This window comes from Pseudophryne corroboree, chromosome 1 (genome assembly GCF_028390025.1).
Source record: "Pseudophryne corroboree isolate aPseCor3 chromosome 1, aPseCor3.hap2, whole genome shotgun sequence".
Lineage (NCBI taxonomy): Eukaryota > Metazoa > Chordata > Amphibia > Anura > Myobatrachidae > Pseudophryne > Pseudophryne corroboree.
The window spans coordinates 184,151,530-184,295,708 of record NC_086444.1 but is presented as its reverse complement, the minus strand read 5'-3'; positions in this window follow the sequence as shown (position 1 = coordinate 184,295,708).

Here is a 144,179-nt window from a genome sequence, read left to right as displayed (position 1 = left end):
TTGACACCTTGGCCAATGAAGACCTCAAGTTCGGTCAATCGGTGCTGCAGGGTCATCCGCACTCTCCTGCCCGTACTGGAGCTTTGGTATAGACCCCATGGTCTTGATGTTGTTCCCAGCATCCTCTAGGACTTATGAGAAAATAGGATTTTGATACCAATCGGTAAATCCTTTTCTCCTAGTCCGTAGAGGATGCTGGGCGTCCGTCCCAGTGCGTACTTTACCTGCAGTTTAGTTATTAGAATTACACAAGTTGTGTTATCTTAGTTTTCAGCATGTTGCTGCTATTGGTTCATGCCTGTTGGCGTGCGTTATGTTGAATGTCATGTGTGCGGCATGGTTGAGGGTGTGAGTTGGTAGATATCTCACCACTAGTTTAAGTAATTCTGTCCCTCAAAATGTCAGTCTCCCTGGGCACAGTTCCTACAACTGAGGTCTGGAGGAGGGGCATAGAGGGAGGAGCCAGTTCACACCCAATGAAAAGTCTTTAGAGTGCCCATGTCTCCTGCGGATCCCATCTATACCCCATGGTCTTGATGTCGTCCCCAGCATCCTCTACGGACTAGGAGAAAAGGATTTACCGGTAGGTATCAAAATCCTATTTTTACTCATCTACATTAAACATAAACTGAATATATGTATAACATTTTAATCCCAGGTATATCCAGTCAATTTTCTGGTTTCTAGCATTTGTGATGGCATTTATGAGGGATTTTGTTTCGCTGGCTATCAGGGACAATTGATTAACCCCCAGGGATCAATTAACCGTGGTAATTTACCGCAGCTAATTATATCCCCCCACCCCACTTCAGTAAGGATAGCAAATTCTGCTAATCAGCAGAATTTGCTATCCTTTTCGTAGCAAGCTGGGGGCCAGCCGTCGCTGGGCAAGGCCGCCCAGCATGCTGATCGGAGCCTCCCCCCCTTCAACAAGCAGAAATACTAGAAGCCTCCTGCCGGCGCAGCTTGGCTGCGCCCGCAGAAGACTTGCCTCCTTCTTCCTGATCACGGCGGCTGCATGTGATGTCATGCAGCTGCCGTGATCACACCCACAAGACGCCCCAGTTCGGCCAACTCCGCCCCCGTTCACACCGCCCCCGCAGCGCTACGTCTCCTCCCTGGAAACGGATCTTTGCCCCCCGCCATGCGACTGCCTCTGCCTGATTGACAGGCAGAGGTGATCGCATTTTCTATGGTCCCCACGCAGAAAGTGCGGGCACATGCGCCCGCGGGGCAATCGTAAAATTTTTGGTTGGACCGCAGTTTGCGATCCAACCTGAATTAGCCCCTTCATCCTATTAATTATTTGTCAATAGGCACACTTGTTAAAGTTTGAACACACTGGGGGTAAATTTACTAAGGTGGGAGTTTTCTAGAACTTGTGATGTTACCCATAGAAACCAATCAGATTCTATCTATTATCTACTAGAAGCAACTAGATAAATGTTAAGTAGAACCTGATTGGTTGCTACGAGCAACATCATAAGTTCTAAAACAAAACTCCCACATTAGTAAATTTACCCCACTGTTTCAATTATTTCACATACCGTATGTTAGCTCTTATAATATACCCCATTTGTATTTACACCATTTGTACATCATATCGCTTGTGTTCTGCCCTGGCACATTTGCTCACTTTCTATGATGTTTACATGATTGTCTGGTATCAGTAATAAAGGGGTCTATGTACTAATCCTAGGAGTGAGAAATAGTGGATGGAGCTAAAGTACCAGCCAACCAGCTCCTGTCATTTTTTTAAACCCAGCCAATAACATGGCAGTTATGAGCTGATTGGCTGGTACTTTATCTCCATTCACTTTATCTCTCGTCAAGGCTTAGTACTTAGAACCCAAAATGCTGAATTGAGCTGTTTTTTCAAAAATGTAATTACTTGGTGTGTAGTTTTGTTCTTTATTATACTGTACAATATGTGTGAGGAGACTTAGTGGCAGTACCAGGGTCGGTGACACCTGGTGTGGCCATAAGATCCCCTTTGTACGCTGCAGACGTGCATGCCCAGAAATGGGTTAACTACCCTGATATTCCCCTGACATCACTAAAGGGGCAAGCCTCGTGGGAACCCCTGATTACCAGAGATGCTGGGTAGCCCCTGAAGACTCTGGCTGCACTGCCGACTCCTTCTTAGTGACGGGAACCGAATGCTGCATAATAATGTCACACTGTGTGACTCACACTCAGCCACACGCTCCAGACTTCCTGAAGTACGGCACCTGTATAAAGCTGCGTCCAGCCAGAAGGTCTGCTACTCTCAGGGCTGTAGCTGGATGGCCCTTGACTACCGCTGCTGATGCTGCTCCTGGGTTTTGGTTTGCCGCTGGAGGGTACCCTGAGGGCAGGGGATTTTTCGTCGTACCTAGTGTCAATTTGGAAGGCTACGATCATTTCCCAGTGTCAGTGGAGAGTGTGGGGAAGATGGCAGCTTTGGTAATAACTTATGCAGGAGCAGCAGGGAAACACAAAAAGTGACAGCGGTGGACGGGAGGGGATCCGGTCTGAAGATCGACAGTGTCTAGGTTGACAATGTTTAGGTCGACCACTATAGGTCGACAGTCACTATGTCGACAGGGTCAGAAGGTCGACATGTTCTAGGTCGACAGGCCAAAAGGTCGACATGAGTTTAAAAAAAAAATGTTTTACTTTTTCATACTTATCAATCCACGTGGACTACGATCGGAACGGTAATCTTGCCCGAAGCAGGGCGAGTGAAGCGAGCCTTGCGAGGGGACACGGTGCACTAATTGGGGTACCCGGTCACTCTGCGAAAAAAACGACACCAAAAAAACATAAAAACTCATGTCGACCTTTTGACCTGTCGACCAAGAACATGTCGACCTTCTGACCATGTCGACCTTCTGACCCTGTCGACCTATAGTGGTCGACCTAAACACTGTCGACCTAGACACTGTCAATCTAATGATCCACACCCGGACGGGAGGCGGTAGCAGCGGAGCACACTGAGCAGTTACACAGGCAGCGGGTGGAGAGAGATGGAGGACCATCACAGAGCGGCAAGATTGGAGCCTGAACATTTGGACTCTGTGTGGTGTGAGGCGTGGAAAGAGGAGGAGAGGATGGGAGCACACCCTGGGGTACAGTGGAGCTGGGCAAAGAGGCACCACGTGATATGATGATGGCAGTGAGGACAGTACAATGGGCACAGGCTGGATGATGAGGGGCAGTATAAAAAGGGACACATAATGGGAGGAAGAGAAGAAAAAACAGTAATATGGTAGCATAAATGGCAGACTACAGTGCTGTAGGAGGTATAATAATAAGATGGGGGTAATATGCAGAGTCAGTCATAGCATGGAAGACAGTGGGGCACTAATAAATGGTGATAAGGTAATAAAATGGAAAGAGGCAACAAGTGAATAAGGTGTGAGATGATCAACCAGCATCTCCATGAGTGCTGGGCATGCCCCCTACTCCAATGAAAATGGGGCATGTCTTAAAGACACCCCCCTGTCCCTTTCCAATGGCCACAACCCTTTTACCGGTGCATGCCCACCTTCAGCATGTGCAAACGTACACCCTGGAGTACAAACTAAATTCCTTTACATTTTCTATACCCCTTCTTTAAAATTTCCACTTCTATCACTGCCTGGATGGGTGACATCTGGGTGCGGCTCGCACCCCCATTGTGACGCCTCTGAGAAGACATGACTGACAAGAGCACAGCCTCACCACAGAGGAGATTTCATAACTATTGGCAGATACCTGCACATCTTCTCATGAAGTCTGAAAAAGCTTTGTTTTGGCACTCTCCTCCATTGTTGGGTCTTTAGTTTGTAACCTGTTTGAGTTTCTACTAAATTCATGCAGAACGGAATTTTATGTATCACTTCACTTTTTGCTCTTAGGAATTACACATGAGTGTTTTTTTAAAATCCTCTATTAGTGTCATGAAATATTTGAATCCATGATTTCATGGCCCATAGGACCACATACATATGTGTGAACCAATGATAGTGGTGCCTCAGCTCTAGTTGCTGAATTTGGGAAGAGGCATCAGGTTTGTTTACCCTTGATGCAACAGTCACACACTGGACAATCAGGATTGCTTATAGTCATTCCTGTCACCATCTCTTCTTGAAGATTTGTATGTTCTCATAACCTAGATGTCTAGTCTGACTAGTCAGTAGCAGCAATCGCATGACATTGCTTAGTATCTACGACATAGAGTTGCTGGCGACATGTAGCAGTAGCTAATATTGTCCCGTGCTTATTGTGCACAGTACACTTGCCTTCCGCAAAGTTAATTTTGTAGTTTCTCTTCTCAAGGATACTGATGGCACTTAAAGTAGTTCCAAGGTTTGGAACAAATAAAACTTTTTCAATATCTGTGACTACAGTTTTGCCTTCTTTTTTAGGTTTACTGTAAATGTCCCGACTTTAGATGATGTGAGCACTTTGTCCCTGATTAATCTGACTCTGATGGGTTCACATTAACTTGTTGATTTGAACCATTTTTCATTGCAATTAAAATTTTTAGTGGCTCCTGAGTCCATATACCAACAGTCTCTCCTACAGTATGTCCATCTGCTGTGTTCAAATCTGACTCACTTTTGTTTTAATGGTTTTTTCTGTGTACCACTTTGGTCTTTTAGCCTGCAATCTCAAGCTGTGTGCCTACTTTGTGGCAAAAAAGCATTTATACTGTACTTTGGTCTCAATGTCCTTAGTATATAAGGCAGATTTTCCATCAATATAGTTAACAGGAATTGTCGCAGCTTTGCCCTTATGACAGTATTTAATGCAGTGGTATTTGATTTGAATGCCACTACCAGAAAATACAATTCTTGTTTAGGTTTTCTAACATAGCCATAGTGACCTCTTCACCATCTACCTTGACTCCAATGGTCGCTAATTGCTGGTATTCATTCATGTCTTTACATTCACTTAGTTTCGTCCCATACAAAGTGTGTCTGAAGTTTATTCTCCTCATAAAACCCTTATCTTCGTAGGCTGTTTGCTGGGCTACTCACATGTCTTTTGCTGACATCTTCCCATTGATGATGGAATATACTTGTGGTTCTACAGCTAAGCCAATGGTTCCAATAGCTCTATCCTTCTCTTTAGGATTTGGGTTGTCTCCTATATCAATCATGACTTTTCTTTTTTTTTTTTAATTCTTTATTTATACGTGGTCAGGTACATTGAGAAGGCATTCTAGAAACACATGGGACAGGCGGCCAACATAGCCAGCGTCCAAGATAGACCACAATTTTCAGATACATAACAGGGTTAATCGGTGTGGGAAAACAGTCGAATTCAAACATGGGGATCAGGGGGGGGGGGAGAGGAACAGGGGGGGAAGAACCACATTTATGTTAAAACATAATATATATCTCGAGAACAACGAGATCATAATAGAGGGGAGGAGGGGAGACAGGAAAGAGACGAAGAGAGAGAGGGTAATAGGAAGAAGAGGTAATTGAGAAAGATGGGAGTGGGATTAAAGAGGAATGTCGGAGAGAGAAGGTGGTGGGTGCCCATGGGTCTGCGGGAGGAACGGGGGCAGGTGGAGGGGAACGGCTAGCCACGTTCAGCGGCGAGCCAGGGGGCCCAGACTTGCTCGAAGATGTGGCCCCGGTCGTGGAGGTAATAGGTGATCTTTTCCATGGAGGCGATGTGCCAGATTTTAGCTTTAAGGGATAGTAGGGAAGGTGGTGAGGGGCTCTTCCAGTTGAGGGCGATCAGTGATTTCGCTGCCGCTAGAATGTGTGAGGTCAGCTTTTGGGAGAATGTATTGAGAAGTGGGGGGGATAACACAGTAAGGAGATCCAAGGATCTTTCGGCATAGGAGATTCTAGAAGTGAGTTGAGGAGGGAGTGGACCAAATCCCAGAAGGACATGATAACCGGGCAAGTCCACCATATGTGGAGCATAGTACCTCTAGCTCCACAGTTCCTCCAGCAGGCCGGAGAGGCGGACGGGAAAAATTTGTTAAGACGGTCGGGGTGTAGTACCAGCGGTAATAAACTTTGTAGGCCGTTTCCTTAAAGGTGGTGGCAATAGAGCATTTAGCAATCCCTAGTCTCATGTCCTCCCAGTCTTCAGTTTCGGGTGGAGGCCCGAGGTCCCGTTCCCATGCGAGTTCATGGGGCCGGGATAAAGGCAGGGAGGATTCCAGTAGGAGAGAGTAAAGTTGGGAGATTATGCCTTAGGAGGAGTGGGAGTTGACACATATGGATTCAAAGGGAGTAAGGGCACGAAGTAAGGCGGTGGGGGGAGGGAGGTTAGAAAGTGGCGTATTTGTAGGAATTGGAAGGGATTGAGTGGTTGTGAGGGGATTTTCTGCTGGAGGTCAGGCAGGGACAGCCATTGGCCCCGTTCGGCAAAGTCGATTGGGAATTTAAGGCCCAGTGTTATCCACGTCCGGGATCTCATAATTGAGAGTCCGGAGGGAAACATGGGATTCTGCGAGATGGGGGTCAAGGGTGAGGGTGTAGTAGTGAGACCCCACTTCAGAGAGAGGGTGTCCCAGGTTTTGAGGTTGAATTTGATGGTGGGAAGAAGTTTAGAGGTTGGGGGTCGAGAGGTGGAGGAGAGTCCCCATAAGGGGGTCAGGTCTGGGATGCCAATGAAGGCTGCCTCGATGTCCAACCAGGATATCGACCCTGGAGGAGCGTATGAAGTGACAATGTGGGATAAGTGGGAGGCGAGGTAGTATAATTTGACGTCGGGAAGGCCTCTGCCTCCCGTGGAGGTTGATCTTTTCAGAGTGTTGGCAGCAATGCGGGGAGGCCTGTGGTTCCAAATAAAGCGTATAAGGGCTCGTTGGATAGTGCGGAGTAAGGAGGCCGGGACCGCTACAGGAAGAGTCTGGAAAAGGTAGAGCCATTTGGGGATTATGGTCATTTTAACTGCTATGATCCTGCTCAGCCACGAGATGAAGAGACTGTTCCACGAGGTCAGGTCGGCTTTTCTGTGTTGGTGAGGAGGGGCGGGAAGTTTTCCCGGAACAGGGAGTCATAGCGCGGGGTTAGGTATATCCCTAAGTATTTAATCTTCTTGGGCTGCCATTTAAATTTAAAGTTGGCGCGAAGGGATTCAGCCTCATGTTGGGGGATATGTAGCATCATGGCCTCAGATTTGGAGTAGTTGATCTTATAGCCTGAAATAAGGCTATAGGCTTGTAGAACTGAGAATAAGTTTGGGAGTGAAATAAGGGGCTGGGTCAGGGAGAGTAGGATGTCATCTGCGAAGAGGGAAATTTTGGGATCTGTGGGGCCTACCTGTATTTCGTGTATATCCGGATGTGTTCTAATTTGAGAGGCAAGGGGTTCTATGATGAGGGCAAATATTAAGGGGGAGAGGGGGCAGCCCTGACGTGTGCCATTGGAAATACTAAGTGGGGCGGATGGGGTACCATTGATAAGGACGGTGGCAGAGGGGGTGGAGTATAATGCTAGGATGCTAGTGAGGAAGCCCCCGGACAGGCCATAAGCCTCCAAGGCGGGTTTCAGGAATTCCCAGGAGATCCGGTCAAATGCTTTTTCGGCATCTAAGGAGAGCATGATAGTAGGGGATCCCCTGGAATTCGAGATATGTATAAGGTCAATAGCTCGTCTGGTGTTGTCTCTTGCCTGGCGGCCCGGGATAAACCCTACTTGGTCGTAGTGAACAAGGGAAGGGAGGTATGGGTTAAGACGATTGGCCAGAATTTTAGCAAAGATTTTCAGGTCTAAGTTCAGGAGAGATATGGGGCGATAGCTAGCGCAGTTAAGGGGATCTTTGCCTTCTTTGGGGATCACCAAAATTCTAGCCTCTAGCATCTCAGGGGGAAAAGGGTCGCCTTGGACAATCCCATTGAACAGAGAGTGTAGGTGGGGGGAGAGAAGGGCAGAGAATTTTTTGTAATAGAGAGCCGTGAACCCGTCCGGACTCGGGGATTTGCCGATTTTTTGCATGAGTATAGTCTGGGTGATTTCATCCACCGTAATCTCTCCGTTAAGAAGGTCCAAGGCGTCCTGGGGTAGTCTGGGTAGATTAGAAGCAGAGAGAAAGAGGGAGATAAGATCGGATCGAGGTCGGGGGGAGGAGCCCGGTGGAGGGGGCAGGAGGTTGTATAGATCGGTGTAGTAAGATTGGAAAGCGGCTCTAATGGCGATGGGATCCTGAACAAGTTGATTGAGAGAGTTTCTGATAGTGACAATGTTGGTTTTGGCTCTCGTGGAGCGGAGTCGAGCCGCCAGGATCTTGTCCGCCTTGTCACCCTTCTCATAAAAGGACTGGCGAAGCCACTTAAGACGCTTGGCAACTCGTGTAGTAAGGAGGAGATCAAGTTCCGCCTTAATGGTGCGAAGTTCGGACAAGACCGTTGGGTCGGAGGACGCCTTGTGTTGGGTCTCAAGTGCGTGGAGTTTAATGGAGAGCCTGTTGTATTGGGAAAGGGATTGCTTTTTGGCTTTTGAGGCTAGGCTGATGAGGTGTCCACGAAGAACAGCCTTATGCGCCAGCCAGAGGGTGGATCTGGAGATATCGGGGGAGTCATTTAAGGTGAAATAATCAGAGATTTTGTCATGAAGATGGGACCTAATCTCAGGGTTGTGTAGGAGGGAGTCGTTGAGGCGCCATGTCATAGGGCGAGGACGGGAAACCAAACCTGCCAAGTCGCAGGAGATGGGAGCGTGGTCGGACCATATTAATGGGTGAATATGGGCATCGCGGAGATTCAAAGCAAGATCATGACTGAGCAGGACCATATCAATGCGGGAGTAGGAGTTATGAGGGGCAGAGTAGAAGGTATAATCGCGGGCAGAGGGATCTTTTATCCTCCATGAGTCGTAGAGGAGTTGAGAACGCATAAGTCGGAGGAGGGATCTAGAGCGGAGGGAGTCCGATGGGGAAGGAGTAAGGGAAGAGGAAGAGCGATCTAGCTGTGGGTTGAGGATGGAGTTGAAGTCCCCTGCAAGTATAAGGTCGCCCTGGCGGACTCGGGTGAGGAGATTATCTAGCCTTGTAAAGAACCGTTCCTGTCGCTGGTTAGGGGTGTAAACGTTAACCAGGGTGCATAGATTATTATTAAGTTTCCCCACCAGGACAAGGAACCGGCCGTCTTTGTCAGTATGAGAGTCTAGGAGTTCAAAAGAGAGGTGGCGGGCCATTAAAATCGCTACTCCACGTTTTTTGGCCAAGTGATCGCAGGCGTGAAAGGAGACAGGGAATGGTTTACATTGGAGGGTAGGGTGAGAGTCGTGTATGAAGTGAGTTTCCTGTAGGAAGATCAGATCGCCTCCATGGTGTTTAAGGGAAGCAAAGAGCTTACCTCTCTTTCGAGGGCTATTCAGGCCCTTCACGTTAGGAGAGAGTACCCGGAGACCCATGGGCAGGCAACAGCGAGGTCGGCGGATTTGAAAGGGCGGAGGTGGTTAAAGGTGGAGAGGGGGAAGGGGGAGACAGATCGGAGATATATGATGTGAGAGAGAGTGTGGTCAGAGGAGGGGGGGGGAAAGAAGACCGGAGGGGGTGGGAGGGTGGGTGGTCGTCTGGCGGAGGAGGCCAGGACCGGTAGAGCTGACAAGGGGAAGGAATACTAGGTGTCGGGGGAGCACCTAGGTCAGCAGTAGGGCCTGGGGCCTTGAGGGGGCGCGGCATGGGGTCCAGATCGCGGATCATGAGCTGCTCGGGAAAGGACAGGAGGCAAGCCTCCCCTGGGGGTACCTGAGGGAGAGAGCTGGAGAGAAGACAGGAGGAGAAGACAGCCGGAGCTCCAGCCCCAAAGGGCGAGGAATAGGAAGGGGGGGGGGATGGAAGAGAGTAAATCAAGTGTCAGCATGGAAACATAACAGAAGGGAGAGCTTCGAGTTTTTAGGCAGTTAGGCATTTAAGCTTTTAAACATTGTAACAATTCAACAAGGGATAACAACAAAACATTTGTGAGGCAACTAAGGGATCAAGAGGCAAGGTTACGGGGAACCTAAAGTAAAGTAGCGCCTCTGATGGGGGATACGACCAGGAGTGATCGCCCCAATTCAATGTGGGGAGCGGTAGCGCAGAGAGGTAAAAGTTCTCAGGGAACTGGAGGTGGAGCCTGGGAGGCCGCAGAGGATGGTACCGTGAACCACTCGGAGCGAGGAGATTGAAGTGAGACCCGCTGTGTACGTGGTGGGAGGCGTGGAGAATGGACATCTTGGTCAGGAGCGGAGATGCCCAGTCTGGAGAGGAGCGTTTGGGCCTCAGGTTGGTCTCTGCCTGTGAGGAGCTTCCCTTGGTGCCACACTAGGATCCGGAAAGGGAAACCCCAACGGTACTTCACGTTGTGACGGGAGAGCAGGGAGGTGATGGGTTTAAAGTCCCTGCGTTTAGCAAAGGTTAGGGGGGATAAATCCTGAAAAATTTGGAGCGGGGTATTTTGGAAAGTCGCAGAGCCCAGTCGTCGGGCCTCCCTCATGACGGCCTCCTTCGCTGTAAAGTAGTGCATTCGGAGGATGACATCTCTGGGCTGGGAGGAGTCCTGGGAGCGAGGCCGCAAGGCCCGATGGGCTCGGTCCAGTAGGAGATGCTCCTCAGGGGTGTCAGGCGACAGGTGTGCGAAGAGACATTTGAGGTAAAGCTCAAGATGGGTCGCCTCGACCTCCTCTGTGATACCCCGGATCCTCATATTATTTCTCCTTGCTCTATTGTCTTGGTCCTCATTCTCCTCCCGGAGGTGGGCAACATCCTGACGGAGTTGATGAAGATCGGTCTCTGCTGTTTGCTGGAATGTTACCACTTCTTCCACTCTCCTTTCAGGTTGGTCGGTTCTGGAGCCGATATCGGCTATATCGGATTTCAAGGAGTGTAGAGCCTGGACTGAGGACTTGATGTCCCGCATCTCCTTAAGGAGGGAGAGGAAGTCTTTGCGGGTGAGGGGGGTGATATCGTCATCTTCCGCCTCCGATTCGGAGGGACCTTGGGATGGGCCGGGATTGTCAGGCCTGTTCGTGGCTGGAGTGCTTTTTTTGGTTAGAAATGGTGTGAGGTCGGACCCCTGGGATTTTTTGTTACCCCTGGTCATCTTGGGAGCGCAGGGGGGTGGGTGGAGATCAGGGTGGGAAATGGAGGCGGCGCTCCTGCAGTGAGGCTCAGGGCCAGGGAAGGTGAATCGAGGGCTTTAGGGAGGCATCATGGTGTGGACATCAGCCGAGCCCGGCAGATGGAGCCTGCCCAGGGAGGCTCAAGAGAGCAGAGGGAGGGCACCCAGCCCTGGATTGGAGGCTGATAATCCGAAGCCTCAGGAGGGGGGGCCCCGGAGACGATCTCCACCGCTCGGGGACCACGGGGGCGGGTCCCGGGCACGGACCAGCCAGTGACCGGGGTAGCCCCGCGGCTGGGTCCCGGCGGGGGGAGAGGACCGTGGACCGGTATGGAAATGGCCCTTGGGTGAGCTCCAGTGTAGGCCCCAGCGGGATTTAGGTGGTTGGAGGCAGAGGGGAACTGCGGTCCCGGAGACCCACAAAATGGCCGCCGCTGGAGTAGGCTGCAGGGAGCCGGAGGCTGGGGGGATCCGAGCCGGCACTCCCCGAGAGGCAGTATAGGAAGGCCTCCAGGCAATGGAAGTGGAGCAGGTTCCCTCAGGCCCAGGAGGGGGACAGAGTCAGTCCCAGATTGAGGTCACAGGAGGGGGGGGTGGAGCTGCGTCCAGCCCCTCCAGCGTATCAGGGCCGCCGTCCGCAGGTGGTGTGCGCTGGGGCCCAGAAGGAGGGAGCACCGCAGGGAGGCAAGATCAGGGGAAGCGGCTCACCACTTCGCCGGGGGGATCCCCGGGCCGCATGTCCTCCGCCCTCCCGTCCGGGTCCCGAGATCCAAGATGGCCGCCGCCGCGGGGATTCCGGGCCTCTCGCAGCCGCGACCAGTCGGGTTCTACTCCCTCTTGCAGCACCGCCGACCCCAGGTTTCAGGTAAGGGGGTCCGGCTGCACAGATCCGAGCTGGGAGTCTTGAGCGGGCACTTCGGGGTCCCCAGAGGCGGACGGCCCCCGCGACGAGTGGCGCCGGACTGAACTCGAGGCCCCGGCTTCAGGTGGGTGGACAGGCCTCAGTCCGCAGAAGCCAGTATACCGGCTTCCCGACTACGCAGCACGGGTCCACCAATGTGAGGGGGTCTTGGTGGTGCAGTGGAAGGTATGGTGGTGCAATCAGGGGGTGAGGGGAGGAAAACAAGGGGATATTTTCCACAGGGGATAGAGAGCTCCCTGTATGTGCAGCCACCCTGGTCAGCCTCCAGGCCACGCCCCCCCAATCATGACTTTTCAAAGCTTCTCATGCTTTAACTGGATTCTATAGTGAATTTCCAAGTAGAGTAGTTCTCTGAGCCTTTCCATTTTATGAAGTTAACACTTGCCCTACATTTTTACTTTCAATAAGAAGTTGTAATCCTGTTGAACATGTTCAACCTATTGGGAGATACCTACACGTTGGTTGGTGCATATCGGATATGAGCAAGGAGGATAGTCCACATGTAGACATCAAACCTGAATAGTTTTTTTATTGAAGATAACAGGATACAGTTGATAAAGTTAAAAGCAGACAATATGATAAGGTATCAATGTCTCATGGGCTAAGCACTGTACAGCCATACAGCACTGTGATGTTCCAATAACACAGTGACAGACTTGCACATTTGCAAACCCTTTTTATAAAGTAAACAACATGAACCTGCAGTTGAATAGGCTTGACCTTTCAGTCTGGTGAATCAGACATGTAATGTTATTATTGTTGATGATTCATGTACAATAACACTCATATAACAGACAGCTTGTAGTGTTTATCCATTTAACAACATATAAACAATAAAAACACCCTTTTTGGATCATTGAGAGTTTGCTAATTCTTTGAAAAGACAGGGAACCATGTGCCAACCAAACTTATAAGACTGCAGTGTGGAGTAATTAATAGTATACATTGGGAACAAGCTGCTGAATTCAGTGCTTCCTTACATTTCCTGTGACTGCAGATTGCAGTAATAGAGAGTCTAGAATCTAGTGGGACACAGGGAAGGAGTCTGATCCCTAATTTGATACTTTGTGGTTAATTAGTGCATTGTTTGCAATTGTTTATTAATGCACTTTGCAGTTGTCCCCAACTCACTCCAATGTAAAAACACAGTATTCAGAAAACTGGGAAATAGGAGATAGTTATTCCAGCCTTTCCCTCATTACCATCTCAGGTAAAGGCTTTGATTAACACTTTTCTCAGTATGACATCCAACGTCAACTGTAACTCATGTCAGAAAAACTCACTTATTTAGAGAGAATCTCCACTTATGGAACATCACCCTGATGGGACAGACTGTAAGCTCTCACAAGCAGGGCCCTCTGTGCTCATGTGCTTTTCCTTCCTTCAATTATACCATCATTTCCTCCCCACTGCCTACAACAGCATCTAATCCTTGTGTCCTGCCGCCCAGCTACTTTTTTGAGTAACAGATTCATGACTACTGATGCAGCCATGTTTATAAATTATGTCCATGTCCTTTGTACTTTGTTAGGTGCTGCAGACTCCTTGTGTTGCTACATAAATAAAGTATAATAATACTACTAATAATAGCTTTACTGTATCTACTTCTAATATACAGTAGCATGATCTGCATATGAGACAGCAAGTTTGCAATAGTGTTGTAAGACCTCATAAATGTCATTTTTACTTTGGCTTTTTTTGCAGTTTTTGTAAAGTAATGATTTGGTTTTCAGCATGTGAGTGTCAACTGTTTTTACCTAGAACTTCCAGGAACATGATGTGTATTTATAAGGTCACACCAGGTAACACCAAAAGAATAAAGTACAGATGTACCGTACATTATTACTGATTCAGCCATCCTACATCTCACTTGTAAAGTCATGTTACATATGTATATCGCTTTGCAATGCGAATCACAGTAGCTTCTGCCTCTTTATAAAGCAGTACAGAATAATATCAAAAGTTGTTGATTGTCATTTCATCGGCACAAGCCTGTGCAATAAATCACATTTTCAACTTAAATATGCCGGTCTCCTGACTCCTCAGAAATAAAAATGTTTCAATCATTTTATTTAACATATCTTTAGATATTTTATTATTACAGTGAGGTAATTGTCAGTCTTTCCGCTTGGAACTGAATGTACAATCTGTGTCAATGAATGCACTCAGTGATAAGAGGGTTTGTGTCTAGACTCCCGGCTGTGCCTCACTTATCTCAGCTAGTCCTGTGTCCTTTATTGATTAGCAGGCATGAGGCTATTATATTAAACATACAGTATGTCCCTGCTTCACTGAACTTAGAACAAACTGATACTGGGGCCTGAACAAATTTCAATCACATCAAAGGAAGTTTAGTTGGAGCCAGCATGACTTCCCTAGCAGGAAATATTTAATTATTTTCGTTTTGTTAACACCTGTGGGTTAAACTTATCAGTCAAAGACATGTTTGAAGAGTGTCCTGTGAAGATCAGTTCTATATCCTTTTAGGCATGTTCTTTTTAGGCAGCTGGAATGGAAGAGTACAGAGTGTCACTGTTCAGTAGCTCTTCTAACTGGATCCCTCTTTATGGAAACTCATTTAAAATTAAAACCAGTTTATATTCAAATAAATCTACATATACAGTAAACTACAAATGTTGATGTACACTACAATCAGTTCTCAAAACTACAGCCATCCATGTGACCTAACTACATTTTAGCCATGGTAAATAAAAAGTTATCTCATGTACTCAGATATACAAGGCTACAACCCTACAGTATGTAGGACAGGCATTCCCAACCGCGGTCCTCAAGGCACACCAACAGTGCAGGTTTTAGTGATATCCAGGCTTCAGCACAGGTGGTTAAATCAAAATAACTGAGGTACTAATTAAGTCACCTGTGTTCAAGCCTGGATATCACTAAAACCAGGACTGTTAGTGTGCCTTGAGGACCGCGGTTGGGAAACACTGATGTAGGAGGATATGCAATATTCTGCTCCAGTCACGCTGCAATACATTTACCAAGAGATGAATTCAGGTATTTCATCTTCAATTCAAGATTTGTTTACTAATCATTTTATGTATTATTTTTATAACTTCCAAGTTCAGAAATTATTCACATGATCCAGTTTTCATTCTTTTCTTTCTAGCTTCACTAACATTGCATTATATAATTATTTCATTCTGGCCAGTTTACTGCAAATGGTTAAAGAGGTCAGGTTGGAGCAGACACATATTATGCACATGGTTCCTCAGATAATATTTAGCATCTATAGGGCTGAAACACACACGCCGGCTGTTGCCGGCTGGGAAAAAGCCGGATGGCTTTTTCCCGTGCCGGTATTGTAATTAACAGTGTGAAGGGTAAGGTCCTTTCACACTGCACGGCCCCGGTCTGGCTGCCAGGTTGCAGCCGGAAATAACCACTGGAAGGTCTGGCTGCCGTGCCGGCGCCGTGCCGTCTTTGTAGGCAGTGAACCGTGTGTGTGAAGGGGAGCTTTCACACACAACGTTTTTTTTTTTTCAAGCCGTGTCTAATGTTGCACATGCGCACAGCATTACACACAGCTCAAAGCCGTTGTGTGTGAAAGACTCTGCCGGATGGCAAAAAGCCGGACAAACTTTGTCCGGCTTTTTGGCATCCGGTGAAAACAAGCTAGTGTGTTACAGCCCTTATAGAGGAGGAGCATCAGGGAGTTCCTAGCTTAATGTAGACAGCAGACATGAATTAATCTAAATTGCGCCCAAATGCAATATATTTCATTTAGGATAATAGCGTATTATAATGTATATAAAGGTACATTTAGAGACATATTGCCCAGTTTGTGAATACTTGGTTACTGTGGCGGCTCCAGAGGTGGGGCTGCAGCGCAGTCCAAGGTTCAAATAGGGGAGCAATATTATGGTTCAAATAGTCACAGCCTGGCACGCCATGCAGCAAGCTGTGTTGTAGCAATCTGCATCGCTGCAAAGATGAGCATGACCAATTATAGTTTTTAGGGGTGTGTTCTGGGTGGGATTTCTCAGGCAGGGAATTACTTGGTGCATCAGGGACATTTCTAGAACTTTTATTTTAATTCAATTATTACTTAAAATGTTCGTACTATGTGCTTTGTTTTTGATTCCTTGAGTCCAGTTTGGAGAAAGAGCGCTGTATAAATAAAATTATTATCTATATACAGGTTGAGTATCCCATATCCAAATATTCCGAAATACGCAATATTCCGAAATATACAGAATTTTTTGAGTGAGAGTGAGATAGTGAAACCTTTGTTTTCTGATGGCTTAATGTACACACACTTTGTTTAATGCACAAAGTTATTAAAAATATTGGCTGAAATGACCTTCAGGCTGTGTGTATAAGGTGTATATGTAACATAAATGCATTCTGTGCTTAGATTTAGGTCCCATCACCATGATATCTCATTATGGTATGCAATTATTCCAAAATATGGGAAAATACGATATCCAAAATATTTATGGTCCCAAGCATTTTGGATAAGGGATACTCAACCTGTATTAGTAGCACAATGGGGGGTTTTATGAGTGACTTATTTCAATAATGCCGTTGTCTGAGCAGGGCACATCATATACCAAATTAATGCTCTTGGGGGGTTATTCAGATTGCATCACACTGCTTGTGGCCACCATATTTCTTGTGGACACTGCACAACTTTATTGTTCCACAAGCAATATGGTGGCTGTGAAAGCACATGGCTACTAAAGTGTGTATGACGTTACCCTCCTGTGCCTCTATTTAAATGACTGACGCTTGGACACTGGCAGACTGATTCTGGGGATACAAGCATTGGAGCCATAAGCAGGGTATTTTCCCGGGGATGCTCTGCTGTAAATACCTGTGACTCAACTTACCGGAATCAGTAGGAACATTTCCTCTTCTGGGCTATACAGCCTCATTTGTAATCTTTATAATACATTTTATGTTTTTTAGTGTATGTATTAAATTTTCTCCTATTTTATTTATTTCAAGTGTATTTTCTTATGTGCCCATCAAAGCACTACACCAAGCACTTAGGTGTTAGGGATTAGCACCAGCAGGGATACTACAGGGTGAAAAGGGGTAAAATGTGCCACCCAGCAAACTTTTGCCCGGTTCAAACTGGGCAAATCAGCTAGTTATTATTATTATTTGAATTTCTTTCCTTTTTGTAAGCTACTAGGGAGTTGACAATATCACATCTGTACCATTTGAATATTTTAAACATAACCACTAAACAATTACTAATATAATGCAAAATACAAAACAAAAGATGAATGCATATAACATCCAGCAGTAGAAATTATGCCATCTACATATTATAACACTTTATTTTTCAAGCGTATTATTCATTTTAAAAAGTTCATACAGTTTTGACTTCTCATCATTATTTTCATTTCTACTTTTTAGCCAATCAGCAAAATCTAAATGAGCCTCTAGCAACTCATTTTATATTTCAGATTTTCTTTCTTTGAGTGCATCATTTGTCCTCATGATACCCAAACTATGGAGTAGAGCAGAATGTTATTGTATAATGGTGACTATAATATTATCTGCCTTAAGCCCACTGAATGTTTCCAGTATGGCTACAAGTTAACATAACAGGACAAAGATGATGGTGATGATGATGATGATGATGATGATGATGATTTTTATCCTTTATTTACAGTATATGGCAACACAAGGGTTCCGCAGTGCCTAACAACGTACATAAACAAATGAGCATAACAAGAAAACAGCAACTTACAGTACAAGACAATGTACATGGTACATAAACATTCTTGCATCAGCTGACCTGACAATAAAATAAGCATCAGGGTATAATTAAGAGAAGCAAAAGCACATGAGTGGAGAGGGCCCTGCTCGTGAGAGCTCACATTCTAAAGTGGAGGGACAGACAGACAAGGGTGACACAGATAAGGTAAACAATGAGCATGGATGAGAGATAGCTGAATTTGATTAAGAAGTGGGTCTTGAGAGCCCATTTGAAGTTTTGTAGAGATATAGAGAGTCTGATAATATATATTATTAACAAAATGGCAGCAGAGCTTTTCTGGGATTGACTTTTCTGTTGGAATTTACTGACAGAGTGGTCAGGTAATACTCCTTACGTAGAAGAATCCTCATTGCTAAATTTCGATTTTAATAAAATAGATGTTGAAGCCCTCTGTCATTGTTGGTAAGAGCTACATTTCTTAAAAGTGTACTGTAGCTTTCTCAAACCTTTCCTATTTATTACAAATTCTTCTCAATAGTCTCTCCAAGAAGGATGTGGCCTACTGTATGTAGACAGAATTTTTTCTAGATTTTTATGGGCAAGCAAAAACCACGGATAGCATATTCCAAACTTCAACTAATAATAATAATAATAATTTTATTTATATAGCGCTCTTTCTCCAATAGGACACAAGGCGCTTAAAAGATATATAGCATAATATAGTACAGAAAATAATGAAGTATAGAACAGCTTTTCATAAAATACAGAAGCATGTAGATACTAAAGGGACAATTATGGGAATGCTTGAGTAAAAAGGAAAGTCTTGAGTCTACTTTTGAAGGATTCTATAGTTGCGGCCTCTCGCACTGTGCGGGGAAGTGAGTTCCATAGAGTCAGAGCCGCATGACTAAAAGCTTGACCCTCAGATGAATTACGGGAGATTCTAGGTACTGCTAAAAGTCCTTCATCTACAGATCACAGTAATTGAGTGGGGCAGTATGGGGTCAGAAGCTGCTCAGGTACCTTGGGCCCTGGTCATGTAGTGCTTTGAAACTCAGTAAGCCAATCTTGAAGATGATTTGTCATCTTACAGGCAGCCAGTGAAGGGAGTAGAGGATGGGTGTTATGTGGCTAGAACGGGGCTTGATTGGTTAACAGCCTGGCAGCTGTGTTTTGCACCAGCTGTCAGCGGTGCAATTATTTTGCTGGGAGACCAAGGTAAAGGGCTTTACAGTAGTCTAATCGAGATGATACAAATGCATGGATAACTTTTGGCAGATCATCTGAGGGAAGTAAGTGCTTGATTCTGGCTATGTTCCTCAGGTGAAAGAATGAGGATTTAATTGTGGCTGATATCTGATGTTTAAGTGTCAAGCCACCATCCAGGACAATGCCAAGATTCCGCACACGATCAGTGGTTTGTAATTCTGAATCCCTGAGTGTAAATCCAGTTGGTTGGCTATGCTGCAGTCTTGTCCTTTGATATTGCGGTCCTATCATAAGGACCTCTGTTTTATTCGGATTCAGTCACAGCCAACTGGCACTCATCCACTCCTGGAGTTCAGCTAGACAGCCATTTAGGGTTGCTATTGGTTTATCAGTGCCCGGAGCAAAGGACAAGTACAGTTGTGTATCATCTGCATAGCAGTGGTAGACTAGCCCATGGTGCCTGATTATTTCACCCAGCGGGAGCATGTATACTGCAAAAAGCATGGGGGATAGTATAGAACCTTGTGGTACACCACATGGCAATGGCACTGGTGGTGATGAGTATAATTCAGACGATACGCTCTGTGACCTGCCTGTGAGAAATTATTTGAAACAGCTTAGGACTGTGCCTTCCAGTCCACAAAAATGTATCAGTCGCTTAATCAGAAGCCCATGGTCCACGGTATCAAATGCTGCAGAGAGATCCAGAGGGATTAATATTGAACAGTCACCACTGTCTCTTGCCATCAGAAGATCATTTAACACACACACCAGGGCTGTTTCAGTGCTATGTCTTCTCCTGAATCCTGATTGGAATGGATCATAGATATCATGGGTTGTCAGGTGGGTTTCCAGTTGATTTGCAACCACTTTCTCAATAACCTTTCGTAGAAAAGGAAGGTTTGATACCGGTCTGTAGTTGGTCATGCAGTCGGGATCTAAATTAGGTTTTTATAAGAAGAGGTCTAACAATTGCCTCCTTTAGGGGTCCAGGAAATATGCGTGTCTGCAATGAGCATTGAACAATTTTAGCAAAGACAGGACCAATAATATCCATACAACCTATTAGAGTCTTGGTTGAGACAGGGTCCAGATCAAAGGTGGTGGGACGCAAAATCCGAGCAATTTCAGCAATGTACTTTACATCCACTGGGTTAAAGCTAGTCCATGAAGGCAGGTGGCTTATATTGGCAGGTTTTGTAGTTTGAAACTCCTTTGATGGCACTGTGGAGATTCCAGCCCAATTGGTGGATATTTTATCTGCAAAGAAGTTTGCAAACTCGTTGCATCTTGCCTGGGAGAGGGTTTAATCAGTCTGCAGGCATGCTGGCAAAGCATCTCCACTGTGCGGAAAAGTTGAGCTGGCCTATTGCTTGCTGCCGTGATCTCATTTGACATGAACTGTGATTTCTTACGGGTGATTGTCGATTGATATTCTTCGTTAAGCTTTATTAGTTTTATTTTGTCATCCACTAGGTTAGTCTTGCTCCATCGTCTTTCCAGTATACGCCCCCTTTTCTTGAGCTCACTAACACTGTTGTCGAACCAGGGAGCTCGACGTTGTGTTTTACAAGGTCTTATGTGCACTGGGGCGATAATATCAATTGCAGCCATAACATCCCTATTATAATAACGGACTAGGGAACAGGGATCTTCACAGGCACCCAGTATAGCAGAGAGATACAGATTTGCTGCAAGAGCCTGGGGAGTCATACCCCTCCTTGGATGATACCTGGTCAACTCCACGGGCAACTGAGGGGTTGCAACTGAGAACCAAAGGGAGTGGTGGTCTGACCAGATGACAGGGTTTATTTTTAGGTCAGTGACTTCTAATCCAATCTGAAAGACAATATCAAGAGTGTGACCAATTTTATGTGTGGCAGAAGGAATGACCTGTGTAAAGCCCAGACCATTTATTGTGCACAGGAGGTCTTGGCCAAGGCATGAGAGCTCATCATCTACCCATGCATTGAAATCCCAGAGGATGAGCCATCTTTGATGTTCCAGAACCTGGCCAGTGTCTGCAATTTCTTGTAGAAATATCTTTCCATCTCCAGGGGGCCGGTAAATGAGAAGTACTCTGAAACCCAATCCTGTCGAACTCCAGGCAGCAATGCACTCAAATGAGTGAGTAATTTCAATAGGGTGAACCCTAAGTTTAAGGTCTTTTTGAAGCAGATAGCCACCCCACCACCCCTGCGGTCCAGTCTTGGGTTGTGGATGACAGAGTAGTTTGTTGGGACTGCAGCGTCCAATATAGGTGCTGCATTTTCATCTAGCCAGGTCTCTGTAATACAGGCTAGATCTGCAGATTCAATAAGGTCAGCAATTGTTGCAGTCTTGTTTCTTATAGATCTGGCATTACAAAGGACTGACCTGATTGGGCATACCAGAGGGCCCTCAGTTTTCTTTATGTTAGGTGCAGGTACTCTGGGTATGGGGGTCACCAAGCGAGAATTGACAGTTCTGTTCTTCCAAGCACAGGGCCGTCTTTTGGGTATCACTTCTATTTGATTTGTAACTGGGGGTGAGCAGTAGTGCAACTACTGCATTCCGAAGACAGCCTGGGTATCTCTGATTTAGGTACCTTTAGTAGGGCGACCTTTTTCCAGATATATTACTGATTGGTTTTGGAGATTATCTACTTTTACAAATTATGCTCTTGAATAGGAATTATTTTTCCCTTTTGTCCCTGGTGCATTATTGCATACACCAAAGAATAAACTCGCTAGTCCAGCGCTTTTTAATATTTTATTTAAAGACATGTATATTGCTTGGCGTTATACTACTATTAACTTATTGAGAAAAACTGCATATTCCCAATTAACCACATTTTGGGGTAATCCCTATTTTTTACGCTGGGGCTAGATAATCCAATGTTTCGGCACTGGAGGGAAATTAGGATTTCCTCTATACAGGATGTTTTTATCCCTGGGGGGACTGCACTGTTCTCTTTCTCGGAGCTAAAAGACATGTGTTACCTGCCTAATATGAATTGTTTTATGTATCTACAGATACATCATTTTGTTCAAACCACCTACAAATCCGTTATTTTGTTCAAACCATGTCATGGCCGGGTATGGGACTCAGGATCAACAGTGTCTAGGTCGACACAAATTAGGACCACATCTATTGGTTGACAGTGACTAGGTCGACATAGGAAATAGGTTGACACGGCCATTAGGACGACATGAACAAGGTTGACATGGAAAAAGGTTGACATGAGTTTTTTATGTTTTTTTGTTGTCGATTTCATTGTAAAGTGACCGGGAATCCCAATTAGTGCACTGTGTCCCCTCGCTCCGCAGCCGCTGCGCTCGGCACAGGATACCATTCCCAATTGTAGTCCACGTGGATTGTAAAGTATGAAAAAGTTCAAAATTTTTTAAAAATTAGAAAAACTCATGTCGACCTTTTTCCATGTCCACCTTGTTCATGGCGACTTAGGGTCTGTGTCGACCTACCTCCTGTGTCGACCTACTCAATGTCGACCAACAGGTGTCGACCTAATATGTGTCGACCTAGAGTCCAGATACCGTCATGGCTTATGCCTTCTGCGGAAGACCCTGATCCTATATGGGATCTTCTATCCTTAACTCGTTCTATATTTATAGATTGCGTATTATTAATGTGACTCTTGGGGAGACCGGGAAGGATACGCTGTGGCAGCATTCATTTGTGAGATGGGCAGAGGATATCCCGGCACTTACTACTTCTGATACATTCTTAGAACATATCCAAAAAGCTTTCCAATATCTCAATTCTGCAGCTTTGCATGATGTCCACCTTAAGGTTCTGCATAGAAGATACATCTCTCCAGCTCAGAGAGCAATCACGATACCTGAGGAATAGGGTTGCTGCCCTAAGTGTATGGTGCAGTATATATGGTGGACTTGTGGCAAAATAGCTACATTTTGGAATAAAATTATTAATTTTATTAATCAAACATTTTCTTTACAAAACACCTTGTTGCTTGCATCTATTCCAGTTTCTCAGATTGGAACCTGGGCCCAAAAAAGAAGGAAATTATTCCAAACCTGAAGCTGATTATATACTGGAAATACTGGACCAACAAGTCTTCCCCCTCACTGGCTGGATTAAATATATGCTCCTACCAGTGGCGTGCGGTGGGGTGAGGAAGGTGTACTGTATTAACATTTGTGCCAAAGTTTTGACTGTGTAAAGTATATGAAAAATACAAAGAATATGTTAAAAATATCTTCTTTGTAATATTCTAATAATTTTTATAGTCAAATCTCTGGAGTAAAAAGTCTATGGCATGTGAGGCGCTTATCTTTTCTGCACTTTTCTGATCAAAACTCAACAAATTTCCAGAAGTTTATACTGCTGCACCTGTGTATAATGCCCACATGTATATACTGCTGCACCTGTGTACAATGCCCACATGTATATACTGCTGCACCTGTGTACAATGCCCACATGTATATACTGCTGCACCTGTGTACAATGCCAACATGTATATACTGCTGCACCTGTGTAGAATGCCCATGTGTATATACTGCTGCACCTGTTTATAATGTCAACATGTATATATTGCTGCACCTGTGTACAATGCCCACATGTACTGTATATACAGCTGCACCTGTGTACAATGCCCACATGTACCCTTTGTCTCATATATTGTGTGTAAATCTGGCTCTGGTACTTACCAGTGCCTCCTGAGCAATTCACCTCACCGCACGTCCCTGGCTCCTACGCACCCTGTACTTTAAGTGGCAAGTCACCCTACCTGACACTGAGAATTGTGTGAAGCGCTTCTATAAAAATGTGATATCTAGATTGATGGTCTGGGAGCCAGTACTCAGGCCCATATACAAAATATTTTGAAACTAGTTCTGGTTATTATAGCAATTTGATGCTTCTTGAACCTATGCCTGCTCTCCCACGTTACCTAAATGTACGTTTATTCTTATTTTGCAATTATTCTTTGTCCTACTCTGTAATTATTTTCCTGCAGATGACACATCTCGTCTTCCCCTGCCTATTGTCTTTACCCGTTCAGTTTGTTTTGTTATCTTGAGCTATTTCTGTAATCTGCCTTTTTTGTAAAAAGTTTATGATCCATGTTAACATTTGTACACATCTACCTTGTGTAATGTAGCCATGCAATGTTGTACTTGTACATTTTCTGTTCATTCATGGATGTGCCTTGTACGTTCTCTTTCTGTTGATATTATGCTAATAAAAAGTCTTTAAAAAAAATAGTTGTTCAATTTGGACCGCATTCAGATTTAGATACAATTGCATTTAAGCGCAAACATAAAATGTGACCAGGGAGAACAATTGAATTTTGCTAGCTACAGGATATAGGGTTGGTCACAAACATGTGACCATCTCTCCATAAGTACTGTGGTAAATTTGCCTCCCAGTCCAGTAACAGGAGCAGATACACCTGGAATATGACAGGAATTGTGGCTTCACTTGGAGAACAGAAGAAGCTCACAGCACAGTACACAATTCCTACACATAACAATACCCTCAAAACACTGTAAAAACATTTTCACCTTTTAGGTCAGAATATTGTGTGTATAATTTGGCAACACAACCTCACTGTACTTTGGCTGCATCTAGACGCCCCCTTTAACCTCATTGGCATAGTGAGTTGTAAGTTCAACTTGTGGGAGGGACACTGGAAAAAAGACAACTTTGTGAGAAAAGATGTGCATGCACACTCCAAAAATCCCCCACAAGATGCAGCAACTCGAATGAGGTAATTTGTGTGGAGAGCCAGGTTGGAGGGTCCCAGGGGCAACTGAGGGGGGATTTAGCAGACTAATGCAATAAATCATGCTTGCTCTGCCTCTGCAAACTGCCATGATTTGCAGCTTTCTGAAGTGTGTGTGTGTCTGGGGGGGGGGGGGGGGGGGGGGGGGGCAACACAGCCCTGTCCTCTTCACTGCAGTCATGGGCAGGTTTGAGAGGGCTGTCTACTCTCCCAAGATCATGGAAAAAGGTTTCATTGCAGAGATACAAAATGTATCACAGCTATTTACTGTGGAAATGCTACAGAGGTAGCTGAGTGATGCTTACCTCCCCGGTTATTTAAAAAATCAAAATAAATAAGAATGATGAATTGATTATTTTATTAACTAATTACACAGTTCTTAAACACTTTAATTAAATACAGTATTTTCTGCATTCCTTTTAAGCATTCTTCTTAAATTGACATATGTCTATTTAGGGATATCATAAATAGACTCCTTAATAAGTGAAATCAATACCCTAACCACTACTAATGAGTGGATTAAATGAATCTAAGTCAATCCACTTTTTATCATCTCACACAGAAAGACAACTTAAAACTCCTCTTGTTAAGTAAATAAAAAAAAACATTTTTATTTATTTAATCAAATTAATGGTGCATTTGGTACAAATTATAGTTCTTTCATCTCTATTAGGAATTCCAAACACATCAAGAACCTTGGAAATCTATTACAGTGTATATTAAAATAATGCCTATTTCTGATTTCTACTGTTTGTCTGAAACCTAACCCAACTAAAGCTATTAGGTAAGTGTAATTATCCTCATAGAAAAATAATTCCTTTGTACTTTGAGAACTATTTCCACGTCGGCAATATCTTGCATGTGCCAGCTAATGTTTTTGTATAGTCTGACTCATTACCACATCATTAATAGAACTCAGTGATCTGCCACACTCATGTGTTTATTCTAAGTAAAAGATACTAAAAAGACTCCTACAACAGTAATGCTATTTTGGAAAATTAATTAACCACAATATACTGGAGACAGAGAGGAAATAGGGTTTCTGTACGTGTGTGCATTCACTAGAGGTTATGAGCTATTTTTATATCTGAATGTAGAAAAATAATTCCGAAAGAACACATGATGATGTAGAAAATTTTTCCAATGGAAAACAGAAATTGTATTCAGCAAATACGGAATCCTCGGTAACCTCCTTGAGCAAACAGAAAACATCTAGATGAAGGCATTTTTAGGGAGAGGTCATGGAAAAATAACATGTAAACTATAAAGGCGACACAGCTTTGAGTAAATAGTCTACATGTTCATGTAATAAAAGATTAATTTTAGTTACAGCCGTATTTTAATAGAGTTTGTTTCCATGTAATGATCACAGACATAACACAGTCTCTGTAACTAATCTTCACAGGCTGTGTAGCGACATAAATTCTAAGAGACTGATTTCTACAGTAATGGTTCATGTGAGCTGTCAGATAGTGCACATTTACACCATTGGATCACAGTGTAAATAGCAAGTTCAATATTACGCAAAAATCCATTTACAACCATACCACTTGTAAACATTCTTGTCGCATTTTTTTTTTTATTCAGTGGTTTTTGTGTTATTTTATTTCAAATTAATGTAATTAATCAGAAGGGGCAAAGTAACGGTTTCAAGGGATTTTATTTGTCATTTATACTTACGTTGTTCTACACAGAACATATTATTTTCCTTCATATAAAATTAATGTATATGAGTTAAGCAGGCCATACATTATTATTATTATTATTATTATTATTATTTATTATTATTAGCATTTATTTATATGGCGCCACATGGGATCCGCAGCGCCCAATAGCAGAGTAAACAAATAAGCAAAACGTGAAGACAGTGACTTACAGTTCAATATTATTATTATTATTATTATTATCCTTTATTTATATGGCGCCACAAAGGTTCTGCAGCGCCCAATTACAGAGTACATAAACAAATAATCAAACAGGAAAACAGCAACTAACAGTTGATGACAGTATAGGACAAATACAGGGTAAATAAACATAGTTACATCAGCAGATGACACTGGAATAAGTATCAGGTGGCAGAAGACTGATGGATTTGGTGCAGTTGAAGATTATTAAAGTAAGAAAGGATAAGCACATGAGGGAAGAGGGCCCTGCTCGTGAGAGCTTACATTCTAAAGGGGAGGGGTAGACAGACAGGGGTGACACAGATGGAGTACATAGAGAGCGTAGAACAGAGGGTTAGGATGAGAGTAGGCTGGGTTTGGTGAAGAAGTGGGTCTTGAGAGCCCGTTTTAAGTTTTGTAGAGAGGTGGAGAGTCTGAGCGGGAGAGGTAGGGAATTCCAAAGAAGTGGTGCAGCACGTGAAAAATCTTGGAGGTAGGAGTGGGAGGAAGTAATCCGTAGGCAGGAGAGTCGGCGTGCATTAGCAGAGCGAAGAGGATGGGTGGGAGTGTAAAGGGAGATAAGGTCAGAGATGTAGATGGGAGAGGAGTGGGTGAGGGCTTTGTAAGCGAGTGTGAGAAGCTTGAAATGGATTCTGAAAGGGAAGGGGAGCCAGTGAAGGTCTAGTAAGAGAGAAGAGGTGGACGTAGTGCGGTTGGTGAGGAAGATGAGCCGGGCAGCAGCACTGAGGATAGATTGGAGTGGAGAGAGGTATTTGTCAGGAATGCCAGTCAGGAGCAGATTACAGTAGTCCAGTCTGGAGATGACCAGTGAGTGGATAAGAGTCTTAGTAGCATCCTGTGTCAGAAAGGGTCTGATCCTGGAAATATTTTTTAGATGAAAATGACAGGTTTGTGAGAGGTGCTGAATGTGTGGTTTGAAGGAGAGGGAGGAGTCAAGGATTACTCCAAGACAGCGCACTTGGGGGCTAGAGGAGATAGTAGTGCCATCAAGAGATAATGAGATTGTAGGAGGTGAGGTTATGCGGGAGGGAGGGAAGATGATCAGCTCGGTCTTAGACATGTTAAGTTTAAGAAAGCGCTGGGACATCCAGGAAGAGGTACCAGAGAGACATTTGGAGATACGAGTGAGGAGAGCAGGGGAGAGGTCTGGAGAGAAAAGATAGATTTGGGTGTCATCAGCATAGAGATGATATTGGAAACCAAAAGAACTAATGAGCTTACCTAGTGAGGAAGTATACAGAGAGAAGAGAAGAGGACCAAGGACAGAACCTTGGGGTACCCCTACAGTTAGTGGAAGTGAGGGGGAGGTGGAGTCATGAGAGGAGACAGAGAAAGAATGGTCAGAAAGGTAGGAGGACAGCCAAGAGAGGGCAGTGTCACGCAGACCAATGGAGTGAAGAATTTGCAGTAGGAGAGGATGGTCCACAGTGTCAAAAGCAGCAGAGACATCAAGTAGAATAAGTATAGAGTAGTGTCCCTTAGATTTAGCAGATGGAGGTCATTGCATACTTTTGTAAGGGCAGTTTCAGTGGAGTGGAGAGGACGGAAGCCAGACTGGAATGGGTCAAGCAGTGAGTGTGAGGAAAGAAAGAAAGTAAGGCGGTTGCAGACAATATGCTCAAGGAGTTTGGAGGCAAAAGGGAGGAGAGAGATAGGTCGGTAGTTGGAGAGAGTGTTTGGATCAAGTGTAGGTTTTTTAAGAATAGGAGAGATGAGTGCATGCTTGAAGGCAGAGGGGACAGTGCCTGATGAGAGGGATAGAGTGAGAAGGTGGGAAAGATGGGAACAAGCAGAAGGAGAGAGGTAGGGAAGGAGGCAGGAGGGGATAGGGTCAAGTGGGGAGGTGGTGAGGGGACAGGAACGAATGAGGGCCAGGACTTCCTCTCCAGATGCATGGGAGAAAGATGTCGGAGTAGGTGCGAGGGATGGGGAGGGTTGGTAAGGGATGGGAGAAAGATGGTTACTGATGGTCTGGTGTGGTGTGATGTCCAGACGTATGGAGTCAATTTTGGATGTGAAGTAAGTGGCAAAGTCAGGAGCAGAGAGTGAGGAAGGGAGACGAGGTGGAGGTGGGCAGAGGAGTGAGTTGAGAGTGGCAAAGAGGCGCTGGGGGTTGGAAGACTGGGAGGAGATGAGGTTCTTGAAGTATGACTGTTTAGCAAGAGAAAGGGCAGCACTGAAGGATGAGAGCATAAGTTTGAAATGGAGGAAGTCTGCCTTAGAGCGTGATTTCCTCCAGGTCGCTCAGCAGTACGTGAGCATTTTTGCAGATATCTGGTGCATTTGTTGTGCCAGGGTTGAGGTGTTAATTTGCGAGGGTGAATAGTGGTTGGTGGAGCAACAGAGTCAAGAACAGAAGTAAGGGATGCATTGTATGTGGAAGTGGCTTGTTCAGGGCATGAGAGAGAGAGAATAGGAGAGAGAGGTGAATCAAACAGGGAGGAAAGGAATGTGGTGTCAATAGCTTCAATGTTACGCTTAGTGATGGTAGCCTTAGGAGGTAGAGATGGGGAAGTTGAGAGAGATAGGTTAAAGGAGAGCAGGTGGTGGTCAGAGAGGGGAAATGGGGAGTTGGAAAAATCAGAAATATCACAGCGGTGAGTGAAGACCAGATCCAGTGAGCTCCCCGTTAACATGGGAGGGTGAGGAGGTCCACTGTGAGAGACCAAGTGAAGAGGTGAGGTTAAGGAGTTTAGAGGCAGGGGATTGTGTGGGGCTGTCAATAGGGATGTTGAAATTGCCTAGGATAATGGAGGGAATGTCAGAAGAGAGGAAGTGAGGAAGCCAGGAAGCAAAGTTGTCGATGAATTTGGAAGCAGTGCCAGGGGGGCGGTAAATGACAGCTACTCTAAGATGGACTGGTTGGAAGAGGCGTATGGCATGGACCTCAAATGTAGAGAATGTAAGGGATGGTTCTGGTGGTATGAGTTGGTAGGAGTAACTAGAAGGTAAAAGGACCCCAACACCACCCCCATGGCGACCCCCAGGTCGGGGTGTGTGTGTGAATGTGAGGCCCCCAGCAGAGAGTGCAGCAGGAGAAATAGTGTCAGAGGACATAATCCAAGTTTCAGTAGTGGCTAGTAGGTGTAGGGAGTTGGAAATGAAAAGGTCATGAGTGCGGACCAGTTTGTTACAAACAGATCTGGCATTCCAGAGGGCACAGGATAGGGGGTATGAGTTTGTGGGAGAGATGTGAATGAGATTATCAGGGTTGCTGTAGCGATGAGGTGAGATTAACTTTGAGGGCAGGGATGATGAGAGAGTAGTGATGGTACGGGTGCTTGAGCTAGGAGGGGAAACTGCAGGAGGTGGGCAGGGAGGGAGGTCAGTGTGATGTGGATGGGGGTATGGGGAGGTGACAGGGAAGGGAGAGAGGGAGCAGGGCTGAGTTGTGGGGTAGCAGGGCCATGGGGCAGAGGTAAATGAAGTGAGGTAACAGGATAGGAGGGGGAAGGAAACAGAACAGGGATGGAGGGGAGACAGAGGAGGAGGTGTTGGAGACTAGGGTGGAAGGATAAAGATACATAATTAGGTAGACACTGAGTGATGTGGGGAGTATAAGGAAGCCTTGACATAGTGTTAAGTAGGTTAATAGGTTGAGGGAAAGTGGAAGTAGGTGTGGAGACTGTAAGGGAATCAGAGCAGAAGAATTGCAGAAATGCAGGTGAGAAAAGCAGTGTAGGCTCAATGGGTGTAGATTTAGTATGAAATGAGTCAAAAGCGTAGATAAAGTGGGTGCAGAAATGTATTTGGGCTGTAAGAAATGAAAGGATTGTGAGAGGGTTAAGAAGCAATGGTAATTCTGTTAGATTTTTTAAGTGTTTGTAGATGAGAAGATGAACTCACAATTGTCCCAAAGAAGATCTTTGTGATCCTGATTTTGGATGGAAACCAGATCTTACATATGTTCTTTTCTGCAAATGGCTTGCATAATGTTCACAGAGTGAAAGTTGGAGGGTGATTAATTTGCATATGCAGTTGATATTGATAAGTAGTTCATCTGTTGTTATTTGAGGTTTTCTTTCAGTTTTTTGTCCAGGCTATGTCCAGGCTAAGTCCAGGCTTTGATTTTAAAATTATATATCTGCTCCCTTAGAGCCTCCTCCCTTAGAGTCCTACACCCTGGATCAATCAGCCAGGCTTAATCAGCCAAGTATACTCTAATATGAACTAACATTAACATGTGTAAGGTATAGGTTCACTGATTAAAACCCCACCCATTGCCCAACACCCACTGGTGGGCAATAAAGCTAAAACAAACAAATAATGATATGGGAGGAGGATATCCCAAATTCCCCAAATATCTAACAATAAAACAGGCTAAATTCTGCACAAAACAATAACTCCAGATTACCTAAACAAACAGACACTGCAAAGTATAGTATCCTAGATCACTGTGCAGCTGCTGAGAGTTGTAGTAATTGTTTTGATTACCTGTAGGTGAGAGAATAAGATGTTAGGAGGAGATCGCAGTCCTTTGCCTACTGTATTTCATCCAAGCTAAGTCCAGGCTTTGATTTTCAAATTATATATCTGCTCCCTTTGAGCCTCCTCCCTTAGAGTCCTACACCCTGGATCAATCAGCCAGGCTTAATCAGCCAAGTATACTCTAATATGAACTAGTGATGTGCACCAGAAATTTTTCGGGTTTTGTGTTTTGGTTTTGGGTTCGGTTCCACGGCCGTGTTTTGGGTTCGAACGCGTTTTGGCAAAACCTCACCGAATTTTTTTTGTCGGATTCGGGTGTGTTTTGGATTCGGGTGTTTTTTTAAAAAAAAACCTAAAAAACAGCTTAAATCATTGAATTTGGGAGTCATTTTGATCCCATAGTATTATTAACCTCAATAACCATAATTTACACTCATTTCCAGTCTATTCTGAACACCTCACACCTGACAATATTATTTTTAGTCCTAAAATTTGCACCGAGGTCGCTGGATGGCTAAGCTAAGCGACACAAGTGGCCGACACAAACACCTGGCCCATCTAGGAGTGGCACTGCAGTGTCAGGCAGGATGGCCCTTCCAAAAAATACTCCCAAAACAGCACATGACGCAAAGAAAAAAAGAGGCGCAATGAGGTAGCTGTGTGAGTAAGCTAAGCGACCCTAGTGGCCGACACAAACACCTGGCCCATCTAGGAGTGGCACTGCAGTGTCAGGTAGGATGGCCCTTCCAAAAAATACTCCCCAAACAGCACATGACGCAAAGAAAAATGAAAGAAAAAAGAGGTGCAAGATGGAATTGCCTTGGGCCCTCCCACCCACCCTTATGTTGTATAAACAGGACATGCACACTTTAACCAACCCATCATTTCAGCGACAGGGTCTGCCACACGACTGTGACTGAAATGACTGGTTGGTTTGGGCCCCCACCAAAAAAGAAGCAATCTCTCCTTGCAGAAACTGGCTCTACAGAGGCAAGATGTCCACCTCATCATCATCGTCCAATTCATCACCCCTTTCACTGTGTACATCCCCCTCCTCACAGATTATTAATTCGTCCCCACTGGAATCCACCATCTCAGATCCCCGTGTACTTTCTGGAGGCAATTGCTGCTGGTGAATGTCTCCATGGAGGAATTGATTATAATTCATTTTAATGAACATCATCTTCTCCACATTTTCTGGAAGTAACCTCGTACGCCGATTGCTGACAAGGTGAGCGGCGGCACTAAACACTCTTTCGGAGTACACACTGGAGGGAGGGCAACTTAGGTAGAATAAAGCCAGTTTCTGCAAGGGCCTCCAAATTGCCTCTTTTTCCTGCCAGTATACGTACGGACTGTCTGACGTGCCTACTTGGATGCGGTCACTCATATAATCCTCCACCATTCTTTCAATGGTGAGAGAATCATATGCAGTGACAGTAGATGACATGTCAGTAATCGTTGGCAGGTCCTTCAGTCCGGACCAGATGTCAGCATCAGCAGTCGCTCCAGACTGCCCTGCATCACCGCCAGCGGGTGGGCTCGGAATTCGTAGCCTTTTCCTCGCACCCCCAGTTGCGGGAGAATGTGAAGGAGGAGATGTTGACGGGTCGCGTTCCGCTTGACTTGACAATTTTCTCACCAGCAGGTCTTTGAACCTCTGCAGACTTGTGTCTGCCGGAAAGAGAGATCCAACGTAGGTTTTAAATCTAGGATCGAGCACGGTGGCCAAAATGTAGTGCTCTGATTTCAACATATTGACCACACGTGAATCCTGGTTAAGCGAATTAAGGGCTCCATCCACAAGTCCCACATGCCTAGTGGAATCGCTCTGTTTTAGCTCCTCCTTTAATGTCTCCAGCTTCTTCTGCAAAAGCCTGATGAGGGGAATGACCTGACTCAGGCTGGCAGTGTCTGAACTGACTTCACGTGTGGCAAGTTCAAAGGATTGCAGAACCTTGCACAACGTTGAAATCATTCTCCACTGCGCTTGAGACAGGTGCATTCCACCTCCTTTGCCTATATCGTGGCCAGATGTATAGGCTTGAATGGCCTTTTGCTGCTCCTCCTTCCTCTGAAGCATATAGAGGGTAGAATTCCACCTCGTTACCACCTCTTGCTTCAGATGATGGCAGGGCAGGTTCAGGTGTTTTTGGTGGTGCTCCAGTCTTCTGTACGCGGTGCCTGTACGCCGAAAGTGGCCCGCAATTCTTCTGGCCACCGACAGCATCTCTTGCACGCCCCTGTCGTTTTTTAAATAATTCTGCACCACCAAATTCAAGGTATGTGCAAAACATGGGACGTGCTGGAATTTGCCCAGATGTAATGCACTCACAATATTGCTGGCGTTGTCCGATGTCACAAATCCCCAGGAGAGTCCAATTGGGGTAAGCCATTCTGTGATGATCTTCCTCAGTTGCCGTAAGAGGTTTTCAGCTGTGTGCCTATTCTGGAAAGCGATGATACAAAGCGTAGCCTGCCTAGGAACGAGTTGGCGTTTGCGAGATGCTGCTACTGGTGCCGCCGCTGCTGTTCTTGCAGCGGGAGGCAATACATCTACCCAGTGGGCTGTCACAGTCATGTAGTCCTGAGTCTGCCCTGCTCCACTTGTCCACATGTCCGTGGTTAAGTGGACATTGGGTACAACTGCATTTTTTAGTACACTGGTGAGTCTTTTTCTGACGTCCGTGTACATTCTCGGTATCGCCTGCCTAGAGAAGTGGAACCTAGATGGTATTTGGTAACGGGGGCACACTACCTCAAGAAATTGTCTAGTTCCCTGTGAACTAACGGCGGATACCGGACGCACGTCTAACACCAACATAGTTGTCAAGGCCTCAGTTATCCGCTTTGCAACAGGATGACTGCTGTGATATTTCATCTTCCTCGCAAAGGACTGTTGGACAGTCAATTGCTTACTGGAAGTAGTACAAGTGGTCTTCCGACTTCCCCTCTGGGATGACGATCGAATCCCAGCAGCAACAACAGCAGCACCAGCAGCAGTAGGCATTACACTCAAGGATGCATCGGAGGAATCCCAGGCAGGAGAGGACTCGTCAGACTTGCCAGTGACATGGCCTGCAGGACTATTGGCTTTCCTGAGTAAGGAGGAAATTGACACTGAGGGAGTTGGTGGTGTGGTTTGCGCGAGCTTGGTTACAAGAGGAAGGGATTTACTGGTCAGTGGACTGCTTCCGCTGTCGCCCAAAGTTTTTGAACTTGTCACTGACTTATTATGAATGCGCTGCAGGTGACGTATAAGGGAGGCTGTTCCGAGGTGGTTAACGTCCTTACCCCTACTTATTACAGCTTGACAAAGGCAACACACGGCTTGACACCTGTTGTCCGCATATCTGTTAAAATACTTCCACACAGAAGAGCTGATTTTTTTGGTATTTTCACCAGGCATGTCAATGGCCATATTCCTCCCACGGACAACAGGTGTCTCCCCGGGTGCCTGACTTAAACAAACCACCTCACCATCAGAATCCTCCTTGTCAATTTCCTCCCCAGCGCCAGCAACACCTATATCCTCATCCTGGTGTACTTCAACAGTGACATCTTCAATTTCACTATCAGGAACTGGACTGCGGGTGCTCTTTTCAACACTTGCAGGGGGCGTGCAAATGGTGGAAGGCTCAAGCTCTTCCCGTCCAGTGTTGGGAAGGTCAGGCATCGCAACCGACACAATTGGTCTCTCCTTTGGGATTTGTGATTTCGAAGAACGCACAGTTCTTTGCTGTGCTTTTGCCGCAAGTCTTTTCTTTTTTCTAGCGAGAGGATGAGTGCTTCCATCCTCATGTGAAGCTAAACCAATAGCCATGAACATAGGCCAGGGCCTCCTTGCCACTCCGTGTCGTAAATGGTATATTGGCAAGTTTACGCTTCTCCTCAGACGCTTTTAATTTTGATTTTTGTGTCATTTTTTTACTGATCTTTTGTGCTTTGGATTTTACATGCTCTGTACTATGACATTGGGCATCAGCCTTGGCAGACGACGTTGATGGCATTTCATCGTCTCGGCCATGACTAGTGGCAGCAGCTTCAGCACGAGGTGGAAATGGATCTTGATCTTTCCCTATTTTTTTAACCTCCACATTTTTGTTCTCCATATTTTGCGCACAACTAAAAGCCACCACAGGTATACAATGTAGATGGGTGGATAGTATAGTATTATATTACTTATGGACGACGAGTGACGACACAGAGGTAGGTACAGCCGTGGCCTACCGTACTGCTGCTTATATATATAATATACTGTATAACGGACCTGGTGGACACTGTCAGCAGACCGCTAAACTAGTATGAAGAAAAAAAAAAACACCACAGGTATACAATGTAGATGGATGGATAGTATAGTATTATATTACTTATGGACGACGAGTGACGACACAGAGGTAGGTACAGCCGTGGCCTACCGTACTGCTGCTTATATATATAATATACTGTATAACGGACCTGGTGGACACTGTCAACAGACTGCTAAACTAGTATGAAGGAAAAAAAAACACCACAGGTATACAATGTAGATGGATGGATAGTATAGTATTATATTACTTATGGACGACGAGTGCACTGACGACACAGAGGTAGGTACAGCCGTGGCCTACCATACTGCTGCTTATATATATAATATACTGTATAACGGACCTGGTGGACACTGTCAGCAGACTGCTAAACTAGGATGAAGAAAAAAAAACACCACAGGTATACAATGTAGATGGATGGATAGTATAGTATTATATTACTTATGGACGACGAGTGACGACACAGAGGTAGGTACAGCCGTGGCCTACCGTACTGCTGCTTATATATATAATATACTGTATAACGGACCTGGTGGACACTGTCAGCAGACTGCTAAACTAGTATGAAGAAAAAAAAACAACAACACAGGTATACAATGTAGATGGATGGATAGTATAGTATTATATTACTTATGGACGACGAGTGCACTGACGACACAGAGGTAGGTACAGCCGTGGCCTACCGTACTGCTGCTTATATATATAATATACTGTATAACGGACCTGGTGGACCCTGTCATCAGACTGCTAAACTAGGATGAAGAAAAAAAACACACCACAGGTATACAATGTAGATGGATGGGTAGTATAGTATTATATTACTTATGGACGACGAGTGACGACAGAGGTAGGTACAGCCGTGGCCTACCGTACTGCTGCTTATATATATAATATACTGTATAACGGACCTGGTGGACACTGTCAGCAGACTGCTAAACTAGTATGAAGAAAAAAAAAACACCACAGGTATACAATGTAGATGGATGGATAGTATAGTATTATATTACTTATGGACGACGAGTGCACTGATGACACAGAGGTAGGTACAGCCGTGGCCTACCGTACTGCTGCTTATATATATAATATACTGTATAATGGACCTGGTGGACACTGTCAGCAGACTGCTAAACTAGGATGATGAAATAAACAACAACACAGGTATACAATGTAGATGGATGGATAGTATAGTATTATATTACTTATGGACGACCAGTGCACTGACGACACAGAGGTAGGTACAGCCGTGGCCTACCGTACTGCTGCTTATATATATAATATACTGTATAACGGACCTGGTGGACACTGTCAGCAGACTGCTAAACTAGTATGAAGAAGAAAAAAACACCACAGGTATACAATGTAGATGGATGGATAGTATAGTATTATATTACTTATGGACGACGAGTGATGACACAGAGGTAGGTACAGCCGCGGCCTACCGTACTGCTGCTTATATATATAATATACTGTATAACGGACCTGGTGGACACTGTCAGCAGACTGCTAAACTAGTATGAAGAAAAAAAAAACACCACAGGTATACAATGTAGATGGATGGATAGTATAGTATTATATTACTTATGGACGACGAGTACACTGACGACACAGAGGTAGGTACAGCCGTGGCCTACCGTACTGCTGCTTATATATATAATATACTGTATAACGGACCTGGTGGACACTGTCATCAGACTGCTAAACTAGTATGAAGAAGAAAAAAACACCACAGGTATACAATGTAGATGGATGGATAGTACAGTATTATATTACTTATGGACGACGAGTGATGACACAGAGGTAGGTACAGCCGCGGCCTACCGTACTGCTGCTTATATATATAATATACTGTATAACGGACATGGTGGACACTGTCAGCAGACTGCTAAACTAGTATGAAGAAAAAAAACAACAACACAGGTATACAATGTATATGGATGGATAGTATAGTATTATATTACTTATGGACGACGAGTGCACTGACGACACAGAGGTAGGTACAGCCGTGGCCTACCGTACTGCTGCTTATATATATAATATACTGTATAACGGACCTGGTGGACACTGTCAGCAGACTGCTAAACTAATATGAAGAAAAAAAAACACCACAGGTATACAATGTAGATGGATGGATAGTATAGTATTATATTACTTATGGACGACGAGTACACTGACGACACAGAGGTAGGTACAGCCGTGGCCTACCGTACTGCTGCTTATATATATAATATACTGTATAACGGACCTGGTGGACACTGTCATCAGACTGCTAAACTAGGATGAAGAAAAAAAAAACACCACAGGTATACAATGTAGATGGATGGATAGTACAGTATTATATTACTTATGGACGACGAGTGACGACACAGAGGTAGGTACAGCCGCGGCTTACCGTACTGCTGCTTATATATATAATATACTGTATAACGGACATGGTGGACACTGTCAGCAGACTGCTAAACTAGTATGAAGAAAAAAAAACACCACAGGTATACAATGTAGATGGATGGATAGTATAGTATTATATTACTTATGGACGACGAGTGCACTGACGACACAGAGGTAGGTACAGCCGTGGCCTACCGTACTGCTGCTTATATATATAATATACTGTATAACGGACCTGGTGGACACTGTCAGCAGACTGCTAAACTAGTATGAAGAAAAAAACAACAACACAGGTATACAATGTAGATGGATGGATAGTATAGTATTATATTACTTATGGACGACGAGTGCACTGACGACACAGAGGTAGGTACTGCCGTGGCCTACCGTACTGCTGCTTATATATATAATATACTGTATAACGGACCTGGTGGACACTGTCAGCAGACTGCTAAACTAGTATGAAGAAAAAAAAACACCACAGGTATACAATGTAGATGGATGGATAGTATAGTATTATATTACTTATGGACGACGAGTGCACTGATGACACAGAGGTAGGTACAGCCGTGGCCTACCGTACTGCTGCTTATATATATAATATACTGTATAATGGACCTGGTGGACACTGTCAGCAGACTGCTAAACTAGGATGAAGAAAAAAACAACAACACAGGTATACAATGTAGATGGATGGATAGTATAGTATTATATTACTTATGGACGACGAGTACACTGACGACACAGAGGTAGGTACAGCCGTGGCCTACCGTACTGCTGCTTATATATATAATATACTGTATAACGGACCTGGTGGACACTGTCAGCAGACTGCTAAACTAGTATGAAGAAAAAAAAAAACAGGAGTGTTTTTCAGGCAGACAAACGTATACTGGACTGGTGGTCACTGTCAGCAAAACTGCACTGTACTCCAGCTATAACTGCTCCCCAGTACCCACAATTAGGCAGTGTGAGCAGAGCAGTGCACTCAGCACAGATATATCATGCAGCAGTGCAGCACACTGAGTGAGCACAGATATGGTGGTTGGAGTGTTTTTTTTCAGGCAGAGAAACAAAGGATTAAACTCACTGGTGGTATAATCAAAACCCTGCACTGTACTCCCTAACAGCTGCTCCCCGTCCCCAATCCTCCCCACAATTATAACTAACCAGGGGCGGATCCAGGGGAAAATGACAGGGGGGGCACCATGGAAGGGGCAAGTACATTTGTGTGCACCTTCAGCGCATGCGCTTAAAGAAAAGGGGTGTGTTCCCACCAGGGCCAGATTAAGGTTTGTGGGGGACCTGGACAACAAACTTGCGGGATGCTGAGTATATATATTATTGTGTGATATAATAATTAGTATGTCCAGCCAGGTACCTCAACACATCGCCACCTGCAGCTGCTGGGGGCAGTAGCGATAGGAGCATCTGGGCGGCGCCACACAATGCAGAGCCGCCAGCTGCCAGCCAGAGCCTCACTCACTGTTACGGCACCACTGAGGAAGGATCTGAGCGTGAAAATGGCGACGCCTAAACTCTGGGCTCCTGCACGTCACAGAAATCCCAGCGGCCGCGGCGGTGAGAACAGTTGAAATCCAGCGAGAGCATTGCTTAAAGTGGTACAAGAGGGGTGGTGGAACTCACCCCCAGCCACGCCCTCATTGAAGCCACACCCTTGCCCCTCCCCTTCATGTCCACCTGGTGGGCATTCTTAATAAGAAAAGATGATTTGCTCAGTGTGTGAAACACATACTGGGTACCACACACTGGATGCCACATACACACACACACACACACACACACACACACACACACACTGGATGCCCCATCCCCCACACAGAGTGCGACACACACACACTGGATGCCACATACATAAAGGACACACACACTACAGACACTGGGTGCCACTGGGTGCCACACACACACACACACACACACACACACACACACACACACACACTTGATGCCTCCCCCACCCCACACACACACACACACACACACACACACACTGGATGTCACATACCTACAGACACACACACACTACACACACTGGGTGCCACACACACGCACTGGATGCCACATACATACAGACACACACACACTGGGTGCCACACACACACACACACACACACACACACACACACACTGGGTGCCACCACACACACACACACACTGGGTGACACACACACACACAGGGTGACACATACATACAGACACACACACACTGGGTGCCACACACACACACTGGGTGCCTCCCCCACCCCACACACACTGGGTGCCTCCCCCACCCCACACACACTGGGTGCCACACACACACTTGATGCCTCCCCCACCCCACACACACTGGGTGCCACACACACATACTGATTGCCGGCACAACCTTACTGAAGACCACCCGTGGCTAGTGAGTCCGCTGCACTGCAGTACAAAACTCATTCACAGGTAGAAGCTGTCCGCCTACCTCACTGATCTCGGGCTGCTCGGTGTTCTGCTTCATGTGGCCGGACTCAGTAGAGACAGACGCACTGCTGTCTCATGCCCGGCACCGCAGCTACTGGATGCAATGGAGGGGGACTGGAGGAGGCGGCCAGTAGCAGCGGTGGCGCACACAGAGTTATGAGAGAGACGCTGGCCTCCTCCTTCAGACGGCCGCAGCTTCCGCCTGCCTGCAGTGCCTGGACAAGGTGGGCCGGCGGAGGCGGAACGGAGGCAAGCGCTGGCTGGCCACGGATGTGTACTTGAGAAATCGGAGACACAGCGCTGCGGAATCATGCTGTACTCCGATTTCACTAGTCACAAATGACAGGGGGGGCACGGGCCCGAGTGCCCCCCCCTGGATCCGCCACTGTAACTAACTAAGTCACTCTGTGTTCTACTATAACGGAGAGGACGCCAGCCACGTCCTCTCCCTATCAATCTCAATGCACGTGTGAAAATGGCGGCGACGCGCGGCTCCTTATATAGAATCCGAGTCTCGCGAGAATCCGACAGCGGGATGATGACGTTCGGGCGCGCTCGGGTTAACCGAGCAAGGCGGGAGGATCCGGGTCGCTCGGACCCGTGTAAAAAAAAGGTGAAGTTCGGGCGGGTCGGATTCCGAGGATCCGAACCCGCTCATCACTAATATGAATTACATTAACATGTGTAAGGTATAGGTTCACTGATTAAAACCCCACCCATTGCCCAACACCCACTGGTGGGCAATAAAGCTAAAACAAACAAATAATGATATGGGAGGAGGACATCCCAAATTCCCCAAATATCTAACAATTAAACAGGCTAAATTCTGCACAAAACTATAACTCCAGATTACCTAAGCAAACAGACAGTGACACTGCAGAGTATAGTATCCTAGATCACTGTGCAGCTGCTGAGAGTTGTAGTAATTGTTTTGATTACCTGTAGGTGAGAGAATAAGATGTTAGGAGGAGATCGCAGTCCTTTGCCTACTGTATTTTATCCAAGCTAAGTCCAGGCTTTGATTTTCAAATTATATATCTGCTCCCTTTGAGCCTCCTCCCTTAGAGTCCTACACCCTGGATCAATCAGCCAGGCTTAATCAGCCAAGTATACTCTAATATGAACTAACATTAACATGTGTAAGGTATAGGTTCACTGATTAAAACCCCACCCATTGCCCAACACCCACTGGTGGGCAATAAAGCTAAAACAAACAAATAATGATATGGGAGGAGGACATCCCAAATTCCCCAAATATCTAACAATTAAACAGGCTAAATTCTGCACAAAACTATAACTCCAGATTACCTAAGCAAACAGACACTGCAGAGTATAGTATCCTAGATTAATCAGCCAAGTATACTCTAATAATACAATACAATATAGGACAAGTAAACTGTATATAAACAGCTGCGTCAGTAAGCAGCATTGAAATAAGGTTCAGGGTGGCAGAAAACCGAAGGATTTGGTGCCATCAAAGGAAGTATTGAAAAGAAGATAGGTTAAGTAAGAGACATAAAATCGCATGAGGGAAGAGTACCCTGCTCATGAGGGCTTACATTCTAAAGGGGAGGAGCACACAGGGTGACACAGATGGGGTAGAAAGTAAGTGTGAGCCACAGAAGGCTTAGGATGAGAGACGGCTGGGTTTTGTGAAGAAGTGTGTCCTGAGAGCCATTTGAAGTTTAATAGAGAGGTGGAAAGTCTGGGGGGGAGATGTAGAGAATTCCATAAAAAGGAAGTAACACGTGCAAAATCTTGGAGGTAGGAGTGGGAGGAGGAAATCAGAAGGCAGGAGAGGCAGAGCGAAGAGGATTGGCAGGAGTGTAAAGGGAGATAAGGTCAGAGATGTAACTGGGAGAGGAGTGGGTGAGGGCTTTGTAACTGAGTGTGAGAAGCTTGAATGCATTCTGAAAGGGAAGGGGAGCCAGTGAAGGGCTAGTAAGAGAGGGGAGGTGGATGTAGTGCGTTTGGTGAGGAAGATGATCTGGGCAGCAGCACTAAGGATAGACTGGAGTGGAGAGATGTATGTGTTAGGGATGCCAGTCAGGAGGAGATTACAGTAGTCCAGTCTGGAGATGACCAGTGAGTGGATTAGGGTCTTAGTGGCATCCTGGGTCAGAAAGGGTCTGATCCTGGAAATATTTTTGAGATGATAATGACAAGTGATAGGTGCTGAATGTGTGTTTTGAAGGAGAGGGAGGAGTCAAGGATTACTCCAAGACAGCACACTTCAGAGCTAGAGGAGATAGTAGTGCCATCTATAGATAATTGAATTTTGAGAGGTGAGGTTGTGCGGGAGGGTGGGAGGATGATCAGTTCAGTCTTCGACATGTTAAATTTAAGAAAGCGCTGGGACATCCAAGAAGAGATAGCAGAGGGACAGTTGGATACACGAGTGAGGAGAGCAGGAGAGAGGTCAGGGGAAGAAAGGTATGTTTGAGTATCATCAGCATAGAGATGATATTGTAAGTCAAAAGAGCTAATGAGTTCTTCTAAAGAGGATTTATAGAGAGAGAAAAGGAGAGGACCAAGAACAGAGCCCTGGGGGACACCTAGTTAGTGGAAGTGGGGAGGAGGTGGAGTCATGAGAGGAGACAGAGATGGAACGGTCAGAGAGGTAGGAGGACAGCCAGGAGAGTGCAGTACCATGCAGACCAAGGGAGTGAAGGATTTTCAGAAGGAGAGGGTGGTCCACTGTGTCAGGAGCAGCAGAGAGGTCAAGGAGAATAAGCAAAGAGTAGTGACCCTTGGATTTAGCAGATAGGAGGTCATTGCAGACTTTTGTGAGGGCAGTTTCAATGGAGTGGAGAGGATGGAAACCAGACTGGAATGGGTCAAGTAGTGAGTGGGGGGAAAGAAAGGCAGTCAGGCGGTTATAGACAATTACGCTCAAGGCGTTTGGAGGCAAAAGGAAGGAGAGAGATTGGTCGAGAGTTGGAGAGAGTGTGTGGATCAAGGGTAGATTTTTTAAGAATAGGGGAGATGAGTGCATGCTTGAAGGCAGAAGGGACAGACAGTGCCTGATGATAGGGAGAGATTGAGAAGGTGGGCAAGATGGGAGCAGGCAGAGAGAGAGGTAGGGGAGGAGGTGGGAGGGGATAGGGTCAAGTGGGGAGGTGGAGGGGGGTGAGGAATGGATGAGGGCCATGATTTCCTCACCAGATATATGATAGAAAGATGTCAGAGTTGGTAAGAGGGAAGGGAGGGGTGGTAAGGGATAGGAGGTGGCTGGTTGCTGATTTTTTGGTGGGATGTGATGTACTGACGTATGGAGTAAATTTTGGATGTGAAGTAAGTGTCAAAGTGAATAGCAGAGAGTTAGGGGGGAGATGAGGTGGGGTGGGCAGAGGAGGGAGTTGAGAGTGGCAAAGAGGTGACGGAGATGGAAGACTGGGAGGATATGAGGTTCTTAAAGTTTGACTGTTTACCGAGGGAAAGGGCATCACTGAATAAAGAGAGCATAAATTTGAAATGGAGGAAGTCTGCCTTAGAGCGTGATTTCCTCCACTGTTGCTCAGATGTACGTGAGCATTTTTGCAGATATCTGGTGCATTTGGTGTGCCAGGGTTGGGGTGTTGTTCTGCGAGGGTGAATAGTGGTTAATGGAGTGACAGAGTCAAGAGCAGAAGTAAGGGAAACATTGTATAGGGATGTAGCTTGTTTAGGGTATGAGAGAGACAGTATAGGAGAGAGAAGTGAGTTGAGTAGGGAGGATAGGGAAGTGGTGTCGATAGCCTCAATGTTGCGTTTAATGATGGTAGCCTTAGGAGGTAGAGATGGAGTAGCAGAGAGAGATAAGTTAAAGGAGATCAGGTGGTGGTCTGAGAGGGGAAATAGAGAGTTGGAGAAATCAGAAATATCACAGCGGTGAGTGAAGATCAGATCCAGTGAGCTCCCATTCACATGGGAGGGGGAGGAGGTCCACTGGGAGAGACCGTGTGAAGATGTAAGGTGAAGGAGTGTACAGGCATAGGATTTTGTGGGGAAATCAATTGGGATGTTAAAGTCGCCTAAGATAATGTAGGGAATGTCAGAAGAGAGGACTTGAGGAAGCCAGGAAGCAAAGTTGTCAAGGAATTTGGAAGGCATGCCAGGTGGGCGGTAAATGACAGCTACTCATAGATGGATAGGTTGGAAGAGACGTATAGCATAGACATACATTAACCCAGTGGGATCCAAACTGGGTACCGTGCCACACTGAGGTGCCTCGGGGCACTTGCAGGGGCGCCCTGGGTTGGTGGTCAGTACCAATTCAAATTATTCATGATCAATGTAATAGGCAAACCAGTGCAGGTAGCTGGCAATCATAAAAAAAGAAGTGAACCATGTCGTTCAACTTATAACTAAACCTATATAATCACAAATTGAATTAAATATTTTTTTCTGTAGTCCTCTGTGACAAATTGTTGGCCTAGGGGTGCTGTGAAAATAATTCTTATACTCTAGGGTGCCGTATTCAAAAAAGTTTATGAACAACTGCACTAAACAATTCTACCAACTAGCTGGCTGGTTGGAACGATAATCTGCTGTGTTGTCTGTATTGTCATATTTCTACCCAATGGAAAATGCCGGAAAAAGATTGTTCCAACTAGCAGGAGAAATCAGACATGTTTTATTCATCGATTTGTACACTTTGCCCCAGAGGTGGAACTACCAGCTAGGGAGGCCAATCCCGGGATCGGGATCGGCGGGATCCAGGGATTTGGGCCCAAAAATGCCGGGATTTGAATCCCGGGATTGGAGCTTCCAATCCCGGGATTCAAGGGATTACAGTGCGCATGTGCGGGAGGGTGGGTGTAAGTAATGACACTTACTATTAGGCGGGCGGCCGCGGCAGCCATGTTCAAGTTGAACGCGGCAGCACTTCAAATGTAGCGCCGGCTGCCAGCCAATCAGAGCTGGCGGTTTGGCAGCCAATCAGGGAAGCTGCCGCAGCAGCAGCAGCCAATCAGGAGCCACTGCTGCGACCGCTTCCCTGATTGGCTGCCGGTCCGCCAGCTCTGGTTGGCTGGCGTCCGGCGCTTCATTTGAAATTCTCCCGCGTTCAGTGAGTCCATGGCTGCCGTGGCCGGCCGCCTAATAGTAAGTGTCATTACTTACACCCACCCTCCCTCTCGTGCCGCTACCAACCCTTCCGCGCCGCTACCTACATCCTCCCTCCAGCACCACTACCTACACCCACCCTCCCGCACTGCTACCTACCCCCTCCCTACCTCCCGCACCGCTACCTACACCCTCCATACCTCCCGCACCACTACCTACACCCTCCCTACCTCCCGCACCACTGCCTACACCCTCCCTCCAGCGCTGCTCCCTACAACCTTCACTGGTCCCTACTGCAATCCCGGGATCCCGGGAATCCCGGGATTGACCGTTTTTCAATCCCGAATCCCGGGATTGAAAAAACGGCACGGGATTGGCCTCCCTACTACCAGCAGTGTAGTCAGTGCATTGCACCGGGGTCTGCCACAATTAAGTGCCCCTGCTGAGCCACAGGCTGCAATGTATAAGGATGCTGGAGGAGAGGAGCACGGGGACAACAGGAGTGGGATAATAGCGGGGGAGCCACTGTGGCAGGGCATTCACAACCTGCAACCACCAGCGGCATTGTTCTTATTATAGCCCTCCATGGATCACATGCATTAGGAGCTGCCAGATCAGCTCATGCACTAACTACAGTGTCATTTAGAAAGGGAGCGTGCTCCTCCCACTTCCTCCTCTATTCCTCTTCCCAGTGGCTTGCACGGTATACCTGTGTGGTACTACAGGTCTTCCCCCATGTAACAGACAGCTGCAGCAGAGAGTGAGGCTGCGGTATAATTCAGGCAGGTAATACTGACAACCCAGTCCAGGGTCCTCACCGTGTGGGTCCTATGCAATCTGGGAAATGGTGCTCTTTTCCTAGAGCTCTGCAAGAAGAGGTAAGCAATCTGTGAGTTCCAAGGGAAATGAAAATGCCAATTGTGCCTGTCCAGATGTGGTGGAACTTAAAGTTTCAGTACATTCTGCCAACTGGGTGCGCTTGGACTTGTAGTGCCATCAGAGCTGAAGAGTCCCCGACAAGCCATGTACACCAGCACACACACACACACACACACACACACACACACACACACACACACACACACACATTTATATAGGGAACTAATGGAGCAATTTTCCAATACACTACATCATTTTGTATAAATCACGTTTCGGGGGAAGTGCCCCTTCCTCAAGACATACAAACAATAAGTGGAACAATTTACACCACTAAAATATCCCCAAGCCAACACCGCAATCCTCCACGTCTCCCACCGTGTCTCCGGCATCCGGAAGCCGTCAGGGTCTGCACTTATGGGTCGCGGCTTGTCCTGGTTGCTGCAGCAACCCAGCAGCTTACGCTCCACAACGGGAGGCATATCATGCAGCCCCTGCACTGGTACACTACAGAAGAATAAAGATAAGATCAGTGTTAGGGCACAATATAAAACAGAAAACACATAAGGCATATACATACAACAATAAATAGCAGAAGATCTACATATATCTACAAAAAACACTGTATAAGTCCAGGGGTACTGCTGTATAAGTCCAGGGGTACTGCCGTATAAGTCCAGGGGTACTGCCGCATAAGTCCAGTGGTACTGCTGCATAAGTCCAGGGGTACTGCCGTGTAAGTCATGGGATACTGCTGTATATGTCCAGGGGTACTGCCGTATAAGTCATGGGGAATTGCCATATAAGTTCAGGGGTACTGCCGTGTAAGTCCAGTGGTACTGCCGTATAAGTCATAGGGTACTGCCGTATAAGTCCAGTGGTACTGCCGTATAAGTCCAATGGCAATTCCGTATAAGTCCAGTGGTACTGCCATATAAGTCAAGTGGTACTGCCGTATAAGTCCAGGGGTATTGCCATATAAGTACAGTGGTACTGCCGTATAAGTCCAGTCCAGTGGTGCAGCCGTATAAGTCGAGTAGTACTGCCATATAAGTCCAGGGGTACTGCCATATAAGTCCAGGGGTACTGCCGTATAAGTCCAGTGGTACTGCCGTATAAGTACAGGGGTGCTGCTGTGTAAGTCCAGTGGTTCTGTCGTATAAGTCCAGGGGTACTGACATATAAGTCCAGCCAAGTGGTGCAGCCATAGAAGTCCAATTTTACTGCCGTATAAGTCCAGTGGTACTGCCATGTAAGTCCAGTGGTATTGCCGTATAAGTCCAGGGGTACTGCCATATAAGTCCAGTGGTACTGCCGTATAAGTCCAGTGGCACTTCCGTATAAGTCCAGTGGTACTGCCATATAAGTCAAGTGGTTCTGCCGTATAAGTCCAGGGTTACTGACATATAAGTCCAGTCCAGTGGTGCAGCCATAGTAGTCCAATGGTACTGCGGTATAAGTCCAATGGTACTGCCGTATAAGTCCAGGGGTACTGCTGTATTAGTCCAGTGGTACTGCTGTATAAATCCAGTGGCACTTTCTTATAAGTCCAGTGGTACTGCCATATAAGTCAAGTGGTACTGCCGTATAAATCCAGGGGTATTGACGTATAAATCCAGTGGTACTTCCGTATAAGTCCAGTCCAGTGGTGCAGCCATATTAGTCCAGTGGTACTGCCATATAAGTGCAGGGGTACTGCCGTATAAGTCCAGGGGTACTGCAGCATAAGTCCAGTGGTAATGCCGTATAAGTTCAGTGGGACTGCTGCATAAGTCCAGTGGTACTGCCGTATAAGTCCAGGGGTACTGCCGTATAAGTCATGGGATACTGCTGTGTATGTCCAGGGGTACTGCCGTATAAGTCATGGGGAATTGCCATATAAGTTCAGGGGTACTGCTGTATAAATCCAGGAGTACTGCCGTATAAGTCCAGTGGTACTGCCATATAAGTCTAGTGGTACTGCTGTATAAGACCAGGGGTACTTCCGTATAAGTCCAGTGTAACTGCCTTATAAGTCATGGGGTACTGCCATATAAGTCATGGGGTACTGACGTATAAATCCAGTGGTACTTCCGTATAAGTCCAGTCCAGTGGTGCAGCCATATTAGTCCAGTGGTACTGCCATATAAGTGCAGGGGTACTGCCGTATAAGTCCAGGGGTACTGCAGCATAAGTCCAGTGGTAATGCCGTATAAGTTCAGTGGGACTGCTGCATAAGTCCAGTGGTACTGCCGTATAAGTCCAGGGGTACTGCCGTATAAGTCATGGGATACTGCTGTGTATGTCCAGGGGTACTGCCGTATAAGTCATGGGGAATTGCCATATAAGTTCAGGGGTACTGCTGTATAAATCCAGGGGTACTGCCGTATAAGTCCAGTGGTACTGCCATATAAGTCTAGTGGTACTGCTGTATAAGACCAGGGGTACTTCCGTATAAGTCCAGTGTAACTGCCTTATAAGTCATGGGGTACTGCCATATAAGTCATGGGGTACTGCTGTATAAGTCCAAGGGTACTGCTGTATATGTCCAGGGGTACTGCCAAATAAGCCCAAGGGTACTGCCATATAGGTTATGGGGTACTGCCGTATAAATCTAGGGGTACTGCTGTATAAATCCAGTGGTACTGCCATATAAGTCTAGTCCAGTGGTGCAGCCATATAAGTCCAGTGGTACTGCTGTATAAGTCCAGCGGTACTGCCATATAAGTCATGGGGTACTGCCGTATAAGTCCAGGGGAACAGCCGTATAAGTCCAGTCCAGTGGTGCAGCTGTAATAAGTCCAGTGGTACTGCCGTATAAGTTCAGTGGGACTGCTGCATAAGTCCAGTGGTACTGCCGTATAAGTCCAGGGGTACTGCCGTATAAGTCATGGGATTCTGCTGTGTATGTCCAGGGGTACTGCCGTATAAGTCATGGGGAATTGCCATATAAGTTCAGGGGTACTGCTGTATAAATCCAGGGGTACTGCCGTATAAGTCCAGTGGTACTGCCATATAAGTCTAGTGGTACTGCTGTATAAGACCAGGGGTACTTCCGTATAAGTCCAGTGTAACTGCCTTATAAGTCATGGGGTACTGCCATATAAGTCATGGGGTACTGCTGTATAAGTCCAAGGGTACTGCTGTATATGTCCAGGGGTACTGCCAAATAAGCCCAAGGGTACTGCCATATAGGTTATGGGGTACTGCCGTATAAATCTAGGGGTACTGCTGTATAAATCCAGTGGTACTGCCATATAAGTCTAGTCCAGTGGTGCAGCCATATAAGTCCAGTGGTACTGCTGTATAAGTCCAGCGGTACTGCCATATAAGTCATGGGGTACTGCCGTATAAGTCCAGGGGAACAGCCGTATAAGTCCAGTCCAGTGGTGCAGCTGTAATAAGTCCAGTGGTACTGCCGTATAAGTTCAGTGGGACTGCTGCATAAGTCCAGTGGTACTGCCGTATAAGTCCAGGGGTACTGCCGTATAAGTCATGGGATACTGCTGTGTATGTCCAGGGGTACTGCCGTATAAGTCATGGGGAATTGCCATATAAGTTCAGGGGTACTGCTGTATAAATCCAGGGGTACTGCCGTATAAGTCCAGTGGTACTGCCATATAAGTCTAGTGGTACTGCTGTATAAGACCAGGGGTACTTCCGTATAAGTCCAGTGTAACTGCCTTATAAGTCATGGGGTACTGCCATATAAGTCATGGGGTACTGCTGTATAAGTCCAAGGGTACTGCTGTATATGTCCAGGGGTACTGCCAAATAAGCCCAAGGGTACTGCCATATAGGTTATGGGGTACTGCCGTATAAATCTAGGGGTACTGCTGTATAAATCCAGTGGTACTGCCATATAAGTCTAGTCCAGTGGTGCAGCCATATAAGTCCAGTGGTACTGCTGTATAAGTCCAGCGGTACTGCCATATAAGTCATGGGGTACTGCCGTATAAGTCCAGGGGAACAGCCGTATAAGTCCAGTCCAGTGGTGCAGCTGTAATAAGTCCAGTGGTACTGCCGTATAACTCCTGTGGTACTGCTGTATAAGTCTAGGAGTACTGCCGTATAAGTCCAGATGTACTGCCGTATAAGTTCAGTGGTACTGCCGTATAAGTCCAGGGGTGCTGCTGTATAAGTCCAGGAGTACTGCCATATAAGTCCAGGGGTACTGACATATAAGTCCAGTCCAGTGGTGCAGCCATAGAAGTCCAATGGTACTGCCGTATAAGTCCAGTGGTACTGCCGTGTAAGTCCAGTGGTACTGCCGTGTAAGTCATGGGGTACTGCCGTATAAGTCCAGTGGTACTGCCGTATAAGTCCAGTGGCACTTCCGTATAAGTCCAGTGGTACTGCCATATAAGTCAAGTGGTACTGCCGTATAAGTCCAGGGGTATTGCCGTATAAGTCCAGTTCAGTGGTGCAGCCAAATAAGTTGAGTGGTACTGCCATATAAGTCCAGGGGTACTGCCGTATAAGTCCAGGGGTACTGCCATATAAGTCCAGTGGTACTGCCGTATAAGTCCAGGGGTGCTGCTGTTTAAGTCCAGTGGTACTGCCGTATAAGTCCAGTGGTGCTGACATATAAGTCCAATCCAGTGGTGCAGCCATAGAAGTCCAATGGTACTGCCATATAAGTCCAGTGGTACTGCCATGTAAGTCCAGTGTTATTGCCGTATAAGTCCAGGGGTACTGCCGTATAAGTCCAGTGGTATTGCCGTTTAAGTCCAGTGGCACTTCCATATAAGTCCAGTGGCACTGCCATATAAGTCAAGTGGTACTGCCGTATAAGTCCAGGGGTATTGTCATATAAATCCAGTGGTACTGCCGTATAAGTACAGGCCAGTGGTGCAGCCATATAAGTCCAGTGGTACTGCCATATAAGTCCAGTGGTACTGCCATATAAGTCCAGTGGTACTGCCATATAAATTCAGTGGTACTGCTGCATAAGTCCAGTGGTACTGCTGTATAAGTCCAGGGGTACTGCCGTATAAGTCATGGGTAATTGCCATTTAAGTTCAGGGGTAATGCCGTATAAATCCAGGGTTATTGCCATATAAGTCCAGTGGTACTGCTGTATAAGTCCAGTGGTATTGCCGTATAAGTCCAGTGGCACTGCCATATAAGTCTAGTGGTACTGCCATATAAGTCTAGTGGTACTGCTGTATAAGTCCAGGGGTACTTCCGTATAAGTCCAGTGTTACTGCCTTATAAGTCATGGGGTACTGCCATATAAGTCATGGGGTACTGCTGTATAAGTCCAGGGGTACTGCTGTATATGTCATGGGGTACTGCTGTATAAGTCCAGGGGTACTGCTGTATATGTCATGGGGTACTGCCATATTTGCCCAAGGGTACTGCCATATAGGTTATGGGGTACTGCCGTATAAATCCAGGGGTATTGCCATATAAGTCCAGTGGTACTGCTGTATAAGTCCAGTGGAACTGCTGTATAAGTCCAGTGGTATTGCCGTATAAGTCCAGTGGTACTGCCATATAAGTCTAGTGGTACTGCCATATAAGTCTAGTGGTACTGCTGTATAAGTCCAGGGGTACTTCCGTATAAGTCCAGTGTTACTGCCTTATAAGTCATGGGGTACTGCCGTATAAGTCATGGGGTACTGCTGTATAAGTCCAGGGGTCCTGCTGTATAAGTACAGGGGAATTTCCATATAAGTTCAGGGGTACTGCCGTATAAATCCTGGGGTATTGCCTTATAAGTCCAGTGGTACTGCTGTATAAGTCCAGTGGAACTGCTGTATAAGTCCAGTGGTATTGCCGTATAAGTCCAGTGGTACTGCCATATAAGTCTAGTGGTACTGCCATATAAGTCTAGTGGTACTGCTGTATAAGTCCAGGGGTACTGCAGCATAAGTCCAGTGGTAATGCCGTATAAGTTCAGTGGGACTGCTGCATAAGTCCAGTGGTACTGCCGTATAAGTCCAGGGGTACTGCCGTATAAGTCCAGTGGTATTGCCGTTTAAGTCCAGTGGCACTTCCATATAAGTCCAGTGGCACTGCACTATAAGTCAAGTGGTACTGCCGTATAAGTCCAGGGGTATTGTCATATAAATCCAGTGGTACTGCCGTATAAGTACAGGCCAGTGGTGCAGCCATATAAGTCCAGTGGTACTGCCATATAAGTCCAGTGGTACTGCCATATAAGTCCAGTGGTACTGCCATATAAATTCAGTGGTACTGCTGCATAAGTCCAGTGGTACTGCTGTATAAGTCCAGGGGTACTGCCGTATAAGTCATGGGTAATTGCCATATAAGTTCAGGGGTAATGCCGTATAAATCCAGGGTTATTGCCATATAAGTCCAGTGGTACTGCTGTATAAGTCCAGTGGTATTGCCGTATAAGTCCAGTGGCACTGCCATATAAGTCTAGTGGTACTGCCATATAAGTCTAGTGGTACTGCTGTATAAGTCCAGGGGTACTTCCGTATAAGTCCAGTGTTACTGCCTTATAAGTCATGGGGTACTGCCATATAAGTCATGGGGTACTGCTGTATAAGTCCAGGGGTACTGCTGTATATGTCATGGGGTACTGCTGTATAAGTCCAGGGGTACTGCTGTATATGTCATGGGGTACTGCCATATTTGCCCAAGGGTACTGCCATATAGGTTATGGGGTACTGCCGTATGAATCCAGGGTATTGCCATATAAGTCCAGTGGTACTGCTGTATAAGTCCAGTGGAACTGCTGTATAAGTCCAGTGGTATTGCCGTATAAGTCCAGTGGTACTGCCATATAAGTCTAGTGGTACTGCCATATAAGTCTAGTGGTTCTGCTGTATAAGTCCAGGGGTACTTCCGTATAAGTCCAGTGTTACTGCCTTATAAGTCATGGGGTACTGCCATATAAGTCATGGGGTACTGCTGTATAAGTCCAGGGGTACTGCTGTATAAGTACAGGGGAATTTCCATATAAGTTCAGGGGTACTGCCGTATAAATCCTGGGGTATTGCCATATAAGTCCAGTGGTACTGCTGTATAAGTCCAGTGGAACTGCTGTATAAGTCCAGTGGTATTGCCGTATAAGTCCAGTGCTACTGCCATATAAGTCTAGTGGTACTGCCATATAAGTCTAGTGGTACTGCTGTATAAGTCCAGGGGTACTGCAGCATAAGTCCAGTGGTAATGCCGTATAAGTTCAGTGGGACTGCTGCATAAGTCCAGTTGTACTGCCGTATAAGTCCAGGGGTACTGCCGTATAAGTCATGGGATACTGCTGTGTATGTCCAGGGGTACTGCCGTATAAATCATGGGGAATTGCCATATAAGTTCAGGGGTACTGCTGTATAAATCCAGGGGTACTGCCGTATAAGTCCAGTGGTACTGCCATATAAGTCTAGTGGTACTGCTGTATAAGACCAGGGGTACTTCCGTATAAGTCCAGTGTAACTGCCTTATAAGTCATGGGGTACTGCCATATAAGTCATGGGGTACTGCTGTATAAGTCCAGGGGTACTGCTGCATCAGGGACGTGCAGTCAGGGGAGGCAGGGGAGGCAGTGCCTCCCCTGTCATTCTCCCCTATCATTAATGATTACAATAATATAAAGAATATACTTATGACACATGTGTCCTAAGTATATGCTTTATATTATTTTAATCATTTCTACACTTTAAAACTGGTTACATTTTTTTTAGAGGCACCGAGAGCGGTGCCTCCTATGTATAATGGTAAAGGGTCGGACGCGGGGGGCGGGCAGGGCTGTAAAAGCCCATTACAAAAACCAGGATAAGCGGCACCAGTGTGAGTGCCTCAGTGACAGGGGCGTGCTTTCTGCCCATATGAAAGCACGCCCCTGTCACTGCTGCAGATATGATTGGGCACTATGAGATCATGGGCAGGGCTACTCCTCCCTGCAGCTTCCGTTCGTCTGGCCAGAACCGCATCACCCGCACACCGCCGGCGCCGCCGCTCATCACCCCCGACCCCCGTCACCTGGTGCTGACGACCTCTCCTCTTGACTAGGCGGCGTAGAGCTCAGCGCCGCTAATCCCCCACACACCGCCGGCGCCGCTCAACACCGCCCCTACCCCTGGTGCTGATCATCTCCCCCGGGCCGCTCACCGTCAGTGCTGCCCCCCCAACCATCGCTGGTGCTTCTCATCTACCCCCCTCCCCGCGCCAGTGCTGATCATCTCTCCCCCCTCCCTCCCCGCTAGTGCTGCTCATCTTCCCCCCCCTCCTCCCCCACTCACCATCAGTGCAGCTGCCGCTCATCTCTCCCCCGGGTCCCCCAACCAACGCTGGTGCCTGTCATCTACCCCCCCCCCCGCCAGTGCTGATCATCTCTCCTCCCTCCCTCCCCGCTGGTGCTGCTCATCTCCCCCCCCCCCCCCCCACCATCAGTGCAGCTGCCGCTCATCTCTCCCCCGGGTCCCCCAACCAACGCTGGTGCCTGTCATCTACCGCCCCCCCGCCAGTGCTGCTCATCTTCCCCCCCCCCCACCCACTCACCATCAGTGCAGCTGCCGCTCATCTCTCCCCCCAACCACCGCTGGTGCCTCTAATCTACCCCCCTCTCACCTGGTGCTGCTTATTATCCCCCCCCTCCCCTTGGCCTGCAGTGCAATGTACAGACCAAAGGAGCGCAGCGTCAGGAACCTGCAGCCAGAAGAAGAAATCATGTAAGTGGCTGACACTACACTACACTGCACTACACTACACTACACTGTACTACACTGCACCTACACTACACTACACCACACTACACTGTACTACACTACACTGTACTACACTGCACCTACACTACACCTACACTGCACTACACTACACTACACTGTACTACACTACACCTACACAACACCTACACTACACCTACACTGCACCTACACTACACTGCACTACACCACACTGTACTGCACCTACACTACACTACACTGTACTGTACTACACTGCACTACACTACACTACACTGCACTGCACTACACTGCAGTACACTACACTGTACTGCACTGCACTACACTGCACTGCACCTACACTACACCACAGCTTAAGGGTAGAGTGGGGGGAGGGGTGTGTGTAAAGTGCTCTACCTGTCGTAATGTGTACAAAAAAGGGGGGCTGTGTGCTGTAATGTGTAAAAAAGGGGACACTTTCTGTCGTAATGTGTACAAAGGGGACGCAGTCTGCCGTAATGTCTAAAAAGGGGACGCAGTCTGTCGTAATGTCAAAAAAGGGGACGCAGTCTGCCGTAATGTATAAAAAGGGGACGCTGTCTGCCGTAATGTCTAAAAAGGCAGACGCCGTCTGCCGTAATGTGTAAAAAGGGGGACGTTGTCTGCCGTAATGTGTAAAAAGGGGGACGTTGTCTGCCGTAATGTGTAAAAAGGGGACACTGTCTGCTGTAATGTGTAAAAAGGGGACACTGTCTGCTGTAATGTGCAATAAGGGGACGTTGTCTGCCGTAATGTGTAAAAAGGTGGACGTTGTCTGCCGTAATGTGTAAAAAGGGGGACTGTCTGCCGTAATGTGTAAAAAGGTGGACGTTGTCTGCCGTAATGTGTAAAAGGGGCTCTACCTGGTGTAGTGGTGCTACTGTGCGGCGTAATTTGAATAATAGAGACTACTATGCACCGTTATATGAATTGGTATAATTTTGTGGCCACACCCCTTCCCCACGAAGCCACGCCCCTATATATTTTGCGCATGCCTGCAGCGCGCACTGCTCCTGTTTTACATAAACTTGGATGGAATGGGGAAGGGGGTCCAAAGCATTTTGTCGCACATGGGCCCACCGCTCGCTAGTTCCGCCACGGGCTCTACCTGCTGTAATGTGTAAAAGGGAGCTCTGCCTGGCGTAATTTGTGTAAGTGGCGCTACTATGCGACGTAATTTGACTAATGGAAGCCCTGGACAACAAAATTGCATTCATGTCCTCCTCCCAGTCCCAAACACTAATTTATTTATTTATTTTCTATAAAAATGTACAATATATCACAAGTATGATGAGCAGGCAGGTACCGGGCATTGGTGGCATCGGACTGAGATGCAAATTAGTGACGGAGGGCTGGGTCAGTTGATGGTGGGCGAGTTTGTAAGTCATTGGCGGTGGCAGCAGGCATCGGCACAGGGGCAGTAGTGGGCATTGGCTCTGCGGCGGTAGGGGTCATCGGCAGGATTCGGAGGACATTATGGCTGTAGTGCCTCACCAGCCACTGACCTCACCGCACGCCACTGTGCTGTATATGTCCAGGGGTACTGCCAAATAAGCCCAAGGGTACTGCCATATAGGTTATGGGGTACTGCCGTATAAATCTAGGGGTACTGCTGTATAAATCCAGTGGTACTGCCATATAAGTCTAGTCCAGTGGTGCAGCCATATAAGTCCAGTGGTACTGCTGTATAAGTCCAGCGGTACTGCCATATAAGTCATGGGGTACTGCCGTATAAGTCCAGGGGAACAGCCGTATAAGTCCAGTCCAGTGGTGCAGCTGTAATAAGTCCAGTGGTACTGCCGTATAACTCCTGTGGTACTGCTGTATAAGTCTAGGAGTACTGCCGTATAAGTCCAGATGTACTGCCGTATAAGTTCAGTGGTACTGCCGTATAAGTCCAGGGGTGCTGCTGTATAAGTCCAGGAGTACTGCCATATAAGTCCAGGGGTACTGACATATAAGTCCAGTCCAGTGGTGCAGCCATAGAAGTCCAATGGTACTGCCGTATAAGTCCAGTGGTACTGCCGTGTAAGTCCAGTGGTACTGCCGTGTAAGTCATGGGGTACTGCCGTATAAGTCCAGTGGTACTGCCGTATAAGTCCAGTGGCACTTCCGTATAAGTCCAGTGGTACTGCCATATAAGTCAAGTGGTACTGCCGTATAAGTCCAGGGGTATTGCCGTATAAGTCCAGTGATACTGCCGTATAAGTCCAGTCCAGTGGTGCCGTATAAGTCCAGTGGTACTGCCGTGTAAGTCCAGTGGTACTGCCGTGTAAATCATGGGGTACTGCCGTACAAGTCCAGTGGTACTGCCGTATAAGTCCAGTGGCACTTCCGTATAAGTCCAGTGGTACTGCCATATAAGTCAAGTGGTACTGCCGTATAAGTCCAGGGGTATTGCCGTATAAGTCCAGTTCAGTGGTGCAGCCAAATAAGTTGAGTGGTACTGCCATATAAGTCCAGGGGTACTGCCGTATAAGTCCAGGGGTACTGCCATATAAGTCCAGTGGTACTGCCGTATAAGTCCAGGGGTGCTGCTGTATAAGTCCAGTGGTACTGCCGTATAAGTCCAGTGGTGCTGACATATAAGTCCAATCCAGTGGTGCAGCCATAGAAGTCCAATGGTACTGCCATATAAGTCCAGTGGTACTGCCATGTAAGTCCAGTGTTATTGCCGTATAAGTCCAGGGGTACTGCCGTATAAGTCCAGTGGTATTGCCGTTTAAGTCCAGTGGCACTTCCATATAAGTCCAGTGGCACTGCCATATAAGTCAAGTGGTACTGCCGTATAAGTCCAGGGGTATTGTCATATAAATCCAGTGGTACTGCCGTATAAGTACAGGCCAGTGGTGCAGCCATATAAGTCCAGTGGTACTGCCATATAAGTCCAGTGGTACTGCCATGTAAGTCCAGTGGTACTGCCATATAAATTCAGTGGTACTGCTGCATAAGTCCAGTGGTACTGCTGTATAAGTCATGGGGTACTGCCGTATAAGTCATGGGTAATTGCCATATAAGTTCAGGGGTAATGCCGTATAAATCCAGGGTTATTGCCATATAAGTCCAGTGGTACTGCTGTATAAGTCCAGTGGTATTGCCGTATAAGTCCAGTGGCACTGCCATATAAGTCTAGTGGTACTGCCATATAAGTCTAGTGGTACTGCTGTATAAGTCCAGGGGTACTTCCGTATAAGTCCAGTGTTACTGCCTTATAAGTCATGGGGTACTGCCATATAAGTCATGGGGTACTGCTGTATAAGTCCAGGGGTACTGCTGTATATGTCATGGGGTACTGCTGTATAAGTCCAGGGGTACTGCTGTATATGTCATGGGGTACTGCCATATTTGCCCAAGGGTACTGCCATATAGGTTATGGGGTACTGCCGTATAAATCCAGGGGTATTGCCATATAAGTCCAGTGGTACTGCTGTATAAGTCCAGTGGAACTGCTGTATAAGTCCAGTGGTATTGCCGTATAAGTCCAGTGGTACTGCCATATAAGTCTAGTGGTACTGCCATATAAGTCTAGTGGTACTGCTGTATAAGTCCAGGGGTACTTCCGTATAAGTCCAGTGTTACTGCCTTATAAGTCATGGGGTACTGCCGTATAAGTCATGGGGTACTGCTGTATAAGTCCAGGGGTACTGCTGTATAAGTACAGGGGAATTGCCATATAAGTTCAGGGGTACTGCCGTATAAATCCTGGGGTATTGCCATATAAGTCCAGTGGTACTGCTGTATAAGTCCAGTGAAACTGCTGTATAAGTCCAGTGGTATTGCCGTATAAGTCCAGTGGTACTGCCATATAAGTCTAGTGGTACTGCCATATAAGTCTAGTGGTACTGCTGTATAAGTCCAGGGGTACTTCCGTATAAGTCCAGTGTTACTGCCTTATAAGTCATGGGGTACTGCCATATAAGTCAAAGGGTACTGCTGTATAAGTCCAGGGGTACTGCTGTATATGTCCAGGGGTACTGCCATATAAGCCCAAGGGTACTGCCATATAGGTTATGGGATACTGCCATATAAATCCAGGGGTACTGCCGTATAAATCCAGTGGTACTGCCGTATAAGTCTAGTCCAGTGGTGCAGCCATATAAGTCCAGTGGTACTGCTGTATAAGTCCAGGGGTCCTGCCATATAAGTCATGCGGTACTGCCGTATAAGTCCAGGGGAACAGCCGTATAAGTCCAGTCCAGTGGTGCAGCCGTAATAAGTCCAGTGGTACTGCCGTATAAGTTCTGTGGTACTGCTGTATAAGTCTAGGAGTACTGCCATATAAGTCCTGATGTACTGCCGTATAAGTTGAGGGTTGCTGCTGTATAAGTCCAGGGGTACTGCCGTATAAGTCCAGGGGTACTGACATAAAAGTACAATCCAGTGGTGCAGCCATAGAAGTCCAATGGTACTGCCATATAAGTCCTGTGGTACTGCCATTTAAGTCCAGTGGTATTGCCGTATAAGTCCAGGGGTACTGCCGTATAAGTCCAGTGGCACTTCCGTATAAGTCCAGTGGTACTGCCATATAAGTCAAGTGGTACTGCCGTATAAGTCCAGGGGTATTGTCATATAAATCCAGTGGTACTGCCGTATAAGTCCAGTCCAGTGGTGCAGCCATATAAGTCCAGTGGTACTGCCATATAAGTCCAGTGGTACTGCCGTATAAATTCAGTGGTACTGCTGCATAAGTCCAGTGGTACTGCTGTATAAGTCTAGGGGTACTGCCGTATAAGTCATGGGAAACTGCTGTATATGTCCAGGGGTACTGCCGTATAAGTCCAGGGGAATTGCCATATAAGTTCAGGGGTACTGCCGTATAAATCTAGGGGTATTGCCATATAAGTCCAGTGGTACTGCTGTATAAGTCCAGTGGAACTGCTGTATAAGTCCAGTGGTATTGCCGTATAAGTCCAGTGGTACTGCCATATAAGTCTAGTGGTACTGCCATATAAGTCTAGTGGTACTGCTGTATAAGTCCAGGGGTACTTCCGTATAAGTCTAGTGTTACTGCCTTATAAGTCATGGGGTACTGCTGTATAAGTCCAGGGGTACTGCTGTATATGTCCAGGGGTACTGCCATATTAGCCCAAGGGTACTGCCATATAGGTTATGGGATACTGCCGTATAAATCCAGGGGTACTGCCGTATAAATCCAGTGGTACTGCCGTATAAGTCTAGTCCAGTGGTGCAGCCATATAAGTCCAGTGGTACTGCTGTATAAGTCCAGGGGTCCTGCCATATAAGTCATGGGGTACTGCCGTATAAGTCCAGGGGAACTGCCGTATAAGTCCAGTCCAGTGGGGCAGCCGTAATAAGTCCTGTGGTACTGCTGTATAAGTCTAGGAGTACTGCCATATAAGTCCAGATGTACTGCCGTATAAGTCGAGGGGTGCTGCTGTATAAGTCCAGGGGTACTGCCGTATAAGTCCAGGGGTACTAACATATAAGTCCAGTCCAGTGGTGCAGCCATAGAAGTCCAGTGGTACTGCCATGTAAGTCCAGTGGTACTGCCGTGTAAGTACAGTGGTACAGCCGTATAAGTCCAGGAGTACTGCCGTATAAGTCCAGTGGTACTGCCGTATAAGTCCAGTGGTACTGCCGTATAAGTACAGTGGCACTTCCGTATAAGTCCAGTGGTACTGCCATATATGTCACGTGGTACTGCCGTATAAGTCCAGGGGTATTTTCGTATAAGTCCAGTGGTACTGCCGTATAAGTCCACTCCAGTGGTGCAGCCGTATAAGTCGAGTGGTACTGCCATATAAGTACAGGGGTACTGCCGTATAAGTCCAGGGGTGCTGCTGTATAAGTCATGGGGTACTGCCGTATAAGTCCAGGGGTACTGACATTTAAGTCCAGTCCAGTGGAGCATCCACAGACGTCCAATGGTAGTGCCATATAAGTCCAGTGGTACTGCCGTGTAAGTCCAGTGGTACTGCTGTATAAGTCATAGGGTACTGCCGTATAAGTCCAGTGGTACTGCCGTATAAGTCCAATGGCAATTCCGTATAAGTCCAGTGGTACTGCCATATAAGTCAAGTGGCACTGCCGTATAAGTCCAGTGGTACTGCCATGTAAGTCCAGTGGTACTGCCGTGTAAGTCATGGGGTACTGCCGTATAAGTCCAGTGGTACTGCCGTATAAGTCCAGTGGCACTTCCGTATAAGTCCAGTGGTACTGCCATATAAGTCAAGTGGTACTGCCGTATAAGTCCAGGGGTATTGCCGTATAAGTCCAGTGATACTGCCGTATAAGTCCAGTCCAGTGGTGCCGTATAAGTCCAGTGGTACTGCCGTGTAAGTCCAGTGGTACTGCCGTGTAAGTCATGGGGTACTGCCGTATAAGTCCAGTGGTACTGCCGTATAAGTCCAGTGGCACTTCCGTATAAGTCCAGTGGTACTGCCATATAAGTCAAGTGGTACTGCCGTATTAGTCCAGGGGTATTGCCGTATAAGTCCAGTTCAGTGGTGCAGCCAAATAAGTTGAGTGGTACTGCCATATAAGTCCAGGGGTACTGCCGTATAAGTCCAGGGGTACTGCCATATAAGTCCAGTGGTACTGCCGTATAAGTCCAGGGGTGCTGCTGTATAAGTCCAGTGGTACTGCCGTATAAGTCCAGTGGTGCTGACATATAAGTCCAATCCAGTGGTGCAGCCATAGAAGTCCAATGGTACTGCCATATAAGTCCAGTGGTACTGCCATGTAAGTCCAGTGTTATTGCCGTATAAGTCCAGGGGTACTGCCGTATAAGTCCAGTGGTATTGCCGTTTAAGTCCAGTGGCACTTCCATATAAGTCCAGTGGCACTGCCATATAAGTCAAGTGGTACTGCCGTATAAGTCCAGGGGTATTGTCATATAAATCCAGTGGTACTGCCATAAAAGTACAGGCCAGTGGTGCAGCCATAAAAGTCCAGTGGTACTGCCATATAAGTCCAGTGGTACTGCCATATAAGTCCAGTGGTACTGCCATATAAATTCAGTGGTACTGCTGCATAAGTCCAGTGGTACTGCTGTATAAGTCATGGGGTACTGCCGTATAAGTCATGGGTAATTGCCATATAAGTTCAGGGGTAATGCCGTATAAATCCAGGGTTATTGCCATATAAGTCCAGTGGTACTGCTGTATAAGTCCAGTGGTATTGCCGTATAAGTCTAGTGGTACTGCTGTATAAGTCCAGGGGTACTTCCGTATAAGTCCAGTGTTACTGCCTTATAAGTCATGGGGAACTGCCATATAAGTCATGGGGTACTGCTGTATAAGTCCAGGGGTACTGCTGTATATGTCATGGGGTACTGCTGTATAAGTCCAGGGGTACTGCTGTATATGTCATGGGGTACTGCCATATTTGCCCAAGGGTACTGCCATATAGGTTATGGGGTACTGCCGTATAAATCCAGGGGTATTGCCATATAAGTCCAGTGGTACTGCTGTATAAGTCCAGTGGAACTGCTGTATAAGTCCAGTGGTATTGCCGTATAAGTCCAGTGGTACTGCCATATAAGTCTAGTGGTACTGCCATATAAGTCTAGTGGTACTGCTGTATAAGTCCAGGGGTACTTCCATATAAGTCCAGTGTTACTGCCTTATAAGTCATGGGGTACTGCCGTATAAGTCATGGGGTACTGCTGTATAAGTCCAGGGGTACTGCTGTATAAGTACAGGGGAATTGCCATATAAGTTCAGGGGTACTGCCATATAAATCCTGGGTATTGCCATATAAGTCCAGTGGTACTGCTGTATAAGTCCAGTGGAACTGCTGTATAAGTCCAGTGGTATTGCCGTATAAGTCCAGTTGTACTGCCCTATAAGTCTAGTGGTACTGCCATATAAGTCTAGTGGTACTGCTGTATAAGTCCAGGGGTACTGCAGCATAAGTCCAGTGGTAATGCCGTATAAGTTCAGTGGGACTGCTGCATAAGTCCAGTGGTACTGCCGTATAAGTCCAGGGGTACTGCCGTATAAGTCATGGGATACTGCTGTGTATGTCCAGGGGTACTGCCGTATAAGTCATGGGGAATTGCCATATAAATTCAGGGGTACTGCTGTATAAATCCAGGGGTACTGCCGTATAAGTCCAGTGGTACTGCCATATAAGTCTAGTGGTACTGCTGTATAAGACCAGGGGTACTTCCGTATAAGTCCAGTGTAACTGCCTTATAAGTCATGAGGTACTGCCATATAAGTCATGGGGTACTGCTGTATAAGTCCAAGGGTACTGCTGTATATGTCCAGGGGTACTGCCAAATAAGCCCAAGGGTACTGCCATATAGGTTATGGGGTACTGCCGTATAAATCTAGGGGTACTGCTGTATAAATCCAGTGGTACTGTCATATAAGTCTAGTCCAGTGGTGCAGCCATATAAGTCCAGTTGTACTGCTGTATAAGTCCAGCGGTACTGCCATATAAGTCATGGGGTACTGCCGTATAAGTCCAGGGGAACAGCCGTATAAGTCCAGTCCAGTGGTGCAGCTGTAATAAGTCCAGTGGTACTGCCGTATAACTCCTGTGGTACTGCTGTATAAGTCTAGGAGTACTGCCGTATAAGTCCAGATGTACTGCCGTATAAGTTCAGTGGTACTGCCGTATAAGTCCAGGGGTGCTGCTGTATAAGTCCAGGAGTACTGCCATATAAGTCCAGGGGTACTGACATATAAGTCCAGTCCAGTGGTGCAGCCATAGAAGTCCAATAGTACTGTCGTATAAGTCCAGTGGTACTGCCGTGTAAGTCCAGTGGTACTGCCGTGTAAGTCATGGGGTACTGCCGTATAAGTCCAGTGGTACTGCCGTATAAGTCCAGTGGTACTGCCATATAAGTCAAGTGGTACTGCCGTATAAGTCCAGGGGTATTGCCGTATAAGTCCAGTGATACTGCCGTATAAGTCCAGTCCAGTGGTGCCGTATAAGTCCAGTGGTACTGCCGTGTAAGTCCAGTGGTACTGCCGTGTAAGTCATGGGGTACTGCCGTATAAGTCCAGTGGTACTGCCGTATAAGTCCAGTGGCACTTCCGTATAAGTCCAGTGGTACTGCCATATAAGTCAAGTGGTACTGCCGTATAAGTCCAGGGGTATTGCCGTATAAGTCCAGTTCAGTGGTGCAGCCAAATAAGTTGAGTGGTACTGCCATATAAGTCCAGGGGTACTGCCGTATAAGTCCAGGGGTACTGCCATATAAGTCCAGTGGTACTGCCGTATAAGTCCAGGGGTGCTGCTGTATAAGTCCGGTGGTACTGCCGTATAAGTCCAGTGGTACTGTCGTATAAGTCCTGTGGTACTGCTGTATAAGTCTAGGAGTACTGCCATATAAGTCCTGATGTACTGCCGTATAAGTCGAGGGGTGCTGCTGTATAAGTCCAGGGGTACTGCCGTATAAGTCCAGGGGTACTGACATAAAAGTACAATCCAGTGGTGCAGCCATAGAAGTCCAATGGTACTGCCATATAAGTCCAGTGGTACTGCCATTTAAGTCCAGTGGTATTGCCGTATAAGTCCAGGGGTACTGCCGTATAAGTCCAGTGGTACTGCCGTATAAGTCCAGTGGCACTTCCGTATAAGTCCAGTGGTACTGCCATATAAGTCAAGTGGTACTGCCGTATAAGTCCAGGGGTATTGCCGTATAAGTCCAGTTCAGTGGTGCAGCCAAATATGTTGAGTGGTACTGCCATATAAGTCCAGGGGTACTGCCGTATAAGTCCAGGGGTACTGCCATATAAGTCCAGTGGTACTGCCGTATAAGTCCAGGGGTGCTGCTGTATAAGTCCAGTGGTACTGCCGTATAAGTCCAGTGGTGCTGACATATAAGTCCAATCCAGTGGTGCAGCCATAGAAGTCCAATGGTACTGCCATATAAGTCCAGTGGTACTGCCATGTAAGTCCAGTGTTATTGCCGTATAAGTCCAGGGGTACTGCCGTATAAGTCCAGTGGTATTGCCGTTTAAGTCCAGTGGCACTTCCATATAAGTCCAGTGGCACTGCCATATAAGTCAAGTGGTACTGCCGTATAAGTCCAGGGGTATTGTCATATAAATCCAGTGGTACTGCCGTATAAGTACAGGCCAGTGGTGCAGCCATATAAGTCCAGTGGTACTGCCATATAAGTCCAGTGGTACTGCCATATAAGTCCAGTGGTACTGCCATATAAATTCAGTGGTACTGCTGCATAAGTCCAGTGGTACTGCTGTATAAGTCCAGGGGTACTGCCGTATAAGTCATGGGTAATTGCCATATAAGTTCAGGGGTAATGCCGTATAAATCCAGGGTTATTGCCATATAAGTCCAGTGGTACTGCTGTATAAGTCCAGTGGTATTGCTGTATAAGTCCAGTGGCACTGCCATATAAGTCTAGTGGTACTGCCATATAAGTCTAGTGGTACTGCTGTATAAGTCCAGGGGTACTTCCGTATAAGTCCAGTGTTACTGCCTTATAAGTCATGGGGTACTGCCATATAAGTCATGGGGTACTGCTGTATAAGTCCAGGGGTACTGCTGTATATGTCATGGGGTACTGCTGTATAAGTCCAGGGGTACTGCTGTATATGTCATGGGGTACTGCCATATTTGCCCAAGGGTACTGCCATATAGGTTATGGGGTACTGCCGTATAAATCCAGGGGTATTGCCATATAAGTCCAGTGGTACTGCTGTATAAGTCCAGTGGAACTGCTGTATAAGTCCAGTGGTATTGCCGTATAAGTCCAGTGGTACTGCCATATAAGTCTAGTGGTACTGCCATATAAGTCTAGTGGTACTGCTGTATAAGTCCAGGGGTACTTCCGTATAAGTCCAGTGTTACTGCCTTATAAGTCATGGGGTACTGCCGTATAAGTCATGGGGTACTGCTGTATAAGTCCAGGGGTCCTGCTGTATAAGTACAGGGGAATTTCCATATAAGTTCAGGGGTACTGCCGTATAAATCCTGGGGTATTGCCATATAAGTCCAGTGGTACTGCTGTATAAGTCCAGTGGAACTGCTGTATAAGTCCAGTGGTATTGCCGTATAAGTCCAGTGGTACTGCCATATAAGTCTAGTGGTACTGCCATATAAGTCTAGTGGTACTGCTGTATAAGTCCAGGGGTACTGCAGCATAAGTCCAGTGGTAATGCCGTATAAGTTCAGTGGGACTGCTGCATAAGTCCAGTGGTACTGCCGTATAAGTCCAGGGGTACTGCCGTATAAGTCCAGTGGTATTGCCGTTTAAGTCCAGTGGCACTTCCATATAAGTCCAGTGGCACTGCCATAAAAGTCAAGTGGTACTGCCGTATAAGTCCAGGGGTATTGTCATATAAATCCAGTGGTACTGCCGTATAAGTACAGGCCAGTGGTGCAGCCATATAAGTCCAGTGGTACTGCCATATAAGTCCAGTGGTACTGCCATATAAGTCCAGTGGTACTGCCATATAAATTCAGTGGTACTGCTGCATAAGTCCAGTGGTACTGCTGTATAAGTCCAGGGGTACTGCCGTATAAGTCATGGGTAATTGCCATATAAGTTCAGGGGTAATGCCGTATAAATCCAGGGTTATTGCCATATAAGTCCAGTGGTACTGCTGTATAAGTCCAGTGGTATTGCCGTATAAGTCCAGTGGCACTGCCATATAAGTCTAGTGGTACTGCCATATAAGTCTAGTGGTACAGCTGTATAAGTCCAGGGGTACTTCCGTATAAGTCCAGTTTTACAGCCTTATAAGTCATGGGGTACTGCCATATAAGTCATGGGGTACTGCTGTATAAGTCCAGGGGTACTGCTGTATATGTCATGGGGTACTGCTGTATAAGTCCAGGGGTACTGCTGTATATGTCATGGGGTACTGCCATATTTGCCCAAGGGTACTGCCATATAGGTTATGGGGTACTGCCGTATGAATCCAGGGTATTGCCATATAAGTCCAGTGGTACTGCTGTATAAGTCCAGTGGAACTGCTGTATAAGTCCAGTGGTATTGCCGTATAAGTCCAGTGGTACTGCCATATAAGTCTAGTGGTACTGCCATATAAGTCTAGTGGTTCTGCTGTATAAGTCCAGGGGTACTTCCGTATAAGTCCAGTGTTACTGCCTTATAAGTCATGGGGTACTGCCATATAAGTCATGGGGTACTGCTGTATAAGTCCAGGGGTACTGCTGTATAAGTACAGGGGAATTTCCATATAAGTTCAGGGGTACTGCCGTATAAATCCTGGGGTATTGCCATATAAGTCCAGTGGTACTGCTGTATAAGTCCAGTGGAACTGCTGTATAAGTCCAGTGGTATTGCCGTATAAGTCCAGTGCTACTGCCATATAAGTCTAGTGGTACTGCCATATAAGTCTAGTGGTACTGCTGTATAAGTCCAGGGGTACTGCAGCATAAGTCCAGTGGTAATGCCGTATAAGTTCAGTGGGACTGCTGCATAAGTCCAGTTGTACTGCCGTATAAGTCCAGGGGTACTGCCGTATAAGTCATGGGATACTGCTGTGTATGTCCAGGGGTACTGCCGTATAAATCATGGGGAATTGCCATATAAGTTCAGGGGTACTGCTGTATAAATCCAGGGGTACTGCCGTATAAGTCCAGTGGTACTGCCATGTAAGTCTAGTGGTACTGCTGTATAAGACCAGGGGTACTTCCGTATAAGTCCAGTGTAACTGCCTTATAAGTCATGGGGTACTGCCATATAAGTCATGGGGTACTGCTGTATAAGTCCAAGGGTACTGCTGTATATGTCCAGGGGTACTGCCAAATAAGCCCAAGGGTACTGCCATATAGGTTATGGGGTACTGCCGTATAAATCTAGGGGTACTGCTGTATAAATCCAGTGGTACTGCCATATAAGTCTAGTCCAGTGGTGCAGCCATATAAGTCCAGTGGTACTGCTGTATAAGTCCAGCGGTACTGCCATATAAGTCATGGGGTACTGCCGTATAAGTCCAGGGGAACAGCCGTATAAGTCCAGTCCAGTGGTGCAGCTGTAATAAGTCCAGTGGTACTGCCGTATAACTCCTGTGGTTCTGCTGTATAAGTCTAGGAGTACTGCCGTATAAGTCCAGATGTACTGCCGTATAAGTTCAGTGGTACTGCCGTATAAGTCCAGGGGTGCTGCTGTATAAGTCCAGGAGTACTGCCATATAAGTCCAGGGGTACTGACATATAAGTCCAGTCCAGTGGTGCAGCCATAGAAGTCCAATGGTACTGCCGTATAAGTCCAGTGGTACTGCCGTGTAAGTCCAGTGGTACTGCCGTGTAAGTCATGGGGTACTGCCGTATAAGTCCAGTGGTACTGCCGTATAAGTCCAGTGGCACTTCCGTATAAGTCCAGTGGTACTGCCATATAAGTCAAGTGGTACTGCCGTATAAGTCCAGGGGTATTGCCGTATAAGTCCAGTGATACTGCCGTATAAGTCCAGTCCAGTGGTGCCGTATAAGTCCAGTGGTACTGCCATGTAAGTCCAGTGGTACTGCCGTGTAAGTCATGGGGTACTGCCGTACAAGTCCAGTGGTACTGCCGTATAAGTCCAGTGGCACTTCCGTATAAGTCCAGTGGTACTGCCATATAAGTCAAGTGGTACTGCCGTATAAGTCCAGGGGTATTGCCGTATAAGTCCAGTTCAGTGGTGCAGCCAAATAAGTTGAGTGGTACTGCCATATAAGTCCAGGGGTACTGCCGTATAAGTCCAGGGGTACTGCCATATAAGTCCAGTGGTACTGCCGTATAAGTCCAGGGGTGCTGCTGTATAAGTCCAGTGGTACTGCCGTATAAGTCCAGTGGTGCTGACATATAAGTCCAATCCAGTGGTGCAGCCATAGAAGTCCAATGGTACTGCCATATAAGTCCAGTGGTACTGCCATGTAAGTCCAGTGTTATTGCCGTATAAGTCCAGGGGTACTGCCGTATAAGTCCAGTGGTATTGCCGTTTAAGTCCAGTGGCACTTCCATATAAGTCCAGTGGCACTGCCATATAAGTCAAGTGGTACTGCCGTATAAGTCCAGGGGTATTGTCATATAAATCCAGTGGTACTGCCGTATAAGTACAGGCCAGTGGTGCAGCCATATAAGTCCAGTGGTACTGCCATATAAGTCCAGTGGTACTGCCATATAAGTCCAGTGGTACTGCCATATAAATTCAGTGGTACTGCTGCATAAGTCCAGTGGTACTGCTGTATAAGTCCAGGGGTACTGCCGTATAAGTCATGGGTAATTGCCATATAAGTTCAGGGGTAATGCCGTATAAATCCAGGGTTATTGCCATATAAGTCCAGTGGTACTGCTGTATAAGTACAGTGGTGCCGTATAAGTCCAGTGGTACTGCCGTGTAAGTCCAGTGGTACTGCCGTGTAAGTCATGGGGTACTGCCGTATAAGTCCAGTGGTACTGCCGTATAAGTCCAGTGGCACTTCCGTATAAGTCCAGTGGTACTGCCATATAAGTCAAGTGGTACTGCCGTATAAGTCCAGGGGTATTGCCGTATAAGTCCAGTTCAGTGGTGCAGCCAAATAAGTTGAGTGGTACTGCCATATAAGTCCAGGGGTACTGCCATATAAGTCCAGGGGTACTGCCATATAAGTCCAGTGGTACTGCCGTATAAGTCCAGGGGTGCTGCTGTATAAGTCCAGTGGTACTGCCGTATAAGTCCAGTGGTACTGTCGTATAAGTCCTGTGGTACTGCTGTATAAGTCTAGGAGTACTGCCATATAAGTCCTGATGTACTGCCGTATAAGTCGAGGGGTGCTGCTGTATAAGTCCAGGGGTACTGCCGTATAAGTCCAGGGGTACTGACATAAAAGTACAATCCAGTGGTGCAGCCATAGAAGTCCAATGGTACTGCCATATAAGTCCAGTGGTACTGCCATTTAAGTCCAGTGGTATTGCCGTATAAGTCCAGGGGTACTGCCGTATAAGTCCAGTGGTACTGCCGTATAAGTCCAGTGGCACTTCCGTATAAGTCCAGTGGTACTGCCATATAAGTCAAGTGGTACTGCCGTATAAGTCCAGGGGTATTGCCGTATAAGTCCAGTTCAGTGGTGCAGCCAAATATGTTGAGTGGTACTGCCATATAAGTCCAGGGGTACTGCCGTATAAGTCCAGGGGTACTGCCATATAAGTCCAGTGGTACTGCCGTATAAGTCCAGGGGTGCTGCTGTATAAGTCCAGTGGTACTGCCGTATAAGTCCAGTGGTGCTGACATATAAGTCCAATCCAGTGGTGCAGCCATAGAAGTCCAATGGTACTGCCATATAAGTCCAGTGGTACTGCCATGTAAGTCCAGTGTTATTGCCGTATAAGTCCAGGGGTACTGCCGTATAAGTCCAGTGGTATTGCCGTTTAAGTCCAGTGGCACTTCCATATAAGTCCAGTGGCACTGCCATATAAGTCAAGTGGTACTGCCGTATAAGTCCAGGGGTATTGTCATATAAATCCAGTGGTACTGCCGTATAAGTACAGGCCAGTGGTGCAGCCATATAAGTCCAGTGGTACTGCCATATAAGTCCAGTGGTACTGCCATATAAATTCAGTGGTACTGCTGCATAAGTCCAGTGGTACTGCTGTATAAGTCCAGGGGTACTGCTGTATAAGTCATGGGTAATTGCCATATAAGTTCAGGGGTAATGCCGTATAAATCCAGGGTTATTGCCATATAAGTCCAGTGGTACTGCTGTATAAGTCCAGTGGTATTGCCGTATAAGTCCAGTGGCACTGCCATATAAGTCTAGTGGTACTGCCATATAAGTCTAGTGGTACTGCTGTATAAGTCCAGGGGTACTTCCGTATAAGTCCAGTGTTACTGCCTTATAAGTCATGGGGTACTGCCATATAAGTCATGGGGTACTGCTGTATAAGTCCAGGGGTACTGCTGTATATGTCATGGGGTACTGCTGTATAAGTCCAGGGGTACTGCTGTATATGTCATGGGGTACTGCCATATTTGCCCAAGGGTACTGCCATATAGGTTATGGGGTACTGCCGTATAAATCCAGGGGTATTGCCATATAAGTCCAGTGGTACTGCTGTATAAGTCCAGTGGAACTGCTGTATAAGTCCAGTGGTATTGCCGTATAAGTCCAGTGGTACTGCCATATAAGTCTAGTGGTACTGCCATATAAGTCTAGTGGTACTGCTGTATAAGTCCAGGGGTACTTCCGTATAAGTCCAGTGTTACTGCCTTATAAGTCATGGGGTACTGCCGTATAAGTCATGGGGTACTGCTGTATAAGTCCAGGGGTCCTGCTGTATAAGTACAGGGGAATTTCCATATAAGTTCAGGGGTACTGCCGTATAAATCCTGGGGTATTGCCATATAAGTCCAGTGGTACTGCTGTATAAGTCCAGTGGAACTGCTGTATAAGTCCAGTGGTATTGCCGTATAAGTCCAGTGGTACTGCCATATAAGTTTAGTGGTACTGCCATATAAGTCTAGTGGTACTGCTGTATAAGTCCAGGGGTACTGCAGCATAAGTCCAGTGGTAATGCCGTATAAGTTCAGTGGGACTGCTGCATAAGTCCAGTGGTACTGCCGTATAAGTCCAGGGGTACTGCCGTATAAGTCCAGTGGTATTGCCGTTTAAGTCCAGTGGCACTTCCATATAAGTCCAGTGGCACTGCCATATAAGTCAAGTGGTACTGCCGTATAAGTCCAGGGGTATTGTCATATAAATCCAGTGGTACTGCCGTATAAGTACAGGCCAGTGGTGCAGCCATATAAGTCCAGTGGTACTGCCATATAAGTCCAGTGGTACTGCCATATAAGTCCAGTGGTACTGCCATATAAATTCAGTGGTACTGCTGCATAAGTCCAGTGGTACTGCTGTATAAGTCCAGGGGTACTGCCGTATAAGTCATGGGTAATTGCCATATAAGTTCAGGGGTAATGCCGTATAAATCCAGGGTTATTGCCATATAAGTCCAGTGGTACTGCTGTATAAGTCCAGTGGTATTGCCGTATAAGTCCAGTGGCACTGCCATATAAGTCTAGTGGTACTGCCATATAAGTCTAGTGGTACTGCTGTATAAGTCCAGGGGTACTTCTGTATAAGTCCAGTGTTACTGCCTTATAAGTCATGGGGTACTGCCATATAAGTCATGGGGTACTGCTGTATAAGTCCAGGGGTACTGCTGTATATGTCATGGGGTACTGCTGTATAAGTCCAGGGGTACTGCTGTATATGTCATGGGGTACTGCCATATTTGCCCAAGGGTACTGCCATATAGGTTATGGGGTACTGCCGTATAAATCCAGGGGTATTGCCATATAAGTCCAGTGGTACTGCTGTATAAGTCCAGTGGAACTGCTGTATAAGTCCAGTGGTATTGCCGTATAAGTCCAGTGGTACTGCCATATAAGTCTAGTGGTACTGCCATATAAGTCTAGTGGTACTGCTGTATAAGTCCAGGGGTACTTCCGTATAAGTCCAGTGTTACTGCCTTATAAGTCATGGGGTACTGCCGTATAAGTCATGGGGTACTGCTGTATAAGTCCAGGGGTACTGCTGTATAAGTACAGGGGAATTGCCATATAAGTTCAGGGGTACTGCCGTATAAATCCTGGGGTATTGCAATATAAGTCCAGTGGTACTGCTGTATAAGTCCAGTGGAACTGCTGTATAAGTCCAGAGGTATTGCCGTATAAGTCCAGTGGTACTGCCATATAAGTCTAGTGGTACTGCCATATAAGTCTAGTGGTACTGCTGTATAAGTCCAGGGGTACTTCCGTATAAGTCCAGTGTTACTGCCTTATAAGTCATGGGGTACTGCCATATAAGTCAAAGGGTACTGCTGTATAAGTCCAGGGGTACTGCTGTATATGTCCAGGGGTACTGCCATATAAGCCCAAGGGTACTGCCATATAGGTTATGGGATACTGCCGTATAAATCCAGGGCTACTGCCGTATAAATCCAGTGGTACTGCCGTATAAGTCTAGTCCAGTGGTGCAGCCATATAAGTCCAGTGGTAATGCTGTATAAGTCCAGGGGTCCTGCCATATAAGTCATGGGGTACTGCCGTAAAAGTCCAGGGGAACTGCCGTATAAGTCTAGTCCAGTGGTGCAGCCGTAATAAGTCCAGTGGTACTGCCGTATAAGTCCTGTGGTACTGCTGTATAAGTCTAGGAGTACTGCCATATAAGTCCTGATGTACTGCCGTATAAGTCGAGGGGTGCTGCTGTATAAGTCCAGGGGTACTGCCGTATAAGTCCAGGGGTACTGACATAAAAGTACAATCCAGTGGTGCAGCCATAGAAGTCCAATGGTACTGCCATATAAGTCCAGTGGTACTGCCATTTAAGTCCAGTGGTATTGCCGTATAAGTCCAGGGGTACTGCCGTATAAGTCCAGTGGTACTGCCGTATAAGTCCAGTGGCACTTCCGTATAAGTCCAGTGGTACTGCCATATAAGTCAAGTGGTACTGCCGTATAAGTCCAGGGGTATTATCATATAAATCCAGTGGTACTGCCGTATAAGTCCAGTCCAGTGGTGCAGCCATATAAGTCCAGTGGTACTGCCATATAAGTCCAGTGGTACTGCCGTATAAATTCAGTGGTACTGCTGCATAAGTCCAGTGGTACTGCTGTATAAGTCTAGGGGTACTGCCGTATAAGTCATGGGAAACTGCTGTATATGTCCAGGGGTACTGCCGTATAAGTCCAGGGGAATTGCCATATAAGTTCAGGGGTACTGCCGTATAAATCCAGGGGTATTGCCATATAAGTCCAGTGGTACTGCTGTATAAGTCCAGTGGAACTGCTGTATTTGTCCAGTGGTATTGCCGTATAAGTCCAGTGGTACTGCCATATAAGTCTAGTGGTACTGCCATATAAGTCTAGCGGTACTGCTGTATAAGTCCAGGGGTACTTCCGTATAAGTCCAGTGTTACTGCCTTATAAGTCATGGGGTACTGCTGTATAAGTCCAGGGGTACTGCTGTATATGTCCAGGGGTACTGCCATATAAGCCCAAGGGTACTGCCATATAGGTTATGGGATACTGCCGTATAAATCCAGGGCTACTGCCGTATAAATCCAGTGGTACTGCCGTATAAGTCTAGTCCAGTGGTGCAGCCATATAAGTCCAGTGGTACTGCTGTAATAGTCCAGGGGTCCTGCCATATAAGTCATAAGGTACTGCCGTATAAGTCCAGGGGAACTGCTGTATAAGTCCAGTCCAGTGGGGCAGCCGTAATAAGTCCAGTGGTACTGCCGTATAAGTCCTGTGGTACTGCTGTATAAGTCTAGGAGTACTGCCATATAAGTCCAGATGTACTGCCGTATAAGTCGAGGGGTGCTGCTGTATAAGTCCAGGGGTACTGCCGTATAAGTCCAGGGGTACTGACATATAAGTCCAGTCCAGTGGTGCAGCCATAGAAGTCCAGTGGTACTGCCATGTAAGTCCAGTGGTACTGCCGTGTAAGTACAGTGGTACAGCCGTATAAGTCCAGGAGTACTGCCGTATAAGTCCAGTGGTACTGCCGTATAAGTCCAGTGGTACTGCCGTATAAGTACAGTGGCACTTCCGTATAAGTCCAGTGGTACTGCCATATATGTCACGTGGTACTGCCGTATAAGTCCAGGGGTATTTTTGTATAAGTCCAGTGGTACTGCCGTATAAGTCCACTCCAGTGGTGCAGCCGTATAAGTCGAGTGGTACTACCATATAAGTACAGGGGTACTGCCGTCTAAGTCCTGGGGTGCTGCTGTATAAGTCATGGGGTACTGCCGTATAAGTCCAGGGGTACTGACATTTAAGTCCAGTCCAGTGGTGCATCCACAGACGTCCAATGGTAGTGCCATATAAGTCCAGTGGTACTGCCGTGTAAGTCCAGTGGTACTGCTGTATAAGTCATAGGGTACTGCCGTATAAGTCCAGTGGTACAGCCGTATAAGTCCAATGGCAATTCCGTATAAGTCCAGTGGTACTGCCATATAAGTCAAGTGGCACTGCCGTATAAGTCCAGGGGTATTGCCATATAAGTACAGTGGTACTGCCGTATAAGTCCAGTCCAGTGGTGCAGCCGTATAAGTCGAGTAGTACTGCCATATAAGTCCAGGGGTACAGCCGTATAAGTCCAGGGGTACTGCCGTATAAGTCCAGTGGTACTGCTTTATAAGTACAGGGGTGCTGCTGTATAAGTCCAGTGGTTCTGTCGTATAAGTCCAAGGGTACTGACATATAAGTCCAGTCCAGTGGTGCAGCCATAGAAGTCCAATGGTACTGCCGTATAAGTCCAGTGGTACTGCCATGTAAGTCCAGTGGTATTGCCGTATAAGTCCAGGGGTACTGCCATATAAGTCCAGTGGTACTGCCGTATAAGTCCAGTGGCACTTCCGTATAAGTCCAGTGGTACTGCCATATAAGTCAAGTGGTTCTGCCGTATAAGTCCAGGGGTACTGACATATAAGTCCAGTCCAGTGGTGCAGCCATAGTAGTCCAATGGTACTGTGGTATAAGTCCAGTGGTACTGCCGTATAAGTCCAGGGGTACTGCTGTATAAGTCCAGTGGTACTGCTGTATAAATCCAGTGGCACTTTCTTATAAGTCCAGTGGTACTGCCATATAAGTCAAGTGGTACTGCCGTATAAATCCAGGGGTATTGCCGTATAAATCCAGTGGTACTTCCGTATAAGTCCAGTCATGTGGTGCAGCCATATAAGTCGAGTAGTACTGCCATATAAGTCCAGGGGTACTGCCATATAAGTCCAGTGGTACTGCCGTATAAGTCCAGTGGCACTTCCGTATAAGTCCAGTGGTACTGCCATATAAGTCAAGTGGTTCTGCCGTATAAGTCCAGGGGTACTGACATATAAGTCCAGTCCAGTGGTGCAGCCATTGAAGTCCAATGGTACTGCCGTATAAGTCCAGTGGTACTGCCATGTAAGTCCAGTGGTATTGCCGTATAAGTCCAGGGGTACTGACGTATAAGTCCAGTGGTACTGCCGTATAAGTCCAGTGGCACTTCCGTATAAGTCCAGTGGACTGCCATATAAGTCAAGTGGTACTGCCGTATAAGTCCAGGAGTATTGTCATATAAGTCCAGTGGTACTGCCGTAAAAGTCCAGTCCAGTGGTGCAGCCATATAAGTACAGTGGTACTGCCTTATAAGTCCAGGGGTACTGCCGTATAAGTCCAGGGGTACTGTCGTATATGTCCAGGGGTACTGCCGCATAAGTCCAGGGGTACTGCTGTATAAATCCAGTGGTACTGCTGCATAAGTCCAGTGGTACTGCTGTATAAGTCCAGGGGTACTGCCGTATAAGTCATGGGATACTGCTGTATATGTCCAGGGGTACTGCCGTATAAGTCCAAGGGAATTGCAATATAAGTTCAGGGGTACTGCCGTATAAATCCAGGGGTACTGCCGTATAAGTCCAGTGGTACTGCCGTATAAGTCCAGTGGTACTGCTGTATAAGTCCAGTGGTATTTCCGTATAAGTCCAGTGGTACTGCCATATGAGTCTAGTGGTACTGCCTTATAAGTCTAGTGGTACTGCTGTATAAGTCCAGGGGTACTTCCGTATAAGTCCAGTGTTACTGCCTTATAAGTCATGGGGTACTGCCGTATAAGTCATGGGGTACTGCTGTATAAGTCCAGGGGTACTGCTATATATGTCCAGGGGTACTGCCATATAAGCCCAAGGGTACTGCCATATAGGTTATGGGGTACTGCTGTATAAATCCAGTGGTACTGCCGTATAAGTCTAGTCCAGTGGTGCAGCCATATAAGTCCAGTGGTACTGCTGTTTAAGTACAGGGGTACTGCCATATAAGTCATGGGGTACTGCCGTATAAGTCCAGGGGAACTGCCGTGTAAGTCCAGTCCAGTGGTGCAGCCGTAATAAGTCCAGTGGTACTGCCGTATAAGTCCTGTGGTACTGCTGTATAAGTCTAGGAGTACTGCCGTATAAGTACAGATGTACTGCCGTATAAGTCCAGTGGTTCTGCCGTATAAGTCCAGGAGTACTGCCGTATAAGTCCAGTGGTACTGCCGTATAAGTCCAGTGGCACTTCCGTATAAGTCCAGTGGTACTGCCATATAAGTCAATTGGTACTGCCGTATAAGTCCAGGGGTATTGCCGTATAAGTCCAGTGGTACTGCAGTATAAGTCCAGTCCAGTGGTGCAGCCGTATAAGTCGAGTGGTACTGCCATATAAGTCCAGGGGTACTGCCATATAAGTCCAGGGGTACTGCCGTATAAGTCCTGTGGTAAATGCCGTATAAGTCCACCAATATTGTGCATGCATTACATCTGGGCAAATTCTAGCACGTCCCATGTTTTGCACATACAAATAATTTGGTGGTGCAGAATGTTAAAAAAAATTACAGGGGCGTGCAGGAGATGCTGTCGGTGGCCCGAAAAATTGTGGACCACTTTCAACATTCAGCCACTGCGTGCCACTCCAAGATGGGCCAGGTGTTTGTGCCGCACACTTGTGTCGCTTAGAAAAGTCATCCAGCTACCTCATTGCACCTCTTTTTCTTCTTTGCATGATGAGCTGTTTGGGGCCTAGTTTTTAAAAGTGTCATCCTGTCTGACACTGCAGTACCACTCCTAGATTGACCAGGTGTTTGTGCCGCACACTTGTGTCGCTTAGCAAAGTCATCCAGCTACCTCATTGCACCTCTTTTTCTTCTTTGCATGATGAGCTATTTTTTTCTGCTAGTGGAGGAGTTATTGTGTACGGGTTGCTATGGCAACCAGCCCATCGCGTCACTTCCGGTCCCGGAAGCGCGACTGTGAGAGAGCCAGGCACCGCATCTGAGGCGCTGTGTGTGCGGCTCTGGTGAGGAAACAAGTGTAAGTTATCGCCGTGCTTGTCCCTGCTGTGGGAGCGCTGTTTAGCAGATACTCACTATACAGATTTCCGACATGGTTCTGTTTGTTTACATTATGACACTTCCGGTCTGTAGGGTGTAGTATGTTTCCCCGGCACTTGGGATCCCGGAAGGGGGGCGAGCGCAAAAGACCCGCTTCGGGCTCGCTATGCTCACCACGCTGCGGGAACGGTGGCGTGCTAAGTGCACCACGCTATTTTTTCTCCCTCCAAGGGTGTCGTGTACACCCCAAGAGGGAGAATACTTGTCGGTATACCGGCGGTCAGGATTCCAGCGTCGGTATGGTGAACGCCGGGATCCCGACAGCCGGTATAACAAGTGCCACATATAACTATATATATATATATATATATATATATATATCTGTATATATACAGTAGTCATGCCCAATGCGTTTTTTGTCCAATTGGGACTTTGTCAGGGGGTGTGGTTTTCCTTCATAGATGTACCTACATATACCCTTCTGGGCCTGATTCTTCATTATCATAATTACGCTTTTTTTTAGAAAAAAATAAAACATTTCAAATATAATTCTTGACCAGATATAACTTCCACAACGATATAGTCTAAATATAGGGCACTCATTTAAAATTAATGTTTATGAGGAGATTTTTATTTCTAGTCCGCTCATAATATGTATGGTTTCACTTAATCATGCCTGGCACCATTTAACTAATTAAAGATCAGTCACACTACTCTCATCCCAAGTATGGGAACTGAGCGATCTTAAGAGAAGGGAGGTGTGTTAATCCGCTAGGATAGGTGCCTGGCATTAGTGCTTGTCAATCATGTGTAGTAGCCTATGGCAGGCAGGGGGCCTGTTAGTAGGAAAGGTGTATGTAAGGAACTGTTTGCGTCGGACAAATCCTCTCTGTCCAGGTTTCCCACCCTCCCTACCCTTAGTTTAGGTTGCGTAGCCTTATTGTGAAAGGAAAGAATGGCAGTTTCACCAGTCCATGTGCAAATGGTTATTTGAGGTACGCTCCCCTCGTTGACTAGTAGTTAACTGTACCACTTTGACGGGGGGCAGTATCACCCCCTGACAGGTGAGTAGTCAAGGCGAGGCTGACCCGAAACCTTTTGTGTGATTGTATTTTTGGTATGCAATGCTTGTTTTGGTGTTGTGGTCTGAGCATTGCAGACTGGAGATTTCTGTCGGTCCTTTCTTTGCCACAATACAGTACATCTTTAATACATCTTTAATACAAATAATAATTTAATGCCTTAAACAAATTTGCTAATAGTTTCTCTGCCAAATCTACGTCTCCGTGTTTTCATTTTACTTAGAGTTTAGGTTAATTGATTGATGCACTAATGACACACCTCATCCGATAGAAGGTTTAATATATTCAAATCTTTGTTTCCATTAAACCAGACCTGAAATTCACATCCTTTACAATATATATTAAACAATCACAGAATGTACCCTATGGTACGGGGAAGAGCCCTGGCACTATTGGTGCCAGGGCTAATTAAACCATCGCTATCACCAACTATCCTGGGGTTGGTTGAAGGCATGGTTGGGGGACCCCCGCAGAGTTTTTCTAGATCAATTTGGAAATGTGCTTATGAAATAAAACTTGTGGGGATTTTCTCTGTAATACTGGATATAAAAATGTAGAAGCGGCATGATATTTACACAGAGGAAGTGGTGGTATGTGGGAAGAGCAGTTGGAATTATAAGTAGATGCAAATCCTTAGAGAACCATGCAAAAGGCCCATTAGGATCTCAGACATTTATCTGTCTCAATTTTTATCAAGAGATACAGTAGTACTAAAAGAGAATTGCCTCAGTGTATAATGTTAGTATGAAGTTCGCAGAAAATGTATGTCAACAAGCTCTTTCTTAATACCTAGAAGCACTCAAACTAAGCACAAGGTGGTATCTTCAGAACTTTTTAGGTTTCAAATGCTTCCGTAAACTAACAGGAACACATAAAGGGAAATATATCCTATGGCTGTGTTAAATTAATGATATACGGTATATATGACTACATCAAAATAGCCCCCCAGGTCTTTTTTAATATATAATATTATTTTAACTTAATGGGTCTTAGATATGGAGACTATAATAAGTGCAGAGTACTGATATTGCCATGTAGAACTTGTCTTAGACGTGGAGCCCCAACGCTGCTGTCTTCTAGTGAGCAGAGTTCTTGAAATGATCAGGCTTTGTTTTGCCTCTCGGAAGGAAAGAGGCCCAAAGCTTGAGTGAGTGTCCTGGGATACCTGTAAGCAGGCAGAGCAATCAGGAGCAACAGAATCTCCTGTTGTGGCTTTGGTCGTGCTGGTAGTATTGCCACCCACAGAGGAGGCCTACCAAGGTGGCAGGAGAGGGAAGTGTCAGACTTGCTAGTATGAGGACTTGAGTGCCTGGGGGGGAAGGGGGCTCTAAATGCAACTCTGACAGAGCTCCTGCTATTTTTCTCAAAGGCCACAAGTATGGTGGTGCCAAGAAAATATACTGTAGTCACAGCATTTTGGTCTACTTTGCAGATTGCAAGCTGTATCAGGCTGATCTTTGTTAGGTGGTTAATTGCCAGTGAAGGAATCTCTTCTTAACAGGGATTAGGGTATAAGGTGGTCTGCATGAGTGGCTGTGGACCTCCACCTTGTTGGTGATCTGCAATGCAAATATATTATAGAAATAGAGCACTCACATTTTTTTTAATGTTATCTGCATTGAGGGGTTGAGAAAGAGCACATCTGACCCAAGTGCCATGCCGTGGTCAGAATATTTGGGAATATTTTGAAATGTTATCATATAACTGTATTACTGTAAATAAAAAATGGTCTAAATAATCTTCATTGCTGTCATTTTATTAAGGGATGTGGTATATTTCGTCGACATTCATCACATAGAATGCTGACATGGATGTAATGTCAGCATGCTGCATGTCGATATATTTGGCAAATTGACATGTCAACACTGATGACAGGTCAGCATGATTAGAATGTCGATAAAATGTTCCTGGTGGTCTAGTCGTGACTTGGTTTGGTGGGTTTGACAGCTCCAGTGTTGTCTTCCAGGTCTGATTTTCAGCAGGTGAGAACTTCTGGGTGATCCTGCTTTGCTTTCAGCGGTAAGTATCCCTATCTCCTAGCCCTAATCCCTAACCCTTCCCAAATGCTTAATCCTAACCTCCCCTCCTAAAAACTAATCCTAACCCTCCCTCTAGTGTCTAACTCTAACACTCCCCTTCTATAGCCTAATCACTGTCGCAGCCCCCTCCTGTAGCCTAACCACTGTCCCCCGCACAGAGCCGGCCTTAGCCAATTTGATGCCCTAGGCAAAATTTTGTCTGGTGCCCCCTAGCACTGCCGCTGGTTCTGCATCTGACCCAGCCACACTTAGGCAGTGGGGCCCACCGGGGGGGGGGGGTACACTGTGGGCCAGATCAACCCTACATAATGGCACACAGTGATGCCCATAATACACATAATTCCACATAGCAATGCACCTTACACATATGCCCCACATTAGTAATGCTAGTAGCTTTTCTCTGACGTCCTAGTGGATGCTGGGAACTCCGTAAGGACCATGGGGAATAGCGGCTCCGCAGGAGACTGGGCACAAAAGTAAAGCTTTAGGACTACCTGGTGTGCACTGGCTCCTCCCCCTATGACCCTCCTCCAAGCCTCAGTTAGATTTTTGTGCCCGGCCGAGAAGGGTGCACACTAGGGGCTCTCCTGAGCTTCTTAGTGAAAGTTTAGTTTTAGGTTTTTTATTTTCAGTGAGACCTGCTGGCAACAGGCTCACTGCATCGAGGGACTAAGGGGAGAAGAAGCGAACCTGCCTGCTTGCAGCCAGCTTGGGCTTCTTGGCTACTGGACACCATTAGCTCCAGAGGGACCGAACACAGGCCCAGCCTCGGAGTCCGGTCCCAGAGCCGCGCCGCCGGCCCCCTTACAGAGCCAGAAGCAAGAAGAGGTCCGGAAAATCGGCGGCAGAAGACATCAGTCTTCACCAAGGTAGCGCACAGCACTGCAGCTGTGCGCCATTGCTCCTCATACACACCTCACACTGCAGTCACTGAGGGTGCAGGGCGCTGGGGGGGGCGCCCAGAGCAGCAATAAAAACACCTTGGCTGGCAAACATACATCACATATAACCCCCAGGACTATATGGATGTATTTTAACCCCTGCCAGAATCCATAAAAATGCGGGAGAAAAGTCCGCGAAAAAGGGGCGGAGCCTATCTCCTCAGCACACTGGCGCCATTTTCTCTCACAGCTCCGTTGGAGGGAAGCTCCCTGGCTCTCCCCTGCAGTTACTACACTACAGAAAGGGGTTAAAAAAGAGAGGGGGGCACTAATTAGGCGCAGTATTAAAAAAAAACAGCAGCTATAAGGGGAAAAACACTTCTATAAGGTTATCCCTGTATATATATAGCGCTCTGGTGTGTGCTGGCATACTCTCCCTCTGTCTCCCCAAAGGGCTAGTGGGGTCCTGTCCTCTATCAGAGCATTCCCTGTGTGTGTGCTGTGTGTCGGTACGATTGTGTCGACATGTATGAGGAGGAAAATGGCGTGGAGGCGGAGCAATTGCCTGTAATGGAGATGTCACCCCCTAGGGAGTCGACACCTGAGTGGCTGAGCTTATGGAAGGAATTACGTGACAGTGTCAGCTCTTTACAAAAGATTGATGACATGAGACAGCCGGCTACTCAGCCTGTGCCTGTCCAGGTGTCTCAAAAGCCATCAGGGGCTCTAAAACGCCCGTTACCTCAGATGGCAGATACAGACGCCGACACGGATACTGACTCCAGTGTCGACGATTAAGAGACGAATGTGACTTCCAGTAGGGCCACACGTTACATGATTGAGGCTATGGAAAATGTTTTACATATTTCTGATAATACCAGTACCACTAAAAAGGGTATTATGTTGGGTGAGAAAAAACTGCCGGTAGTTTTTCCTGCATCTGAGGAATTAAATGAAGTGTGTGATGATGCGTGGGTTTCCCCCGATAAAAACTATTAATTCCTAAAAAGTTATTAGCATCATACCCCTTCCTGCCAGAGGATAGGGCACGTTGGGAAACACCCCCTAGGGTGGATAAAGCACTCACACGCTTGTCTAAACAGGTGGCACTACCGTCCCTGGATACGGCCGCCCTTAAGGAACCTGCTGACAGAAAGCAGGAAAATATCCTAAAAATGTATATACACTCACACGGGTGTGATACTGCGACCAGCAATCGCCTCAGCCTGGATGTGCAGTGCTGGGGTGGCTTGGTCGGATTCCCTGACTGACAATATTGATACCCTAGATAGGGACAGTATATTACTGACTATAGAGCATTTAAAAGATGCATTTCTATATTTGCGTGATGCACAGAGGGATATTTGCCGACTGGCATCAAGAGTAAGTGCGCTGTCCATTTCTGCCAGAAGAGGGTTATGGACAAGACAGTGGTCAGGTGATGCTGATTCCAAAAGGCATATGGAAGTATTGCCTTACAAAAGGGAGGAGTTATTAGGGGTAGGTCTAACAGACCTGGTGGCCACGGCAACGGCTGGGAAATCCACATTTTTACCCCAGGTAGCCTCTCAACATAAGAAGACGCCGTATTATCAGGCGCAGTCCTTTAGGCCCCATACGGGCAAGCGGGCAAAAGACTCCTCATTTCTGCCCCGTGGCAGAGGGAGAGGAAAGAGGCTGCAGCAGAAGCCATTCACAAGCTGTATTCCCAGCAGGTGATAATCAAGGTACCCCTCCTACAACAGGGAAAGGGGTATTATTCCACGCTGTTTGTGGTACCGAAGCCGGACGGCTCGGGGAGACTTATTTTAAATCTGAAATCCTTGAACACTTACATACAAAGGTTCAAATTCAAGATGGAGTCACTCAGAGCGGTGATTGCGAACCTGGAAGAAGGGGATTATATGGTGTCTCTGGACATCAAGGATGCTTATCTCCATGTCCCAATTTACCCTTCTCACCAAGGGTACCTCAGGTTTGTGGTACAGAACTGTCACTATCAGTTTCAGATGCTGCCGTTTGGTTTGTCCACGGCACCCCGGGTCTTTACCAAAGTAATGGCCGAAATGATGATACTCCTTCGAAGGAAGGGAGTTTTAGTTATCCCTTACTTGGACGATCTCCTGATAAGGGCAAGATCCAGGGAACAGTTGGTAGTCGGGGTAGCACTATCTCAAGTAGTGTTGCGGCAGCTCGGTTGGATTCTCAATATTCCAAAATCGCAGCTGATCCCGACGACACGTCTTCTATTCCTAGGGATGATCCTGGACACAGTCCAGAAAAAGGTGTTTCTCCCGGAGGAGAAAGCCAGGGAGTTATCCGAACTAGTCAGAAACCTCCTAAAACCAGGCCAAGTGTCAGTGCATCAGTGCACAAGGGTCCTGGGAAAAATGGTGGCTTCCTACGAAGCAATTCCATTCGGCAGATTCCACGCAAGAACTTTCCAGTGGGACCTGCTGGACAAATGGTCCGGATCGCATCTTCAGATGCATCAGCGGATAACCCTGTCACCAAAGACAAGGGTGTCTCTCCTGTGGTGGTTGCAGAGTGCTCATCTTCTAGAGGGCCGCAGATTCGGCATTCAGGACTGGGTCCTGGTGACCACGGATGCCAGCCTGCGAGGCTGGGGAGCAGTCACACAGGGAAGAAATTTCCAGGGCTTGTGGTCAAGCCTGGAGACATCACTTCACATAAATATTTTGGAGCTAAGGGACATTTACAATGCCCTAAGCCAAGCAAGACCTCTGCTTCAAGGTCAGCCGGTGCTGATCCAGTCGGACAACATCACGGCAGTCGCCCACGTAAACAGACAGGGCGGCACAAGAAGCAGGAGGGCAATGGCAGAAGCTGCAAGGATTTTTCGCTGGGCGGAAAATCATGTGATAGCATTGTCAGCAGTGTTCATTCCGGGACGACCTCTACCCGGGAGAGTGGGGACTTCACCCAGAAGTCTTCCACATGATTGTAAACCGTTGGGAAAAACCAAAGGTGGACATGATGGCGTCCCGCCTAAACAAAAAATTGGACAGGTATTGCGCCAGGTCAAGGGACCCTCAGACAATAGCTGTGGACGCTCTGGTAACACCGTGGGTGTACCAGTCAGTGTATGTGTTCCCTTCTCTTCCTCTCATACCAAAAGTACTGAGAATTATAAGACGGAGGGGAGTAAGAACGATACTCGGGGCTCCGGATTGGCCAAGAAGGACTTGGTACCCGGAACTTCAAGAGATGCTCACGGAGGACCCGTGGCCTCTACCTCTAAGAAGGGACCTGCTCCAGCAAGGATCCTGTCTATTCCAAGACTTACCGCGGCTGCGTTTGATGGCAGGGCGGTTGAACGCCGGATCCTGAAGGAAAAAGGCATTCCGGATGAAGTCATCCCTACCCTGATCAAGCCAGGAAGGATGTAACCGCAAAGCATTATCACCGCATTTGGCGAAAATATGTTGCGTGGTGCGAGGCCAGTAAGGCCCCGATGGAGGAATTTCAACTAGCTCGATTCCTGCATTTCCTGTAAACAGGAGTGTCTATGGGCCTAAAATTGGGGTCCATTAAGGTTCAAATTTCGGCCCAGTCAATTTTCTTCCAGAAAGAACTAGCTTCAGTTCCTGAAGTTCAGACGTTTGTAAAAGGGGTACTGCATATACAGCCTCCTTTTGTGCCTCCAGTGGCACTTTGGGATCTCAATGTAGTTTTGGGGTTCCTAAAGTCACATTGGTTTGAACCACTTGAATCTGTGGAGTTAAAATATCTCACATGGAAAGTGGTCATGTTGTTGGCCCTGGCCTTGGCCAGGCGCGTGTCAGAATTGGCGGGCTTTATCCTGTAAAAGCCCTTATCTGATCTTCCATTCAGACAGGGCGGAATTGAGGACTCGTCCTCATTTTCTCCCTAAGGTGGTTTCAGTGTTTAATCTGAACCAACCTATTGTGGTACCTGCGGCTACTAGTGACTTGGAGGACTCCAAGTTGTTGGACGTAGTCAGGGCCTTGAAAATATATGTTTCCAGGACGGCTGGAGTCAGAAAATCTGACTCGCTGTTTATCCTGTATGCACCCAACAAGCTGGGTGCTCCTGCTTCTAAGCAGACTATTGCTCGTTGGATTTGTAATACAATTCAGCTTGCACATTCTGTGGCAGGCCTGCCACAGCCAAAATCTGTAAAAGCCCATTCCACAAGGAAGGTGGGCTCATCTTGGGCGGCTGACCGAGGGGTCTCGGCTTTACAACTTTGCCGAGCAGCTACTTGGTCAGGGGAAAACACGTTTGCTAAATTCTACAAATTTGATACCCTGGCTGAGGAGGACCTGGAGTTCTCTCATTCGGTGCTGCAGAGTCATCCGCACTCTCCCGCCTGTTTGGGAGCTTTGGTATAATCCCCATGGTCCTTACGGAGTTCCCAGCATCCACTAGGACGTCAGAGAAAATAAGAATTTACTTACCGATAATTCTATTTCTCGTAGTCCGTAGTGGATGCTGGGCGCCCATCCCAAGTGCGGATTGTCTGCAATACTTGTACATAGTTATTGTTAACTAAATCGGGTTATTGTTGTGAGCCATCTATCCAGAGGCTCCTCTGTTATCATGCTGTTAACTGGGTTCAGATCACAAGTTGTACGGTGTGATTGGTGTGGCTGGTATGAGTCTTACCCGGGATTCATAAATCCTTCCTTATTGTGTACGCTCGTCCGGGCACAGTATCCCAACTGAGGCTTGGAGGAGGGTCATAGGGGGAGGAGCCAGTGCACACCAGGTAGTCCTAAAGCTTTACTTTTGTGCCCAGTCTCCTGCGGAGCCGCTATTCCCCATGGTCCTTACGGAGTTCCCAGCATCCACTACGGACTACGAGAAATAGAATTATCTGTAAGTAAATTCTTATTTTTTTTATATAACTTACTTTTGTTTGCTGGCGTGCTTGCGTCAGTGTGTGCGCCCATGCAGCTCCCTGGATCCATGACTGCGTTTTGTGAGATGGGGGTAGCAGAGTGGGTGCGTGCTTGCGCTCGCACCCGTTAAAGGGGCACCCATACAAGGGATGTGACCTCACAGGGTATGCCATAATGGAAGGGGAATTTTACGGCATGGACTGACTAGGAAATAAAGTGTGAGGAGAACACTGCCCATGTTATGTCCCTGCAGACACCTGGGGTTTGCACAGGGATAAGGTACACACACACACACACACACACACACACACACACACACACACACACACAGAATGGCAGGGTCCCTCTCCCCCATGTGCACAAGCAGTATAGGTGATGTCAGATTTATGTGAAGCAGTCCTCCAAATACACATGTGGTATCATAAGGAGTCATCCAGTAATAACCTTATATAGTCAGTGAAAATGTCACATGTCCAGGAATTGCAGTTACTGGGCTTCTGCTGTGTGCATTTTTTTTGATAAATGTAAACAGCAGTGTATACAAGCACTGATTGAATACATTTGGAAAGTAACAGTTAGTTTGCAGACTGTCCATCCCAGCATGAGATACTGCAGGGACATGCTTGGATGCCCCTAGACATGCTTGGATGCCCTAGGCAAATGCCTAGCCTGCCTATAGCTAAGGCCGGCTCTGCCCCCGCACTGCCACAGCCTAATCCTAACCCTACAGACCATGCAGAATATTGACATTGTGAACATGTTGATATTATGGCAATACGGATGGTGTAATGGTTAGCATTACTTCCTCAAAGCACCAAGGTCATGGCTTTGATTCCCACCATAGCCCTAACTGTGTGGAGTTTGTATATTTTACCCGTGCTTGCATGGGTTTTCTCCGGGTACTCCTGTTTTCTCCTACAATCCAAAAATGAATGGAAATGGAATTTGGAGTATGGTGTCCAATTGATAGGCACTATCACTGCTTGAAGCTTAATACATGGATGGGGGATTGGGAAAAGACTTAGCTAGTCCTGTCACCTTCACAATTACAATTCACAGATATTTGGTACTTTGCACATGTACTGCGCATTTGTTGTATGCACTACTGTGGCAAACGTCAGTACATTGAAAATCTGCAGCCATTTGGGGCCGGGGAAAGGGCGTCGATGGCAGTTGTTTACCAAAACAGAGGCATGTTGTCTCTGTTTTGGAGGAGTGCTGAGGCCAGGATCTCCAGCGGAAGACAGAGACTTCTTGGTTTTATGGTAGGAGCTGCGGCCAGCTTGCGCAACCCCATAGGCCACGCAGCTGGCTGATGGCGTCACAGGTGATCCAATGCTGCAACAGAAGTGGAGGGAAGTATCTACAATACAAAGCAGTACACCTCCTAAAGGGGTTGGGTTTGGGATACCGGTGGTCAGGATCCCAGTGGTCAGCATGCTGGCAGTGAGGCGAGCGCAACGAAGCCCCTTGTGGGTCTTATTGTGCTTACCACCCAGCATGCTCGGTGGCTCACTGCGCTCGCAACAGGTGCTATTCCCACTCTATGGGTGTCGTAGACTCGGTCTCCTGCCAGTATTCTGGTGGCCAGGATCCTGGTGTCGGTATGCTGACCACCAGGATCCAGACCGCTGGGATCGTAACTACATCCCCTCCTAAACACATCCATTCCATCATCCAGCCAGGCCAGGGCATTTTAAGAGAGGATAGGGCCAGCATGCAGCCTCCCTTGTGGCCCCCTACTCTTTGTCAACAAGTAGACTCTGGCATTATGACAGAATCTACTGTGCATGGGCCGGTCTCCGAGAACATGGCGCCCGCACCTTGTTCCCAGGCACTGCTCCAGTGCACATGCACATATCACTCAGAAATGGCAGCGGCTGCCATTTTCCAAGTGATTTGTGTCTGTAGTGCAAGGCCTTCACTACAGTACTCCGGAGGGGTAAGCATAATTATGGGTGCAGGATGTGGGGTGTGGGCCTCCTTGGACCCAGGGGCCCATGTGCACCGCACACCTTGCACCTATTATAGAAATGACTATGCAGCCAGCTATCAAATGTTTATTTTTGAGTGCCAAATGCGTATCCTTATCAAATTCTAAGATTTTTCCATTGGAAAAACGAGTACTAAGCTGATAGAAACTAAACATCTAGGGGTGCTCAATAAGTGCGATAAGTATGTTTTGAATGTTGCCCAGTATACATTTATATTGCACATTTTGTTTTTTATGGTGAACTTTGGTCACAAATTTTGTGCATGAGCCACCAATTTTGAATCACAGATTGAATCAACATTAATGAAACTCCTGAATTATACCATGAATACGTTTGTGGCCAATAAATCAGAGATATTTTACCAAATTTTGAATCAGTTTTAAATGTTCAAGCATCTCTGTGACAAAGGCACCAAAATTAGTATCTTATATACTTTATCTCCTACACTGGAAGTGTAACACTGTCAGTACTCTGGGACAGGCTTAGAATCTACTGTTTGCTGCATTTTATACAAAATTCACAAGGGAAAGTTTTAAAATTGACTGTTGCATGAAGTTACAAAAACTATTAAACATCTGGAAACAATATATATATATTTATATATGTATATTGGTATGTTTTCACGCTATTTACTGTTTATTCTAACTTAAAGAATGTGAAATTATACAGTAGGGTATTGCTGTTTGCATTACTTCTGTCAGTTACAATGAGAAAATGTATCATGTTCCTAGTAAGATGTTTTTCTTATAAATCAGCAAATAGTTTTTTTGGCATCAAGAAGCAACATGCAAAATTCCATTGTTACAATGACAGGCAACATATGTTACTCCAAGTAACATACCAATTAGTGCTAACCATCTATCTATCTATCTATCTATCTATCTATCTATCTATCTATCTATCTATCTATCTATCTATCGTAGTGGTTCTCAAACTCGATTCTTTAGAACCCACACGCTTCACGTTTTCCATGTCGCCCACCAGGTGCACTGTGTATCACCAACTGTCACATTTTAAAAATCTACAGGTGACCTGCAAAACATGAACCATGTGGGGTCCTGAGGACCGAGTTTGAGAACCTGTGATCTATCAGGTTGGGTATGAAATGCCTGCAGTCGGGATGCTGGCGGTCACGTGACCGACCGTGGCATCCCAACAGTGAGAATCCCGACATCGGACGGGGGTAAGTATTTTTACCTCTACCCCTTCCCTACTCTAACTCTCCAGAGGTGTCGGCTAGGGATAATCCTCTGCGGGTGTCGGTTACGGCTAACCCTCCATGGGTGTCGACTATGGCTACCCCCCTAGTGCCTAACCCTAACCCCCCTAGTGCCTCACCCTAACCTGCCACCCCGCCACCACCCGGGCCCTAACCATAACCCACAACCAAATGCTCACCTTACCTTCTGGATGTCAGCTGCCGGTGTGGATGTCAGCTATCTATCACCGGGTGTGGTGAGATTATATATTGTGATTGGTAACCATGAGCTACCATCATCCACCATTTTCCACCCTCTGTTATATCCGGTTAAACATATCTTTTTGTCTTTTAACATACTTTTCTTAATTATGGGGAGATTTATCAAATCATGGAGAGATATAAAGCACCAACCTGTGCTTCTGTCATTTTTCTAACATAGCCTGTAAAATGACCGTTAGATGCTTATTGGCTTGTACTTTATCTATTTCCATTTTATCTTATTATTATTATTATTATTATCCTTTATTTATATGGCGCCACAATGGTTCCGCAGCGCCCAATTACAGAGCACATATGCACATAATCAAAACAGGAAGACAGTGACTTACAGTTGAAGACAATATAGGACAAGTACAGGGTAACTAAGCATAACTACACCAGTAAACGACAGTGATAAGTTCCAAGGTGGCCACAAAACTGCGGGATTTGGGCAGTTGAGGATTATTAAAGTAAGAAAAGGATAAGCACATGAGGGAAGAGGGCCCTACTTGTGAGAGCTTACATTCTAAGGGGAAGGGTGGACAGACAGGGTTGACACAGATGGGGTATATAGAGAGCGTGGAACAGAGGGTTAGGATGAGATTTAGCTGGGTTTGGTAAAGAAGTGGGCCTTAAGAGCCCGTTTGAAGTTTTGTAGAGAGGTGGAGAGTCTGAGGGGGAGAGGTAAAGAATTCCAGAGAAAGGGAGCAGCACGTGAAAAATGTTGGAGATAGGAGTGGGAGCTAGTAATAAGAAGACAGGAGAGTCGGCGTGCATTAGCAGAGCGAAGAGGACGGGTGGGAGAGTAAAGGGAGATAAGGTCAGAGATGTAAATGGGAGAGGAGTGGGTGAGGGCTTTGTAAATGAGTGTGAGAAGTTTGAATTGGATTCTGAAAGGGAAGGGAAGCCAGTGAAGGGCTTGTAGGAGAGGGGAGATGGACGTAGTGCGTTTGGTGAGGAAGATGAGCTGAGCAGCAGCATTGAGGATAGATTGGAGTGGAGTGAGGTAATTGTCAGTGAGGTCAGTTAGGAGGAGATTACAGTAGTCCAGTCTGGAAATAGTCAGTGAGTGAATAATGATTTTAGTGGCATCCTGGGTGAGAAAAGGTCTGATCCTGGAAATGTTTTTGAGATGAAAATGACAGGTTTGTGAGAGGTGCTTAATGTGTGGTTTGAATGAGAGGGAGTAGTCAAGGATTACGCCAAGACAGCGTAACTGGGGGTTAGAGGAGATAGTCGTGCCATCAATGGATAATGAGATTGTGGGAGGTGAGGTTGTGCGGGAGGGTGGGAAGATGATCAGCTCAGTCTTAGACATGTTGAGTTTAAGAAAGCGCTGGGACATCCAGGAAGAGATAGCAGAAAGACAGTTGGAGGTACGAGTGAGGAGAGCGGGGGAGAGGTCAGGGGAGGAGAGGTAGATTTGAGTGTCATCAGCATAGAGGTGGTATTGGAAGTTAAAAGAACTAATGAGTTCACCTAAAGAGGACGTATAGAGTGAGAAAAGGAGAGGACCAAGAACAGAGCCTTGGGGGACACCAACAGTTAGTGGAAGTGGGGGGGAGGTAGCATCATGAGAGGAGACAGAGAAGGAACGATCAGAGGTAGGAGGACAGCCAGGAGAGGACAGTATCACGCAGACCAAGAGAGTGAAGGATTTGCAGAAGGAGAAGGTGATCCACAGTGTCAAAAGCAGCGGAGAGGTCAAGAAGAATAAGCAGAGAGTAGTGGCCCTTAGCTTTGGCTGCATGGAGGTCATCGCATACTTTTGTGAGGGCAGTTTCAGTGGAGTGGAGAGAGCGGAAACCAGACTGTAATGGGTCAAGCAGTGAGTGAGAGGAAAGAAAGGCAGAGAGGCGATTATAGACAATACGCTCAAGAAGTTTGGAGGCAAAAGGGAGAGAGATGGGTCGATAGTTGGAGAGAGTGTTTGGATCAAGGGTAGGCTTTTTAAGAATAGGGGAGACAAGAGCATGCTTAAAAGCAGAGGGCACAGTGCCTGATGAGAGGGAGAGATTGAGAAAGTGGGCAAGATGGCCACAGGCAGAAGGAGAGAGGTAGTGGTGGAGGTGGGAGGGGATAGGGTCAAGTGGGGAGGTTGTGGGGGGGAGGAACGGATGAGGGCCATGACTTCCTCACCAGATACATGGGAGAAAGATGTCAGAGTTGGGAAGGGGAGGGGTGGCAAGGGAAAGGTGGTGGCTGGTTGCTGGTCTGGTGGGATGTGATGTCCTGACATATGGAGTCAATCTTGGATGTGAAATAAGTGGCAAAGTCAAGCGCAGACAATCTTTCACCAAGATTTGATAACTCTCCCTCTGTAGAGAAGTGTGGTGTTGTTATAGCCATGTTGCTGTCCACAAGTAGGAATAGCGGACATGGTATCCATTGAAGCACTAATGTAAACACATAGGAGATACTTGATTAATATATTTACTAAAAGTCTATTTTGGGTCTATTTTAAATCGACCAGAATAAAACCAGCATACCCACAAAATCGACAAGTGTTTCTAGTCCAAATAGCTCATTTACCAAAAAGTCAATGTTGAGTTCTATTTAAAAATCATTGGGTGATATAAGTTCTATTTGAAGTTCTAAACATGTTCTATTCACCAAACATCGATTAAAAAAAAATCTATAAAAAAAATCGACAAAAAAATCGATAAAATTATACAAAAGCATTCCTATTGGGCAAAACTAAAGATGTGCACTGGACACTTTTCGGGTTTTGTGTTTTGGTTATGGATCTGTATCTCCTTTCGTGTTTTGGATCTGGATTGGTTTTGCCAAAACCACCCTTTGGGGTTTTGGTTTTAGTTTTGTATATGAATTTTTTCGCAAAAATCATCAAAACAGCCAAAACAGAGCCGGCCTTAGCCAATTTGATGCCCTAGGCAAAATTTTGTCTGGTGCCCCCTAGCACCGCCGCTGGTTCTGCATCTGACCCAGCCACACTTAGGCAGTGGGGCCCACCGGGGGGGGGGGGTACACTGTGCACCAGATCAACTCTACATAATGGCACACAGTGATGCCCATAATACACATAATTCCACATAGCAATGCACCTTACACATATGCCCCACATTAGTAATTCTAGTAGCTTTTTTTATATAACTTACTTTTGTTTGCTGGCGTGCTTGCGTCAGTGTGTGCGCCCATGCAGCTCCCTGGATCCATGATTGCGTTTTGTGAGATGGGGGTAGCAGAGTGGGTGCGTGCTTGCGCTCGCACCCGTTAAATGGGCACCCATACAAGGGATGTGACCTCACAGGGTATGCCATAATGGAAGGGGAATTTTACGGCATGGACTGACTAGGAAATAAAGTGTGAGGAGAACACTGCCCATGTTATGTCCCTGCAGACACCTGGGGTTTGCACAGGGATAAGGTACACACACACACAGAATGGCAGGGTCCCTCTCCCCCATGTGCACAAGCAGTATAGGTGATGTCAGATTTATGTGAAGCAGTCTTCCAAATACACATGTGGTATCATAAGGAGTCATCCAGTAATAACCTTATATAGTCAGTGAAAATGTCACATGTCCAGGAATTGCAGTTACTGGGCTTCTGCTGTCTGTCTGAGATCTCACAAGTCAGGGGCATTCAAGCATGTCAGAGGGAGTTTTAAGAACTTTAAGGGAGAGTGTGCATTTTTTTTGATAAATGTAAACAGCAGTGTATACAAGCACTGATTGAATACATTTGGAAAGTAACAGTTAGTTTGCAGACTGTCCCTCCCAGCATGAGATACTGCAGGGACATGCTTGGATGCCCCTAGACATGCTTGGATGCCCTAGGCAAATGCCTAGCCTGCCTATAGCTAAGGCCGGCTCTGAGCCAAAATAACAGAATTTGGGGGTGTTTTTGTTCCTACAGTATTATTAACCTCAATAACATTCATTTTCACTCATTTCCAGTCAATTTTGACCACCTCACACCTCAAAATATTGTTCACCAACATAGGCTAAAAGCCTGGCTGGCTAAACTAAGCAACAGAGCAGCGGCACAAACACACAGCAGTTATTAAAATTCATTGATGGTCTATGACCGATGTTGCATACTTTTACCATCGATGGGAGAGAACCAGATGGTTTCCTTCCATCGATGGTTAGGCCTAAATGAATATTTTTTTATTTGTTTTTACAAGATACAGGGACACAGAGCATAGCTCCACCCCCAACACCCACGAAGCCCGCGGGTCTTTCACAGAAACAACAGGGATGGCCATTGATGAGAGAAAACATTGAAGGTCTCCCATAGCACTGTTAGTGACCATTCGATGGTTACTCTCAGGATTGCCATTGATGGCAACCATCGATGGTGAACACACCGATGGCCATCCCTACTATCAATAGAAAACAATCCATCACAGAAATTTCCAGAGAATCGTGTGTACAGTGTCATTGCTTTAAAGTAGGAATGAGCGGGTTCGGTTCTCAGAGAACCAAACCCTACTGAAAGTCACGTCTCGAGCGCGGATCCGAGTAAGGCTCTGGTTTTCCCGCCTGACTCGGAAACCCGAATGCGGCAAAACGTCATCATTTCGCTGTCGGATTCTCACGGGATTTGGATTCCATATAAGGAGCCGCGCGTCGCGGCCATTTTCACTCCAGTCTCGGAGAGTGTATAGAGAGGACGTGTCCTCAGTGTTCAGTGTCTGTGTGGGGGCGGAAAGTGGGGTGGCAAGTGTTGTGTTGCTCAGTCCAGTCCAGTGTAGTCACTCAGTATATTGTGCTGCACCAGTCCAGCCAGTCACAGTGTTGGTGTTCTCTGCTGCCATATATCCAGTGTAGCTGTATAACAGTGGCGTGTGGTGAGGTCAGTGGCTGGTGAGGCACTGCAGCCATAATGTCCACCGAGTCCAGCTGATGACCCCTACCACCACCAAGCCGAAAACTGTTACTGCCCCCTAGCCGATGCCCACTACCACACCGCTAATGGCCTCTTCCCACCAAAATGGATGCCACCTTCCTGCCCTGTCTCCCTCAGGCGCCACCATCCTGCCCTGTTTCCCTCGACACCAGCATCCTGCCGTCTCCTTCCACACCACCATCCTGACCTGTTTTCCTCAATGCCACCATCCTGCCCTGTCTCCCTTGATGCCACCATCCTGTCCTGTCTCCCTCAACGCCACCATCCTGCCCTGTCTCCCTCGATGCCAGCATCCTGCCTTGTCTCCCTCCAGCGCCACCATCCTGCCCTGTCTCCCACCAGCGCCACCATCCTGCCCTGTCTCCCTCCAGCGCCACCATCCTGCCCTGTCTCCATCGACGCCAGCATCCTGCCTTGTCTCCCTCGACGCCAGCATCCTGCCCTGTCTCCCTCGACGCCAGCATCCTGCCTTGTCTCCATCCACACCACCATCCTGCTCGGTCTCCCTTGATGCCACCATCCTGCTCTGTCTCCCTTGACGCCACCATCCTGCCCTGTCTCCCTCGACGCCACCATCCTGCCCTGTCTCCCTCGACGCCACCATCCTGCCCTGTCTCCTTCTACACCACCATCCTGCCCTGTCTCCTTCTACACCACCATCCTGCCCTGTCTCCTTCTACACCACCATCCTGCTCTCTCTCTCGATGCCAGCATCCTGCCCTGTCTCCCTCAATGCCAGCATCCTGCTCTGTCTCCTTCCACACCACCATCCTGCCCTGTCTCCTTCTACACCACCATCCTGCCCTGTCTCCCTCGATCCTGCCGTCTCCCTCAACGCCACCATCCTGCCGTTTCCCTTGACGCCACCATCCTGCCCTGTCTCCTTCTACACCACCATCCTGCTCTATCTCCCTCGATGCCAGCATCCTGCCCTGTCTCCCTCCAGCACCACAGTAGTAATATGCTATGAGTATAGGAAAGGGGAAGATAGATTACACCTAACAAGACTATGACTGACACCCGACCCCCAGGCACATACGCATTGTACAAAACATAATCACAAGTCAAAAGTGGCTAATAAAGTATAAATATTAATAGGAACATCTACTAATGCCATCATCTGTTTCGTTAACTTACTTATACTGGGCTGACTATGGCTGGAGGGAGCTGGGCCGATTCACAGGTTCCTTGTTTCTTCTTACAGCTCCTCTTCTCTGTGTGATGCTGTGTGCTCTTTCTTCTTACAGCTCCTCTTCTCTGTGTGATGCTGTGTGCTCTTTCTTCTTACAGCTCCTCTTCTCTGTGTGATGCTGTGTGCTCTTTCTTGTTACAGCTCCTCTTCTCTGTGTGATGCTGTGTGCTCTTTCTTCTTACAGCTCCTCTTCTCTGTGTGATGCTGTGTGCTCTTTCTTCTTACAGCTCCTCTTCTCTGTGTGATGCTGTGTGCTCTTTCTTCTTACAGCTCCTCTTCTCTGTGTGATGCTGTGTGCTCTTTCTTCTTACAGCTCCTCTTCTCTGTGTGATGCTGTATGCTCTTTCTTCTTACAGCTCATCTTGTCTGTGTGATGTTGTGTGCTCTTTCTTCTTACAGCTCCTCTTCTCTGTGTGATGCTGTGTGCTCTTTCTTCTTACAGCTCCTTTTCTCTGTGTGATGCTGTGTGCTCTTTCTTCTTGAATGGTTAGATCGCGTCACATACTGGAAGAGGTGGAGGAAGGCATTGGAAGCAGGAAGATGCAGGGACAGCAGGGGCAGGGTGCCGCTGGTGTATCACACAACGCAGCAGTCACACGGCAACTTGGCTTGTGACAGTGGCTAGTAGTCAGGGGATAGCCAGACGCCGCTAGCTTACCACACAGTGCAGCAGGCACCCCACGCTCCAGCCGTCCCATCCTCTCTGCAGCCCTGCCTGTGATAGACGAAGGCGGCACGTCTGGGTACCATCTGGGCCGGCCACTGGTGGAGCATGGTAACTCGACTTCAGCCTCAGATATATTGTTGTAGTGTATGGGGCCCTTTAGTGAGCTGAGCACCCAGCAACCCATCAGAGGGCAACCCCCTCCCATGAATCCACCTATGTGGCATCAGAGGCAGATTTAGACCTAATGGGGCCCTAAGCAAGACACTGATTTGGGGCCACCTTTCCCCATACAATCCTATATGCTGTCGTCAATATCCCTGGCTGTTTTTTTTTTTTTTTTCTATCAATCAGGTCAGGTGGGGCTTCTGTACCACATGGTGTACACTGTACATATACACAGGTCGCACAGCAGGATGTGCAGACTGTGTCTGTTCAGTGTAAGTATAGGCAGTGCTCGGGAATCAGACACTCTTCCCCTCACCCTCAGCACTCCTGATCACCATTTCCACACTCTCACAGGGAGATGGTGACCTATAGGAAAGAGCCCTGTGATCAGTACAAAACCTGTTTACTGCAGACTGCACCTCCCCCAACACACACAAACAAACTAGGACAGCAGATTCAGTGGTGCAAGTGTGCGGGTACGGGTGGGTACGGCGTACCCTTAAGAATTTAGCCGTGGGTACGACGTACCCACACCGACGGGCCGCCGCACCTCGCTGCTCCCTCCCTCCCTCTGCTGCTCACTGACGCTTCCCGACGTTCACCGCCGCACCGCCGCTGATGTGAGGGGAGGAGAGCGCAGCCTGTGCCTCTCCTGCCCCTCAGTGACTTCGTTTAATTCAGCGCCGCCCGTGAGCCAATCAGGGCTGACGGACCGCGAGCTTTGATTGGCTCATGGATCAGCGCTGAATTGAACAGACACAGCCGCACCCGCCGCCCGCCGGACACTGAGGGGAAGGAGAGGCGCAGGCTGCGCTCTCCTCCCCTCACACACAAGACAGCAGCGGTGAGCAGGGGAGCGCATACCTGGCACTGGGGGCATGTATATCTGGCAATGGGGGCATGTATACCTGGCACCGGGGGCATACCTGGCACTGGGGGCATGTATATCTGGCAATGGGGGCATGTATACCTGGCACTGGGGGCATACCTGGCACTGGGGGCATGTATATCTGGCAATGGGGGCATGTATACCTGGCACTGGGGGCATATCTGGCAAAGGGGGGACATGTGTATCTGGCACTGGGGGTATATCTGGCACTGGGGGCATGTATACCTTGCACTGGGGGCATATCTGGCAAAGGGGGGACATGTGTATCTGGCACTGGGGGCATATCTGGCAATGAGGGCATGTATACCTGGCACTGGGGGCATATCTGGCAAAGGGGAGACATGTGTATCTGGTACTGGGGGCATGTATACCTGGCACGGGGGGCATATCTGGCAATGGGGGCATATCTGGCAAAAGGGGGACATGTGTATCTGTCACTGGGGACATGTGGCACTGCGGGGACATATGTATCTGGCACTGGGGGCATATGTGGCACTGTGGAAATATGTGTATCTGGCACTGGGGGGCATGCATATATAGCACTGGGGGCATATCTGGCAATGGGGGGACATGTGTATCTGGCACTGGGGGCATATCTGACACTGAGGGCATATCTGGCACTGGGGGCATATCTGGCAATGGGGGGACATGTGTATCTGGCACTGGGGTATATCTGACACTGAGGGAATATCTGGCACTGGGGGGACATGTGTATCTGGCACTGGGGGTACATGTGTATCTGGCACTGGGGGCATATCTGGCACTGGGGGGACATGTGTGTCTGGCACTGGGGGCATTTCTGTATCTGGCACTGGGGGCATATATGGCACTGTGGGTGCATTTCTGTATCTGGCACTGGGGGGCAATGTATATCTGACACAGTGGGGGCATTTGTGTATCTGGCACTCTGGGGCAATGTGTACCTGGCACTGTGAAGCAATGTGTATCTGGCACTCTGGGGGCATTTGTGTATCTGGCACAGTGAAGCAATGTATATCTGGCACTGTGGGGCAATGTATATCTGGCACTGTGGGGCAATGTGTATCTGGCACTGTGAAGCAATGTGTATCTGGCACTCTGGGGGCATTTGTGTATCTGGCACAGTGAAGCAATGTATATCTGGCACTGTGGGGCAATGTATATCTGGAACTGTGGGGCAATGTATATCTGGCACTGTGAAGCAATGTGTATCTGGCACTGTGGGGCGATGTATATCTGGCACTGTGGGGCAATGTATATATGGCACTGTGGGGCAATGTATATCTGGCACTGTGGGGCAACTTGTATCTGGCACTATTGGGGTCATATGTGTATTTGCTCCTCCCCCATATGTGTATCACGCCCTCATTTTCATTGGTCACGCCCCATGTGGCATTTGGCCACACCCATTTTTAGCGCACACAGTACCCGTAAGACATTTTTTCTACTTGCACCACTGAGCAGATTACACACACTGCAGACTGCCCCCATACACAACACACTTGGATTGCACACTGCCCCTCCCCCACACTTGTACTGCAGACTGCCTCCACCCCACAAACACTCTATAACTGCAGACTACCCCTCCCTAACACACATACTCTGACTACAGACTGCCCCTTACTTCTAGACACATGCTCAGAATGCAGACTGTCTATCCCCTCATAGACAATTACAGCCCACCCACATACACAATGTCCGACCTGAATTGCAGGGTGACTCACCACTGACACTGCAAGGAGGAGACAGTAGACTGGAGGCTTGGCAATGGGATGGGAGGAGCTGCTGCATCTGAACTGCACAACAGCTACCCCTCCGTCATCTTCTTTTATTCAGTGCACTGACACTATACAGAGTTAGCTCCGGCTGATGATCAGTGCTCTCCGAGGAGCTGCTGCACATGCGCGGTAGGCAGGGCCGGACTGGGACTAAAAATAGGCCCTGGCATTTTTGAAGCACACAGGCCCACCTCTGTGACTCCTCCCCTTACTATTCCTGACTCCTCCCACTTATTAGTCTATGCTCTTACAAATATAATTAATATTCTAACAACATACAAGCGTACATCATTCTCTATTAAAATACACACAACCAGTGGTTGAAGTGGGAATTTTTAAGTGGGGGTATGGAAATGTGAAGTTTGTAATTAAACGCGCGTCGAAGGCGCGCGTGCTCCGGAAAAGGGGGCGTGGCCACTCAAAAGGGGCATGGCCTTCAGTGTAGTTTACCACACCATACACCCCTTATACGCATTATGCACCACAATAGTAGGACCCCTTATACTATCTAGTACTGGTGCCTCTTTCACATTATACCACACAGTATGAGCCAAAATTCACATTATAGCACCCGGTATGAGCCGAAATTTACATTATATGCCCCCAATAGTGCAGTGCCATATCCACAATTGCCCCCCACAGTGCAGGTATACAAATGCCCCCACAGTGCCAGGTATACAAATGCCCCACAGTGCCAGGTATACAAATACCCCACAGTGCCAGGTATACAAATGCCCCCACAGTGCCAGATCCACAAATGACCCCATAGTGCCAGATCTACAAATGCCCCCACAGTGCCAGGTATACAAATGCCCCCACAGTGCCAGATCCACAAATGCCCCCACAGTGCCAGATCCACAAATGCCCCACAGTGCCAGGTATACAAATGCCCCCACAGTGCCAGATCCACCAATGCCCCCACAGTGCCAGATCCACAAATGCCCCCACAGTGCCAGATCCACAAATGCCCCCACAGTGCCAGGTATACAAATGCCCCCACAGTGCCAGATCCACAAATGCCCCCACAGTGCCAGATCCACAAATGCCCCACAGTGTCAGGTATACAAATGCCCCCACAGTGCCAGATCCACAAATGCCCCCACAGTGCCAGATCCACAAATGCCCCCACAGTGCTAGATCCACAAATGCCCCCACAGTGTCAGGTATACAAATGCCCCCACAGTGCCAGATCCACAAATGCCCCCACAGTGCCAGGTATACAAATGCCCCCACAGTGCCAGGTATACAAATGCCCCACAGTGCCAGCCAATTGCCCCCACAGTGCCAGGTATAAAATTGCCCCCACAGCAGCCAGTGCTGCAGCTGCTTACCGCTGCTGCACTGCTGCTGCTGCTCCTCCTCCGGGCTCCGGATGTGAGGGACGGGTGAATCAGGAGAGGTAGCACCCGCCAGCTCGGCTGTGTCTGGCGCGGCGGCGTATAGCGGACTTCGTTCAAACCAGCCGCCGGTTCGTGAGCCATCAGAGTTCGCGGACCAGCGGCTTCTGATTGGCTGCCGGTCCGCGAGCTCTGATTGGCTCACGAACCGCCGGCTGGTTTGAAGTCCGCTATACGCCGCCGCGCCAGACACGCGCTCTCCTCTCCTGACAGCTGAGACACGCTGCCGCCGGACTGAGCGGCAGCATGTATCAGTGAGCGCTGGACCGGCCCACGTGGCCATCGGCCCCTCTGGCATTTGCCAGAAGTGCCAGATGGCCAGTCCGGCCCTGGCGGTAGGTCTGATTCACGTTGCCCATTTAATTTTTTTTTTTATCAATCAGGTCAGGTGGGGTTTCTGTGCCACATCATTACACTGTACACATACACAGGTCGCACAGCAGGATGTACAGACCGTGTCTGTATAGTGTAAATGTATAGGGAGTGCACAGAAATCAGACACCCTTCCCCAGCACCCCTAATAACCATCTCCACACTGTCACAGGGAGATGGTGATCTATTGGAAAGAATCCTGTAATCAGTACATTTAAAACCCCTGCACTAGTTACTGGATGGCTCGGGGGCACGGTGCAGCAGAGCTCTGTGAGAGTGAGCTCAGCACCAGTGTCCAGCGTGGAAAATGAGACTGGCAACAGTGGGGCTGCTGCGGATCACTCAATCTACTGATCTGATCTGCAGTGGGCACAGCGCAGGTGGCACTGGGGGGTTTGAAGGGAGGGGGGTGATCAGGTGCAGGGGAAGTGGTGTCTGGAGGCAGTGTTATCCCCATAGCAATGGCATCCACAGGGAAAACAGCAGTACTATGTTGTTCAGTAGTAGCGTGTGAGTTAGTGAGGGGGAAGGCGGGACTCGGAGGCTTGAAGGGGAGGGGACCTGGACATCGATCCTGACAGTCTCAGCCAGGGGCGGACCCTCCAGTCCTGTCAGCACGCCCCTTTCACAGCGGCACTGCTAGAGGTGCCACTTCTAGTTTTTTTTTTTTTATGGGCTATAACTGCCCTATGCTTGACCCTGCCCCCCACTTTCGGCCCTGTATCATTGACAGCGGGAGGCCGAGAGTTGTGCCTCCAAAACACTTTTAAAACTGTTTTTTAGTAGGTAAAAAATGATCAAAATAATGCAAAGGCTAAAGTATAAACTTATGAGGCACTGCCTCCCCTGACTGCACGTCCCTGCTGTATAAAGTGGTGCTGTGTTGTGCAGACCAGTCCAGTGTAGTCAGTGTATTGTGCTGCATCAGTACAGCCAGTCACAGTGTTGGTGTTCTCTGCTGCCATATATTCCGTGTAGCTGTATAAAATGGTGCTGTGTTGTGCAGACCAGTGGTAGTGTCCTATCTCATCAGTCATTCCAGTGACGATATATGCTGCTGCTATATGTCCACTGCTGCAGTATAATATTTATAACAACAACAACAACCTGTCTTTTTTCAACCTCAGATACTATGTTACTATGTAACCTGTTGTGCTGCATCAGACCAGTGATTGTGACCTGTCTCATCAGTCATTCCAGTGACGATATACGCTGCTGCTATATGTCCTCTGCTGCAGTATGATAAATATAACAACAACCTGTTGTGCTGCATCAGACCAGTGGTAGTGTCCTGTCTCATCAGTCATTCCAGTCATTCCTGTGCCGCATATTGTCTCATATAACGCCCAAAAAATAATGGAGAACAAAAATTTTGAGGCTAAAATAGGGAAAGATCAAGAAGAACCACTTCCTCCTAGTGCTGAAGCTGCTGCCACTAGCCATGACATAGACAATGAAATGCCATCAACGTTGTCTGCCAAGGCCGATGCCCAATGTGATAGTAGAGGGCATGTAAAATCCAAAAAGCCAAAGTTCAGTAAAAAGAACCAAAAAAAGAAATTGAAATCGTCTTAGGAGAAACGTAAACTTGCCAAAATGCCATTTACGACACGGAGTGGCAAGGAACAGCTGAGGCTCTGGCCTATGTTCATGGCTAGTGGTTCAGCTTCACATGACGATGGAAGCCCTCATCCTCCCGCTAGAAAAATTAAAAGAGTTAAGCTGGAAAGAGCACAGACTGTGCGCTCTGAGATGGTATCACAAATCCCCAAGGAGAGTCCAAGTGTGTCGGCGGTTGCGATGCCTGACCTTCCTAACACTGGACGGGAAGAGGTTGCCCGTTCAACCATTTGCATGCCCCCTGCAAGTGCTGGAAGGAGCACCCGCAGTCCAGTTCCTGATAGTCAAATTGAAGATGTCACTGTTGAAGTACACCAGGATGAGGATATGGGTGTTGCTGGCGCTGAGGAGGAAGTTGACAATGAGGATTCTGATGGTGATGTGGTTTGTTTAAGTCAGGTACCGGGGTAGACACCTCTTGTCCTTGGGACGAAGAAGCCCATTGTGATGCCTGGGCAAACTACCAAAAAAGCCACCTCTTCGGTGTGGAATTATTTCTCCACAAATCCGGACAACAGGTGTCAAGCCATCTGTTGCCTCTGTCAATCTGTAATAAGTAGGGGTAAGGATGTTAACCACCTAGGAACATCCTCCCTTATACGTCACCTACTGCACATTCATCATGAGTCAGTGTCAAGTTGTGAAACTTTGGGTAAGAGCGTAAGCAGTCCACTGACACCTAAATCCCTTCTTCCTCCTGTACCCAAGCTCCTGTGTTATGCACACCAGTGCCTGCAGGAAAGTACTGGTGTCAGAACTGTTATGCACTCCAGTGTCTGCAGGAATGTACTGGTGTTTGAACTGTTATGCAAAACAAATGGACTCACAGACAAACTGGGGAATATGACATAACGTACACAGAAGGTGATAGGGTAACAAAATACACACAAAGTGAACAGAGAAGCCCAGAGGCTAAGGAACTGGGTATATCCCTTGTATTAGAACTGCTCAGATGGAAAAAAGCAAGATGTTGTGTTTTAATACGTAGAGAACCCGAAATGCTGTTGCTAAGGGCAACAGCAAAACCCTAAAGGGTTACCAACGGGTGTGGCAGTAAACTCCTTGGTCAGAGATGGAATGATAGACACAAGGAGATTCTCCACAATCCTAATTCTCACTTGCAGTGCACAGGTTTTAGCTTACTGCCACTAAACTGACCCCTGACACCTAGCACAGTGAGACAGGATTAGACAGGCATGTCTTAGAATACAGCCGCAAACTTGCTAAGTTCACAGAGTAGTAACAGAACCCCAGCAAGCTAAACGACTGACTCCAGTCTTACTGCTAGGTCTGGATTGGCAGAGTGTAATACCAAATCCCCAGGCCTATTTGCAGTAAGCAACAAACAAATACAAAGCTACACAGTACTGGCTAACTTTCATGAACTGACTAACCAACAAAGATTCAGCAGCATCTGCTTACCCTGAAAAGAGGCCTTATAAAGCAGGTGCTGTCCACGCCCCACTCAGACCTCACAGACTGTGAGCACAAAAACCAGCACCGGATCCCCTGCCGTGCACAGAGCCTATAACCACTGCACAGCAAAAGACCCGAACCGGAGTATCAGCTGCGCTCAGGTTACTCCACTAGCACTTGTCTCCCGGTTGCCATGACGACGTGGCAGCACAGGGCAGGAGACCCTAACATCCTGCAAGCCACATCACTAACTCCCTCAACGTCAACTTCCTCCTCAGTCAGGAATGTCCGTAGTCCTGCAGGCTATGTCACTGTTAAGACTGAGGAGTCCTCTCCTAACCGGGATTCCTCCAGAGGATCCTTCAGTGGTACAGCTGCTGTTGTTGCTGCTGGGAGTCGATCGTCATCCCAGAGGGGAAGTCGGAAGACCACTTGTACTTCTTCCAGTAAGCAATTGACTGTCCAACAGTCCTTAGTGAGGAAGATGAAATATGACAGCAGTCATCCTTTTGCAAAGCGGATAACTGAGGCCTTGACAGCTATGTTGGTGTTAGAGGTGCGTCCGGTATCCACCATTAGCTCAGTGGCACTTAGAGAGTTGATGGAGATAGTGTTTCCTTTGATCAAATCCAATCTAGGTTTCAATTCTCTAGGCAGGCGATACCGAGAATGTACACAAACATCAGAAAAAGAGTCACCAGTGTCCTACAAAATGCGGTTGTATCCAGTGTCCACTTAACCATGGACATGTGGACAAGTGTAACAGGGCAGACTAAGGACTATATGACTGTAACAGCCCACTGGGTAGATGTATGGCCTCAAACAGAAACAACAGCAGCGGCACCAGTAGCAGCATCTTGCAAATGCCAACTCGTTCCTAGGCAGGCTACGCTGTGTATCACTGCTTTCCATAAGAGGCACACAGCTGACAACCTCTTACGGAAATTGAGGAACATCATCACAGAATGGCTTTCCCCAATTGGACTCTCCTGGGGATTTGTGATATCGGACAACGCCACCAATGTTGTGCATGCATTACATCTGGGCAAATTCCAGCATGTCCCATGTTTTGCACATACAATTAAATTGGTGGTGCAGAATTTTTAGAAAAATAACAGGGGTGTGCAGGAGATGCTGTCGGTGGCCCGAAAAATTGCGGGGCACTTTCGGCATTCTGTCACTGTGTGCCGAAGACTGGAGCGCCAGCAAACACTCCTGAACCTGCCCCGCCATCAACTGAAGCAAGAGGTGGTAAAGAGGTGGAATACAACACTCTATATGCTTCAGAGGATGGAGGAGCAGCAAAAGGCCATTCAAGCCTATACATCCATCTACGATATAGGCAAAGGAGGGGTAATGCACCTGACTCAAGCGCAGTGGAGAATGATTTCTGTCTTGTGCAAGGTTCTCCAACCCTTCGAACTTGCCACACCTGAAGTCAGTTCAGACACTGCCAGCTTGAGTCAGGTAATTTCCCTCATCAGGCTTTTGCAGAAGCAGCTGCATAAATTGAAGGAGGAGCTAAGACGGAGGGATTCTGCAAAGTATGTGGGACTTGTGGATGGAGCCCTTCATTCGCTTTGTCAGGATTCAAGGGTGGTAAATCTGTTGAAATCAGAGCACTACATTTTGGCCACCGTGCTTGATCCTAGGTTTAAAGCCTACGTTGTATCTCTCTTTCCAGCAGACTCAAGTGTGCAGAGGTGAAAAGACCTGCTGGTTAGTAAATTGTCAACTCAAGCGGAACGTGACCTGTCAACAGCTCCTCCTTCAATTTCTCCAGCCACTGGGGCTGCAAGGAAAAGGATAACATTTCCTAGCCAACCCGCTAGCGGTGATGCAGGAAAGTCAGAAGCGAAAGCTGACATCTGGTCCGGACTGAAGGACCTGCTAATGATTACTGACATGTCTGCTGTCACTGCATATGAATCTGTCACCATTGAAAGAATGGTGGATGATTATATGAGTGACAGCATCCAAGTAGGCATGTCAGACTGTACATATACTGGCAAGAAAAAGAGGCAATTTGGATGCCCTTGCACAAACTGGCTTTATTTTACCTAAGTTGCCCCCCCCCCCCCTCCAGTGTGTACTCCAAAAGAGTGTTTAGTGCAGTCAGTAACCTTGTCAGCGATCGGCATAGGAGGTTACTTCCACAAGATGTGGAGAAGATGATGTTCATCAAAATTAATTATAAATAGTGATGTGCACCGGACATTTTTCGGGTTTTGTGTTTTGGTTTTGGTTCCGCTGCCTTTATCCGACGGGGTCCTCTTTGTCCTCTTGATCCAACGGGGTCCTCTTGATCCGACGGGGTCCTCTTGGTCCGACGGGTTCCTCTTGGTCTTGATCCGACGGGGTCCTCTTGGTCTTCATCCGACGGGGTCCTCTTTGTCCTCTTGACCTGACGGGGTCCTCTTTGTCCTCTTGATCCGTCGGGGTCCTTTTGATCCGTCGGGGTCCTCTTGATCCGACGGGGTCCTCTTGGTCCGACGGGGTCCTTTTAGTCTTAATCCGACGGGGTCCTCTTGGTCTTCATCTGACGGGGTCCTCTTTGTCCTCTTGATCCTACGGGGTCCTCTTTGTCCTCTTGATCCAACGGGGTCCTACTGATCCGACGGGGTCCTCTTGATCCGACGGGTTCCTCTTGATCTGAGGGGGTCCTCTTGATCTTGATTCATCGTGGTCCTCTTGATCCGTCGGGGTCCTCTTGATCCGTCGGGGTCCTCTTGGTCCGACGGGGTCCTCTTGGTCTTGATCCGACGGGGTCCTCTTGGTCTTTATCCGACGGGGTCCTCTTTGTCCTCTAAATCCGACGGGGTCCTATTTGTCCTCTTGATCCGACGGGGTCCTCTTTGTCCTCTTAATCCTACGGGATCCTCTTTGTCCTCTTGATCCGACGGGGTCCTCTTGGTCTTGATCTAACGGGGTCCGCTTTGTCCTCTTGATCCGACGGGGTCCTCTTTGTCCTCTTGATCCGACGGGTCCTCTTGATCCGACGGGGTCCTCTTGGTCTTGATCCGTCAGGGTCCTCTTGATCCGTCGGGGTCCTCTTGATCTGACGGGGTCCTCTTGGTCCGACAGGGTCCTCTTGCTCTTGATCCGACGGGGTCCTCTTGGTCTTCATCCGACGGGGTCCTTTTTTGTCCTCTTGATCCGTTGGGGTCCTATTGATCTGACGGGGTACTCTTGATCCGACGGGGTCCTCTTGGTCTTGATCTGACGGGGTCCGCTTTGTACTCTTGATCCGACGGGTTCCTCTTTGTCCTCTTGATCCGACAGGTCCTCTTGATCCGACGGGGTCCTCTTGATCCGACGGGGTCCTCTTGGTCTTGATCCGTCGGAGTCCTCTTGATCCGTCGAGGTCCTCTTGATCCGTCGGAGTCCTCTTGATCCGACAGGGTCCTCTTGGTCTGACGGGGTCCTCTTGGTCTTGATCCGACGGGGTCCTCTTGGTCTTCATCCGACGGGGTCCTCTTTGTCCTCTTGATCAGACGGGGTCCTCTTTGTCCTCTTGATCCGACGGGGTCCTCTTGGTCTTGATCCGACGGGGTCATCTTGATCCGACAGGGTTCTCTTGGTCTTGATCTGACGGGGTACTCTTGATCCGACGGGGTCCTCTTGGTCTTCATCCGACGGGGTCCTCTTTGTCCTCTTGATCCGACAGGGTCCTCTTTGTCCTCTTGATCCGATGGGGTCCTCTTGATCCGACTGGGTTTTCTTGATCCGGCAGGGTCCTCTTGATCCGACGGGGTCCTCTTGGTCTTGATCCGACGGGGTCCTCTTTGTCCTCTTGATCCGACGGGGTCCTCTTGATCCGACGGGGTCCTCTTGGTCTTGATCTGACGGGGTCCGCTTTGTACTCTTGATCCGACGGGTTCCTCTTTGTCCTCTTGATCCGACAGGTCCTCTTGATCCGACGGGGTCCTCTTGATCCGACGGGGTCCTCTTGGTCTTGATCCGTCGGAGTCCTCTTGATCCGTCGAGGTCCTCTTGATCCGTCGGAGTCCTCTTGATCCGACAGGGTCCTCTAGGTCCGACGGGGTCCTCTTGGTCTTGATCCGTAGGGGTCCTCTTGGTCTTCATCCGACGGGGTCCTCTTTGTCCTCTTGATCAGACGGGGTCCTCTTTGTCCTCTTGATCCGACGGGGTCCTCTTGGTCTTGATCCGACGGGGTCATCTTGATCCGACAGGGTTCTCTTGGTCTTGATCTGACGGGGTACTCTTGATCCGACGGGGTCCTCTTGGTCTTCATCCGACGGGGTCCTCTTTGTCCTCTTGATCCGACAGGGTCCTCTTTGTCCTCTTGATCCGATGGGGTCCTCTTGATCCGACTGGGTTTTCTTGATCCGGCAGGGTCCTCTTGATCCGACGGGGTCCTCTTGGTCTTGATCCGACGGGGTCCTCTTTGTCCTCTTGATCCGACGGGGTCCTCTTGATCCGACGGGGTCCTCTTGGTCTTGATCTGACGGGGTCCTCTTGGTCTTGATCCGACAGGGTCCTCTTTGTCCTCTTGATCCGACGGGGTCCTCTTGATCCAACGGGTCCCTTTGGTCCGACGGGGTAATCTTGATCCGACGGGGTTCTCTTGGTCTTGATCCGACTGGGTCCTCTTTGTCCTCTTGATCCGATGGGGTCCTCTTGATCCAAAGGGGTCATCTTGATCCAACTGGGTCCTCTTGAGCCGATGGGGTCCTCTTTATCCTCTTGATCCGACGGTGTCCTCTTGATCCGTCGGGGTCCTCTTGATCTGACGGGTCCTCTTGATCCGACGGGGTCCTCTTGATCCGACGGGGTCCTCTTGGTCTTGATCCGACGGGGTACTCTTTGTCATCTTGATACGTCGGGGTCCTCTTTGTCCTCTTGATCCAACGGGGTCCTCTTGATCCGACGGGGTCCTCTTGGTCCGACGGGTTCCTCTTGGTCTTGATCCGACGGGGTCCTCTTGGTCTTCATCCGACGGGGTCCTCTTTGTCCTCTAAATCCGACGGGTTCCTCTTTGTCCTCTTGATCCGACGGGGTCCTCTTTGTCCTCTTGATCCTACGGGGTCCTCTTTGTCCTCTTGATCCGATGGGGTCCTCTTGATCCGACGGGGTCCTCTTGGTCTTGATCTGACGGGGTACGCTTTGTCCTCTTGATCCGACGGGGTCCTCTTTGTCCTCTTGATCCGATTGGGTCCTCTTGATCCAACGGGGTCCTCTTGATCTGACGGGGTCCTCTTGATCCGACGGAGTCCTCTTGGTCTTGATCCAACGGGGTCCTCTTGGTCTTGAACTGACGGGGTCCTTTTTGTCCTCTTGATCCGACAAGGTCCTCTTTATCCGACGGGGTGTCTTGATCCGACGGGTCCTCTTCGTCTTGATCTGACGGGGTACTCTTGATCCGACGGGGTCCTCTTGGTCTTCATCCGACGGGGTCCTCTTTGTCCTCTTGATCCGACAGGGTCCTCTTTGTCCTCTTGATCCGATGGGGTCCTCTTGATCCGACTGGGTTTTCTTGATCCGGCAGGGTCCTCTTGATCCGACGGGGTCCTCTTGGTCTTGATCCGACGGGGTCCTCTTTGTCCTCTTGATCCGACGGGGTCCTCTTGATCCGACGGGGTCCTCTTGGTCTTGATCTGACGGGGTCCGCTTTGTACTCTTGATCCGACGGGTTCCTCTTTGTCCTCTTGATCCGACAGGTCCTCTTGATCCGACGGGGTCCTCTTGATCCGACGGGGTCCTCTTGGTCTTGATCCGTCGGAGTCCTCTTGATCCGTCGAGGTCCTCTTGATCCGTCGGAGTCCTCTTGATCCGACAGGGTCCTCTAGGTCCGACGGGGTCCTCTTGGTCTTGATCCGTAGGGGTCCTCTTGGTCTTCATCCGACGGGGTCCTCTTTGTCCTCTTGATCAGACGGGGTCCTCTTTGTCCTCTTGATCCGACGGGGTCCTCTTGGTCTTGATCCGACGGGGTCATCTTGATCCGACAGGGTTCTCTTGGTCTTGATCTGACGGGGTACTCTTGATCCGACGGGGTCCTCTTGGTCTTCATCCGACGGGGTCCTCTTTGTCCTCTTGATCCGACAGGGTCCTCTTTGTCCTCTTGATCCGATGGGGTCCTCTTGATCCGACTGGGTTTTCTTGATCCGGCAGGGTCCTCTTGATCCGACGGGGTCCTCTTGGTCTTGATCCGACGGGGTCCTCTTTGTCCTCTTGATCCGACGGGGTCCTCTTGATCCGACGGGGTCCTCTTGGTCTTGATCTGACGGGGTCCTCTTGGTCTTGATCCGACAGGGTCCTCTTTGTCCTCTTGATCCGACGGGGTCCTCTTGATCCAACGGGTCCCTTTGGTCCGACGGGGTAATCTTGATCCGACGGGGTTCTCTTGGTCTTGATCCGACTGGGTCCTCTTTGTCCTCTTGATCCGATGGGGTCCTCTTGATCCAAAGGGGTCATCTTGATCCAACTGGGTCCTCTTGAGCCGATGGGGTCCTCTTTATCCTCTTGATCCGACGGTGTCCTCTTGATCCGTCGGGGTCCTCTTGATCTGACGGGTCCTCTTGATCCGACGGGGTCCTCTTGATCCGACGGGGTCCTCTTGGTCTTGATCCGACGGGGTACTCTTTGTCATCTTGATACGTCGGGGTCCTCTTTGTCCTCTTGATCCAACGGGGTCCTCTTGATCCGACGGGGTCCTCTTGGTCCGACGGGTTCCTCTTGGTCTTGATCCGACGGGGTCCTCTTGGTCTTCATCCGACGGGGTCCTCTTTGTCCTCTAAATCCGACGGGTTCCTCTTTGTCCTCTTGATCCGACGGGGTCCTCTTTGTCCTCTTGATCCTACGGGGTCCTCTTTGTCCTCTTGATCCGATGGGGTCCTCTTGATCCGACGGGGTCCTCTTGGTCTTGATCTGACGGGGTACGCTTTGTCCTCTTGATCCGACGGGGTCCTCTTTGTCCTCTTGATCCGATTGGGTCCTCTTGATCCAACGGGGTCCTCTTGATCTGACGGGGTCCTCTTGATCCGACGGAGTCCTCTTGGTCTTGATCCAACGGGGTCCTCTTGGTCTTGAACTGACGGGGTCCTTTTTGTCCTCTTGATCCGACAAGGTCCTCTTTATCCGACGGGGTGTCTTGATCCGACGGGTCCTCTTCGTCTTGATCCGACGGGGCCCTCTTGATCCGACAGGGCCCTCTTGATTTGACGGGGTCCTCTTGATCTGATGGGGTCCTCTTGGTCTTGATCCGACGGGGTCCTCTTGGTCTTGATCCGTCGGGGTCCTCTTGATCCATCGGGGTCTTCTTGGTCCGACAGAGTCCTCTTGGTCTTGATCCGACGGGGTCCTCTTGGTCTTCATCCGAGGGGGTCCTCTTTGTCCTCTTGATCCGACGGGGTCCTCTTGATCTGATGGGGTCCTCTTGATCCGACGGGATCCTCTTGATCTTGATCCGATGGGGTCATCTTAATCCGACAGGGTCCTCTTGGTCTTGATCTGACGGGGTACTCTTGATCCGACGGGGTCCTCTTGGTCTTCATCCGACGGGGTCCTCTTTGTCCTCTTGATCCGACGGGGTCCTCTTTGTCCTCTTGATCCGACGGGGAACTCTTGAACCGACGGGGTTTTCTTGATCCGGCGGGGTCCTCTTGATCCGACGGGGTCCTCTTGGTCTTGATCCGACGGGGTCCTCTTTGTCCTCTTGATCCGACGGGGTCCTCTTGATCCGACGGGGTCCTCTTGGTCTTGATCCGTCGGGGTCCTCTTAATCCGTCGGGGTCCTCTTGATCCGTCGGAGTCCTCTTGATCCGACAGGGTCCTCTTGGTCCGACGGGGTCCTCTTGATCTTGATCCGACGGGGTCCTCTTCGTCTTCATCCGATGGGGTCCTCTTTGTCCTCTTGATCCGACGGGGTCCTCTTTGTCCTCTTGATCCGACGGGGTCCTCTTGGTCTTGATCTGACGGGGTCATCTTGATCTGACAGGGTCCTCATGGTCTTGATCTGACGGGGTACTCTTGATCCGACGGGGTCTTCTTGGTCTTCATCCGACGGGGTCCTCTTTGTCCTCTTGATCCGACGGGGTCCTCTTTGTCCTCTTGATCCGATGGGGTCCTCTTGATCCGACTGGGTTTTCTTGATCCGGCAGGGTCCTCTTGATCCGACGGGGTCCTCTTTGTCTTGATCCGACGGGGTCCTCTTGTCCTCTTGATCCGACGGGGTCCTCTTGATCCGACGGGGTCCTCTTGGTCTTGATCTGACGGGGTCCTCTTGGTCTTGATCCGACGGGGTCCTCTTTGTCCTCTTGATCCGACGGGGTCCTCTTGATCCAACGGGTCCCTTTGGTCCGACGGGGTAATCTTGATCCGACGGGGTTCTCTTGGTCTTGATTGACTGGGTCCTCTTTGTCCTCTTGATCCGATGGGGTCCTCTTGATCCAAAGGGGTCATCTTGATCCAACTGGGTCCTCTTGAGCCGATGGGGTCCTCTTTGTCCTCTTGATCCGACGGGGTCCTCTTGATCCGACGGGGTCCTCTTGGTCTTGATCCGACGGGGTCCTCTTTGTCCTCTTGATCCGAGGGGGTCCTCTTGATCCGTCGGGGTCCTCTTGATCCGACGGGTCCTCTTGATCCGACGGGGTCCTCTTGATCCGACGGGGTCTTCTTGGTCTTGATACGTCGGGGTCCTCTTTGTCCTCTTGATCCGATTGGGTTCTCTTGATCCAACGGGGTCCTCTTGATCTGACGGGGTCCTCTTGATCCGACAGGGTCCTCTTGGTCTTCATCCGAGGGGGTCCTCTTTGTCCTCTTGATCCGACGGGGTCCTCTTGATCTGACGGGGTCCTCTTGATCCGACGGGGTCCTCTTGATCTTGATCCGATGGGGTCATCTTAATCCGACAGGGTCCTCTTGGTCTTGATCTGACGGGGTACTCTTGATCCGACGGGGTCCTCTTGGTCTTCCTCCGACGGGGTCCTCTTTGTCCTCTTGATCCGACGGGGTCCTCTTTGTCCTCTTGATCCGACGGGGAACTCTTGAACCGACGGGGTTTTCTTGATCCGGCGGGGTCCTCTTGATCCGACGGGGTCCTCTTGGTCTTGATCCGACGGGGTCCTCTTTGTCCTCTTGATTCGACGGGGTCCTCTTGATCCGACGGGGTCCTCTTGGTCTTGATCCGTCGGGGTCCTCTTGATCCGTCGGGGTCCTCTTGATCCGTCGGAGTCCTCTTGATCCGACAGGGTCCTCTTGGTCCGACGGGGTCCTCTTAGTCTTGATCCGACGGGGTCCTCTTAGTCTTCATCCGACGGGGTCCTCTTTGTCCTCTTGATCCGACGGGGTCCTCTTTGTCCTCTTGATCCGACGGGGTCCTCTTGGTCTTGATCCGACGGGGTCATCTTGATCTGACAGGGTACTCATGGTCTTGATCTGACGGGGTTCTCTTGATCCGACGGGGTCTTCTTGGTCTTCATCCGACGGGGTCCTCTTTGTCCTCTTGATCCGACGGGGTCCTCTTTGTCCTCTTGATCCGATGGGGTACTCTTGATCCGACTGGGTTTTCTTGATCCGGCAGGGTCCTCTTGATCCGACGGGGTCCTCTTGGTCTTGATCCGACGGGGTCCTCTTTGTCCTCTTGATCCGACGGGAACCTCTTGATCCGACGGGGTCCTCTTGGTCTTGATCTGACGGGGTCCTCTTGGTCTTGATCCGACGGGGTCCTCTTTGTCCTCTTGATTCGACGGGGTCCTCTTGATCCAACGGGTCCCTTTGGTCCGACGGGGTAATCTTGATCCGACGGGGTTCTCTTGGTCTTGATCGACTGGGTCCTCTTTGTCCTCTTGATCCGATGGGGTCCTCTTGATCCAAAGGGGTCATCTTGATCCAACTGGGTCCTCTTGAGCCGATGGGGTCCTCTTTGTCCTCTTGATCCGACGGGGTCCTCTTGATCCGACGGGGTCCTCTTGGTCTTGATCCGACGGGGTCCTCTTTGTCCTCTTGATCCGAGGGGGTCCTCTTGATCCGTCGGGGTCCTCTTGATCCGACGGGTCCTCTTGATCCGACGGGATCCTCTTGATCCGACGGGGTCCTCTTGGTCTTGATCCGACGGGGTACTCTTTGTCCTCTTGATCCGATGGGGTCCTCTTGATCCAAAGGGGTCATCTTGATCCAACTGGGTCCTCTTGAGCCGATGGGGTCCTCTTTGTCCTCTTGATCCGACGGGGTCCTCTTGATCCGACGGGGTCCTCTTGGTCTTGATCCGACGGGGTCCTCTTTGTCCTCTTGATCCGAGGGGGTCCTCTTGATCCGTCGGGGTCCTCTTGATCCGACGGGTCCTCTTGATCCGACGGGATCCTCTTGATCCGACGGGGTCCTCTTGGTCTTGATCCGACGGGGTACTCTTTGTCATCTTGATACGTCGGGGTCCTCTTTGTCCTCTTGATCCGATTGGGTCCTCTTGATCCAACGGGGTCCTCTTGATCTGACGGGGTCCTCTTGATCCGATGGAGTCCTCTTGGTCTTGATCCAACGGGGTCCTCTTGGTCTTGATCTGACAGGGTCCTTTTTGTCCTCTTGATCCGACGGGGTCCTCTTGATCCGACGGGGTGTCTTGATCCGACGGGGTCCTCTTGGTCCTGATCCAACGGGGCCCTCTTGATCCGACAGGGCCCTCTTGATTTGACGGGGTCCTCTTGATCTGATGGGGTCCTCTTGGTCTTGATCCGACGGGGTCCTCTTGGTCTTGATCCGTCGGGGTCCTCTTGATCCATCGGGGTCTTCTTGGTCCGACAGAGTCCTCTTGGTCTTGATCCGACGGGGTCCTCTTGGTCTTCATCCGAGGGGGTCCTCTTTGTCCTCTTGATCCGACGGGGTCCTCTTGATCTGATGGGGTCCTCTTGATCCGACGGGATCCTCTTGCTCTTGATCCGATGGGGTCATCTTAATCCGACAGGGTCCTCTTGGTCTTGATCTGACGGGGTACTCTTGATCCGACGGGGTCCTCTTGGTCTTCATCCGACGGGGTCCTCTTTGTCCTCTTGATCCGACGGGGTCCTCTTTGTCCTCTTGATCCGACGGGGAACTCTTGAACCGACGGGGTTTTCTTGATCCGGCGGGGTCCTCTTGATCCGACGGGGTCCTCTTGGTCTTGATCCGACGGGGTCCTCTTTGTCCTCTTGATCCGACGGGGTCCTCTTGATCCGACGGGGTCCTCTTGGTCTTGATCCGTCGGGGTCCTCTTAATCCGTCGGGGTCCTCTTGATCCGTCGGAGTCCTCTTGATCCGACAGGGTCCTCTTGGTCCGACGGGGTCCTCTTGATCTTGATCCGACGGGGTCCTCTTCGTCTTCATCCGATGGGGTCCTCTTTGTCCTCTTGATCCGACGGGGTCCTCTTTGTCCTCTTGATCCGACGGGGTCCTCTTGGTCTTGATCTGACGGGGTCATCTTGATCTGACAGGGTCCTCATGGTCTTGATCTGACGGGGTACTCTTGATCCGACGGGGTCTTCTTGGTCTTCATCCGACGGGGTCCTCTTTGTCCTCTTGATCCGACGGGTCCTCTTTGTCCTCTTGATCCGATGGGGTCCTCTTGATCCGACTGGGTTTTCTTGATCCGGCAGGGTCCTCTTGATCCGACGGGGTCCTCTTTGTCTTGATCCGACGGGGTCCTCTTGTCCTCTTGATCCGACGGGGTCCTCTTGATCCGACGGGGTCCTCTTGGTCTTGATCTGACGGGGTCCTCTTGGTCTTGATCCGACGGGGTCCTCTTTGTCCTCTTGATCCGACGGGGTCCTCTTGATCCAACGGGTCCCTTTGGTCCGACGGGGTAATCTTGATCCGACGGGGTTCTCTTGGTCTTGATTGACTGGGTCCTCTTTGTCCTCTTGATCCGATGGGGTCCTCTTGATCCAAAGGGGTCATCTTGATCCAACTGGGTCCTCTTGAGCCGATGGGGTCCTCTTTGTCCTCTTGATCCGACGGGGTCCTCTTGATCCGACGGGGTCCTCTTGGTCTTGATCCGACGGGGTCCTCTTTGTCCTCTTGATCCGAGGGGGTCCTCTTGATCCGTCGGGGTCCTCTTGATCCGACGGGTCCTCTTGATCCGACGGGGTCCTCTTGATCCGACGGGGTCTTCTTGGTCTTGATACGTCGGGGTCCTCTTTGTCCTCTTGATCCGATTGGGTTCTCTTGATCCAACGGGGTCCTCTTGATCTGACGGGGTCCTCTTGATCCGACAGGGTCCTCTTGGTCTTCATCCGAGGGGGTCCTCTTTGTCCTCTTGATCCGACGGGGTCCTCTTGATCTGACGGGGTCCTCTTGATCCGACGGGGTCCTCTTGATCTTGATCCGATGGGGTCATCTTAATCCGACAGGGTCCTCTTGGTCTTGATCTGACGGGGTACTCTTGATCCGACGGGGTCCTCTTGGTCTTCCTCCGACGGGGTCCTCTTTGTCCTCTTGATCCGACGGGGTCCTCTTTGTCCTCTTGATCCGACGGGGAACTCTTGAACCGACGGGGTTTTCTTGATCCGGCGGGGTCCTCTTGATCCGACGGGGTCCTCTTGGTCTTGATCCGACGGGGTCCTCTTTGTCCTCTTGATTCGACGGGGTCCTCTTGATCCGACGGGGTCCTCTTGGTCTTGATCCGTCGGGGTCCTCTTGATCCGTCGGGGTCCTCTTGATCCGTCGGAGTCCTCTTGATCCGACAGGGTCCTCTTGGTCCGACGGGGTCCTCTTAGTCTTCATCCGACGGGGTCCTCTTTGTCCTCTTGATCCGACGGGGTCCTCTTTGTCCTCTTGATCCGACGGGGTCCTCTTGGTCTTGATCCGACGGGGTCATCTTGATCTGACAGGGTACTCATGGTCTTGATCTGACGGGGTTCTCTTGATCCGACGGGGTCTTCTTGGTCTTCATCCGACGGGGTCCTCTTTGTCCTCTTGATCCGACGGGGTCCTCTTTGTCCTCTTGATCCGATGGGGTACTCTTGATCCGACTGGGTTTTCTTGATCCGGCAGGGTCCTCTTGATCCGACGGGGTCCTCTTGGTCTTGATCCGACGGGGTCCTCTTTGTCCTCTTGATCCGACGGGAACCTCTTGATCCGACGGGGTCCTCTTGGTCTTGATCTGACGGGGTCCTCTTGGTCTTGATCCGACGGGGTCCTCTTTGTCCTCTTGATTCGACGGGGTCCTCTTGATCCAACGGGTCCCTTTGGTCCGACGGGGTAATCTTGATCCGACGGGGTTCTCTTGGTCTTGATCGACTGGGTCCTCTTTGTCCTCTTGATCCGATGGGGTCCTCTTGATCCAAAGGGGTCATCTTGATCCAACTGGGTCCTCTTGAGCCGATGGGGTCCTCTTTGTCCTCTTGATCCGACGGGGTCCTCTTGGTCTTGATCCGACGTGGTCCTCTTTGTCCTCTTGATCCGAGGGGGTCCTCTTGATCCGTCGGGGTCCTCTTGATCCGACGGGTCCTCTTGATCCGACGGGATCCTCTTGATCCGACGGGGTCCTCTTGGTCTTGATCCGACGGGGTACTCTTTGTCCTCTTGATCCGATGGGGTCCTCTTGATCCAAAGGGGTCATCTTGATCCAACTGGGTCCTCTTGAGCCGATGGGGTCCTCTTTGTCCTCTTGATCCGACGGGGTCCTCTTGATCCGACGGGGTCCTCTTGGTCTTGATCCGACGGGGTCCTCTTTGTCCTCTTGATCCGAGGGGGTCCTCTTGATCCGTCGGGGTCCTCTTGATCCGACGGGTCCTCTTGATCCGACGGGATCCTCTTGATCCGACGGGGTCCTCTTGGTCTTGATCCGACGGGGTACTCTTTGTCATCTTGATACGTCGGGGTCCTCTTTGTCCTCTTGATCCGATTGGGTCCTCTTGATCCAACGGGGTCCTCTTGATCTGACGGGGTCCTCTTGATCCGATGGAGTCCTCTTGGTCTTGATCCAACGGGGTCCTCTTGGTCTTGATCTGACAGGGTCCTTTTTGTCCTCTTGATCCGACGGGGTCCTCTTGATCCGACGGGGTGTCTTGATCCGACGGGGTCCTCTTGGTCCTGATCCAACGGGGCCCTCTTGATCCGACAGGGCCCTCTTGATTTGACGGGGTCCTCTTGATCTGATGGGGTCCTCTTGGTCTTGATCCGACGGGGTCCTCTTGGTCTTGATCCGTCGGGGTCCTCTTGATCCGTCGGGGTCCTCTTGGTCCGACGGAGTCCTCTTGGTCTTGATCCGACGGGGTCCTCTTGGTCTTCATCCGAGGGTGTCCTCTTTGTCCTCTTGATCCGACGGGGTCCTCTTGATCTTGATCCGATGGGGTCATCTTAATCCGACAGGGTCCTCTTGGTCTTGATCTGACAGGGTACTCTTGATCCGACGGGGTCCTCTTGGTCTTGATCCGTCGGGGTCCTCTTGATCCGTCGGGGTCCTCTTGGTCCGACGGAGTCCTCTTGGTCTTGATCCGACGGGGTCCTCTTGGTCTTCATCCGAGGGTGTCCTCTTTGTCCTCTTGATCCGACGGGGTCCTCTTGATCTTGATCCGATGGGGTCATCTTAATCCGACAGGGTCCTCTTGGTCTTGATCTGACAGGGTACTCTTGATCCGACGGGGTCCTCTTGGTCTTCATCCGACGGGGTCCTCTTTGTTCTCTTGATCCGACGGGGTCCTCTTGATCCGACGGGGTCCTCTTGATCCGACGGGGTCCTCTTGGTCTTGATCCGACGGGGTCCTCTTTGTCCTCTTGATCCGACGGGGTCCTCTTGATCCGTCGGGGTCCTCTTGATCTGACGGGTCATCTTGATCCGACGGGGTCCTCTTGGTCTTGATCCGACGGGGTACTCTTTGTCATCTTGATACGTCGGGGTCCTCTTTGTCCTCTTGATCCGATTGGGTCCTCTTGATCCAACGGGGTCCTCTTGATCTGACGGGGTCCTCTTGATCCGACGGAGTCCTCTTGGTCTTGATCCAACGGGGTCCTTTTTGTCCTCTTGATCCGACGGGGTCCTCTTGATCCGACGGGGTGTCTTGATCCGACGGGTCCTCTTGGTCTTGATCCGACGGGGCCCTCTTGATCCGACAGGGCCCTCTTGATTTGACGGGGTCCTCTTGATCTGATGGTGTCCTCTTGGTCTTGATCCGACGGGGTCCTCTTGGTCTTGATCCGTCGGGGTCCTCTTGATCCATCGGGGTCCTCTTGGTCCGACGGAGTCCTCTTGGTCTTGATCCGACGGGGTCCTCTTGGTCTTCATCCGAGGGGGTCCTCTTTGTTCTCTTGATCCGACGGGGTCCTCTTGATCTGACGGGGTCCTCTTGATCCGACGGGGTCCTCTTGATCTTGATCCGATGGGGTCATCTTAATCCGACAGGGTCCTCTTGGTCTTGATCTGACGGGGTACTCTTGATCCGACGGGGTCCTCTTGGTCTTCATCCGACGGGGTCCTCTTTGTCCTCTTGATCCGACGGGGTCCTCTTTGTCCTCTTGATCCGATGGGTAACTCTTGAACCGACGGGGTTTTCTTGATCCGGCGGGGTCCTCTTGATCCGACGGGGTCCTCTTGGTCTTGATCCGACGGGGTCCTCTTTGTCCTCTTGATCCGACGGGGTCCTCTTGATCCGACGGGGTCCTCTTGGTCTTGATCCGTCGGGGTCCTCTTGATCCGTCGGGGTCCTCTTGATCCGTCGGAGTCCTCTTGATCCGACAGGGTCCTCTTGGTCCGACGGGGTCCTCTTGGTCTTGATCCGACGGGGTCCTCTTGGTCTTCATCCGACGGGGTCCTCTTTGTCCTCTTGATCCGACGGGGTCCTCTTTGTCCTCTTGATCCGACGGGGTCCTCTTGGTCTTGATCCGACGGGGTCATCTTGATCTGACAGGGTCCTCATGGTCTTAATCTGACGGGGTACTCTTAATCCGACGGGGTCTTCTTGGTCTTCATCCGACGGGGTCCTCTTTGTCCTCTTGATCCGACGGGGTCCTCTTTGTCCTCTTGATCCGATGGGGTCCTCTTGATCCGACTGGGTTTTCTTGATCCGGCAGGGTCCTCTTGATCCGACGGGGTCCTCTTGTTCTTGATCCGACGGGGTCCTCTTTGTCCTCTTGATCCGACGGGGTCCTCTTGATCCGACGGAGTCCTCTTGGTCTTGATCCGACGGGGTCCTCTTGGTCTTCATCCGAGGGTGTCCTCTTTGTCCTCTTGATCCGACGGGGTCCTCTTGATCTTGATCCGATGGGGTCATCTTAATCCGACAGGGTCCTCTTAGTCTTGATCTGACAGGGTACTCTTGATCCGACGGGGTCCTCTTGGTCTTGATCCGTCGGGGTCCTCTTGATCCGTCGGGGTCCTCTTGGTCCGACGGAGTCCTCTTGGTCTTGATCCGACGGGGTCCTCTTGGTCTTCATCCGAGGGTGTCCTCTTTGTCCTCTTGATCCGACTGGGTCCTCTTGATCTTGATCCGATGGGGTCATCTTAATCCGACAGGGTCCTCTTGGTCTTGATCTGACAGGGTACTCTTGATCCGACGGGGTCCTCTTGGTCTTCATCCGACGGGGTCCTCTTTGTTCTCTTGATCCGACGGGGTCCTCTTGATCCGACGGGGTCCTCTTGATCCGACGGGGTCCTCTTGGTCTTGATCCGACGGGGTCCTCTTTGTCCACTTGATCCGACGGGGTCCTCTTGATCCGTCGGGGTCCTCTTGATCTGACGGGTCCTCTTGATCCGACGGGGTCCTCTTGGTCTTGATCCGACGGGGTCGTCTTTGTCCTCTTGATCCGACGGGGTCCTCTTGATCCGACGGGGTCCTCTTGGTCTTGATCTGACGGGGTCCTCTTGGTCTTGATCCAACGGGGTCCTCTTTGTCCTCTTGATCCGACGGGGTCCTCTTGATCCAACGGGTCCCTTTAGTCCGACGGGGTAATCTTGATCCGACGGGGTTCTCTTGGTCTTGATTGACTGGGTCCTCTTTGTCCTCTTGATCCGATGGGGTCCTCTTGATCCAAAGGGGTCATCTTGATCCAACTGGGTCCTCTTGAGCCGATGGGGTCCTCTTTGTCCTCTTGATCCGACGGGGTCCTCTTGATCCGACGGGGTCCTCTTGGTCTTGATCCGACGGGGTACTCTTTGTCATCTTGATACGTCGGGGTCCTCTTTGTCCTCTTGATCCGATTGGGTCCTCTTGATCCAACGGGGTCCTCTTGATCTGACGGGGTCCTCTTGATCCGATGGAGTCCTCTTGGTCTTGATCCAACGGGGTCCTCTTGGTCTTGATCTGACGGGGTCCTTTTTGTCCTCTTGATCTGACGGGGTCCTCTTGATCCGACGGGGTGTCTTGATCCGACGGGTCCTCTTGGTCCTGATCCAACGGGGCCCTCTTGATCCGACAGGGCCCTCTTGATTTGACGGGGTCCTCTTGATCTGATGGGGTCCTCTTGGTCTTGATCCGACGGGGTCCTCTTGGTCTTGATCCGTCGGGGTCCTCTTGATCCGTCGGGGTCCTCTTGGTCCGACGGAGTCCTCTTGGTCTTGATCCGACGGGGTCCTCTTGGTCTTCATCCGAGGGGGTCCTCTTTGTCCTCTTGATCCGACGGGGTCCTCTTTGTCCTCTTGATCCGACGGGGTCCTCTTGATCCGACGGGGTCCTCTTGATCCGACGGGGTCCTCTTGGTCTTGATCCGACGGGGTCCTCTTTGTCCTCTTGATCGGACTGGGTCCTCTTGATCCGTCGGAGTCCTCTTGATCCGACAGGGTCCTCTTGGTCCGACGGGGTCCTCTTGGTCTTGATCCGACGGGGTCCTCTTGGTCTTCATCCGACGGGGTCCTCTTTGTCCTCTTGATCCGACGGGGTCCTCTTTGTCCTCTTGATCCGACGGGGTCCTCTTGGTCTTGATCCGACGGGGTCATCTTGATCTGACAGGGTCCTCATGGTCTTGATCTGACGGGGTACTCTTAATCCGACGGGGTCTTCTTGGTCTTCATCCGACGGGGTCCTCTTTGTCCTCTTGATCCGACGGTGTCCTCTTTGTCCTCTTGATCCGATGGGGTCCTCTTGATCCGACTGGGTTTTCTTGATCCGTCAGGGTCCTCTTGATCCGACGGGGTCCTCTTGTTCTTGATCCGACGGGGTCCTCTTTGTCCTCTTGATCCGACGGGGTCCTCTTGATCCGACGGGGTCCTCTTGGTCTTGATCTGACGGGGTCCTCTTGGTCTTGATCCAACGGGGTCCTCTTTGTCCTCTTGATCCGACGGGGTCCTCTTGATCCAACGGGTCCCTTTAGTCCGACGGGGTAATTTTGATCCGACGGGGTTCTCTTGGTCTTGATCGACTGGGTCTTCTTTGTCCTCTTGATCCGATGGGGTCCTCTTGATCCAAAGGGGTCATCTTGATCCAACTGGGTCCTCTTGAGCCGATGGGGTCCTCTTTGTCCTCTTGATCCGACGGGGTCCTCTTGATCCGACGGGGTCCTCTTGGTCTTGTTCCGACGGGGTCCTATTTGTCCTCTTGATCCGAGGGGGTCCTCTTGATCCGTCGGGGTCCTCTTGATCCGACGGGGTCCTCTTGATCCGACGGGGTCCTCTTGGTCTTGATCCGACGGGGTACTCTTTGTCATCTTGATACGTCGGGGTCCTCTTTGTCCTCTTGATCCGATTGGGTCCTCTTGATCCAACGGGGTCCTCTTGATCTGACGGGGTCCTCTTGATCCGATGGAGTCCTCTTGGTCTTGATCCAACGGGGTCCTCTTGGTCTTGATCTGACGGGGTCCTTTTTGTCCTCTTGATCCGACGGGGTCCTCTTGATCCGACGGGGTGTCTTGATCCGACGGGTCCTCTTGGTCCTGATCCAACTGGGCCCTCTTGATCCGACAGGGCCCTCTTGATTTGACGGGGTCCTCTTGATCTGATGGGGTCCTCTCGGTCTTGATCCGACGGGGTCCTCTTGGTCTTGATCCGTCGGGGTCCTCTTGATCCGTCGGGGTCCTCTTGGTCCGACGGAGTCCTCTTGGTCTTGATCCGACGGGGTCCTCTTGGTCTTCATCCGAGGGGGTCCTCTTTGTCCTCTTGATCCGACGGTGTCCTCTTTATCTGATGGGGTCCTCTTGATCCGACGGGGTCCTCTTGATCTTGATCCGATGGGGTGATCTTAATCCGACAGGGTCCTCTTGGTCTTGATCTGACAGGGTACTCTTGATCCGACGGGGTCCTCTTTGTCCTCTTGATCCGACGGGGTCCTCTTGATCCGACGGGGTCCTCTTGATCCGACGGGGTCCTCTTGGTCTTGATCCGACGGGGTCCTCTTTGTCCTCTTGATCCGACTGGGTCCTCTTGATCCGTCGGGGTCCTCTTGATCTGACGGGTCCTCTTGATCCGACGGGGTCCTCTTGGTCTTGATCCGACGGGGTACTCTTTGTCATCTTGATACGTCGGGGTCCTCTTTGTCCTCTTGATCCGATTGGGTCCTCTTGATCCAACGGGGTCCTCTTGGTCTTGATCCAACGGGGTCCTCTTGGTCTTGATCTGACGGGGTCCTTTTTGTCCTCTTGATCCGACGGGGTCCTCTTGATCCGACGGGGTGTCTTGATCCGACGGGTACTCTAGGTCTTGATCCGACGGGGCCCTCTTGATCCGACAGGGCCCTCTTGATTTGACGGGGTCCTCTTGATCTGATGGGGTCCTCTTGGGCTTGATCCGACGGGGTCCTCTTGGTCTTGATCCGTCGGGGTCCTCTTGATCCATCGGGGTCCTCTTGGTCCGACGGAGTCCTCTTGGTCTTGATCCGACGGGGTCCTCTTGGTCTTCATCCGAGGGGGTCCTCTTTGTCCTCTTGATCCGACGGGGTCCTCTTGATCTGACGGGGTCCTCTTGATCCGACGGGGTCCTCTTGATCTTGATCCGATGGGGTCATCTTAATCCGACAGGGTCCTCTTGGTCTTGATCTGACGGGGTACTCTTGATCCGACGGGGTCCTCTTGGTCTTCATCCGACGGGGTCCTCTTTGTCCTCTTGATCCGACGGGGTCCTCTTTGTCCTCTTGATCCGACGGGTAACTCTTGAACCGACGGGGTTTTCTTGATCCGGCGGGGTCCTCTTGATCCGACGGGGTCCTCTTGGTCTTGATCCGACGGGGTCCTCTTTGTCCTCTTGATCCGACGGGGTCCTCTTGATCCGACGGGGTCCTCTTGGTCTTGATCCGTCGGGGTCCTCTTGATCCGTCGGGGTCCTCTTGATCCGTCGGAGTCCTCTTGATCCGACAGGGTCCTCTTGGTCCGACGGGGTCCTCTTGGTCTTGATCCGACGGGGTCCTCTTGGTCTTCATCCGACTGGGTCCTCTTTGTCCTCTTGATCCGACGGGGTCCTCTTTGTCCTCTTGATCGGACGGGGTCCTCTTGGTCTTGATCCGACGGGGTCATCTTGATCTGACAGGGTCCTCATGGTCTTGATCTGACGGGGTACTCTTAATCCGACGGGGTCTTCTTGGTCTTCATCCGACGGGGTCCTCTTTGTCCTCTTGATCCGACGGGGTCCTCTTTGTCCTCTTGATCCGATGGGGTCCTCTTGATCCGACTGGGTTTTCTTGATCCGGCAGGGTCCTCTTGATCCGACGGGGTCCTCTTGTTCTTGATCCGACGGGGTCCTCTTTGTCCTCTTGATCCGACGGGGTCCTCTTGATCCGACGGGGTCCTCTTGGTCTTGATCTGACGGGGTCCTCTTGGTCTTGATCCAACGGGGTCCTCTTTGTCCTCTTGATCCGACGGGGTCCTCTTGATCCAACGGGTCCCTTTAGTCCGACGGGGTAATCTTGATCCGACGGGGTTCTCTTGGTCTTGATCGACTGGGTCCTCTTTGTCCTCTTGATCCGATGGGGTCCTCTTGATCCAAAGGGGTCATCTTGATCCAACTGGGTCCTCTTGAGCCGATGGGGTCCTCTTTGTCCTCTTGATCTGATGGGGTCCTCTTGATCCGACGGGGTGCTCTTGGTCTTGATCCGACGGGGTCCTCTTTGTCCTCTTGATCCGAGGGGGTCCTCTTGATCCGTCGGGGTCCTCTTGATCCGACGGGTCCTCTTGATCCGACGGGGTCCTCTTGATCCGACGGGGTCCTCTTGGTCTTGATCCGACGGGGTACTCTTTGTCATCTTGATACGTCGGGGTCCTCTTTGTCCTCTTGATACGATTGGGTCCTCTTGATCCAACGGGGTCCTCTTGATCTGACGGGGTCCTCTTGATCCGATGGAGTCCTCTTGGTCTTGATCCAACGGGGTCCTCTTGGTCTTGATCTGACGGGGTCCTTTTTGTCCTCTTGATCTGACGGGGTCCTCTTGATCCGACGGGGTGTCTTGATCCGACGGGTCCTCTTGGTCCTGATCCAACGGGGCCCTCTTGATTCGACAGGGCCCTCTTGATTTGACGGGGTCCTCTTGATCTGATGGGGTCCTCTTGGTCTTGATCCGACGGGGTCCTCTTGGTCTTGATCCGTCGGGGTCCTCTTGATCCGTCGGGGTCCTCTTGGTCCGACGGAGTCCTCTTGGTCTTGATCCGTCGGGGTCCTCTTGATCCGTCGGGGTCCTCTTGGTCCGACGGAGTCCTCTTGGTCTTGATCCGACGGGGTCCTCTTGGTCTTCATCCGAGGGGGTCCTCTTTGTCCTCTTGATCCGACGGGGTCCTCTTGATCTGACGGGGTCCTCTTGATCCGACGGGGTCCTCTTGGTCTTGATCCGACGGGGTCATCTTGATCCGACAGGGTCCTCTTGGTCTTGATCCGACGGGGTCCTCTTGGTCTTCATCCGACGGGGTCCTCTTTGTCCTCTTGATCCTACGGGGTCCTCTTTGTCCTCTTGATCCGACGGGGTCCTATTGATCCGACGGGGTTCTCTTGATCTGACGGGGTCCTCTTGGTGTTGATCTGACGGGGTCCGCTTTGTCCTCTTGATCCGACGGGGTCCTCTTTGTCCTCTTGATCCGACAGGTCCTCTTGATCCGACGGGGTCCTCTTGATCCGACGGGGTCCTCTTGTTCTTGATCCGTCGGGGTCCTCTTGATCCGTCGGGGTCCTCTTGATCCATTGGGGTCCTCTTGATCCGACGGGGTCCTCTTGGTCTTGATCCGATGGGGTCCTCTTGGTCTTCATCCGATGGGGTCCTCTTTGTCCTCTTGATCCGACGGTGTCCTCTTTGTCCTCTTGATCCGATGGGTCCTCTTGATCTGACGGGGTCCTCTTGATCCGACGGGGTCCTCTTGGTCTTGATCCGACGGGGTCATCTTGATCAGACAGGGTCCTCTTGGTCTTTATCTGACGGGGTACTCTTGATCCGACGGGGTCCTCTTGGTCTTCACCCGACGGGGTCCTCTTTGTCCTCTTTATCCGACGGGGTCCTCTTTGTCCTCTTGATCCAACGGGGTCCTCTTGATCCGTCGGGTTCCTCTTGATCCGTCGGGGTCCTCTTGATCCGACGTGGTCCTCTTGGTCCGACGGGTTCCTCTTGGTCTTGATCCGACGGGGTCCTCTTGGTCTTCATCCGACGGGGTCCTCTTTGTCCTCTTGATCCGACGGGGTCCTCTTTGTCCTCTTGATCTGATGGGGTCCTCTTGATCCGACGGGTTCCTCTTGGTCTTGATCCGACGGGGTCATCTTAATCCGACAGGGTCCTCTTGGTCTTTATCTGACGGGATACTCTTGATCCGACCGGGTCCTCTTGGTCTTCATCCGACGGGGTCCTCTTTGTCCTCTTGATCCGACGGGGTCCTCTTTGTCCTCTTGATCCGACGGGGTCCTCTTGATCCGACTGGGTTTTCTTGATCCGGCGGGGTCCTCTTGGTCTTGATCCAACGGGGTCCTCTTTTTCCTCTTGATCCGACGGGGGTCCTCTTCGTCCTCTTGATCCGATTGTGTCCTCTTGATACAACGGGTCCTTTTGATCCGACGGGGTCCTCTTGATCCGACGGGGTCCTCTTGGTCTTGATCCTACGGGGTTCTCTTTGTCCTCTTGATCCGACGGGGTCCTCTTGATCCGAAGGGGTCCTCTTGATCCGATGGGGTCCTCTTGGTCTTAATCTGACGGGGTCCGCTTTGTCCTCTTGATCCAACGGGGTCCTATTTGTCCTCTTGATCCGACTGGTCCTCTTGATCCGATGGGGTCCTCTTGATCCGACGGGGTCCTCTTGGTCTTGATCTGACGGGGTCCGCTTTGTCCTCTTGATCCGACGGGGTCCTCTTTGTCCTCTTGATCCGACGGGGTCCTCTTGATCTGACGGGGTCCTCTTGGTCTTGATCCGTCGGGGTCCTCTTGGTTCGACGGGGTCCTCTTGGTCTTGATCCGACGAGGTCCTCTTTGTCCTCTTGATCCGACGGGGTCCTCTTGGTCCGGCGGGGTCCTCTTGGTCTTGATCCGATGGGGTCCTCTTGGTCTTCATCCGACGGGGTCCTCTTTGTCCTCTTGATCCGACGGTGTCCTCTTTGTCCTCTTGATCAGATGGGTCTTCTTGATCTGACGGGGTCCTCTTGATCCGACGGGGTCCTCTTGGTCTTGATCCGACGGAGTCATCTTGATCCGACGGGGTCCTCTTGGTCTTGATCCGTCGGGGTCCTCTTGATCCGTCGGGGTCCTCTTGTTCCGTCGGGGTCCTCTTGGTCCGACGGGGTCCTCTTGGTCTTGATCCGACGGGGTCCTCTTCGTCTTCATCCGACGGGGTTCTCTTTGTCCTCTTGATCCTACGGGGTCCTCTTTGTCCTCTTGATCCGACGGGGTCCTATTGATCCGACGGGGTCCTCTTGATCCGACGGGGTCCTCTTGGTTTTGATCTGACGGGGTCCGCTTTGTCCTCTTGATCCGACGGGGTCCTTTTTTTCCTCTTGATCCGACAGGTCCTCTTGATCCGACGGGGTCCTCTTAGTCTTGATCCGTCGGGGTCCTCTTGATCCGTCGGGGTCCTCTTGATCCGTCGGGGTCCTCTTGATCCGACGGGGTCCTCTTGGTCCGGCGGGGTCCTCTTGGTCTTGATCCGATGAGGTCCTCTTGGTCTTCATCCGACGGGGTCCTTTGTCCTCTTGATCCGACGGGGTCCTCTTTGTCCTCTTGATCCGACGGGCTCCTCTTGGTCTTGATCCGACGGGGTCATCTTGATCCGACAGGGTCCTCTTGGTCTTGATCCGACGGGGTCCTCTTGGTCTTCATCCGACGGGGTCCTCTTTGTCCTCTTAATCCTACGGGGTCCTCTTTGTCCTCTTGATCCGACTGGGTCCTATTGATCCGACGGGGTTCTCTTGATCTGACGGGGTCCTCTTGGTCTTGATCTGACGGGGTCCGCTTTGTCCTCTTGATCCGACGGGGTCCTCTTTGTCCTCTTGATCCGACAGGTCCTCTTGGCCCGACAGGGTCCTCTTGATCCGACGGGGTCCTCTTGTTCTTGATCCGTCGGGGTCCTCTTGATCCGTCGGGGTCCTCTTGATCCATTGGGGTCCTCTTGATCCGACGGGGTCCTCTTTGTCCGACGGGGTCCTCTTGGTCTTGATCCGATGGGGTCCTCTTGGTCTTCATCCGACGGGGTCCTCTTTGTCCTCTTGATCCGACGGGGTCCTCTTTGTTCTTTTGATCCGACGGGTCCTATTGATCCGACGGGGTCCTCTTGATCCGACGGGGTCCTCTTGGTCTTGATCCGACGGGGTCATCTTGATCCGACAGGGTCCTCTTGGTCTTGATCTGACGGGGTACTCTTGATCCGACGGGGTCCTCTTGGTCTTCACCCGACGGGGTCCTCTTTGTCCTCTTGATCCGACGGGGTCCTCTTTGTCCTCTTGATCCAACGGGGTCCTCTTGATCCGTCGGGGTCCTCTTGATCCGTCGGGGTCCTCTTGATCCGACGGGGTCCTCTTGGTCTTGATCTGACGGGGTCCTCTTGGTCTTCATCCGACGGGGTCCTCTTCGTCCTCTTGATCCGATTGGGTCCTCTTGATACAACGGGTCCTTTTGATCCGACGGGGTCCTCTTGATCCGATGGGGTCCTCTTGGTCTTCATCCGACGGGGTCCTCTTTGTCCTCTTGATCCGACGGGGTCCTCTTTGTCCTCTTGATCTGATGGGGTCCTCTTGATCCGACGGGTTCCTCTTGGTCTTGATCCGACGGGGTCATCTTAATCCGACAGGGTCCTCTTGGTCTTGATCTGACGGGATACTCTTGATCCGACCGGGTCCTCTTGGTCTTCATCCGACGGGGTCCTCTTTGTCCTCTTGATCCGACGGGGTCCTCTTTGTCCTCTTGATCCGACGGGGTCCTCTTGATCCGACTGGGTTTTCTTGATCCGGCGGGGTCCTCTTGGTCTTGATCCGACGGGGTCCTCTTTTTCCTCTTGATCCGACGGGGGTCCTCTTCGTCCTCTTGATCCGATTGTGTCCTCTTGATACAACGGGTCCTTTTGATCCGACGGGGTCCTCTTGATCCGACGGGGTCCTCTTGGTCTTGATCCTACGGGGTTCTCTTTGTCCTCTTGATCCGAAGGGGTCCTCTTGATCCGAAGGGGTCCTCTTGATCCGATGGGGTCCTCTTGGTCTTAATCTGACGGGGTCCGCTTTGTCCTCTTGATCCAACGGGGTCCTATTTGTCCTCTTGATCCGACTGGTCCTCTTGATCCGATGGGGTCCTCTTGATCCGACGGGGTCCTCTTGGTCTTGATCTGACGGGGTCCGCTTTGTCCTCTTGATCCGACGGGGTCCTCTTTGTCCTCTTGATCCGACGGGGTCCTCTTGATCTGACGGGGTCCTCTTGGTCTTGATCCCTCGGGGTCCTCTTGGTTCGACGGGGTCCTCTTGGTCTTGATCCGACGAGGTCCTCTTTGTCCTCTTGATCCGACGGGGTCCTCTTGGTCCGGCGGGGTCCTCTTGGTCTTGATCCGATGGGGTCCTCTTGGTCTTCATCCGACGGGGTCCTCTTTGTCCTCTTGATCCGACGGTGTCCTCTTTGTCCTCTTGATCCGATGGGTCTTCTTGATCTGACGGGGTCCTCTTGATCCGACGGGGTCCTCTTGGTCTTGATCCGACGGAGTCATCTTGATCCGACGGGGTCCTCTTGGTCTTGATCCGCCGGGGTCCTCTTGATCCGTCGGGGTCCTCTTGTTCCGTCGGGGTCCTCTTGGTCCGACGGGGTCCTCTTGGTCTTGATCCGACGGGGTCCTCTTCGTCTTCATCCGACGGGGTTCTCTTTGTCCTCTTGATAATACGGGGTCCTCTTTGTCCTCTTGATCCGACGGGGTCCTATTGATCCGACGGGGTCCTCTTGATCCGACGGGGTCCTCTTGGTCTTGATCTGACGGGGTCCGCTTTGTCCTCTTGATCCGACGGGGTCCTCTTTATCCTCTTGATCCGACAGGTCCTCTTGATCCGACGGGGTCCTCTAAGTCTTGATCCGTCGGGGTCCTCTAAGTCTTGATCCGTCGGGGTCCTCTTGATCCGTCGGGGTCCTCTTGATCCGACGGGGTCCTCTTGGTCCGGCGGGGTCCTCTTGGTCTTGATCCGATGAGGTCCTCTTGGTCTTCATCCGACGGGGTCCTTTGTCCTCTTGATCCGACGGGGTCCTCTTTGTCCTCTTGATCCGACGGGCTCCTCTTGGTCTTGATCCGACGGGGTCATCTTGATCCGACAGGGTCCTCTTGGTCTTGATCCGACGGGGTCCTCTTGGTCTTCATCCGACGGGGTCCTCTTTGTCCTCTTAATCCTACGGGGTCCTCTTTGTCCTCTTGATCCGACTGGGTCCTATTGATCCGACGGGGTTCTCTTGATCTGACGGGGTCCTCTTGGTCTTGATCTGACGTGGTCCGCTTTGTCCTCTTGATCCGACGGGGTCCTCTTTGTCCTCTTGATCCGACAGGTCCTCTTGGTCCGACGGGGTCCTCTTGATCCGACGGGGTCCTCTTGTTCTTGATCCGTCGGGGTCCTCTTGATCCGTCGGGGTCCTCTTGATCCATTGGGGTCCTCTTGATCCGACGGGGTCCTCTTTGTCCGACGGGGTCCTCTTGGTCTTGATCCGATGGGGTCCTCTTGGTCTTAATCCGACGGGGTCCTCTTTGTCCTCTTGATCCGACGGGGTCCTCTTTGTTCTTTTGATCCAACGGGTCCTATTGATCCGACGGGGTCCTCTTGATCCGACGGGGTCCTCTTGGTCTTGATCCGACGGGGTCATCTTGATCCGACAGGGTCCTCTTGGTCTTGATCTGACGGGGTACTCTTGATCCGACGGGGTCCTCTTGGTCTTCACCCGACGGGGTCCTCTTTGTACTCTTGATCCGACGGGGTCCTCTTTGTCCTCTTGATCCAACGGGGTACTCTTGATCCGTAGGGGTCTTCTTGATCCGTCGGGGTCCTCTTGATCCGACGGGGTCCTCTTGGTCCGACGGGTTCCTCTTGGTCTTGATCTGACGGGGTCCTCTTGGTCTTCATCCGACGGGGTCCTCTTCGTCCTCTTGATCCGATTGGGTCCTCTTGATACAACGGGTCCTTTTGATCCGACGGGGTCCTCTTGATCCGATGGGGTCCTCTTGGTCTTGATCTGACGGGGTCCTCTTTGTCCTCTTGATCCGACGGGGTCCTCTTGATCCGACGGGGTTCTCTTGATCCGACGGGGTCCTCTTGGTCTTGATCTGACGGGGTCCGCTTTGTCCTCTTGATCCGACGGGGTCCTCTTTGTCCTCTTGATCCGACGGGGTCCTCTTGGTCTTGATCCGACGGGGTCCTCTTGGTCTTGATCCGACGGGGTCATCTTGATCCGACAGGGTCCTCTTGGTCTTGATCAGACGGGGTACTCTTGATCCGACGGGGTCCTCTTGGTCTTCACCCGACGGGGTCCTCTTTGTCCTCTTGATCCGATGGGGTCCTCTTTGTCCTCTTGATCCGACGGGGTCCTCTTGATCCGTCGGGTTCCTCTTGATCCGACGGGATCCTCTTGGTCCGACGGGGTCCTCTTGTTTCGACGGGGTCCTCTTGGTCTTGATCCGACGGGGTCCTCTTGGTCTTCATCCGTCGGGTTCCTCTTTGTCCTCTTGATCCTACGGGGTCCTCTTTGTCCTCTTGATCCGATGGGGTCCTATTGATCCGACGGGGTCCTCTTGATCCGACGGGGTCCTCTTGGTCTTGATCTGACGGGGTCCGCTTTGTCCTCTTGATCCGACGGGGTCCTCTTTGTCCTCTTGATCCGACAGGTCCTCTTGATCCGACAGGGTCCTCTTGATCCGATGGGGTCCTCTTGGTCTTGATCCGACGGGGTCATCTTAATCCAACAGGGTCCTCTTGGTCTTGATCTGACGGGGTACTCTTGATCCGACCGGGTCCTCTTGGTCTTGATCCGATGGGGTCCTCTTGGTCTTCATCCGACGGGGTCCTCTTTGTCCTCTTGATCCGACGGGGTCCTCATTGTCCTCTTGATCCGACGGGGTCCTCTTGGTCTTGATCCGACGGGGTCATCTTGATCCGACAGGGTCCTCTTGGTCTTCATCCGACGGGGTCCTCTTTGTCCTCTTGATCCTATGGGGTCCTCTTTGTCCTCTTGATCCGACAGGGTCCTATTGATCCGACGGGGTTCTCTTGATCTGACGGGGTCCTCTTGGTGTTGATCTGACGGGGTCCGCTTTGTCCTCTTGATCCGACGGGGTCCTCTTTGTCCTCTTGATCCGACAGGTCCTCTTGATCCGACGGGGTCCTCTTGATCCGACGGGGTCCTCTTGTTCTTGATCCGTCGGGGTCCTCTTGATCCGTCGGGGTCCTCTTGATCCATTGGGGTCCTCTTGATCCGACGGGGTCCTCTTGGTCCGACGGGGTCCTCTTGGTCTTGATCCGACGGGGTCCTCTTTGTCCTCTTGATCCGACGGGGTCCTCTTTGTCCTCTTGATCCGACGGGGTCCTCTTTGTCCTTTTGATCCGACGGGTCCTCTTGATCCGACGGGGTCCTCTTGATCCGACGGGGTCCTCTTGGTCTTGATCTGACGGGGTCATCTTGATCAGACAGGGTCCTCTTGGTCTTGATCTGACGGGGTACTCTTGGTCTTCACCCGACGGGGTCCTCTTTGTCCTCTTTATCCGACGGGGTCCTCTTTGTCCTCTTGATCCAACGGGGTCCTCTTGATCCGTCGGGGTCCTCTTGATCCGTCTGGGTCCTCTTGATCCGACGTGGTCCTCTTGGTCCGACGGGTTCCTCTTGGTCTTGATCCGACGGGGTCCTCTTGGTCTTCATCCGACGGGGTCCTCTTTGTCCTCTTGATCCGACGGGGTCCTCTTTGTCCTCTTGATCTGACGGGGTCCTCTTGATCCGACGGGTTCCTCTTGGTCTTGATCCGACGGGGTCATCTTAATCCGACAGGGTCCTCTTGGTCTTGATCTGACGGGATACTCTTGATCCGACCGGGTCCTCTTGGTCTTCATCCGACGGGGTCCTCTTTGTCCTCTTGATCCGACGGGGTCCTCTTTGTCCTCTTGATCCGACGGGGTCCTCTTGATCCGACTGGGTTTTCTTGATCCGGCAGGGTCCTCTTGATCCGACGGGGTCCTCTTGGTCTTGATCCGACGGGGTCCTCTTTTTCCTCTTGATCCGACGGGGGTCCTCTTCGTCCTCTTGATCCGATTGTGTCCTCTTGATACAACGGGTCCTTTTGATCCGACGGGGTCCTCTTGATCCGACGGGGTCCTCTTGGTCTTGATCCTACGGGGTTCTCTTTGTCCTCTTGATCCGACGGGGTCCTCTTGATCCGAAGGGGTCCTCTTGATCCGATGGGGTCCTCTTGATCCGATGGGGTCCTCTTGGTCTTAATCTGACGGGGTCCGCTTTGTCCTCTTGATCCAACGGGGTCTTATTTGTCCTCTTGATCCGACTGGTCCTCTTGATCCGATGGGGTCCTCTTGATCCGACGGGGTCCTCTTGGTCTTGATCTGACGGGGTCCGCTTTGTCCTCTTGATCCGACGGGGTCCTCTTTGTCCTCTTGATCCGACGGGGTCCTCTTGATCTGACGGGGTCCTCTTGGTCTTGATCCGTCGGGGTCCTCTTGGTTCGACGGGGTCCTCTTGGTCTTGATCCGACGAGGTCCTCTTTGTCCTCTTGATCCGACGGGGTCCTCTTGGTCCGGCGGGGTCCTCTTGGTCTTGATCCGATGGGGTCCTCTTGGTCTTCATCCGACGGGGTCCTCTTTGTCCTCTTGATCCGACGGTGTCCTCTTTGTCCTCTTGATCCGATGGGTCTTCTTGATCTGACGGGGTCCTCTTGATCCGACGGGGTCCTCTTGGTCTTGATCCGACGGAGTCATCTTGATCCGACGGGGTCCTCTTGGTCTTGATCCGTCGGGGTCCTCTTGATCCGTCGGGGTCCTCTTGTTCCGTCGGGGTCCTCTTGGTCCGACGGGGTCCTCTTGGTCTTGATCCGACGGGGTCCTCTTCGTCTTCATCCGACGGGGTTCTCTTTGTCCTCTTGATCCTACGGGGTCCTCTTTGTCCTCTTGATCCGACGGGGTCCTATTGATCCGACGGGGTCCTCTTGATCCGACGGGGTCCTCTTGGTCTTGATCTGACGGGGTCCGCTTTGTCCTCTTGATCCGACTGGGTCCTCTTTATCCTCTTGATCCGACAGGTCCTCTTGATCCGACGGGGTCCTCTTAGTCTTGATCCGTCGGGGTCCTCTTGATCCGTCGGGGTCCTCTTGATCCGTCGGGGTCCTCTTGATCCGACGGGGTCCTCTTGATCCGACGGGGTCCTCTTGGTCTTGATCCGATGAGGTCCTCTTGGTCTTCATCCGACGGGGTCCTTTGTCCTCTTGATCCGACGGGGTCCTCTTTGTCCTCTTGATCCGACGGGCTCCTCTTGGTCTTGATCTGACGGGGTCATCTTGATCCGACAGGGTCCTCTTGGTCTTGATCCGACGGGGTCCTCTTGGTCTTCATCCGACGGGGTCCTCTTTGTCCTCTTAATCCTACGGGGTCCTCTTTGTCCTCTTGATCCGACTGGGTCCTATTGATCCGACGGGGTTCTCTTGATCTGACGGGGTCCTCTTGGTCTTGATCTGACGGGGTCCGCTTTGTCCTCTTGATCCGACGGGGTCCTCTTTGTCCTCTTGATCCGACAGGTCCTCTTGGTCCGACGGGGTCCTCTTGATCCGACGGGGTCCTCTTGTTCTTGATCCGTCGGGGTCCTCTTGATCCGTCGGGGTCCTCTTGATCCATTGGGGTCCTCTTGATCCGACGGGGTCCTCTTTGTCCGACGGGGTCCTCTTGGTCTTGATCCGATGGGGTCCTCTTAGTCTTCATCCGATGGGGTCCTCTTTGTCCTCTTGATCCGACGGGGTCCTCTTTGTTCTTTTGATCCGACGGGTCCTATTGATCCGACGGGGTCCTCTTGATCCGACGGGGTCCTCTTGGTCTTGATCCGACGGGGTCATCTTGATCCGACAGGGTCCTCTTGGTCTTGATCTGACGGGGTACTCTTGATCCGACGGGGTCCTCTTGGTCTTCACCCGACGGGGTCCTCTTTGTCCTCTTGATCCGACGGGGTCCTCTTTGTCCTCTTGATCCAACGGGGTCCTCTTGATCCGTCGGGGTCCTCTTGATCCGTCGGGGTCCTCTTGATCCGACGGGGTCCTCTTGGTCCGACGGGTTCCTCTTGGTCTTGATCTGACGGGGTCCTCTTGGTCTTCATCCGACGGGGTCCTCTTCGTCCACTTGATCCGATTGGGTCCTCTTGATACTACGGGTCCTCTTGATCCGATGGGGTCCTCTTGGTCTTGATCTGACGTGGTCCTCTTTGTCCTCTTGATCCGACGGGGTCCTCTTGATCCGACGGGGTTCTCTTGATCCGACGGGGTCCTCTTGGTCTTGATCTGACGGGGTCCGCTTTGTCCTCTTGATCCGACGGGGTCCTCTTTGTCTTCTTGATCCGACGGGGTCCTCTTGGTCTTGATCCGACGGGGTCCTCTTGGTCTTGATCCGACGGGGTCATCTTGATCCGACAGGGTCCTCTTGGTCTTGATCAGACGGGGTACTCTTGTTCCGACGGGGTCCTCTTGGTCTTCACCCGACGGGGTCCTCTTTGTCCTCTTGATCCGATGGGGTCCTCTTTGTCCTCTTGATCCGACGGGGTCCTCTTGATCCGTCGGGGTCCTCTTGATCCGACGGGATCCTCTTGGTCCGACGGGGTCCTCTTGTTTCGACGGGGTCCTCTTGGTCTTGATCCGACGGGGTCCTCTTGGTCTTCATCCGTCGGGTTCCTCTTTGTCCTCTTGATCCTACGGGGTCCTCTTTGTCCTCTTGATCCGACGGGGTCCTATTGATCCGACGGGGTCCTCTTGATCCGACGGGGTCCTCTTGGTCTTGATCTGACGGGGTCCGCTTTGTCCTCTTGATCCGACGGGGTCCTCTTTGTCCTCTTGATCCGACAGGTCCTCTTGATCCGACAGGGTCCTCTTGATCCGATGGGGTCCTCTTGGTCTTGATCCGACGGGGTCATCTTAATCCAACAGGGTCCTCTTGGTCTTGATCTGACGGGGTACTCTTGATCCGACCGGGTCCTCTTGGTCTTCATCCGACGGGGTCCTCTTTGTCCTCTTGATCCGATGGGGTCCTCTTTGTCCTCTTGATCCGACGGGGTCCTCTTGATCCGACGGGGTTTTCTTAATCCGGCGGGGTCCTCTTGATCCGACGGGGTCGTCTTGATCCGACGGGGTCCTCTTGATCCGACGGGGTCCTCTTGATCCGACGGGGTCCTCTTGGTCTTGATCCGACGGGGTCCTCATTTTCCTCTTGATCCGACGGGGTCCTATTTGTCCTCTTGATTCGATTGGATCCTCTTGATACAACGGGTCCTTTTGATCCGACTGGGTCCTCTTGATCCGACGGGGTCCTCTTGGTCTTGAACCTACGGGGTCCTCTTTGTCATCTTGATCCGACGGGGTCCTCTTGATCTGACGGGGTCCTCTTGATCCGACGGGGTCCTCTTGGTCTCGATCTGACGGGGTCCGCTTTGTCCTCATGATCCGACGGGGTCCTCTTTGTCCTCTTGATCCGACTGGTCCTCTTGATCCGACCGGGTCCTCTTGATCCGACGGGGTCTTCTTGGTCTTGATCCGTCGGGGTCCTCTTGATCCGTTGGGGTCCTCTTGTTCCGTCGGGGTCCTCTTGGTCCGACGGGGTCCTCTTGGTCTTGATCTGACGGGGTCCTCTTCGTCTTCATCCGACAGGGTCCTCTTTGTCCTCTTGATCCTACGGGGTCCTCTTTGTCCTCTTGATCCGACGGGGTCCTCTTGATCCGACGGGGTCCTCTTGGTCTTGATCTGACGGGGTCCGCTTTGTCCTCTTGATCCGACGGGGTCCTCTTTGTCCTCTTGATCCGACAGGTCCTCTTGATCCGACGGGGTCCTCTTAGTCTTGATCCGTCGGGGTCCTCTTGATCCGTCGGGGTCCTCTTGATCCGTCGGGGTCCTCTTGATCCGACGGGGTCCTCTTGGTCCGGCGAGGTCCTCTTGGTCTTGATCCGATGGGGTCCTCTTGGTCTTCATCCGACGGGGTCCTCTTTGTCCTCTTGATCCGACGGGGTCCTCATTGTCCTCTTGATCCGACGGGGTCCTCTTGGTCTTGATCCGACTGGGTCATCTTGATCCGACAGGGTCCTCTTGGTCTTCATCCGACGGGGTCCTCTTTGTCCTCTTGATCCTACGGGGTCCTCTTTGTCCTCTTGATCCGACAGGGTCCTATTGATCCGACGGGGTTCTCTTGATCTGACGGGGTCCTCTTGGTGTTGATCTGACGGGGTCCGCTTTGTCCTCTTGATCCGACGGGGTCCTCTTTGTCCTCTTGATCCGACAGGTCCTCTTGATCCGACGGGGTCCTCTTGATCCGACGGGGTCCTCTTGTTCTTGATCCGTCGGGGTCCTCTTGATCCGTCGGGGTCCTCTTGATCCATTGGGGTCCTCTTGATCCGACTGGGTCATCTTGGTCCGACGGGGTCCTCTTGGTCTTGATCCGACGGGGTCCTCTTTGTCCTCTTGATCCGACGGGGTCCTCTTTGTCCTCTTGATCCGACGGGGTCCTCTTTGTCCTTTTGATCCGACGGGTCCTCATGATCCGACGGGGTCCTCTTGATCCGACGGGGTCCTCTTGGTCTTGATCTGACGGGGTCATCTTGATCAGACAGGGTCCTCTTGGTCTTGATCTGACGGGGTACTCTTGGTCTTCACCCGACGGGGTCCTCTTTGTCCTCTTTATCCGACGGGGTCCTCTTTGTCCTCTTGATCCGACGGGGTCCTCTTGGTCTTGATCCGACGGGGTCCTCTTGGTCTTCATCCGACGGGGTCCTCTTTGTCCTCTTGATCCGACGGGGTCCTCTTTGTCCTCTTGATCTGATGGGGTCCTCTTGATCCGACGGGGTCCTCTTGGTCTTGATCTGACGGGATACTCTTGATCCGACCAGGTCCTCTTGGTCTTCATCCGACGGGGTCCTCTTTGTCCTCTTGATCCGACGGGGTCCTCTTTGTCCTCTTGATCCGACGGGGTCCTCTTGATCCGACTGGGTTTTCTTGATCCGGCGGGGTCCTCTTGATCCGACGGGGTCCTCTTGGTCTTGATCCGACGGGGTCCTCTTTTTCCTCTTGATCCGACGGGGGTCCTCTTCGTCCTCTTGATCCGATTGTGTCCTCTTGATACAACGGGTCCTTTTGATCCGACGGGGTCCTCTTGATCCGACGGGGTCCTCTTGGTCTTGATCCTACGGGGTTCTCTTTGTCCTCTTGATCCGACGGGGTCCTCTTGATCCGATGGGGTCCTCTTGGTCTTAATCTGACGGGGTCCGCTTTGTCCTCTTGATCCAACGGGGTCCTATTTGTCCTCTTGATCCGACTGGTCCTCTTGATCCGATGGGGTCCTCTTGATCCGACGGAGTCCTCTTGGTCTTGATCTGACGGGGTCCGCTTTGTCCTCTTGATCCGACGGGGTCCTCTTTGTCCTCTTGATCCGACGGGGTCCTCTTGATCTGACGGGGTCCTCTTGGTCTTGATCCGTCGGGGTCCTGTTGAACCGTCGGGATCCTCTTGATCCGACGGGGTCCTCTTCGTTCGACGGGGTCCTCTTGGTCTTGATCCGACGGGGTCCTCATTTTCCTCTTGATCCGACGGGGTCCTATTTGTCCTCTTGATTCGATTGGATCCTCTTGATACAACGGGTCCTTTTGATCCGACTGGGTCCTCTTGATCCGACGGGGTCCTCTTGGTCTTGAACCTACGGGGTCCTCTTTGTCATCTTGATCCGACGGGGTCCTCTTGATCTGACGGGGTCCTCTTGATCCGACGGGGTCCTCTTGGTCTCGATCTGACGGGGTCCGCTTTGTCCTCATGATCCGACGGGGTCCTCTTTGTCCTCTTGATCCGACTGGTCCTCTTGATCCGACCGGGTCCTCTTGATCCGACGGGGTCTTCTTGGTCTTGATCCGTCGGGGTCCTCTTGATCCGTTGGGGTCCTCTTGTTCCGTCGGGGTCCTCTTGGTCCGACGGGGTCCTCTTGGTCTTGATCTGACGGGGTCCTCTTCGTCTTCATCCGACGGGGTCCTCTTTGTCCTCTTGATCCTACGGGGTCCTCTTTGTCCTCTTGATCCGACGGGGTCCTATTGATCCGACGGGGTCCTCTTGATCCGACGGGGTCCTCTTGGTCTTGATCTGACGGGGTCCGCTTTGTCCTCTTGATCCGACGGGGTCCTCTTTGTCCTCTTGATCCGACAGGTCCTCTTGATCCGACGGGGTCCTCTTAGTCTTGATCCGTCGGGGTCCTCTTGATCCGTCGGGGTCCTCTTGATCCGTCGGGGTCCTCTTGATCCGACGGGGTCCTCTTGGTCCGGCGAGGTCCTCTTGGTCTTGATCCGATGGGGTCCTCTTGGTCTTCATCCGACGGGGTCCTCTTTGTCCTCTTGATCCGACGGGGTCCTCATTGTCCTCTTGATCCGACGGGGTCCTCTTGGTCTTGATCCGACTGGGTCATCTTGATCCGACAGGGTCCTCTTGGTCTTCATCCGACGGGGTCCTCTTTGTCCTCTTGATCCTACGGGGTCCTCTTTGTCCTCTTGATCCGACAGGGTCCTATTGATCCGACGGGGTTCTCTTGATCTGACGGGGTCCTCTTGGTGTTGATCTGACGGGGTCCGCTTTGTCCTCTTGATCCGACGGGGTCCTCTTTGTCCTCTTGATCCGACAGGTCCTCTTGATCCGACGGGGTCCTCTTGATCCGACGGGGTCCTCTTGTTCTTGATCCGTCGGGGTCCTCTTGATCCGTCGGGGTCCTCTTGATCCATTGGGGTCCTCTTGATCCGACTGGGTCATCTTGGTCCGACGGGGTCCTCTTGGTCTTGATCCGACGGGGTCCTCTTTGTCCTCTTGATCCGACGGGGTCCTCTTTGTCCTCTTGATCCGACGGGGTCCTCTTTGTCCTTTTGATCCGACGGGTCCTCATGATCCGACGGGGTCCTCTTGATCCGACGGGGTCCTCTTGGTCTTGATCTGACGGGGTCATCTTGATCAGACAGGGTCCTCTTGGTCTTGATCTGACGGGGTACTCTTGGTCTTCACCCGACGGGGTCCTCTTTGTCCTCTTTATCCGACGGGGTCCTCTTTGTCCTCTTGATCCGACGGGGTCCTCTTGGTCTTGATCCGACGGGGTCCTCTTGGTCTTCATCCGACGGGGTCCTCTTTGTCCTCTTGATCCGACGGGGTCCTCTTTGTCCTCTTGATCTGATGGGGTCCTCTTGATCCGACGGGGTCCTCTTGGTCTTGATCTGACGGGATACTCTTGATCCGACCAGGTCCTCTTGGTCTTCATCCGACGGGGTCCTCTTTGTCCTCTTGATCCGACGGGGTCCTCTTTGTCCTCTTGATCCGACGGGGTCCTCTTGATCCGACTGGGTTTTCTTGATCCGGCGGGGTCCTCTTGATCCGACGGGGTCCTCTTGGTCTTGATCCGACGGGGTCCTCTTTTTCCTCTTGATCCGACGGGGGTCCTCTTCGTCCTCTTGATCCGATTGTGTCCTCTTGATACAACGGGTCCTTTTGATCCGACGGGGTCCTCTTGATCCGACGGGGTCCTCTTGGTCTTGATCCTACGGGGTTCTCTTTGTCCTCTTGATCCGACGGGGTCCTCTTGATCCGATGGGGTCCTCTTGGTCTTAATCTGACGGGGTCCGCTTTGTCCTCTTGATCCAACGGGGTCCTATTTGTCCTCTTGATCCGACTGGTCCTCTTGATCCGATGGGGTCCTCTTGATCCGACGGAGTCCTCTTGGTCTTGATCTGACGGGGTCCGCTTTGTCCTCTTGATCCGACGGGGTCCTCTTTGTCCTCTTGATCCGACGGGGTCCTCTTGATCTGACGGGGTCCTCTTGGTCTTGATCCGTCGGGGTCCTGTTGAACCGTCGGGATCCTCTTGATCCGACGGGGTCCTCTTCGTTCGACGGGGTCCTCTTGGTCTTGATCCGACGAGGTCCTCTTTGTCCTCTTGATCCGACGGGGTCCTCTTGGTCCGGCGGGGTCCTCTTGGTCTTGATCCGATGGGGTCCTCTTGGTCTTCATCCGACGGGGTCCTCTTTGTCCTCTTGATCCGACGGTGTCCTCTTTGTCCTCTTGATCCGATGGGTCTTCTTGATCTGACGGGGTCCTCTTGATCCGACGGAGTCCTCTTGGTCTTGATCCGACGGAGTCATCTTGATCCGACGGGGTCCTCTTGGTCTTGATCCGTCGGGGTCCTCTTGATCCGTCGGGGTCCTCTTGTTCCGTCGGGGTCCTCTTGGTCCGACGGGGTCCTCTTGGTCTTGATCCGACGGGGTCCTCTTCGTCTTCATCCGATGGGGTTCTCTTTGTCCTCTTGATCCTACGGGGTCCTCTTTGTCCTCTTGATCCGACGGGGTCCTATTGATCCGACGGGGTCCTCTTGATCCAACGGGGTCCTCTTGGTCTTGATCTGACGGGGTCCGCTTTGTCCTCTTGATCCGACGGGGTCCTCTTTATCCTCTTGATCCGACAGGTCCTCTTGATCCGACGGGGTCCTCTTAGTCTTGATCCGTCGGGGTCCTCTTGATCCGTCGGGGTCCTCTTGATCCGTCGGGGTCCTCTTGATCCGACGGGGTCCTCTTGGTCCGGCGGGGTCCTCTTGGTCTTGATCCGATGAGGTCCTCTTGGTCTTCATCCGACGGGGTCCTTTGTCCTCTTGATCCGACGGGGTCCTCTTTGTCCTCTTGATCCGACGGGCTCCTCTTGGTCTTGATCCGACGGGGTCGTCTTGATCCGACAGAGTCCTCCTGGTCTTGATCCGACGGGGTCCTCTTGGTCTTCATCCGACGGGGTCCTCTTTGTCCTCTTAATCCTACGGGGTCCTCATTGTCCTCTTGATCCGACTGGGTCCTATTGATCCGACGGGGTTCTCTTGATCTGACGGGGTCCTCTTGGTCTTGATCTGACGGGGTCCGCTTTGACCTCTTGATCCGACGGGGTCCTCTTTGTCCTCTTGATCCGACAGGTCCTCTTGGTCCGACGGGGTCCTCTTGATCCAACGGGGTCCTCTTGTTCTTGATCCGTCGGGGTCCTCTTGATCCGTCGGGGTCCTCTTGATCCGACGGGGTCCTCTTGGTCCGACGGGGTCCTCTTGGTCTTGATCCGATGGGGTCCTCTTGGTCTTCATCCGACGGGGTCCTCTTTGTCCTCTTGATCCGACGGGGTCCTCTTTGTTCTTTTGATCCGACGGGTCCTATTGATCCGACGGGGTCCCCTTGATCCGACGGGGTCCTCTTGGTCTTGATCCGACGGGGTCATCTTGATCCGACAGGGTCCTCTTGGTCTTGATCTGACGGGGTACTCTTGATCCGACGGGGTCCTCTTGGTCTTCACCCGACGGGGTCCTCTTTGTCCTCTTGATCCGACGGGGTCCTCTTTGTCCTCTTGATCCAACGGGGTCCTCTTGATCCGTCGGGGTCCTCTTGATCCGTCGGGGTCCTCTTGATCTGACGGGGTCCTCTTGGTCCGACGGGTTCCTCTTGGTCTTGATCTGACGGGGTCCTCTTGGTCTTCATCCGACGGGGTCCTCTTTGTCCTCTTGATCCGATGGGGTCCTCTTGATCCGACGGGGTCCTCTTGGTCTTGATCCGACGGGGTCATCTTAATCCGACAGGGTCCTCTTGGTCTTGATCTGACGGGGTACTCTTGATCCGACCGGGTCCTCTTGGTCTTCATCCGACGGGGTCCTCTTTGTCCTCTTGATCCGACGGGGTCCTCTTTGTCCTCTTGATCCGACTGGGTCCTCTTGATCCGACGGGGTTTTCTTGATCCGGCGGGGTCCTCTTGATCCGACGGGGTCCTCTTGGTCTTGATCCGACGGGGTCCTCTTTTTCCTCTTGATCCGACGGGGTCCTCTTCGTCCTCTTGATCCGATTGGGTCCTCTTGATACAACGGGTCCTTTTGATCCGACGGGGTCCTCTTGATCCGACGGGGTCCTCTTGGTCTTGATCCGACGGGGTCCTCTTGGTGTTGATCTGACGGGGTCCGCTTTGTCCTCTTGATCCGACGGGGTCCTCTTTGTCCTCTTGATCCGACAGGTCCTCTTGATCCGACGGGGTCCTCTTGATCCGACGGGGTCCTCTTGTTCTTGATCCGTCGGGGTCCTCTTGATCCGTCGGGGTCCTCTTGATCCATTGGGGTCCTCTTGATCCGACTGGGTCATCTTGGTCCGACGGGGTCCTCTTGGTCTTGATCCGACGGGGTCCTCTTTGTCCTCTTGATCCGACGGGGTCCTCTTTGTCCTCTTGATCCGACGGGGTCCTCTTTGTCCTTTTGATCCGACGGGTCCTCATGATCCGACGGGGTCCTCTTGATCCGACGGGGTCCTCTTGGTCTTGATCTGACGGGGTCATCTTGATCAGACAGGGTCCTCTTGGTCTTGATCTGACGGGGTACTCTTGGTCTTCACCCGACGGGGTCCTCTTTGTCCTCTTTATCCGACGGGGTCCTCTTTGTCCTCTTGATCCGACGGGGTCCTCTTGGTCTTGATCCGACGGGGTCCTCTTGGTCTTGATCCGACGGGGTCCTCTTGGTCTTCATCCGACGGGG